Consider the following 135,490-nt stretch of genomic DNA (forward strand, 5'->3'; position numbering starts at 1 on the left):
TGATGAAGGAATCACTATCTGTAAAATTTATATTCATGTCAGATATTTTCAAACTCAAATAAAATGATATGAACACTTATTCCAGTGTCTGAAATTCAGAATAAATCTGAAATTTTAAACAAACTAGCATTTAATAAGAAAATTATATAGTCACTCCATAAAAAAAAAAAAAAAAAAAAACACTAATCCACTATTTTCTTTTTTCAGGTCTGCCTCCCTGGCAGCTGCAATTACTAATAAGTAAAGGAGTGTAGCAAATCACAAAACCAGGCCAGCCTGCTAAGAACAACATGACAAGTTTTGATTGTTTTTAGTTTGGTAACTCTTTTGATCAAAAGACTAATTCAAAGTGGGAACTAAACACATTCCCATATCTTCAAAGTGGTTCTTTCAAAAACATGCCCTCCAAATCAAAATTTTAAATTTTGGTGTTTTCACATGCATGCAAATTTGACATTTTCATAAGCTGCATGTTAACTAAAACTGATTTTGAATCTAGACAAACTGGATGAATAAAACAACTTCACTTGAACTACTCTCATTTTTGGCTCAGCTTGTATCAAACTAAACCAGCTTTGTGGTTTGCAAACATGCCCAAAAACAATCAGGCAACACAATTACAAATAGAGTAATTTAGAAATAACTCTACCATCCCTGGTGCATACTCGATGCCACAATGTAAATTCCTTCTAAATTTTTTTCAAAAAATGTTAATAATTAAATGAAAATAGGCATTAGAACCACAGTTTGTAATGCAAGGTGAAATGGACAGAATAAAAGTCATCTATCTTACTCTTACTATATTCTATTTTATACTCCACCATTCGTAATCAACCACATGTCTCTTTTTCTTCTTATAAAGTAATCCACTTTTAAAATGGGGAAAGAAAAAAAATCAGACGTGTGACATATTGTAGTTAGTGGAGCTTAAAGTGAAGACTATGAATGGGATAGAGCGTTTTTATTTGTAATGGAACACCATTGAAGCATTCCTACTAGAAGCTATAGGCTATTATTCACTATGATGCACCTCTGTTATAATCTTTCAATGAGAATATTGATGCATTTTGAACCTGACTTGAAACAATGCAAGCCCACATAGAACAACAACTACCATCACCATAAAGGGAAACAAATACTAGAAATAATCTTGAGTCACATTTTTATACCAAAACAATTTGATGAATTATAGATCACACATTACAGATCCTGAAATTTTATTGAAGAAATTTACAATGCCAAGACATTGATTATAATAGCGACACAGATTTTATGAAAAATAATAAAAGATTCATTGAACTATGATTTAAACTAACAACAACAACCAGCCTTAATCCCAAATCTTTGGAGTTAGCTACAGATTTTCCTCCATTCTATTCTATATGAAGTCAAACTCTCCATTATTTCTTTAATTAATAATTCATTTTTTATTATTCCTACTAATGTAATTTTGTGTCTTCTTCTTCTAGTCCCCCCCCCCCCCTCCTCAACTTAGATCAACTCGCTTTCTTACTAGTGCATTAATCTCTCTTCTTTGAACATGATCAAACCATCTCAATTGACTCTTCCTCATATTTTCATCACTAGGGGCTACCCCTATCTTTATGCAGATTTCTTCATTTCAAATCTCATCTTTCCATGTATTTCCACTTATCCATCTTAACATTCTCATTCTAGCTACACTCATTTTATAAATATATGCTTATTAATAGACCAACATTTGGTACCATAGAACATAACTAGTAGTATAGCAATCTTATAGTTTTCTTTCTAACTTAATAGGTATTCTACAATCACACAATACTCCTCACGCACATCCATATAACTATCATTTAAACTAAGATAGAAACTAATCTAGGAGGCTAAGAAGCATGGATACTGACATATATAACATGGGACACAACAACACAACAATTCTTGAAAAATTAGAACATGTAGAAATATAGTAATTAATTAATATCTCTAGGTATATTTTAGACATAGTCTATGATTAATTCTAGTTTTCACACCAAAAAACAGCTATCAAAATCTTTAAAAACATATCTAAATCAAAATAATTTTTTTAATATGAATATTTTTTTTTTTTCCTCCTAACACCAATGTAAGAGTTTTCTAGCCATGTCCGTATTTGACATGCGTCCAAAACAAAAAGGTATCTTATGAATTGAATATATATATCTACACTCTCATAACGTGTAGATCCCTTTTTATCTCGTGCATAAAATAATTATTGGTCTGACATGCATACAGTCAGAGATTTTGGAGCATATATGTTTCTTCACTTAGAAGTATACATGATGAAGCATCAATTCAATTATTAAACAAGAAGCAAGCATGCTTTGATAGCAAGTCATATTTTACAACGAATCAATTAAAGCAGACTAAAAAGTACAAAGTGCTCCAGCAATTTGATTCGTTATAGATATTGTATTTATTATTAAAATTCGGACGAACATTGAAATTAACCAAACACTGCCGATTGCCGAATGTGAGTGCTGGAGAAAACGAATTGACATTGAAACAGAACCACATGCGTATTGCAGAATTAAAGAAAATGCGAAATCAATGTAGCTTTAAAATAAATGAAGATTGAAATAAGGATCATAGAATAAAACAGATAATGTGAGCGATCAGATGCTAAAGCAAACGCTATTGAAATCAGTGAGAGAATGCGATAATATTGAAGATGGCGATGAAAAACAAAGCAGCGGCAGTTTATATAGTTTGATATATAATACCATGGCGAAGATTGCGATGAAGGATAGGAAGAATGTAAGAATCGCAGAGAAACCGCCACCACCACCGCCGCCGCCGTGAGGAGGCTGTGGAGTTGCGGTCTCGGTTGATGTGTATCCATAATGGCGGTTGGTTATCGCAGAGTGTCAGTCAGTCTGTAAGGTAAGGACTCACGCAACTTCCGGTTTTATATCTAGTGAGGAGAATGCCAAAGGAATTTGGTGCTTTCCAGCTTTTAAGCGTGAAGTGTGAGAGGCTTTTTTTTTGGTCCTGTTGGAGGGAAATTGTTTGGGCGACCTCTACGTGGACTATGCAGCCATCGTCACCGTACTATTTGGGACCGTTAGGTTTATGATATATTTTTAATGTGATGCACATTACGATAATGTCATATTAAAGTTTTTGGTTATTTTATTTTATTTTTTCTAATATTACCGTAATCTAAAATTATAAAATATATCGTACACCTCAATCCCATCACATTTCTAAATAGTGTAATGTTGTATTCTTGTATTGAAATTACATTAATATAAAATTACAATAATGTAATATTATGGTGTAATATAGTATCATGACGAACCAAACGTCTCGTTCAAGTGATAGGCTTATTAGTTAAACCTAACACACTTGAGGTTTTAGAATTAGATTCAATACATTGCATATTATGGGTTCTTAGGATATTAAGAATGTCTCTTGGAACGACACTGAGACTCCACTTTTTTCTTTTTTATGGAAGGGACACCAATATATATATATATATATATATATCCGGCATAAGACATATTGTCTTCATTCTTAAACCTATGTGTGTTCGATCCCCTCATAACATGTGGGTATGTATTGGGCATAAGATATATGTACACTACTACTTATTTATTTATTTATTTTTGAAAAAATATATACTACCTGTGGGGCCCAATAATTTGTGGCCCTGGCCCGTTTATTTGTTGGGGCCCAAGGCCCGAGCCGAGGAAGGTTATAGCCCAGGCTCGGTAATACGAGTACAAAATAGCCTTGGGATACAGCCGAGGACGATTCAATCCTCGGCATGTCCGAGATCTCACCAGAAGTAAGGGCAAAAACGGTATAGGACCAGCTTGGAAGAAAATCTAAAATATCTAGGTTAATAGAGAAGGATACGCTGGAAAGTATAACGACTAGGGAAAGCTGCCCTTACTGCCATTCAATACTCTACACTTGACAGAGCCATACTCTTCAGCTTTTACAACCACCCCTAACCACTCTGGGTATGGGCTGATGGGACAAGTATCAGTCTGGGAAAAGTCGATCCTACATGTGGACGAAGGATGAGGGATACAGACTAGTATAAAAGGAAAAGTAAGCAATCTAGAGCGGGGGCTGGGAAAAATGGCCAAAAACCAGAGCCTCCCAGCCCGCCTCCAGGAGAAAGACTCCTAGGGCGAAAACGACTTAATCATATATGAACACCACGAAAAACCCACCGTTTGGTGATCAAGGCCTAGCCTTTCAAACTCACGCTCTATAAATGATATTGTTTGGGCCTTTTTATGTACGAACCCAAAATTGTTACGGTTCGTTACGAATCGTGTCCTTACATTTGGCGCCGTCTGTGGGGAAGGCTTGTGTGTTGGCATGGGCGGCAGGTCAAGACAGTTCCCTTCTAACGTAAAGTTCCACTAGGGGCTATATTTCTTTACTAGGGGCTACGCTTTGTAGCGTTAGCCACACCGATGGTTCTAAGGGCTCGGCCGAGGAGCCAATACCCTAAAACCAAGGTCCCATGTCATAGCCGAGGGGTTAATTTCCACAACTACTTATCAGTATCAAAATCAAGTTTTGGACAGAACCAAGGTATTGCATGGTCCTCGGACTCAAACCTATGGGGAAACCAACTACTTAGATGAGAAAACTGAGTTTTGGACAGAACCAAGGTATTGCATGGTCCTCGGACTCAAACCTATGGGGAAACCAACTACTTAGATGAGAAAACAACAAACCAAGGTATTGTATGGTCCTGACTCAAACCTATGGGGAAACCAACTACTTAGATGAGAAAACTGAGTTTTGGACAGAACCAAGGTATTGTATGTCTCGACTCAACCTATGGGAAACCAACTATTTAGATGAGAAAACTGAGTTTGGACAGAACCAAGGTATTGTATGGTCCTCGAGACTCAAACCTATGGGAAACCTACTTAGATGAGAAACTGAGTTTTTGACAGAACCAAGGTATTGCATGGTCCTCAGACTCAAACCTATGGGGAAACCAACTACTTAGATGAGAAAACTGAGTTTTGGACAGAACCAAGGTATTGCATGGTCCTCGGACTCAAACCTATGGGGAAACCAACTACTTAGATGAGAAAAAATGAGTTTTGGACAGAACCAGGGTATTGCATGGTCCTCGGACTCAAACCTATGGAAATGTCAGCTACTTAAGAAGAATTCTAAGTCGCTCAGTCATCGGACCACATACCAAAAAAGACTAAGGCTATGAAGGTCATTAGGCAGTTGGCGAAACGCCTTATTACTCAGCGGCCTACAGGGGTTGTTCATTTCTGGGTTATATATTTTCGGATGACTACCTCCTATACCGCACCGAGCATTCAGTTGTCATCTCGACTATTTTGGGGTAAGTGTTGGTTTCTCAGGTCGGCATTATTGTGCTAAACAACTCTTTTAAATTCATGATAATATCTTTTCCTTAGCAAGAGTTTTGACCCTAAGTGTCATTTGTTCAAAACAGTATTATTGTGCCGAACAGCACTCGTAAGCTCATGATAGCGTCTTTTTCCTTGATAAGGGATTTCGTCCCTAAATATTGTGCTCTCAGGTCGGCGGTGTTGTGTCAGACCGCCCCAATAAGCTCATCATAATATCCTTTCTTTCTTTTTTCTCAATATGGGTTTCAGCCCTAAATATCATTTATGCGGTTCAATATTATTAAAGTCGGATAGTTTCTATAAACGCAGAGTAAGATCTTTTTATTAACTAGGATTTCAGTCCTAGATATCGGTTAGAGGGTAAAAATAAAAAGAATTCTCAAGATAGTATGTCTATTCACGGCGTAACCATTTCAGAAATAAAGAGATAATGTGAAATAAAGCAATAACGACTTTTATTAATATATAGAGGTATTACAATGTACAAAGAAGGGCTTAAACAAGCCTATACAGAAGGTGGATTACAAAAACAATAAAAAAAAAAAAAAAACAACAACAATATGACAAATATGTAGTCAAATGTCTTTTTAAACTCGTCTCCGAAATCCTTCCAAACTCTGCCCCAGTAGCGCCCATATTGAGAGAAGGACTTTCTTCAGAAGAAGAAGGAGGAGATGAAGAGAAAGAAGGAGGAGAAGAAGAGGAAGAAGGAAAAGCACCAGGATGGATCTGGTGGTGGAAAGAAGAAGAAAGAGAGGCAAAAGGAGGAACCAGTGAAGGAAGAAAGGAAGAAGTAGGGGTACTTTGTCCCTGCGTCAGTCCTGACTCCTAACACGCTGGGTCCAGGTTAGATATGCTCATAAGGGAGCAGCTGGTATTGATAATGGGTGATCCCAGCTCAGCCGCACTAAAAGTTTGGCGCGACGAGCCCCTGCTTCGGATTTTGACTGAAAGGAGGGTGAAAAGTATCTTGAGTCTCTCCCATCCCTGCCCTGACCGAGCCATCTTTAGCTTTGCAAGAACGTAGCATTTCTGGGTAAGGCATGGTCTCTTCATTCCTACTCTTATCTTGGACTTGTTACGGTTTGAGATGTAAACAAGCAGATAAGGGAAACTCTGGGGGAGGCTAAGGATTCTCAGATTTTAGAAGGATTGAAAGGGTCTCTGTACAGGAGAAATAACCTCTTGCTTTTTCTTCTTATATGAAGGGCGAAACGGAAGGTATTTAATCTGCTCAGATTTTCAAGAAAATCTGTAAACAAGAATACACCCGTTCCACTTCCCCATACCGTCAATAACCGTCGAATTTAAAAAGGTCTCATAAAGGGAAATCATTAAAAGCGCGTTTTGGATAACGAAACGGCAGGAACGCATTATGAATGAATTCAGAGGAGTGTTTCGTAGACCGGTACATTTCCTGGGCAGATGAAGAAACACCAACATTAATGAAAGGCTGAGTTAAACGAGCCGTAATGAAGGCTTGGTATTACCAAAACCCTCCCCTCCAACCAAGAGGTCGGACAGCAGGGTTTTGAGGGGCTATTGTGGGGCCCAATAATTTGTGGCCCTGGCCCGTTTATTTGTTGGGGCCCAAGGCCCGAGCCGAGGAAGGTTATAGCCCAGGCTCTGTAATACGAGTACAAAATAGTCTTGGGATACAGCCGAGGACGATTCAATCCTCGGCATATCCGAGATCTCACCAGAAGTAAGGGCAAAAACGGTATAGGACCAGCTTGGAAGAAAATCTAAAATATCTAGGTCAATAGAGAAGGATACGCTGGAAAGTATAACGACCAGGGAAAGCTGTCCTTACTGCCATTCAATACTCTGCACCTGACAGAACCATATTCTTCAGCTTTTACAACCACCCCAACCACTCTGGGTATGGGCTGATGGGACAAGTATCAGTCTGGGAAAAGTCGATCCTACACGTGGACGAAGGATAAGGGATACAGACTAGTATAAAAGGAAAAGTAAGCAATCTAGAGCGGGGGCTGGGAAAAATGGCCAAAAACCAGAGCCTCCCAGCCCGCCTCCAGGAGAAAGACTCCTAGGGCGAAAACGACTTAATCATGTATAAACACCACGAAAAACCCACCGTTTGGTGACCAAGGTCTAGCCTTTCAAACCCACGCTCTATAAATGATATTGTTTGGGCCTTTTTATGTACGAACCCAAAATTGTTACGGTTCGTTACGAATCGTGTCCTTACACTACCATTTAAGAGACTTTTTTTAATATGAAAATTTTATTAGTTCAAAAATACTTCTATATCCCTAAGTTTAATTATATGTATATATATGGAGCAAGGGGCGGAGCAAGGACGGTGGAGGGAGAGGGGGCAGCTGGTCCCCTAGCTCTTTCTGAAATATCTCATATGTATTATTGTTAGTAATCTCTTAAATGCTTTACTCTCCTTTTTTTTTTATTTTTTTAAAATTTTTTTTTTTTTTATAGAACTTTACTCTCCTTGAATCACAAAATAAACAAAACAGGAAACAAAAGTTCCTGTCCCAGCTTAAATAAAGTGAAAATGACAAAGCTTACTGCTTACCCGACGCACAAAGCAGAAAAAAAGAAAAAGACACAAAACAATTAAACAAACAGGAAATTACTTCCTTAACACAAGATAAAATAAAGGGAAAAACTTCCCTTACGTGACACACACCACTCTGAGTCTTGGCTGTAAGCTAGCACTTAAATTTAGCAAAATAATAATAATAATCACTGCATTTTGGGTTTTTTTTTTTTAATTTTATTTATTGCATTTCAAATTATAATCCTATATTTTACATTTTTTTTTTCAATTTCTTGATATTTTTGTTTCAAGCAGTTGTTTTTTTTATTATGAACACAAATTTTAAATACTTTGAAAAATAGATATAAAGTTGAATTTAACTTATATTTTTAAAAGCAATCAACACAGTGAGACATGTATACAACTTTACAAGTAAATTTTTATACTCCTAATATTTTCAAATTGATTTATTTTTTCAATTTATTTTAAAGTTAACTTAGATGTCTACCAATAGTTTACATTTATTATAATTTTTGTATGACATTTACGGTTGTTTATAATTGATCATTTATTTTGTTGTTAATATAAATTAATAATTTTTTTTATAATTTTTAATATTACCTTTTAATTTTGCCCACACTAAATCGAAATCCTAACTCTACCGTTGTATAGGGTTGTAATGGCTTTGACAGCATGTCCACGCGGTTTCCATGGCATAGACAACATGCATTTACACATATAATGCATAAGACAAATAAATGTCTTCATTCTTATGGTTGTGTGGTTATTCTCCTCACAATGTGTGGGAACTGTATGATTGTAAATTTTTACACACAATAAGAGTAAGATTGCAAATATTTAATAGATGAGATTTTTTTTTTTTTTTTTTTAATGTGTTGATATCCAGAGAACTTTCAGTAACTAATTATTTTTTGATGGTTCAATAGCAATGTTACAACGGAAGAAAACGAAGAAGTTACCTTGTTTGGAGCTTGAGAAAATATTATGGACTTATCTTCTACTTTCAAAAGGATAATCCTAAAAAATACTTGTAGGTATTTATGTTTAATTCATTTTTTTTAATCTTCTAATCCTTTGCTAACCTTGACTTACATGCTAGATTCTCAAAAACACTTGATCTAAATGGGAAATTAACTTTAAAAGGAACCGTATTTTATAATATATATATATGATATAAATTGTTTTATTTGTACCACATATATATATATATATATAATTTTAGCTATTTTTATTTTTTTATAATTCTATATTTGCAATAAAAGATGGAGTATTTGAATCTCGAATACCTCAATTAAAAATATCAAAAATATTATTTAGTTGAGTTACGAGACTTTTGATTTGACTATTAAAATAAGATATATATTACTTTCTTTAATTTCTTTTATAATAACAAAGTGAAATTTTAAGATTATATAGGTATGTTAAATTGTGTTTGTGGATCAAGAATTTTAAGGTTAAAATGTCATTTCTGAAAATAAAAAATTAAATTCTTAGTACGTTTTCTCAAAATTTCCAAATGATATTGACATTACAACCATACTAAATCCTTCTTGCTTCTACCAAAAAAAAAAAAAAAAAAGGTTCCTTGCTGGCTATATTTGATAACGAGAAATTTCATTTAATTTTATGATTGATAACGCAAGTGCTATTTCCAATTTCACTGCCAAACGAAACTTTTTTTTTTTAATTACCAGATAATACTTCCAAACGAACAGTGATATTTCCTATGAAATGTATTAGTCTTATTGGAAAAAGCCAAAACTTTTTTTTTTTTTTTTTTGGAAAAATCTTCTTGAACTTGGTATCGAACAAATAGTGATATTTCCTATGAAATGTATTAGTCTTATTGGAAAAAGCCAAAACTTTTTTTTTTTTTTTTGTGGAAAAATCTTCTTGAACTTGGTATCGAACAAAATTTTTTCCTGATTATGAAGGTGAAATCATGAAAAGAATTTGGAAAGATACAAGAGACCAAGAGTACGTTTGAATCAACTTATTTACATTATATTTTTACTAAAAAGTTTTATTTTTACTAATATTTATGTTAAATGTGTAACAAAAATTTAATGCTAATTTATTGTAAAAATGTTAAAGTTAGATTATTTGAAAAAAAAAATAACAATAATAATCCAAAACAAAAGGCAAAACACAAAAAATAAATAAGCTTGGCAAAGACACTCTAACTTGCAAGTTTGCAATTGGAAAATAAATTCCTATATAATTTTTTGAATAAAGTTTAGTAACAAACTTGGTTATAGTTTAAAGCTGCAATTCTGCTTGATATCTTTTTATTAGGTATTCTATAATAGAGCATAACTAGTAGTACTATAACAATCTTATAAATTTTTTCCTAACTTAATAGGTATTCTACAATCATACAATACTTCCGACACTCTTTCCTGTAACTATTATTCAAACTAAGATGGAAATTAATCTAAGAAGCGATTTTGACATAACATGGGACACAACAACACAACAATTCTTGAAAAATTAGAATGTGTGGGAATATAGTAATTAATTAATATCCCTAGGTATATTTTAGACATAGTATATGTTTAATTCTAGTTTTCAAAACAAATAACAAGTATCAAAATCTTCAAAAACATATCTAAACTAAGAATAATTTTTTAATACAAAATTGTTTTTGTTTTTATTGGCATGTTCGTATTTGACAAGTGTCCAACACAAGAAGGTATTTTATGAATCAAATATATGTATCTACACTCTCACAGAGTATAAATCCCTTTATCTTATGTATAAAATAATTATTGTTTTGACACGAATACAGCTAGAGATTTTAATGTGTTTCTTTGTTTAGAAGTATACAAGATGAATCGCCAATTCAATTATTAAATAATTAAACGACAGGCATAGAGCAAGCTTTGCTAACAAGTCATATTTAACATCAAATCAAGCAAAACATAGATCCAATGAGGCCAAACTAATTAAAGCAGACTAAAAGGACAAAGTCCTCCCCTAATTTGATTCATTATATATATATATATATATATATATATATATATATATATATATTATTGTTAAAAGTACGAGGAATTGAATTTTAACCAAACACTGCCGAATGTGATTACTGGAGAAAACGAATCGATAATGCAGAAAATGTGAGGGATCAGATGCTAAAGCAAACGCTATTGAAATAAATTAAATCAATGAGAAAGAATGTGATGATAATAATGAAGATGACGATGAAGAACAAAGCGGTGGCGGTGGAATATTTATACATTGTGTTAAGAGTTAATATAGTTTGATATAAAATACGTACGTACCATGGCAAAGATGGCGATGAAGGATAAGAAGACTGTGAGAATTGCAGAGAAACCGCTGCCGCCGCCACCTTGAGGAGGCTGTGGAGTTACAGGTCTCGGTTGATTTGAATCCATAATGGAGGCTGGTTATTGGCTATTGACCTGTGTCAGTCAAGTCTGCCGTGGAGAATGCCAAAGGAACTTGGTGCTTATTTTATAGCCTTTATTTTCGCGTGATGTATGACCAAGGAAGTTTTTTTTTTTTTTTTTTTTAAGGGAAAATGTACAGGAAACCTCCACGTGGACTCATGACATGACAGAAAATCAACCATTACGAATGTTTTTGCGCCGTCATGGATTATCTCATATTCTGAAGCGTACACACGTCATACGTGTGTGTCAGTGTTGGTTTTAGAATTTTCCCCCAATATATTTGGAACAAAATTTAAGTACAAAATTAGTTGTAATTTTAAATTACGACCTTATTTAATATCTTTTTTTTTTAAAGGTGAATTTTGACAAATTTACCATTGAATTACATCTTATTTTTATATTCTCTAATTTGTAAAATTTTTAAAAATTAAAGATTAATAACTATGTCATCAATAAATTATTTAAATTGCAAGTTTTTATAGTTTAATTTAAAATTATGCATAAAATATAAACTTATAGGTCATATAGTAAATAACATTTGATTAACATAAAATTTAACATATATATTAAGAGCGTAAAGAACATGAAATTTAACGGTTAGATTTTTAAAATATGTCGTAATATTTATTTTATTAGGTAAGGTTATAACTTTAGGTTACAACCAATTTTGTAGCTAAACTTTATCCATATATTTAATAGTGTATTAAGAATGTCTCATTGATCAAAAGTAAGGATGGTGATTGGGAGGGTTGGTTTGGGTCACAATTCTTGAAATATTAGGATACAATTGATACGTACAATACTAGGAATACAACATTTAATTAATATCTCTAGGTATCTTCTAGACTTATTTTATGTTTAATTCTAGTTTTCAAAATAAATAACAACTATCAAAAATTTTAAAAGCATGTCTAAAATCAAAATATTTTTTTTAATACGAAATTATATTATTTTCCTCCTAAGACCAATGTAGGAGTTTTCTTAGCATTTCCGTGTTTGACATGTATCCAACACAATAAGGTATCTTATGAATCGAATATACGTATCTACGCTCTCACAATATTGTAGATCCCTTTATCCTATGCGTAAAATAATTATTGGTCTGACATGGACCAGAGATTTTTAGAAGTATAAATGATGAAGTATCAATTCAATTATTAAACAACAAGCATAAATCATGCTCCTTCTATAAAAAAAAAAAAACATAAAGCATGCTTCGTTAATAAGTCATATTTAACATCAAATCAAGTACCACCAACTTAAGGGTACGTTTGGTAAACTGTAATAGGCACTGTAATATAATAGTTATTCCCATGGTTAAGCTATTCAATAGTTTGGTTATGTTTTTATTACAAGGAATAGTCATTCCTTATGAATAGCTATTCTTTAAAATGAGGAATAACTATTTCTCTCTAAAAGGGTTGTAATAGTTATTCTTTAGTAGATGTAATAATTTCTAACATTAATATATTTCCAAATAAATAAACTTTCCATATCCACCTAACAATTATGGAAATAAAAAATCATCAAAAAATAACTCATCTCTCTAAAATTTAAAATATATTATTTTCTAGAAAATATATTTGTATAAATGAGATATTTCCTAAAATAGATCATAAGTTTTATTCTAATGTTACAACTCACAACCAAACTAATGAATAGGTTTAGTTATTCCATAACAACACATTTTATTCCTGGTAATAAAGATTACAATTCCTGTTGTAATCCACATTCAGTGTACCAAACGTATCCTAAGAATATCTGGGCAAGGGCGTAGTGCACTGGTCACTTCCGGTTGAGACTTGGTTCAAGCTTAATGTAGATGGGCGACTTTCGCCACTCACAAGTCTGTTGGAATAAGAGCTGTTATACGTGATTACACAAGAAGGGTGGGGGTTGCTTTGAGTAAGAAACTGTATGCCCATTTAGGCCCTCTGGAGATTGAAGCATAGGCATTAGAGGAAGGGGTAAGTTTTGCTTGGGACGCCAGCATTAGAGATTTGGTGGTAGAGAGTGACTCACATATTGTTATTGACACTTTAAGGGTCATGGCACAGCACCAGTGCGGTGTTTATTGAAAATGTCATTAAGGGACACGGAGCAAGTTGTTAGAGTTCAAACGCATACTTATTTCCAACATATCTTGGCTTAATATGCCAAACACATTGACAATTATGTAACATGAATAGAGAAAAATTCTAGTATGGTTGAGTCCATTTTGGTTCAGGATGTATTAAATTTATTTTCTTTTTAAAAAAGTTATTACAATTTTCTTATAAAAAAAATAATTAAAGCAGGCTAAAAAGCACAAAGTCATCCACTAATTTTTGATTTATTATAGATATTATTATTATTATTATTATTATTATTAAAAGTACTGCGATATTGAAACAGGATCATAATTCACACAAAACAATAATGCGCATTGCAGAAAGAAAATGTCGAAATCAACGTAGTTTTAAGAACTGAAAATCAAGGCGTAGAAGATGATAAAACAGATGATATGAGGGATCAGATGCTATAGCAAACGCTATTTAAATCAATGAGAGAGAGAATGTAATGGATTGGTGACTGGTGAGGGTACAGTGATGAACAAAGCGGTGGCGGTGGAATATTTGTTGTGTTAAGACTTAAGAGTGATAGTTTGATATATAATATCATGGCGAAGATGGCGATGAAGGATAAGAAGACCGAGAATAGTAGAGAAACCACCGCCACCGCCTTGAGGAGGCTGTGGAGTTACGGGTCTCATTTGATTTGAATCCATGCGGTCAAGCAAGTTCCATTTTCTTTTCTCTTTGGTGTACAAAATGCGATAGAATTTTTTTTTGGTATTGATAGTTCTTTTTTTTTTTTTTTTTAATTTCATCTTTTGGTCTAAACATTTTTTTTTTTTTTTGAGGTTAATAATTTAGCCTATAACATGATTAAGGAATTTTGTTTGAGTAATGCTAGAACTACAACTTTTACCATAACTTTGTTACAACTTATTTATGTGGCAAGTTATGAGTGATGAAATTGTGAACCCACATGAACCCACAACTTTTAGTCCATCACTCACAACTTACCACGTGAACAAGTTATAGCAAAAATTGTGGTACTAGCATTTTCCATTTTGTTGAGGAAAAATGTATAAAGAACCTCTATGTACAATGTTACGTCACATACTTACACGTCATATGCTAACATATGATTCTAGCCTTGAAAAAAGAAAAAGATAAAATATTAATACTTCTAAGTTTTGAGCTAATATAAATCATGTTCAAAATTTTTCAAAATTGACCAACTTGTTCCTTAATCTCCATGAGAGAGGAGAAAATTTAGTAACGGTTTAGGGTCCAAGTTGGATTTAAGGATCAAGTTAGTCTATTTTAAAAAAAAAATTGGACTTAGCTAGCATTGGTCCCAGGGGTGTCAACTATATTTTAGCAAAAATAATAATAATAATAAAATAAGAGAGAAAGATGCTGTAACAAGAAGTCTTCCTCTATGGAAAGTACAAGCCTTCAATATTTTTAGCTAGGATTAGATTGTCCTAATCTGTTTGTTTAGATGGAAACCTCTTGTGAAGATAATTTTCTATGTTTTCTTGTGTTTGGTAGTATTAAAAAAATAATTCAAAGAAAAAAAATTTTTTAGTCAACAAAAAATTCTATGAAAAATATTACTTATATTTTAGAGATTATTTTTCATATCAAACTAAATAAAAAAAGTTAAGAGGTAATATGAAAACTATTGAAAAATAACTTTATCTCATTTTGAGGCCACTACCAAATATAAGAAAATGAGATAGTATTCCAAAAATATAATTTTAGGAAAAATGACTTATTCTAGAAAACATTAAAATGGAGCGTAATTATTGGTTCATAATTATGGGATAATCTTCTATTTATCCTTTGATTACCTTAATTTACATCAAAATTTTATTTGAAAATTCTAGTATTTTGTTAAAATATATGGTACACAAAATTTATTTTATTTTTTGTGTATGTAAAAAATTTATTTAATCTTAAACATTAATATAGGGAATTGCCTTATTAAATATTTTTTGTAATAATAAATAAACTTTTTTTTTCTTTTCTTTGCAGTGAATCATAGATAAACTTTTAAGAATAAAGATTGTATAAAACATAAATATGTTACATTGTGTTTATGAATCACAAATTTTAAGGGTAAAATGGCATTACTGAAAATAAAAATTAAATTCATAACTTTTTGTCAAATCTGAAAATGATTTTGATATTTCAACCATACTTCTCTTTTTTTTTTGGTAAATGACATTACAAGTTACAACCATACTATGTACCTTTCTTGACAATGGGAAATTTCGTGTGATGAATGATAAGGCAAGTGCTATCCCAATTTCACTGTTAAACGAACCTTTTCTTTTTGTGTGTGTGTGGATAATAATACTGCTAATATCAAACCTATTTGCCATGAAATGTATTAATTTTTATTTCAAAGAGTCAAATACATTTTTTCTTGATTGCGAGGATGATGAAAGCATTTGGAAAAAACTCAAGTCGCCCTCCCTATTCATTTCTATTCAGCGAAAAAAAGAAGAAGAAAGCATTCGAGAAAATAAAGGAGAGATTAATGTTGCAAGCTGGCAATTGGGAAATAAATTCCTATGTAAATTACTCTCCAGCAGTTTCCTATTGACTCCATTGTTCATTTCAATTCAAGGAATCATTGTTAAAGACTTAGTGAGCGTTTGGATACTGCTGAAGTATCCAATGTTTTGCATCTGGCATTTGTAGTCCGTGGGACCCACAAACTTCTTTTTTCACGCCCAAGACTGAAAAATGAGTTTGTCAATGGGTTCTGTACACTGTTCACGGGACTTACAAACCTCTTTTTTCAGCAAAATTTTCATTAAAAATTGATCCTACGGTACTATTCACACATTTAAAAATTATTTTGCTACAGTGTTTTTAATTTTCAGTAATAAGCGGTATCCAAACAGACTTTTAGAGCCATTGGAGCCATTTTCAACTATATAATCAAAGACTTTGGAATAATTGAACAGTTAGCCCTTACTTCCACCCAAAGAGTTTAAAAGAAAATGGCATATTTTATTGAAACTTCAAACTTTACAGCATTATATCTTTCTGTACTTTTTTTTTAATGCCTTTTTGTTAATTTTAAGTAAAATATAGGTTACTTCCACTTAAGGGTTTACTGTACAAATATCACAAAATGTGGCTTCAGAGCTGGTCTATAGCCGTGTTTATAAAACGCGACTATACGTCTAGGGGTGGAGCTGCGTTTTGAATAAACACAGCTCAAATTACCCCTTGTAGCTGCATTTTTAAAAACCGCAGCTTAAAAACGTGTTTTTTGAAGCGTGCTTTGAATTTTTCATAACAACATAACAATCAATAAATTATTGAAACATTTTTTTTTCTCTTTTGAAATGTGTCCATTTTACGTTTTTAACTCATAATTGAACTCCTTCACCAAAAAAAAAAAAAAACTCATAATTGAACATGTAATATTATTTAACCTGATTTCTTAGACCACCAGTTAACGTGAACTAATTTAGTTTCATGATTCATTTGCACATTGTAAGGACACGATTTGGATCCCAAGCCCAAAGTGTTAATGGATCTAGGCCCAATGAGCCCAATACAATGAATTTGTAGAAAGTTGGTTGGAAAATTAGGTTCTAATCAGTTGGGTAACAGTCAGGAGGGATTTAGGAGACAATTAAGTAAAAGTAGACTGGATTTGTCTAAGGAAATTTGTTCTTGACACAGTCCGAAGAGATCAGTTCTTATATATATATATATATATATATATATATATATATATATATATCACTTGAAATTGGTTAGGATTGCTACAGTGCTTTCTCTCTTAATTCTCCAATCCCTTCTCCATGGAGGGTCTCTTACATTATATAGTTCCCTTTGGACGATCTTGGCCATCCACTTATTGATCATCCAAGCCACTACTCGAGTGCTTGTCCCGTCAAACACTCTCTTGGGCCTTCTTTGAGTTGGGGTAGCCAAGGCAGCACTGTTCAGGAGTCTTCTCCACATTAATGCAATCAGAAAGTTAGTTATAGAACCTTCAATGCGGTAGTAGCAGCTTTCCCTCATTTTGTCCTGTTCCTTTTGGATACTTATCTTTATCTATGGAATGGTTTGGAATGTTACTCTTGATGGCAGACCACATCTTCCGACCTTGACTTCGATTCGCCGAGGTGGCACTCCTCCTCAGACCACTTCCTAGGCGATCATGACCAAACCTTACCCCTTTGCATAGTAACCTGGATCCTTATGATAGCGCTTGTTCGTCCTCAGTTTAATTAGTGTCCTCGGATTGGGCCCTGGCCTAATACGTATGTAGATATGTACTCCTAGGCCTTTCACCCCCACACACATCATTATCATTGTCTTCTTGAATTCTCTCCCCTCCTCACTCTCAAGGTCCCAACAACTTGAAATGATCAATTTCATTGTCTGTTCTCTCCTTTCCCCTGAGATGATATATTTTATTATACAAATTTTAAAAATATATATTAATTTGATGGTTGGAAGATGGAGCATTTGAATCTTAGATGTATTTGTTTGATAGTTATGTAATTTAAAATTTATTCTATTATCAAAACATAACACTATATTTATTTTTAGATTTGCTAAACCCTTTTACTTTTTGTAAAAAGGAAAATAACATGATGGAATCTTCATGTACAATTTTCTATTATAATAGAAATATAAATGATTAAGGGCAAAGTTAGGAAGGGATATATGTGTGTGTGCAATAATACAATAAAAGTGTAACAAAATATGTGTTTCAATAAAAGTGTAACAAAATAGAATTGATTATTGCTCCAATAATTAATACGTGTGTGTGTGTGTTTGGATTGATTTCTTTTATTTTATTAAATTCTTAATTTATTAAAAGTGAGAAACAATACAATTGTATTAAGAAGATAAATTATGGTTTTAAAACTATATATAAGTAAATAAGATAATTAAAAAGAAAAATATTTCAAACTCACGGGGTCCATAATTTTAATTATTTTTTGACATGGTTAAAAATTACTGCAATCCATAATTTTAATTATTTTTGAAATGGCTAAAAAACACTACTCTACAATGCAGGCCCCCTTAGACTAACAAGCCAGTGGCAGTGTAAGCTCAAAGGAGAGCTACAACATATGATATTATAACTAATTTGACGATTATAAGAGCATAGGAATCTCTTAGTTAATATCCAATTGATATATATATACACACACAATTGTAGTAGAACTTAGCCTGTATATTAAAAAGGAGGGGTTTTTTATATTATTTATTTGAGAGTGTAACAACACATTCATTATATTTTTTGAAAAAAATTAAAGTGCAATGACCAATGACCAGACACAATTACTTCCATTTTTGGTAGCTCCAACTATACAACTTCATCCATTAATTTTTGGTAGGTCCAAGGGGCAATTTCTCAGCAATCCACAGAACATTGAATTTGGATAATGTTGGAATGGAGACTATATTGGGTCTATTCCTTGGGTCTATCTATTCCTGTATTCCATGCTCATACTTGTCAAGAAAAGGGGGAACTATTACTAAATAATGGGGGCTTGACTCATTCACCTTGCTGAGTTTGTTGTGTAAGCTTGATTTGATCATTCCATGTAAAATGTCACAGTTTCCTTTGATTTAACCAGTAATTGACAATTAATTAAATTGAACTACATAAGTCGAATATACATACTACCATAACATTTTTAGAAGATCTATTTTTTTTTTTTTAAATTTAATAATTTGATGTTTATAACTTTTATTTTCTTCGGGGAGGTTTGGCATGATGTATGAGGAATTCTCTCTCTCTCTCTCTCTCTCTCTCTCTCTCTCTCTCTCTCTCTCTCTCTCTCTCTCTCTCTCTCTCTCTCTCTCTCTCTCTCTCTCTCTCTCTCTTCTCTCTCTCTCTCTCTCTCTCTCTCTCTCTCTCTCTCTCTCTCTCTCTCTCAGAGAAAATGTACAAGCAAAGCAACTTCCATGTGGACTCATGATGGAAAATCAACCAATTCGAGACTTATGAGTCATCATGGATTATCTCATATACACACATCACATGCAACTATTTGGGTGATGAGTTTATTGGTCAGGCATAACATGTACTTGGAGGTTGTAGAATTTAAATTCAATATATCACATTATCAGTTCATAGGGTATTAACTATTAAGAATGTCTCGTGGATTGAAAGAGACTGAGACTACATTTTTTTTTTTTTTGAAACAAAATATAATGGATGAGACATCAATCTCTCATATATTAATATGTGTGTGTGTGTGTGTGTGTAACAAATGTGTCTTCATTCTTAAACTTATGTGGTTATTTCTCTCACAACGTCTGGGTAAGTTTTTACAAGTAAGAATGCATATATTTAATGGATAAGATAATTATTTTTTTGCTAATGTTAATATCCAAACCTCTTTTAGTATCTAATTATTTTTTGTGTTAACACAATGATACAACGGAAGAAAATAAAAAAGTTATTACAACTGTCTTCCATGAAGGTGGAGAAAATATTATGGACTTATATTCTATTTTCAAAAATAATAGTAGTACTAAAAAAATACTTTTTTATATTTATGTTTAATTCTTGTTTTATTTATCATCTAATCCTTTGATAATCTTGATTTACATGATAAATCAATTTGAAAAGTAGCCGTATTTTATTGAAATATACGATGATACACAATTTTTTATATCCACCATATACATCTAATCTTAAATATTAATATAAAGTATTGCTTTATTTGTTATTAAAAAAAAGTATTGCTTTATTTAATATTTTTATAATAATAGATGAACTATTAAAATTCTATATATTTCTTAAAAAAAAGGATTACATAGATTATTTTTATGAAATTACATAGATATTTAAATTGTGTTTATGGACCACAAATTATAAGGAGAAAATGTCATTTCTGAAACTAAAAGTTAAGTTCTTAACTTTTTCTCAAATTTTCGAAATGATATTGACATTGCAACCATACTAAGTGCCTTCCTGCTGGCTGTTTAGTAAAGGGAAATTTTGTTTGATGATTGATAACACAAATGCCATTTCAATTGGACAAAATTTGGCTACAATTTCACTCAATATTGATTTATTGGATAAGAATTTTGATGAATTCATTGTTGGATTACATTTTATTTTTTTAAATCCTAAGTGATTGCAAAATTTTAAAAAATCAAGACCAATAATTATATATGTCATTAATCAAAAAAAAAAAAAAATCTTCTTTCTATTGGAGGAAAATGTACAGGCAACTTCAAAGTGGACTCTTATGTACACAAGTCAGTCAGCATCCTCACTTTTCTTTCACCCAAACTCCATTTCATGATTAATAATTTCTTTTCAAAACATATAATTATTGCTTCAACAAATAGATAATTAAAAAAAACCTGTTTTGCTTGCTGCATTCATGACCCAACTTCGCTAATCACTACATGACAACATTTATCCCCTAACCTTGTGTACAAGGACAAATAACACGATGGAAACCTCGTGTATAATGTTCTATTATAATAAAAATATAAACAATTAAGGGCCAATATATGAAGGGAGATCGATCTCTACGTGTCTGTTTGGATTTATTTTTTTGTTAATTTGTTTAATATATTAAAAATGGGTAAGAATATAATTATAACTAAGAGAAAATGAGGTTTTAAAAAATTGTATATAAATAAATAAGAAAATAATTTTAAACAAAGTTTAGATACAAACTTAATTGTAGCCAGTGACTACAATCCCCATTAAAAATATTAACATGACTATATATTTTAAAAATCTAACATTTGGATTGTATATATATTCTTAACACACATGTCAAATTTCATACCAATTAGATGCTATTTACTATTCGATCCATAAACTTATTTTTTAAGCATAAATTTGGATTACAAAAATTTGAAATTTAAACATTTATTGTTAACATAATTATTAATCTTTGATCTTTTAGAAATTTTGTAACCATGACTAATATAAGAAGAAAATGTTATCTAATTATGAATTTGTCAAAATTCATATCCAATAAAAATATTTTTAGTAAAATTATAGTTATTGGCTATAAAGCCTATAATAAAGTTTGTATTCAAATGTTGTCTATAAATTTTTTAAAATAATACTTCAAACGACAAAGCACGCGATCGCACTCCCATAACCCTAGTGTAAGCTCAAAGGACAGCTGCAACATATAATATTATAATACAAACTTAGTTGTAGACTACAACCCCCACTAAAAATATTAACATGACTATATATTTTAAAAATCTAACATTTGGATTGTATATATATTCTTAAATTAGATATTATTTACTATTCGATCAATAAACTTATTTTTTAAGCATAAATTTAAATTACAAAAATTTGAAATTTAAATATTTGATTGAATTTTGATCTTCTAGAAATTTTGCAACCATAACTAATATAAGAAGAAAATATTATCTAATTATGAATTTATCAAAATTCATATCTAATAAAAATATATTTGGTAAAATTATAATTATTGGCTATAATTAAGTTTGCGTCCAAATTTTGTCTATAATTTAAAAAAAAATAATAATTCAAACGACAAACCACGAGATCACGATCCCAAAAGGCCAACCCTAGTGTAAGCTCAAAGGACAGCTGCAACATCTAATATTATATATAACTAGTTTGAAGATTTTAATAAGTGCATGCGACTCTCTTAGTCAAAATCCAATGATCATATTTTACATTATCGTAGCACGTAGGACTCGGCATGCACATAAAAAGTAAGGACCCATATTTTTCTTTTCTTTTTTTAACAGTGCAATAACCCCATATGGCTTATACCAATTCTTCCATATTTGGTAGCTCCTAGGTACATTACATTGAAATTTGGTTAGTTTCATCCTCATACTTGTAAAGAAAAGAGGGAACTATTCAATTAAAGTATTAATAATGGGGCCTTGACCCATTCATCATTGAGCTCACTCAGTGTGTCAGCGTGTCGTGTAAGCTTTATCGAATCATTCCATGTGTTATGAGTCATCTATGTTTGGTGATTTCTAATCAAATAGGACCCGTAAGAGCATTCGGTACCAAAAAAAAAAAGTCAACAACTAGTATGCTAAAGCTGAAAAAATGTGCAATACTATTACAGTTGAGATGGTACTGTAGCAATATTTTAAATTCAAAAATTATTATTTTATTCTACCTACAAAAATCTGCCTCATCTGTCCACTATCTCATTTTCTCTCTCTTTAGAATATATTATTTTATTATGTAGATATATTATTTTATTGTACAAATATATTATTTTAATATGTAATATAGTAAAATAAAAGTTGAAATATTGAATGTATTGTAAAATGATATTGCATAATTGATAAAGTAATTTTTTAAGATGGTAAAATAAAATACCATAGAATTATCGGATTGAAATGCTCTAACGGTATAAAAGTCATTGTTTTCTTTTTCCTTTTTGCTGAATAGTCAGTTTTCTTTTCTTTTTCTTTTTTGGTTTAACAAGTGATTTACAGTCACAGTTTTATATATATATATATAGAAAGAGAGAGATGCGATTTTAACACAAAAACATACCACAAACTTAAATAAAATAATTCAAAAAATATTTTTAAAAACAAAGAGAAATAAATCAGTCATGTAAGATTATAAAATTTTAGATTCATATAACCAGTTGTCTCTGCAGCCCTACGTCCTTTATCACTAAACATTAAACTACTAGAATATTTCCCATTAAAAAATCAGAAAGCTTACTGTATTCGAAAAATTATATAGCAATTTACATATTGGCCAACCCCACCCAAAAAAAAAAAAAAGCAAAAAGGAATCACTTGAGATGAGAAGTGGAAAATGATGAAGAAAGGAAGAGTGCTAAATAAGTTGAAGAAAAGTAGACAACATGGGACAACAAATAGTTGTTAAAGTTATTTAGGGAAAAAAAAAAAGAAAAAAAAAAAGTTGTCAAGAGTCTTGATGATACCTTACAAATATAATATAAGAAGCAATTATTTTATTCCGTTTTTCTTTTTTTTTTTTTTTTTGGGTTAAAATTCTATTAGAGGAAGGAAAATAATAGAGTTCTGCAATTACTTTAGGACTTGACTTAGATTTAGTGTCCAATTACACTAGATCCATTCAGAACACATATAACTAGACAATTAACCTGATGCTTACTCATTACTTTAATCCTATAGGTGGAAGTAGGAATAACAAATAAAGCCATAAAAAGAGACAACCTGGGTTAAACGAATAGGATCCCCTTGACCTAACTTTATAGTGTACTTCACAAAACAAAGTAAAATTCCTCAACATACCTTGGGTTGGCTGAAGATGCTCTCAAATGGTAAAATGACTAAAATCAATGGAAGTTTATGTGGGAAATCTTCAAAGTAACCTATCGGTTTTTTAGGGGGAGGACTGTGTAATTTGGCCAAAGGGAATAACTGGCTTTTTCTAAAGCAAGAGTCTTTTTTCTTTTTTTTTTTCTTTTTTTTTTTTAAATTTTTTTATGCCTTGAATTCAATGTTTTTGCCTTTTGGTATGCCTACAGTTGTCCCTCTTGATTATATGGTCCAGAAGCCCAAACTTAGGAAAAATGGCCTAAGCCCCAACTATGGGCTTACTCAATTTGAGCCCCTCCAATTCCATTAACAAGATTCAATAGACATTTGAACAAACACATGGTAAGATAATGACTCTAAATTTAGTAAGGATGGGGTAGAAAATTTATATTTTACACATTCCAATAATGATTGCCACATTAGCATTTTACTTAAAATTCAATATATCTTACCATACCTAATAGCATCTTAATAAATTCCCAATTTGGTTGGATTGAGTGTAATTGTACTTATTCTAAAATATATAATAAGATGATATGACATGTTGGGATTGGAGAGATAAAACATGGGTTTTACATCACATCTTTACAAAATTTAATTTCTAAGAGGAATAGGCAAGCTTTGGTTTGGCATTTTTAAATATAAATGGGATGAGTTTATAAGGCAATTCCTAGAATTTAATAGGGTTTTGTATGTAAAATAGTTAAAGGATTTGGGATGGAAGAACTTGATTTCTTCCAAATCTGAACCATTATCATTTCCTTAAAAAAAAAAAAAAAAACTCAATTATTTGGGGAAAGAAAAATAACATCTACAATAAAATTAGTTCACACAAAATTGCACAATTTCTTTCTTACTATTGCAAATTTGGTATATTTGATGGTAAATAATATCAATTTGAGATGATACCCTTATTTTTCTAGTGTAAATAAGTATTTGACCCCTTTATAAACAGTAAAAGAACAACTATACATGGTGGGCTGACTTTTGTAATGAACAAGTGCCAAACAAGTCTTGTAAATGGTCAAAAAAAAAAATTTATTATTATTATTCTTTTGTATTTTTAGCATCTATTTGTACTACAAGGACATTTGTCTATAGGTTGTTTCATCAGTAAACTCATTCATTCTCCACTCAATTGTCAATCATATAGGAGATTCTTAGCCTATTAAATGATCTACGTTATAGAAAAAAAAAATATATATATATATATATATATATTACCGATAATACATAAGAACATAAACATGGATGGGATGATCATTTGAGTGGCAGTGGTTGAATACTCAGATCAGTAATGCTTGTGTTTTGATTGTTGTCTGCATTTACGGGTCTATCTCAACAAGGGTTTTGGCTTAAGTATAGAAGTGATATTGTTATTGTTGCAACTTACTAATATGACAAATTGTGAATAGTATATAAAAAGATGATGTTGCTATTAAATGAAATCCTCAACAAAACTGACATGTTAGGATTCAATTGAAAGTTCAGTGATAAAGACATCTTTTGTGATGCCCTTATTAGTGATTCTAACCCCCATTTCCCCCTCCCCTAGTATAGTAGTGTTAGTGATAGATACATGTAAAAGTAATGTTATTTTAATTACAAATTTACCATATTAACAAATTGTGGAAACTTACACCTTTGGCATTATTATTAGCATAATATCTGTTATCACAAAAATTACTATGAGTATGCTAACTTACACGACTAGTAACCATGGAAAGATGATACTATCTATTTGATACATATAATTGGAAAATGATACAAGTTGTGGTATTTTATCTTCTTATATTTATAATGAATTCTACCATGAATTTAATTAGTGAAATCTTTTTTTTTTTTTGAGAATCTAGTGAAATCTATTAAAAATGTGAAAGAAGAAAGTATCACATCACTATACTTAAAAAATACTTAATAATTACCTCATATCACCATCAGCCCACATGGGTTGGACCCCACAAGCCGATTCATTGAGAAATGTGGTTACATGCATCATATACATAATATATCATTAAACAATCAATAGGTAAAGAGATATTAAACAAAAACAAAAATCAAACTTGGACACATAGATCTTCTTAAGAGTTAAGAGGCCTCTCAGTGTTTCTGGGCCTGTTCGGCTGGCCCAATACCTCGCCACATTTAGATTTTTTTTTTTTTTTTAATTTTTTTTAGAAGCACTCCACCGCCGCATATTTTATCTATACAGATAGAGAAGAAGAGAGCAGAGTGCGTTGGAGTTGGAGTTCGTGAAGTCGGCTGGGTAATGCTAACTTCCCTGGCGGGTGAGGAAACGAAAACATGGTGGCCCTCACAGCGAGCTTCGCAGCAGCACCATCAGCAGCAACAATTACAATGGCGATGGCGAAGAAACGCAGTGGTGGGACAGTGTGTTACGCTGAGTTGTCGTTCCCTTCGTTTCTCCCAAAACAAGTGGAGAATATCAAAGACACTTTCGCTCGTAAGCTCGCCACGAGGATTGACAGACTTCCTGTACCTGTACGTAAACTCTCACTCTTCTTATTTGCCCTTAGAATTTTGTATCGTTGAAATTACTTTTTTTGTCCACCGATAACATCATGTAACAACCTGCCGCTGCCCCTTATTATTTGTTGTGAAAATGTTTTGAAAACTTTGTAGACATAACATTTATCTTCAAATAAGCTAAAAGATAAGTTAGGAAAATTATCAATATTATGTGTAAATTCGTCCTTCTTCATACTACCCATTATTGGGTGCATTCATTTGAAACATTCCAAAATAGAATAGAGAACTAACAAAATAGATGGGATGCATGGAATTAAGAGAATATTTAACCATTTAACTATTATTTTAACATCGGCCAAGCCTTGCATTCCCCTTTTTCCCAAAACTATTCATGCATTTACTTACTTTTAGGAGACTTATTGTCCATCTAATCTTAAGGTATGTTAACAACTTAACTCTAGAAGTACAGTGTATATATATATATATATATTCTATTAGTTATACATTATGCATTAGGTGGAATAACAATACATAATGAATAAACATCCTTTGTCCCAACGTAGGTGTTCCATTTTATACTCTACTAATTGCAACCTACCACTTCTCTTGGTTTTTCTTTATAAATTAATTGAAGTATAAAGTTAAAAAAATATATCTGACTCATGTCATACTCTAGTTGGTAGAGTATAAAGTGGAACACTCTTAGCAGGACGGAGGATTTTTCTTCATTTGTAACGTACTGCCCGTAGTTTCTACTTGAGCCTACTTGACTCCCAAGATATAATATTTCCTATTTGTGACTGCATATATCCTTTTTAATACAATGTGCCTGCCAAAAATTGCAGGTCGGCTTCTCGGATAATAGTATCATGAGTAGTTGTGTGAGGCCATTAATACAGAGCAAGACAAGTCCAGTGGTTCTTCTCCATGGTTTTGACAGGTCTTTAGCATTGCTGTTTTGAAAGATGTCATTTGCTTAATTTGTCTATGGAGTTCACTGCTAGATCTTATTATTCAGCTCCTGTTTAGAATGGAGGTACACGTATCCGTTGCTTGAGGAGGCTGGTTTAGAGACTTGGGCTGTGGACATACTTGGTTGGGGTTTCTCTGATATAGGTTTGTTTTATCTGCTTGTGTGTGTGTATATATGTGTTTTTTGGCCTATTAGCAAATTAGCATTTACTTGGGCTCTAGACATGCTAGGCATATCCTTTCTCGGACTAAAGCTTTGTTGTTGTTGCGTGTTTACTCTTTTTTAAGAAAAAATGCTTTGTTTCTTGTTTCACGTGTCAGAAAGGCTTCCACCATGTAACGTGGCATCTAAGCGTGAACACTTTTATCAGGTACTTCTTATTGGTTCATGGATGTCTTTTATTCTTGTGTATATGAAGGATATTTTTTCACCAAATTTGTATTGTGATGGAAGCTTTAAATATAATAGGAAGCCTAAAACATACATATGACACTTTGACAGCTTATTTGCATGTCCTTTATAAGTGATATGGCTAAGTTTTTCTGGCATTGTTATGAAGCTTTGAGTCAATATTTTTTTTTTTATTAGTTTAAATAAAATTGACAGTCAATTGCGTGTTTGAGTTTTGTGGGCATATCATTGGCAAAAGAACCTATCTCCAGTACATAATGATAGCACCTTGTTCACATACATACTGTTTTATCCTTAAATGGACTTGTCTCATCTCAACAATAGCTTTGGAAATCACACATCAAAAGGCCAATGATATTGGTTGGACCAAGCCTCGGTGCTGCTGTTGCAATTGACTTTGTAGCTAACCATCCAGAAGCCGTGAGTATATTGAATAATTGAACTTATGATTATGAACCTCGATCAACCCTCTAACATTCTATGAAACATCATTGTTTCTAGTTCACCTTTTTCAGGTTGAAAAGCTGGTTTTAATCGATGCAAGTGTGTATGCAGAAGGCACAGGAAATCTAGCAAGTTTACCCAGAATTGCAGCATATGCTGGGGTGAGTCTTTCCATAAAACTATAAGTCCAGACTACTAACAATTTTAAATTATTTCTGCTATCAAAATTTATTTAAGGCCATCACGTCATGAAAGTCATGTTTTTTTTTGCTCATTGCCTGAGCCTTAACTTATGTTAATATTGTTTTATTTAGAGGTTTCCTTTCTGTTTTTGATATCTTCAATCAATTTATTACTTTTATTGTTAAGTACACATGCACTGCTCAAATGGCATCTCTCCTCCTTATAGGAATAAGCTGGAGGTGAGGTCATGGCTTCTTCTTCTTCAAATGAATTATATTATTCTTTATACAAACCACCTGAATACTTTCCCTCAAATTGCCACTATCCAACTCAACACCCTCTGCGTGAGTGCTTAGCCACCCATGATCCCTTTAGTTAATCATTGATTATGATGCTTGTGTTTAGATGTTAATATGGACTCATTTTTTCATCATATATAAAGCTTTTATACTTGATTCTCAAATGTCGATACACAGTAATGCTTCAAGATTTTCTATGAGAGGCTTCAGAAACAGGAGAACTCTCAAATAATTTTGATCAGATATAAGCTTCACATCATGCTATTTTTATTAATTTACCTGAAGGAAAATTACCAAAAATTGAAACTTTCTAGTTTCTGAGATCCACCAGGTTTACAAGAGTTGATAGTGGATAATATATGTAGTGAGTTGTTACCTTCAATTCAAGGATATTTAGAGGTTTTCCAACCAAATATACAACTGTTGCCTCTTGCTTTTTGGACTTGCCTACAAAAATGTGATAGAGGAGGAGCAAGCCTTACAATTGCCTCAGCACCTTGCATTTTGGATTTTGTATTCATGGTTCACCTCGTACAATCTGTAATTCTAACAATTTTAATTAAATGTGAAAGTGGCTCAGAATCAACCATTAAACATCAAAGATCAACTAATGTGGATGATATGTTCTGGTTTTGGTATGCTATCCTTTTATTCATCACCTAACATTATAAAAACTGTTGATTGTATTTTCTTCTTTAACAGCACCTATTATGACTAAGTACTTTGCAATAATGGATTCTAGTATGTTGCTGATACAAATGCAAAGTAGATAATATGACCATAATTGTCTTAAAAAAGAAGTTAGACGTTAAAATTTAAAAGCAAAGCAAAATAAGCCTTCTTTAGTTATGCCTAACCCTTTTTTTGGAGGGTGGGGGAGGTTGTATTATACATTAATTAACAATGACTGTGGGCACTCTTGTTGGATCAGGTTTATTTATTGAAGAGCATCCCGCTGCGCTTATATGTAAATGTTTTGGCCTTTACTGGCAGCTCATTTGGTACTAGCTTAGATTGGACTAATGTGAGTGTATACTCAGAAAAAGTTCTAGTTGTTATGTCATTAGTTTTACTGTATCATAATATCTTTAAAAATATGGGGTGCTGCATTAGTGATTTTGGATCTAATGATATTTTTTTTCCTGTTATCGTATCTAGGTGGGCCGCTTGCATTGTCTATATCCTTGGTGGGAAGATGCAACTGTGGATTTTATGATTAGTGGGGGATATAATGTTAGTGCACAAATACAGCAGGTATATCCCGAATAGCGTTGCCATTTAAATCAACAAATGTTATTGTGTTGTTTTGTCCTGTATATACAAAAGAGGACCCTTGTTATAAAACAAATGGAGTGGAAACAATGCTTAGAGAAGGGGAAACTTAAGTTTGCACATAACAGATATCTATGTACTATGGTGCATGTGAAGGAGAACATTTGATGTTCAAGAGCTCATAGATCCTTCATTCATTTTCAGGCATTTCATTTCTCTTATTGCATGATCTTTTAACTTTCTGGTGCCTCAAAAGATGGTCAATAAAGCCCTGCAGCAACTTCTAAATGATCTCCAACGTGGGAAATTTAATTGGCAGATGCAACTGCCTTGGTTTTTTATCTTGCTTGTTAATTTGTGCTGCTGTTCCCAATCTCTTTTCTGGATCCTTAAGATCTTTGAGAATTTTTTTTTAAATAACAATAATAATCATTTTTATTAGAGGAAATTTCCAACCCCCCCCCCCCTCTCTTGCTGGTGTAAGAACATGTGGCAGGTGTCCATGCATAAGTTTGGTAGATCTAAGCATGAAATTTACTACAAGTTGCTTGTCTTCCTCACATATCATTGGAGTTGCTATTTTGAGCTCAAAGTTGTTAAATAGAATTATCCATAACAAGGTTAATTATAGTTGTACTATTTGTGTATGAGAGAGAGAGAGAGAGAGGATTCTGATGGAAGTGTTCGTTAAATTTTGTGTGGGAATGAATCTGCCTTTAGTTCCAGAAGAAGGTTTATTGGCATATACTAAGTTGTGTTCGTGTTTTTACCTCTTCACCCCCACCCCTCTGCCCCCTTTTAATGATAATTTCATATCTCAATTGATCGCCACAAAATTTTACTCTCTGAAAATGCTGTTTTCAATTTTATTTACCAGGTAAAGCAAAAGACACTTATCATATGGGGTGAGGATGACCAGATCATTAGTAACAAGCTTGCAGTGGTTAGTTTGTTTTATGGAATTAAAGCATAGAATGCAACTGATAAGTAATGGAAAACATGCTAAGGATTCAGTTGGAATAACAGATTTGCTAAAAACATTATGCAGAGACTGCATTGTGAACTGCCAAATGCAACTATACGTCAAATACCAGATTGTGGTCATCTTCCTCATGTCGAAAGGCCCAACTCAGTTGCCAAATTGATTGTGGATTTTGTTCAAGAAGATTGCTATAAAGAGATTGAATGTGTTTCCCAATATTGAAGTCCACTTTCAACTAATTCAAGAGAATTTTTGTAAATGTAAAAAATCTGTCACAATTTGCATTCCATTTTTGCTTGAAGGTGACAAGCCATCTTTTATATTATTTGTTAGGCAAGAAACTTATTCGTAATAGACATAGATGCTGCCAGTCATTTTATTTGTATGCATTAAAACTGAATTAAACATATAACTTATTAACTACATCCTGCGTAGAAAAATATTATCATCAATTTCACATCCATGTGATGCTTCAAATACTCATTCCGGAGTTGCTTTGATTTTAGGGACTAGTCTTAATTTCCTATATTTGCATCCTATTGTTTCTTACCAAAATGGAATCTGCATCCTATTGTAAATTTCTTGCTTCTTTCTACAAATTGATGAGGAAGTTGGATAGAAGCACATTCCTGCATACTTCAGTATGTAAATGGTTTAGTGCTTTTCAAGACTCAAAGGACTCCCGTTATCATTGTTGTGTATCCTGTTTTAGTAATCAAAGTTTTAGTTTCGATGAGAAATGTTAGCATAATAACCTTATCTTGTAAAGAGTTTTTTCAAAAAACTAATTTACACTTTGTGTGGAAACTTTGATTAGTAGTCTGTTTAAGCTGATCCTAAAATTGTTGGAATTGAAACTTGAAAGACACTATTATGAGCCTTTATGTACATGACACCGCAGGTTTTATATAAAAGTAGGGCCTTTCAAATTCCTGGGGCTACAACTGGCCAGGAATCATTTTCATTGGAAGGAATGGCAAAGATTGTATTAAAACATCTACCAGTGTTTGAATGTGTGTTATACTTGATGTTTTGGCAACATGTCTTGCAAGATATGCTGATGATGAAGCTTGGGACTACAACTCTTGTTGAACAAGATTTTGACATTTCACATGAACAAATAGACCAAAACACATACAAATACTCTTCTTTTCCTTTTATGAGCAGATGAATATGAATGCAATGCTTTCTGTATGTGAAGGATTCATGCTCTACCATTAACTGACATATCATCTCACCCAGTGGTTGGCTGCCATGATTCCCTGGATTATGGGAAGTCATTTTAAGTTTAGAGGATTAATTACAAGTTTTGATACTTTAACAACACTGCCCAAATTAGAGGGGAAAATATGAATTTTACGCTTTTTAGCCAAATTAAAAAATGTTACCATTAGCCATTAAAGGTCCCACTACTCATTATCATGCAACCGAGTGAGTCTATTGTATTATCATAGATTTTTCATTTTAGAACTTGTGAGGTCACTGAGTTGTAAATCATTTGATTTGGTTGGTAGTTCACGAGTCTCTCTCAAGTTCCAACACTGTTAAGCCAAAGCATATGATCGATTGCTTTTTTATAAACCAGATATATATGGCCTTGCATGTCAAAAACAATTATTCCAACAAGGGTTTGACACTTGTTGGGCCCAACCATGAATTAATGAATTAATGACTCAAAAGGTTAAATCTTTTTCCGGTGATGTTAGAAGCATAATTTTTGCCACGCCTCTTTTCTCCCTCTCTTTAACTTTTACATAAAGAAAACAAATATCAAAATAAGCTGCCAAGTATCAAAATAAGCAAATTGTGACAAAAATTGTGGTCTTAGTATTTTTCATCTTTTTCGGACCTCCAGGTTTCCGACATAGACATGCCACGCCTCTTTTCTCCCTCTCTTTAAACTTGTGTATAAAGAAAACAAATATCAAAATAAGCTGCCAAGTATTTTGCCTTTCATCAAAAGTGCACCTAGATTGGTACAAATGAAAACGTCATGGGAGATGGGTAGTGCGTCCTGTTTTTTTACCAAAAAAATAAAAGAAATAAAAAGAAGCGTGTCCTCCTTTTTCTGTCTGATGAGTGAAATTTGTCAAAAAGATCAACAAGAAACGTGTTCAAATCACATTATTCTAGCTATATCAATGGATCCCTCCACAATAAAGGTTCCTTTTCCTTCTCCTTGACTCTGATGGTAAACAAAATAGAATATACATGACACAATATCATTAAAGAACACATTTGACAGAAAAGAATGCATGTGATTTGTGATTAATCTGTTGGGGACCAACAGAGGTTTTGTGGCTTTGTGTTGCTTGTAGCAACAAAAGCATGCTCAAATCAAGCACCAAGATAAAGAAAACAATGATTTTTAGTTGGCTAAAAGTAATTAACTAATATAAGTAGGTGGGGTAGTGAAATTCCATTAAATTGAAAAAATACTGCCTCTCTCTAGATATACAAAAAGGAAAAATCTAAAAAGAAGAGATCAGGTTCTTCTACCCTAATAGCAGTCATATCACTACTCAAAAAGGAATCAAATTCATCAGCAACAGCCCAGCTCTGTTTTTTTTCGCATAGGAGGAAGACAACAGAAAAAATAAAATAAAATAAATTCCTTAGTGAGAATTGCCTCTAGATGATTCCAAATTACAAGCCTAGGCTCTATCACGGTCACATCTTGTCCACACATCTTTTTTGAACTAGGTGTAGTATTATCAGGCCCACCGCAACACTGACCAAAGGGTCAGGCCCAGAGAAAAGAACAGGATAGTGCCTCTAGTGATGAGAGGTAGAGTAGCACTTGAGTCATTGATGCCAGTATTGCCACTTCCTGTGGAGCTGATTCCTGAGCCGAATACTAAAGGAGTCGTGGTGCCTGTGGTTGGAGTTGTAGGTGTTGTGGTTGGAGTTGTAGTTGTGGTTGTTACTGTTTGGCTGAACCAAGAAAAACAACAATGTATATTAACCTCAAAACCATACTCAATTGTGATCAGATTTAAAATAATTAAAAAACAAACAAACCATTCATACTACCAAAACACAAGCAATTTGTCCTGCAAGCTTAAGCCCTTAGGAAAGTATGAAATTTAATTATCTAACTATTATTTTGACACTTTTCGTTGCGATTGGGCCTTAACTTCTCCTTAATAAGTGAAACACAACATGGTGAAGTTAAGAAAATATGTATGATACTCAATCATCTAACAATTATATATGACACTCAAAATATTCTATCATTTAGCATATATCATGCAGAAAATAGAAGTGAAGCTAAGATCTGAGGAGGAAGAGGACAAAAGAAATTGTGAAATATCTACATCATGAAAGCTCACCAGCTGTAATTAAGAAGCAGGCTCAGGATTGTAATGATAACAATGTGAAGATATGAAGCTGTGCTAGATCACTTTTCTGAATCACTGTCCAGAAATCATTTAATCCACCTTGAAAAAGTTAGTCTAATAGTAGCTAAATATCACAGAACAAAGAGCAGGGAAGTAGGCTTTTCACAAGCAGAATTCATCAGTATGAAAAATCTATAACCAAAAGAAATAAAAATGATCTTTGCGCACTTATCCAAAAAAAAAAAAAACAAAGCTCTTTGGGCATGGGAATTAAGTCCCTACATAAACAAACACAAAATTTTCCACAAATTTTAAACCAGATTCACTCCACAGAAGTGAGAGTTTTTCATTTGAAAATAATAACTGAAAATTTTTCCTTTCATGAAAAAATAAACCAAAATGTACAATCAAAATGACAAAGATTTATTATTTGAAGTAAGAACTAAGAAAATATACCTGGGGCTTGCTGGATAAACACAACTAGAAGAAGCTACTGCTATAAATCAATCATCCAAAAAAGAAAAATTTGAAATTAGTAAAATATTTAGTTCACAAAAACTGCTGGTGAATGAGTGTCCAAGCCCAAAGAGACTTACTAGGGGCAGTTTGACCGACAGTGGCAGTGCCTGAGAAATCACAGCTTCCTTCAATCTGACCCGTTTTTTGGAAATAGCTGTTCACAACATAGTCACAGTAAATTTGATGCAGAACAACCAGAACAATTGAACCGTAAAATTTAAAAAAAAAAAAAAAAAAAAAAAAAAAAGAAAGAGAAGGAAAACAAAGGGATATTACCTTGGAGTTAGCACCTAGGTCTGGCTTGGAGTCAGCACCAAACGAGGAAAACCAGTAAAGTCAGCACCTACAAATGTTTGGAGTCAACACCAAAACAAAGAAAGAAAAAGGCTACTTTTTTTTCATTCATCCAAATTTTCAACTATCTCCATAAGGATTACAATAACTTGCAGGCAAAACTAAACCCTAATTCTAATTGGTGCAAGAAACCTTAATTGCTTTATTACAAAAATAACCTTCTGAAAGCCTCAACCAACATTTACATTCCCTTCCCAAAAAAAAAAAACTATAAAGCTGTTAAATGAAACACCTTCTGAAAGCCTCAACCAACATTTACTTTCTATATCACCTAGGTATTACAATATGTTGATAGAAATGACAGATCAAAAAAAGAAATGAAGGATTAAAAAAATTAAGCTATTGATTTCTCCTCTTCAGACACATCCCTAGATAACTGTTGCAGGAAGTTACCAAGCAGCCTCTGATCCAAAAACATATTAGGTATCTGCAAGAAAGAACTATTATCAGCTATGGCCACACACCCACCCACACACACACACATACACACAAGAGAGAGGGACAGACCTTTTCCCCAAAAAAAATTTTTGTATTATCAGCTATGGCCTCGATGAATTTAAGCTCAAGAAATTGCGGTGTCAGCTTCAACTTGTTTGCTTCAGCTTCCTTCAGTAAACTAGAAATGTAGATAGAGCAATATTATTAGTCATTTCTATAATACCATATTCATATCTTTTAAACTAAAAAGTGTATGAAGCTTTCACCGGTAGAAATCAGCATCGGCCAAACTTTTTTGCCGAGCCATGTATATCTGGTTCTCAATTTCTTGCTGCTTCCTGACACTATCCTTTTCCATCAACTTCTGTTCCATAAGGATCTTGCTCACATTTGCAACCTTTTCAGCTTCACTGATAGCCATTTTCTTATTTGTCTCTGCCTCTTTCTCAACCACTCTCTGTTTCTCAATAGCAATTAAGACCTAACAAAGTAACATCAACATAAAACATAGAATGATACACTCTATTAACTTCAAAGGCTTACTATATAATAAATTATCCAATATGTTTTTCATTGACTGGGTGTGGGTGCAAACACATGCATGTACAAAGTTTAGATATAAGTGAAAAAAGCTCAAAGGACCAAGGCTAATTTGAAAGGGTAAACTCAATGTTCAGCCATAATTTGAAATAATAAACATATATTAAAAGCACATTTAATTCAGAAAGAATCTGCATATCAAGAATCATATTGTGTGCAAGTGTGTGTGTGTCTATTTGCTTTGCTTTACTAACAGAGGAAAATAAAAGAAAGTAAAAGGACATTCTCTCATTTTCAGGAAAAAGAAACTGAACCTTAGTGCGTTCCTCTTCCATCTGTTCAAAATTGCGTCTTATGCTTTCCGGGATTTTTGGCTTCGTAATGCGAACACTAATGATTTCAATACCTGGAGCATAACGTGTGCAGTCACCCTGGAGAGCATCTTTCATCTTTTCATCAATCTGTGAGAGTTAAATGCTTTGTCAATATAACATGAAATAAATAAATAGAAAAGGATTTGATTAACCCTACGCTAACACATGGTGCCATGATGTTACACAACTATATGAAGTATAGTTATAAGGAACTTCTTAATGATGCTGGCAACTTAACATTAACATAGATTCCCGAAGATAAATAATCCTTGGAAGTCAACACAGCACTAATTGCTGGGATTTTCTTGAGGAGGGATCAAATTGTTCAACTTTTAAGTTAAGATTTCAATATGCTTAAACAATCTGTCAGATTAAACTACTAAAGCAGAAGAAGAAATGCACACTACTTTAAACAGCACTTGGAAGACTTATTATACTGTAAAGCTAAATTGGAAGCTCCCAAAATATTTTCATTTATGGCTTTAAAGGGTATGTTTTCTTTAGCATCCATACTTGATCAAAAACATCAATGTAGACTTGCTGAAGAGAGTGAGAGCTGCAAAACTGATTGATCTCGTGATGAATTTTGTCATATATCCATGTATCGTCATACTTCACCCCATAGTTCAGCAGAGTGTCATGCACATAGTCCTTGTGAAGCCGGTTAACAACCTGAAAAGGCATTATAATCAGTGCATAGAAGCTGAGCATTTCAAACTTTAGACCACTTGTAAATCATAATGTTGATAAAGAGCAACATCTGCTAGTAGCTGTACCTCTATCTTCTCAAAGTTGATCATGACACCTCCTTTTGTACCACAAGGAATATCCCTCACCTGAAATTATACTCACAGGAAAGATTTGAGCATTAGACTGACAAGATGAAATTCCTCAATTTTCATAGCATCGAATTTTACTTGATCTGTCTGAAGGGTTACTTGAACAGGCTCATAATGGGTTATAAAAGGCAGCTTCAGATGAAAACCTGAAAATTAAGTGCATGCAAAAATTTCAAAAGTTCTAGGAAAGCAACTACTGAATGAAAATCATAAAGAAAGGACCATAGTCAAACCTGGATCTGTAATCATCTTTAGAAGGGCGCCTCCTCTCCAGTAAACCCCAACATAGCCTTCTGGGACTTGGTGCAAAATGGAAAAACCATTCCTAAAAGTTGATGATGAAGGAATCACTATCTGTAAAATTTATATTCATGTCAGATATTTTCAAACTCAAATAAAATGATATGAACACTTATTCCAGTGACTGAGATTCAAAATAAATCTAAAATTTTAAACAAACTAGCATTTAATAAGAAAACCATATAGTCACTCCATAAAAAAAAATATTAATCCACTATTTTCTCTTTTCAGGTATGCCTCCCTGGCAGCTGCAATTACTAATAAGTAAAGGAGTGTAGCAAATCACAAAACCAGGCCAGCCTGCCAAGAAGAACATGACAAGTTTTGATTGTTTTTAGTTTGGTAACAGTTTTGATCAAAAGACTAATTCAAAGTGGGAACTAAATACATTCCCATATCTTCAAAGTGGTTCTTTCAAAAACATGCCCTCCAAATCAAAATTTTAAATTTTGGTGTTTTCACATGCATGCAAATTTGACATTTTCATAAGCTGTATGTTAACTAAAACTGGTTTTGAATCTAGACAAACTGGATGAATAAAACAACTTCACTAGAACTACTCTCCTTTTTGGTTCAGCTTGTATCAAACTAAACCAGCTTTGTGGTTTGCAAACATCCCCAAAAACATTCAGGCAACACAATTACAAATAGAGTAATTTAGAAATAACTCTATATCCCTAGTGCATACTCAATGCCACAATGTAAATTCCTTTTAAATTTTTTTCAAAAAAATGTTAATAATTAAAGGACAATAGGCATTAGAACCACAGTTTGTAATGCAAGGTGAAACGGACAGAATAAAAGTCCTCTATCTTACTCTTACTATGTTCTATTTTATACTCCACCATTCGTAATCAACCACATGTCCCTTTTTCTTCTTATAAAGTAATCCACTTTTAAAATGGGGAAAAAAAAAAAAAAAATCTGATGTGTGACATATTGCAGTTAGTGGAGCATAAAGTGGAAGACTATGATTGGGATAGAGCATTTTTATGTGTAATGAAACACCGTTGAAGCATTTCTACTAGAAGCTATAGGCTATTATTCACTATGATGCACCTCTGTAGTAATCTTTCAATGAGAATATTGATGCATGTTGAACCTGACTTGCAACAATGCAAGTCCACACAGAACAACTACTACCATCACCATAAAGGGCAACAAATACTAGAAATAATCTTGAGTCACATTTTTATACCAAAACAGTTTGATGAGTTATAAATCACATATTACAAATCCTGAAATGTTATTTAAGAAATTTACAATGCCAAGACATTGATTATAAATAGCAATAGCGACACAGATTTTATGAAAAATGATAAAAGATTCATTGAACTATGATTTAAACTAACAACAACAACCAGCCTTAATCCCAAATTTTTGGGGTTGGCTACAGATTTTCCTCCATTCTATTCTATATGAATTCATACTCTCTGTTATTTCCTTAATTAATAATCCATTTTTTTATTATTTCTACTAATGTTATTTTGGGTCTCCTTCTACTTTTTTTTTTGTTCCCTCAACTTAGATCAACTCACTTTCTTACCGGAGCATTAATTGCTCTTCTCCAGATATGATCATACCATCTCAAACGACTCTTCCTCATATTTCATCAATAGGGGCTACCCCTATCTTTAAGCAAATTTCCTCATTTTAAATCCTATCTCTCCATGTATTTCCACTTATCCATCTTAACATTCTCACTTCAGCTACACTTATTTTATGATGTTGCTTATTAATAGACCAACATTCGATACCACAGAGCTTAACTAGTAGTATAGTGATCTTATAAATTTTTTCCTAACTTAATAGGTATTCTACAATCACACAATACTCCCGGTGCACTTCCCTATAATTATTATTTAAACTAAGATGGAAATTAATCTAAGAAGCTAAGAACATATCAAAATCTTTAAAAACATATCTAAAATCAAATTTTTTTTTTTTCCTCCTAACACCAATTTAGGAGTTTTCTTGCCATGTCCGTATTTGACATGCGTCCAAAACAAAAAGGTATCTTATGAATCGAATATATGTATCTACACTCTCACAGCATGTAGATCCCTTTTTGTCTTATGCATTAAAATAATTATTGGTCTGACATGTACACAGTCAGAGATTTTGGAGCATATATGTTTCTTCACTTAGAAGTATACATGATGAAGCATCAACTCAATTATTAAACAAGAAGCAGGCATGCTTTGCTAGCAAGTCATATTTTACAACGAATCAATTAAAGCAGACTAAAAAGCACAAAGTGCTCCAGCAATTTGATTCATTATAGATAATATATTTATTATTAAAATTCGGACGAACATTGAAATTAACCAAACACTGCCTAATGTGATTACTGGAGAAAACGAATCGACATTGAAACAGAACCACAAATCACACAAAACGATAATGCGTATTGCAGAATTAAAGAAAATGCGGTAATCAAGATAAATGAAGACTGAAATAAGGATCATAGAGAAGTAAATCTCAAACACATAATAAAACAGATAATATGAGCGATCAGATGCTAAAGCAAACGCTATTGAAATCAATGAGAGAATGCGCTAATACTGAAGATGGCGATGAAGAACAAATTAAGCGGCGGCGGAGGAATATTGATATATTGTGTTAAGAGTTGATATTTATAGTTTGATATATAATACCACGGCGAAGATTGCGATGAAGGATAGGAAGACTGTGAGAATCGCAGAAAAACCGCCGCCGCTGCCGCCGCCGCTGTGAGGAGGCTGTGGAGTTACGGGTCTTGGTTGATGTGTATCCATAATGGCGGTTGGTTACTTGTGATTGGCTATCGCAGTGTCTGTCAGTCAGTCAGTATGATGAAAGGCCTCACGCAACTTCCGTTTTTCTATCTACCCGAGGAGAGTGCCAAAAGGAATTTGGTGCTTTGTGCTTTGTCAGGAAGGCATATCTTCTTTCTTATGTTAGAGGCAACGGACTCGTGAGTGACACGATGCCTTACCTTTACGTCACCATCCGGGTGATGCGCTTATTAGTTAGTCGGTTAGACCAAACGTGCACTCGGAGGTTTTAGAATTTAGATTCAATATATTGCCCATAGAGATGGTAATTTTGCCCCCACTTTGCTTGACATGTCCTTCCCTACTTTATTTTATGCACGTTTTTCCGTTCTATGAAGGTGGTGGGATAGAGTGAGTTTAAAAAGTCTAAGCTTATTTCCGCTCCGCCCTGCATTGACAAGGGTTATAATTGTAAATTTTTCATACCCTCAAACTCTATTATTTAAACAAACATATTAATATTAACCTTTTTTTTTGAAAAAACGATAAGTCAATATTATTAAGGTAAATCAGATTGGAATACAACCTCTAACTCACTAGGTAGATTTTCTACCCATATATCATAATCTGCGGATGAAACCGCTCTCCTAGTTAGAGCATGTGCCAACTTATTACCATCTCGACAAACATGCTGAAATTGACAAAACTGTAAGGATAGACTTTGATTGCACGCGTCTTCAATTATATTCCCATACAGAGTGTTACACCTCTCCTTTGCTTTCAAGGCCTGCACCACCCTCAAACAATCCCCTTCCATAACCACCTTAAAAATACATATTTCTTTCGTAAACACAACATGACTCTTTACCTCTATTTTGTTATGTGTTATACTATGATTTTTTGTTTTTATTCTGATATTGTCTTGTTAAACACTTGGATAATATTATTAAATTTTTGCTAAAAATTATTTTGATTTAATAAGATAAATTTAGTTGTAATTTCAAGTATATTTTTATTAATGAAATATGTTTTATTAAAAAAATTGTAATTGTTGTGGGGCAAAATAACAAGAAGTAAAATTTTACAGGGTGGGCCGGGGTTTCGCGGAGCCCCAAGGAGTGGAGATGGGGTAATAAAATTTTTCCCATCATGCAGGACGAGGTAAAAATAAGGCAAGACAAAACTCTGTAGGACAAGGGCAAAGACCCCATCCTTTCACCCTGCCTTGCTCAATTGCCATCCCTAATTGCACATTATTGGTTCAGGGTATTAAGAATGTCTCTTGGATCAAAAAACGCTAAGACTCCACTTTTCTTTTCTTTTTCTTTTTTATGGAAGGGACACCAATTTCTTTGATATATATATATATATACATACTACTTTTTTTTCTTTGAAAAGTTATATACTATTAATGGTTTACTATAAATTTTAACTCCAAACTCGTCCATGAGGGTCGTCCAAGACTAGAATGGAAAAACAACCTCATGTAAAATGCTCATCCAGAAAAAGTCGTCCATCCAAGAAGTTGTTTGGACAACCTCCATACACCCCAAAGCATCTCTCTATATGCTTTGGATGACCTCCATGTTCTTATCACGGAACACAAATAAAAATCAAGTTCATTACTACAAATCATTCCCAATAGCGGTTATGGAAAACAAGACCGAGCGATGTAACTTCCATAGCGGTTATGGAAGTTACCACCGAGTTTTCCGAGCTCCTTAATTTTAGGGGAAGTTATCAGATAAATAACCGTTTCCCTAAACCTATATAAACACTTATCTCCGACAATGAAAGGTATGTTCTGACTTCCTAAAAAAAGACAACTCCCAAAAGTTTGGAATTCATTATTTTAGGAAGAAAGGAACTAACTTCATCATCGGAGGATTTGTGGCCAATCAACCTTAGTCTCCTCTAATCATTGCTTTTCTTCTTTTTCAGGCCCTCCAAATCATTCAAGTCTGAAACATCCAGCTTACTAATTTTCCGAGCATCATCAATATTTATGTTAAATGTGTAACAAAAATTTGAAGCTAATTTATTGTAAAAATGTTAAGGTTAGATTATTTGAAAAAAATAACAATATTAATCCAAAACAAAAGGCAAAAGAGAGAAAAAAAAAAAATCTTGGCAAAGGCACTCTAATTTAAACTCCATTTCATGATTAATAATTTCTTTTCAAAACATTTAATTATTTCTTCAACAAATAGATAATTAAAAATACCTGTTTTGCTTCCTACATTCATGACTCAACTTCACTAATCACCGTTGAAAAAATAGCATGGAGTGAATAAGAAATTTATGTTTTCTATGTTCACTTGAAGATGATATTAAAAGTGGTAAAAATCCTACGTCCCACATAGGAAAGGAAAGAGATAATATATGAATTTATATGCTCATGAGTTGAACATTAGGTTGGGCTTTTAGCATATGTGGACTGGGCCTACTTGTCCAAATAATAATATTTTATTATTTTAATTTTTGAGTCAGTTAGTCTGTGCACAACAGTAATTACTGAAACAGAGTGTTAATTACTGAAACAAGTGTCTGGTCAATAACGTATAATTTTTCATAGTCCCTCATTCATAAAAACCATTTTTTTAGAAAACTCTCCCGGTGATAATATTTTTTGTGCATTTCATTTTGTGTTAAAGAGAGAGAAAGAGACATTGATTAATTCGCAGGGCAAGACCTTGTGTGCTTCATTTTCGTTCTGTAGATCATTTTATCCTAGGAGGTAGACGTCCATGAGTCTCAAAGCACCACAGTAATTGTGTTAGGAGCGAAATCTGTTTTAAGGAGATTGTGTCAAACACAAGACTTGATCTGAATTATTTATCCTTCACGCATTTGGTATGTGAGTTTTTAATTATTTGCAGATTTCTTCATATATGTAGTATCTATTTATTGTTTTTTATCTATCACATTTATTTGTATTTGTGTTATTGCTTATTCTTAGATTTATGTATTGTTCCTTTTGTTTTATCATAGAAGTAAATTGTTGAAATATATTTAACAATCTTAAAGCAGAGTTTATATATTTTAATTTATTTTTGTGATTTACGGTGAAAGGGATTTTTGAGTTTGTTGAAAAAACGCTAAATTGGCAATTGTTTGTATTCCTGTGCAAAACTGGGTTTGTGTTTATCTTTTTCTTTCTTTTTTCTTTTTTTTTTTTTTTTTTTGAGAAAGACACCTTACTAAAACACACATAGAGGAGTGGGAACCCGAATTTAATACTCCACAACTCACAACATACAAAAGTCGGCAATGTTATGTGAAGGCTTTAAACCCATTGAGATACATACACCTGGGCAATGTGGGCAAACCCACTTGAGGGGTTTGTGTTTATCTTATCGTGAATATCTATCTTCTTTGTTTTTCTATAAAGTTATTGGTCTTTGTCTTCAATGACGTTTTGGTGTCGGTTTGACCGTTTTTATTGTTTGTCTATTTTTGTTTCTGTGGGTTGACTGTAGATATTTGTATAGCTTCATTGGTTTAGTGTTTTTGATATTATTATAAGCATTAGATAAAGTTGATTTCATGCTTGACAGTGTTGGTGGTTTTGAATCTCTTGATTATATTATATAATATTCAGGCTTTTTGTCTCATTAGCTTGGCTGGGTATTATTTACTCTGTTGCTAGTGTGTTCGTATTGTGTAACGTATAAATCTGATTGTTTTAATTTGTGTGCCTTCGTTATTTCTGGGCATTTAATGTTTTGTGAAAGCAATATTATACATTATATGTAATCATTATATTGTATGCCTAACGTTATTTTTATGCTTCAAAGAACCAGATTTGATTTATTTAAGTTTCAATCTGGTATATGTTCTTCTTTTGGAGTTTAGCCGATTGAATTATAATTATTTAACAATTATAGTTGCTTTTGGTTGATTGTAATATTACAAACCGGATTCGTTCTTCTGTGTAAGATTTATTTACCATGTTTGTAATGGCCCGCAAGAGGAAGCATTGGATTTTTGGGCAGATTGTAATTTAGTTAATGTCTGACCATTGATTTCTGTGCAAGATTGTAATAGCACTAGTTCATGGCATGTCATTAAAATTTCTGAGTTCCCTAAACCCCATACCTCCAGAGGCTTTTGACCTACACAAAGTGCGCCATTTCACCCAATGAATACGTCTTCTTGTACCACGTTGTCCCCACAAGATTCCCTTTTTTTCAGGTTCTTTAAATCAAAATATTTCCCTCATGGATCTATTTTTGATGCTAAAGACACTAAAGGCTCTTTTGCATGGAAAAGCATTTTGAAGGGTAGAGAGCTCATTAAGGGGGGATTGAAATGGAGAATTGGAGATGGTGCACAAGTGCGCATTTTTCATGATTCTTGGCTGCCTGGGTCTCAACATGGTAAGGTGGTTTCCCCTGCCCCTGAAAGCCATGAAAATGCCTTGGTTTATAGCCTAATTAACCATGAAGAAAGGAGTTGGAATGTGGATGAGATTGACAGAGTATTCTTACCAGAGGAGGCAGCCACCATTAAGGCTATCCCACTGAGTTTGTTTGCTCAGAACGATCTTCCCTTTTGGCCGTTTTCCCGTGATGGAAAGTTTTCGGTAAAGTCTGGTTATCACCGTTTAATGGAGCTTGATGAAACAGAGATGCATGGTACGACGCATACTGGGACTGCAGCTCCGGTTTGGAAGACCATTTGGCGCTTGAACGTGCCAAATCGTGTAAAGTCTCTGGTTTGGCGAGCTGGGAGAGATGCCCTTCCTACACGAGTGAATTTGGTCCGGCGAAGAGTTCTTACCGATGCGTTATGCCCAGAATGTAAGGTGCAGTCGGAGGACACGCAGCATGCTCTCTGGTCCTGCCCGATTCTAAAGGATGTGTGGAAGGTGAATTTTGAGAAGCTTGTGACAGACACGGGATCTTGCTCCAATTTTCTGGAAGTTCTGGAACGTGCAGCAGCGGAAAAACCGTCATTGGATCTGTTTGCAATGATCGTAGCAGAAATATGGCAGCGCCGAAACAGAGCTCGTGTGGGAGAGTCTACTGTACCGGTCTGCCAGGTTGCTCATAAGGCCACTTGTGCGCTTCAGGAATTCCAGCAACTCCGCCCCATCCATGCTGTGATTCCAAGAACAGCCCGTGCAGTAAAATGGAGGCCTCCCTCTGCACCATGTGTGAAGGCGAACTTCGACGGTGCTATCTTTTCCCAAGATGGACTAGCTGGCGCCGGGTGATAATCCGAGATGAGCATGGATTGGTTATGGCTGCTTTATCACAACAAATTCCATCACCTGCTTCGGTGGAGATGGTGGAAGTGTTAGCGGCTCGTCGGGCTCTGGTTTTTGCTAAGGAACTTGGGTTTGACAGGTTGATCTTGGAAGGTGACTCTGAGACAGTTATCAAGGCTATTCTTGGTGACTATATGGACTGCTCCTATTTGGGTCATGTACTGAAGGATATTAAGTTCTTGTTTTCTAGTTTTTCTTTCATTTCAGTCAAGTATATTCATAGGGAAGGGAATTGTGTTGCCCACAAGCTTGCTAGACGGGCTATTAGAGATCCTTTTCTTGTCTGGATGGAGGCTGTTCCTCCAGATATTTTTGATGTTTATCAACTTGACATTTTGAGGATGCATTAATAAATTTAACCCAAGGGGGTTGTTTCTTCTCAAAAAAAAAAAAAAAAAGTTCATGGCATGTAATCTATCTATGAGTAAAGTAATACATATATTGATATATATGGTAATATGGTATTTATTTGATATCAAGGGTAGATGTAAATGGCAATTAAACATGTCATTAATGCTAGTAACATGTCCTCGGTTTTATATGTGCAATGGTGTATGGGCTAGATGAATAAAGGAAATTTGGAATTTTAATGGAGGCAAAAATTTTTGAATCCATTTAAATGCATTCAATTTTGGTCGTGGTTGCCATTTTTTAGTTTTTGGTTAGGCTTTACTAATTCATCAAGTGATCCTCTATTTGATAATTAAAATAGCATTATGAGAGCTATTATTAATAATTTCAAATGTGTGGATATAAGCCCAAGATTGAGACCAATTGCAAACTCATGGGGCTATAATTATGGGGTTTCACTCTGAGTTAGAGAGTGTACAGTTCACCCCTTAGCCAGAGGTGTTATTTATTTATAAAGTTTAAGGAACAATTATTTGTATTGGTATGGACTATGGAGGACACATGATTATTGTATTTAAACACATATAGTCTTATTTTATTACATACATGTATGTATATATATATATATATATATATATATTTTTTTTTTTTTTTTGGGCATGTGTGAACTTGATTGAATATTAATGTGTTTAATCCCAATATATGTTTTGTAATATTTATTTGAATGAAATATATGTTACATGCCTTAGTTGACATACTTGAGTTGTAAAAAAATTGGAATACACAAGAGTCTGCTATGAGTGCTTATTAAGTAAGCAAGGATGAGACATTAGAGATGTCCATTCATTATAAGAATGAAGTTGAGAAATAATTCAATGAATGCAATAAGTTCTTGATTACCATAGAACTTGTGGGGGGAAGCTATTATTCCACTTTATTTTTTCATTGAAATGCCTTAAAAGAAAACCACAAAGGCACCTTGTCAATTATGGAAAGAGTGACCGCCTTTCTATAAATTCTTTAAATGTGGGGGTATTTGATGAAGGTGGTGATTCCTATTCTTAAAGGATAAAGAACCATTGATTGTGTTTTCATTGGTAATGGTCATAATAGTAGTGCGTAGTGCTTCTCTAATTTATGAATCTATTATTCTTATTTGCGTGAAAATTAATTAGAATATATTTCAAGTGTTAAACTTTCTTAAAAGAAAGTTTGAGTCTATGTTTAGTATCTCTCATGATCAAGAGTTGATAGAAGAGAGGTTGAGCCTAAGTATAGTAAAAGGACAAATGTCATGTTCGTTTGGTCCAAATTTTCTAATTTAAATGTTAGAAGATGAACTTAAAGTTTCAAGGAAGTGATATTTTGAGGTGCCTTCTTGGAAAAGAGATTGTCAATAGTGCATTAAATCCATCTTTGAAATCTATGCATAGTAGTTGGTAGATCTACCACTTGGGAATTTGAGAGTTGATGGAATTATTGACTATTACAATGCGAGACTTGTTTTAGAAGGCTACAAATAAAAGGAAGATGTGAGTTTTCTTAATACACAATGAACCAAAGGGGTTTATGATTCTTGTACAAGGAAGCAAAGTGCTTAAACTTGTTAAATCTGTGTATAGATTGAAGCAAGTTCCAATCCAATGACATGAGAAATTTGACAATAAGATGATGTCAAATGAGTTTAGAATTAAAGCAACTAGTGTGTGATGTGAAATATATCACAAGAGGTTATGTTGTTGTGGGATATACTCATATAAGTCTTGTAGATGTGATAGAAGAAATGAAAATTTCTAATACATCTAATGGACTTATCTTGTCTCGATCACATAAGAAATGTGACAACAGTCTAGTGAGAACACCTTATGCAAAGAGCATATGTATTTTTGGGAAGTCAATAAATCTAAACAGACATGCATTGTTGGATACTTGTGCCTCCTATTTGTATAAATTGGTAGGGCATAGAGTTATGGTAGGTCTCAACATATTTGTTGGAGACATAATACCATGAGGCAATTGCTCTCAAATGGAAGTGATTCCAAATTATAAAACGGATCCATAATTAGTTGTTTGAGTGGAGAGCAAGTAAACTTTTCATCGAGGGGAATGGGGTTAAAGCCTATGACCTAAAGTTTCCATGACGGTAACCCCACCTAGTTGACTGGAGATCCCAAGATCTAGGTTTTCAAAGGGACAACAAAATTGTGGAGACTAATTTTTATCACTATGGAGATTACATCTCCCAACCATTCCTATGATGAAATAGTGATGCTCATAAGCGATGTTCAGGGTAAACTTTGCTTTTAATGATTCTTATATCTTGAAAATTCAAGTGGGGTATAGCAGGATACTCTTAATAAGAGTCACCTATATGAGTGTGAAGTGGGCCGCTTCCATGAGAATTTTAAGGCTGAATTCTCTAAAGCACTTCATGAATTTACTAGGATATGTTCAGGGCTGAATTAAACACAACTATAAGAACGAAAAGGAGCTGTGTGAATTCTATTATCTTGGTATACACAAACGGTTGAACAATTCAAGACATCAAGTTCACTGATTAGCTAGTATATCTGATAGTCTTTCACAAAGGAAAGTTCAAAGCCACAACCTACTTCTCCCGATACAATAACTTTTCTTCTACTCTCTGTGTGTCTGCATCATCATTTGCATTGTGATTATCAATTTCTATTCATGTGGGGGGTTGTTGGAAAAATAGCATGGAGTGAATAAGAAATTGATGTTTTCTATGTTCACTTGAAAATGATATTAAAAGTGGTAAAAATCCTGAGTCCCACATAGGAAATGAAAGAGATAATATATGAGTTTATATGCTCATGAGTTGGATATTGGGTTAGGCTTTTGGCATATGTGGACTGGGCCTACTTATCCAAATAATAATATTTTATTATTTTAATTTTTAAGTCAATTAGTCTGTGCACAGCAGTAATTACTAAAACAGAGTATCTGGTCAGTAATGTATAATTCTTCATAGTCCCTCATTCATAAAAACTACTTTTTTAGAAAACTCTCCCGGTGAGAATTTTTTTGTGCATTTCATTTTGTGTCAAAGAGAGAGAAAGAGAAATTAAGTAGTTTGCAGAGCACAACCTTGTGTGCTTCGTTTTCATGTTGTAGATCATTTTATCCTGGGAGGCAGACGTCCATGAGTCTCAAAGCATCACAGTGATTGTGTGATGGGTGAAATTTGCTTTAAGTAGATTGTGTCAAACACAAGACTTGATCTGAATCATTCATTTTTCACGCATTTGGTCTGTGAGTTTTTAATTATTTGTAGATTTCTTCATATATATATATATATATATATATATGTACAGTATCTATTTATTGTTTTTTGTCTATCACATTTATTTGTGTTATTGCTTATTCTTAGATATGTGTATTGTTCCTTTTGCTTTATCACAAAAATAAATTGTTGAAATATATCCAACAATTACTACATGACAACATTTATCCCCTAACCTTTTGTACAAGGACAAATAACATGATGGAATCCTAGTGTATAATGTTCTATTATAATAAAATTATAAACAATTAAGGGCCAATATATGAAGGGATTGTATATATATTCTTAACACACATGTCAAATTTTATGCCAATTAGATGTTATTTACTATTCCATCCATAAACTTATTTTTTAAGCATAAATTTAGACTACAAAAATTTGAAATTTAAACATTTATTGATAACATTATGTTATCAATCTTTGATCTTTTAGAAATTTTGCAACCATGATTAATATAAGAAAAAAAATGTTATCTAATTATGAATTTGTCAAAATTCATATTCAATAAAAATAATTTTAGTAGAATTATAGTTATTGGCTATAATCAAGTTTGTATCTAAACTTTGTCTATAAATTTTTTTAAAGAATAATTCAAATGACAAAGCACGCGATCACGCTCCCATAACCCTAATGTAAGCTCAAAGGATAGCTGTAACATATAATATTATAATACAAACTTAGTTGTAGACTACAATCCCCACTAAAAATATTAACATGACTATATATTTTAAAAATCTAACATTTGGATTGTATAATATTCTTAACATACATGTCAAATTTCATGTCAATTAGATGCTATTTACTATTTTTCAAGCATAAATTTGAACTACAAAAATTTGAAATTTAAACATTTGATTGATAATATAGTTATTGAATTTTGATCTTCTAGAAATTTTGCAACCATAATTAATATAAGAATAAAATGTTATCTAATTATGAATTTGTCAAAATTCATATCTAATAAAAATATTTTTGGTAGAATTATAGTCATTGCTTATAATTAAGTTTACATCCAAACTTAGTCTATAAATTTTTTTAAAGAATAATTCAAACGACAAACCATGCAATCATGATCCCAAAAGGCCATAACCATAGTGTAAGCTCAAAGGACAGCTACAACCACTGGCGAAGCCAGGGGAGGGCCAGAGGGGGCAAGTGCCCCCTCTCCTGGACCTCCCTAAAAAACTCCTGTATGATATACCTATAAAGCAACTTGCCCCTGACAAAATTTTTCTATCTCAACTTTGCCCTTAGCATAAATAAGAAGACTTCTCTGCTTCTAAAAGAAAGCAATCTAATGTCTTGTATAAGTACATAGCACATTTTCATCTTTTTCCAATGAAAACAAAGTTCAATGGCCCCACATAAGACTAAAAGTATTGTCATTTTGACAAGTTTCCAAACTACTAACAGTAAATAATGAATTTACACAATTTTTTTCATAACAAATTTTATAATTGTCAAAGCAATACTATATAGTATATACAATATTTTTCACAATAAATTTCACAATTGTTGAATATTCAATTTTCATTTAGGCCCACCACTTATACTACTTTATTGTCTACCAGTTATATAATTCCTAGTGTCAACTTGTGAAAATACCAACTCTCCTCTTGGTGGGTTCTACATAATCATTATTATTATTATTATTTTGAAAATGGCCTACTTATATTCATATATACCACTAAAACCATAGCCTCCACTGTTTTTCTTATTTTTTTTAGTTTTTAATTTTTTTCAATCTTGTTTTTGCTATAATCCAAATTTTAACTGCTTAAAAGAATAAAGAAAAAAATGTTGAATTCAACATTATTTTTTAATAGCATTCAAGGCAGTGAGGGTACAAACTTACTAGTACATTGTTATGCTCTTAACACCTTTACAATAATTTATTTTATGAAATAAAATTGATAGTTTAAACTCTATTTATTTAGATTAATCTCCAAATTACATTAATATATATTTGTGTATTTAGTTTGCTATTAATTAATATCAATTAATTTTTTTAAAAAAAATTAATTTTGCTTTCAACATTGCCCTCCCTAAATGAATTCCTAGCTTCGTCATTGGCTACTGTAGGGACACGATTTTTAACGACCCAAGGATGATGTTGGGCTCGTCTGTAAAGGGCCCTAACAATATGATTTGTAGAGAGTGGGTTTGGGAAAGTCCTGCCCTTGGGCGCTGGGCAGCAGTCTGGTCCTGATTTCATAAGAGCTCATACAAAGGTAGGTTTGGACTGTATAACTAAGCCTTACATCGATGTAGTTTGAAAGGTTTGACTCCTCGGAATTAGTCCGAGGAGCATTACATTCTCACCATTCTTCCTCCTTTTTTGTGGGATCCCCTCCCTCTTCGCTCTCTTTCCCTTTTATACTAGTATTTACTTCCCGTTCTTCATCTACGTGTCAGTTTTTCCTTGTTTGGGGTAATTACTCGTCCTATTCATCCATACGTCAGAGTGGTTGGGAAAAGCTGGATAGCATGGTATGGAGTATGGGCTTGTCAGGCGCTGGGCTCCACATTATGGTGTTGGCAGCTTTCTCGTTTGTACTACTGTTATACTGAGTTTGTCCTTTTGTTCAGGCGTTTTGTGAGGTGTTGAGCGTGAAATCGTCCTCGGCCACATTCTTGGGCCTTTAAGGGGCTTTCATCATACGTCCTCGGCAGTAGGGCTCCTCGGCTTGAGCTTTGGGCCCTTAATACAAAGTGGGCTGGGACCTCAGATCTAGGGCCCCACAATAGCCCCTCAAAATCCTGCTGCCCGACTTTATTGTTGGGGAGGAGGGTTTTGGTAACGTCAGGCCCAAACCATGACTTGCCCAGCTCCGCATTTCATCAATGTCAAGGTTGCTGTACTGGCCTGGGGAGCGCGCCAAAGCGTGAGACATCCCTCTAGATTTTCTCAGGCGGCATCTTTGACGTTTCAGTGTTCAAGGCCCGCCATTAATGCGCTTCCTTCATGAGGTTATTCAAACCTTGCGGTTGCAGATGGTGTTGGAAATTGTGCCAAGACCGTCTTGTCTGTAGCACTTATTGGAAACTTGCATGGATTAAATGCCATTGGTTTGCTCTCTATATAAATAGGATAGGGGGTCACTCCCCTTACATATAAACCCTTCTGCTCCCTTCAGAATCATAATCCTTCCGCTATACTCACAATCTCCATTTCTAGTGCCATCCAGTCTCAGAGCAATATGTTTGAGGCATGGGTGGGGATGAAGGGTCTTCATCAGCTTCAAAGGCACCGAGTCCTTCTGAGACTCAAGGTGATGTGGTCTGGACAAGGGAGGCATAGATTCAAGACAGTCCTCCGTTTCGACAAAGGGGGAAATGGTATTTTTCCCTCTTTCAGTCAAAATCCGAAGCAGGTACTGATCGCACCGGATTCTTGGTGAGTCAGAAGTAAGGTTTTCCGCCATCAGCACCGTTTGCTCTTTCGCAGGCATGGTTACGTGGAGGCTCATCAACTTCCGGTTCCCTGCACCTTTTCTTCAACGATGCTAGCCTCGAGTTGGACTCCCGGCACCTTTTCTTCAACGGTGCCAGCCCGAAGTCGGGCTCTTTTGCTGCCTGAGTTATAGGCATGTAAAAGTATTGAGGAATGGCTCCCTTAGACGAAATTTTGAAGCGGCAGCACGTCTCTCCCCTGCACCTCTTCTTCGGCTTTTTCTTAATTCCCTTGTATCTTTTCTTTTTGTTTTGTATAGTTAGTTTCAGTATGAGCTTATTTAAGCTCTTTCAATGTACGCTGTACTGTTTATTTGTCTTAATAAAAGATGAATTTATTTCTTTTTAAATATTTTTCCTTTCTGTAACAATTATTTTGTGCATGGGTGTGCTAAATGTGTGTTTTCCTTTAATGATACTTAGAGCAGGAAACCTTAAAACAGAACCCTACTCATTCTAATTTACCGACATTACCAAGCATAATAATGATAATTCCCAGTAGATTAAACTCATGAAACTAACCGAGATAACAGCTGAATACTCCGTAATGCATGCGAGGCGACCGTCCGAGAATGATAAACCCTAAACATACCATCCGAGAAGGTGGCCGAGCAGCAAGGGGCTTCGGCCGTGTTTTTTATAACATCTGACCCTATAACAGTGCACCAATTCCCCCGGTATTGAGGATTCGAGGGTAGGCTGGGGATTTTATTCAGTATAGGGATTGACCCAACTATCAATGGGGAACTCTTCTCCGAGGTAGATTCTAAGGGCCATATAACGTTCAGGTTGCGTCCAAACCCAGTATTGTCTCTTCTAGGTAGTTGGCTTTCCCATAGGCTTGGGTCCGAAGACCATACAAGGCCTTGGTTCTGTCCAAAACTTGTAGTTTTTTTCTTTTAAGTAGTTGGTTTCCCCATAGGCTTGAGTCCGAGGACCATACAAGGCCTTGGTTCTGTCCAAAACTTGTAGTTTTCTGTTAAATAGTTGGTTTCCCCATAGGCTTGAGTCCGAGGACCATACAAGGCCTTGATTCTGTCCAAAACTTGTAGTTTTTTTTTTCTTCTTTTAAGTAGTTGGTTTCCCCATAGGCTTGAGTCCAAGGACCATACAAGGCCTTGGTTCTGTCCAAAACTTGTAGTTTTTTTTTTTCTTTTAAGTAGTTGGTTTCTCCATAGGCTTGAGTCCGATGACCATACAAGGCCTTAGTTCTGTCCAAAACTTGTAGTTTTCTGTTAAGTAGTTGGTTTCGCCATAGGCTTGAGTCTGAGGACCATACAAGGCCTTGGTTCTGTCCAAAACTTGTAGTTTTTTCTTTTAAGTAGTTGGTTTTCCCATAGGCTTGAGCCCGAGGACCATACAAGGCCTTGGTTCTGTCCAAAACTTGTAGTTTTTTCTTTTAAGTAGTTGGTTTCCCCATAGGCTTGAGTCCGAGGACCATACAAGGCCTTGGTTCTGTCCAAAACTTGTAGTTTTCTGTTAAGTAGTTGGTTTCGCCATAGGCTTGAGTCCGAGGACCATACAAGGCCTTGGTTCTGTCCAAAACTAGTAGTTTTTTCTTTTAAGTAGTTGGTTTCCCCATAGGCTTGAATCCGAGGACCATACAAGGCCTTGGTTCTGTCCAAAACTTGTAGTTTTCTGTTAAGTAGTTGGTTTCGCCATAGGCTTGAGTCCGAGGACCATATAAGGCCTTGGTTCTGTCCAAAACTTGTAGTTTTTTCTTTTAAGTAGTTGGTTTCCCCATAGGCTTGAGTCCGAGGACCATACAAGGCCTTGGTTCTGTCCAAAACTTGTAGTTTTTTCTTTTAAATAGTTGGTTTCCCCATAGGCTTGAGTCCGAGGACCATACAAGGCCTTGGTTCTATCCAAAACTTGTAGTTTTTTTTTCTTTTAAGTAGTTGGTTTCCCCATAGGCTTGAGTCCGAGGACCATACAAAGCCTTGGTTCTGTCCAAAACTTGTAGTTTTCTGTTAAGCATTTGGTTTCGCCATAGGCTTGAGTCCGAGGACCATACAAGGCCTTGGTTCTGTCCAAAACTTGTAGTTTTTTCTTTTAAGTAGTTGGTTTCCCCATAGGCTTGAGTCCAAGGACCATACAAGGCCTTGGTTCTGTTCAAAACTTGTAGTTTTCTGTTAAGTAGTTGGTTTCGCCATAGGCTTGAGTCCGAGGACCATACAAGGCATTGGTTCTGTCCAAAACTTGTAGTTTTTTCTTTTAAGTAGTTGGTTTCCCCATAGGCTTGAGTCCGAGGACCATACAAGGCCTTGGTTCTGTCCAAAACTTGTATTTTTTTTTTTTTTTTTGAAGGTTAGCCCCTCGACCAAGGTGGGGAGAGTTAGTTGGAGGTTGTAAGCCCCTAGAGCTGCCCATGCCATTGGCGCTGCAAGGCGTAGCCCCTAGCGGAAGTTTATGTCGGAGCAACAACAGCATGTCACTGGAAATGGAGGAAACTTCGCGAACTTCTGCTTGATAGAAACTTGACTCCACCGCCACCCGCACCAACGCGCAAGCCTTCCCACAGACGGCACCAATTGTAGGGACACGATTTTTAACGACCCAAGGATGATGTTGGGCTCGTCTGTAAAGGGCCCTAACAATATGATTTGTAGAGAGTGGGTTTGGGAAAGTCCTGCCCTTGGGCGCTGGGCAGCGGTCTGGTCCTGATTTCATAAGAGCTCATACAAAGGTAGGTTTGGACTGTATAACTAAGCCTTACATCGATGTAGTTTGAAAGGTTTGACTCCTCGGAATTAGTCCGAGGAGCATTACATTCTCACCATTCTTCCTCCTTTTTTGTGGGATCCCCTCCCTCTTCGCTCTCTTTCCCTTTTATACTAGTATTTACTTCCTGTTCTTCATCTACGTGTCAGTTTTTCCTTGTTTGGGGTAATTACTCGTCCTATTCATCCATACGTCAGAGTGGTTGGGAAAAGCTGGATAGCATGGTATGGAGTATGGGCTTGTCAGGCGCTGGGCTCCACATTATGGTGTTGGCAGCTTTCTCGTTTGTACTGCTGTTGTACTGAGTTTGTCCTTTTGTTCAGGCGTTTTGTGAGGTGTTGAGCGTGAAATCGTCCTCGGCCACATTTTTGGGCCTTTAAGGGGCTTTCATCATACGTCCTCGGTAGTAGGGCTCCTCGGCTTGGGTTTTGGGTCCTTAATACAAAGTGGGCTGGGACCTCAGATCTAGGGCCCCACAGCTACAACATATAATATTATTATAACTAATTTGAAGATTTTAATAAGTGCGTGCGATTCTCTTAGTCAAAATCCAATGGTCATATTATACATTATCGTAGCACGTAGGACTCAGCAAGTACTTAAAAAGTAAGGACCCATTTTTCTTTTCTTTTATTAACAGTGCAATGACCCCGTATGGTTATACCAATTCTTCCATATTTGGTAGGTCCGAGGTACAATTTCTTTTGGATTCATTCAGCCTATACATTACATTGAAATTTGGATAGTTCCATCCTCATACTAGAAAAGGGGGAACTATTCAGTTAAATTATTAATAATGGGGCCATGACCTATTCATGATTCGGCTCCCCTAGTTTGTCGTGTAAGCTTTATCCATTCATTCCATGTGTTGTGTCATATGTGTTTGGTGATTTCGAATCAAATAGGCCCGTATACAAGTCATGTTTTCTTTTTCTTTCTTGCTGAATAGTCATAGTTTTCTTTTCTTTCTTGTTTTTTTGGTTTAACAAGTGATTTACAGTCATGATTTATATATATAGAGAGAGCGAGAGATGCGGTTTTAACACAAAAACATACCACAAACTTAAATAAAAAGAATTCATAAAATATTTTAAAAAACAAAGAGAAATAAATAAGTCATGTAAGATTATAAAATTTTAGATTCATATATTTTGATTAAGAAAAAAAAAAAAAAATCAACCTAGCTATCTCTGCACACCCCCCGGGGGAAAAAGGAAGAAGAAAAAAGCAAAAACGAATCATTTGAGATGAGAAGTGGAAAATGATTAAGAAAGGAAGAGTACTTACTAAGTTGAAGAGAAAGTAGACAACATGGAACAAACAAATAGCTGTTAAAGTTATTTAGGAAGTTGTTAAGAGTCTTGATCATCACCTTACAAATAAAAGAAGCAATTATTTTATTCCGTTTAGCTTTTTTTTTTCTTTGGCTAAAATTCTATTAGAGGAAGCAAAATAATAGAGTTCTGCAATTACTTTAGGACTTGACTTAGGTTCAATATCCAGTTGCACTGAATCCATTCGGAACACGTATAACTGGACAATGAACCCAATATGCTTACTCATTACTTTAGTCCTATAGGTGGAAGTAGGAATAACAAATAAAGCCACAAAAAGAGAGCCTGGGTTAAACGAATAGGATCCCCTTGACCTAACTTTATAGTGTACTTTTCAAAACAAAGTAAAATTCCTCAACTTACCTTGGGTTGGCCGAAGATGCTCTCAAATGGTAAAATTACTAAAATCAGTGAAAGTTCATGTGGGAAATCTTCAAAGTAACCCATCAGTTTTTTAGGGGGAGGACTATGTAATTTGGCCAAAGGGAATAACTGGCTTTTTCTAAAGCAAGAGTTTTTTTTTTTTTTTTTTTTTTTTTTTCTTTTATCTTCTTCTTCTTCTTCATTTTTATTTTTTTATTGTTTTTTTTATTTTTTATTTTTTATTTTATGCCTTGAATTCAAGGTTTTTGGTATGCCTACAGTTGTCCCTCTTGATTATATAGTCCAAGAGCCCAAACTTAGGAAAAATGGCCTAAGCCCTAACTATGGACTTACTCAATCTGAACCCTTCCAATTCCATTAACAAGATTCAATAGACATTTGAACAATTTAGTAAGGATGTGGTGGAAAATTTATATTTTACACCATCCAATAATGATTGTCACATTAGCATTTTACTTAAAATTCAATACATTCTACCACACTTGATAACATCGCAATAAATTCCTAATTTGATTGAATTTATATATGTGTATTAGAATTGACTGGGTGTAATTGTACTTATTCTTAAATATGTAATAAGATGATGTGACATCATGTCCTTACAGAATTTAATTTCTAAGAGGGATAGGCAAGCTTTGGTTTGGCATTTTTAAATATAAATGGGATGAGTTTATGATGCAATTCCTAGAATTTAATAGGGTTTTGTATGTAAAATAGTAAAGGATTTGGGATGGAAGAACTTGATTTCTTCCCAAATCTGACCCATTATCATTCCCTTAAAAAAAAAAAAAAAAAAAAGAAAAAAAAAGAAAAGAAAACTCAATTATTTGGGGAAAGAAAAATAACATCTACAATAAAATCAATTCACACAATATTGCACAATTTCTTTCTTACTATTGCAAATTTGGTATATTTGATGGTAAATAATATCAATTCGAGATGATACCCTTATTTTCTAGTGTAAATAAGTATTTGACTCCTTTATAAACAGTAAAGGAACAACTGTACATGGTGGGCTGACTCTTGTAATCAACAAGTGTCAAACAAGTATTGTAAATAGTAAAAAAAAAAAATTATTATTATTATTCTTTTGTATTTTTAGCATCGATTGTACTACTAGGACATTTGTCTATAGGTTGTATCATCAAGAAACTCATTCATTTTCCACTCAATTGTCTATCATTTGTCTATCATATGGGAGATTCTTAGCCTATTAAATGATCTACATTATAGAAAAAAAAAATACCGATAATACATAAGAACATGAACATGGATGGGATGACCATTTGAGTGGCAGTGGTTGAAAACTCAGATCAGTAATGCTTGTGTTTTGATTGTTGGCTGCATTTACGGGTCTATCTCAACAAGGATTTTGGCTTAAGTATAAAAGTGATATTGTTATTGTTGCAACTTACTAATATGACAAATTGTGAATAGTATATAAAAAGAAGGTATTGCTATTAAATGAAATCCTCAACAAAAATAACATGTTAGGATTCAAATGAAAGTTTAGTGATAATGACATCTTTTGTGATGTCTTTGTTAGTGATTCAAACCTCCACTTCCTTCTCCCCTAGTATAGTAGTGTTAGTGATAGATGCATGTAAAAGTAACATTATTTCGATTACAACTTTACCATATTAATAAGTTATGAAAAAACTTACACCTTTAGCATTATTATTAGCATGGTATCTGAGTTATCACACAAATTACTATGAGTATGCTAACTTACACGACTACTAACCATGGAAAGATGGTACTATCTATCTAATACATATAATTAGAAAATGATACAAGTTGTGGTACTTTATCCTCTCACATTTATAATGGATTTTAACATGAATTTAATTAATGGAATCTATGATGAATGTAAGAGAAGAGAACATCATGTCACTGTACTTAAAAAATACTTAATAATTGCCTCATATAACCATTGTTCCACATGGGATGGACCCCACAAGCCGATTCATTGAGAAATGTGGTTACATGCATAAGATACATAATACATCATTAACCAATCAATAGGTAAGGAGATATTATAAAACAAAAACAAAAACAAAAAACAAACTTGGACACATACAGATTTTCTTAAGAGGCCTCTCAGTGTTTCTGGGCTTGTTCGGCTGGCCCAATACCTCACTACATTTAGATTTTTTTTTTTCTCATTTTTTAGAAGCACTCCACCACCGCATATTTATCTACAGATAGAGAAGAAGAGAGCAGAGTGCGTTGGAGTTGGAGTTCGTGAAGCCGGCTGGGTAATGCTAACTTCCCAGGCGGGTGAGCAAACGAAAACATGGTGGCCCTCACAGCGAGCTTCGCAGCAGCACCATCAACAGCAACAATTACAATGGCGATGACGAAGAAACGCAGTAGTGGGGCAGTGTGTTACGCTGAGTTGTCGTTTCCTTCATTTCTCCCAAAACAAGTGGAGTATATCAAAGACACTTTCGCTCGTAAGCTCGCCACGAGGATTGACAGACTTCCTGTAGCTGTACGTAAACTCTCACTCACTCTTCTTATTTGCCCTTAGAATTTTGTAGCGTTGTTTAATATTTTAGTGTCCTGTGTAAAACAATGCTAAAGTATGATACTAAATAAAAGAGAGACCTAACATGCATTGCACTTTAAATAAAAGTTGAAACTGGACAAGTGCTTTGGGGCATAAAAAAAAATGGAATAGGAGTAGAGTTTTTCAAAATTGCTTTTCTTAACTTAAATTAAAATAAGGGTAGTCAAAAAGAGATACTATTAATCTTTCAAATAAGATTTTTCAAACACTTTTGCAATAAATTATAGATAGTAAGTTTTTTTTGTTCTAATTTAAATCTATTACTGAAATTATTTTTTTGCCTATCAATAACAACTTGTAACAAACTGCTGCTTATTATTTGTTGTGAAAGTATTTTAAAAACGTTATAGACATAACATTTCTCTTCAAATAAGCTAAAAGATAAGTTGGGAAAATTATCAATATTACGTGTAAATTCATCCTTCAAAGAAGATCATACTACCCATTATTGGGTGTGTCCATTTGGGACATTCCAAAATAGAATAGAGAACTAACAATATAGATAGGATGAATGGAATTAAGAGAATATTTAACTATTTAACTATTATTTTATCATCGGCCAAGCCTTGCATTCCCCTTTTTCCCAAAACTATTCATGCATTTACTTATTTCCTAGACATTTTCTACTTATTATTGATTTTTAGGACACTTATTGTCCATCTAATCTTAAGGTCGGTTAACAACTTAACTCTAGAAGTACAGTAGTTATATATATATATATATTCTATTAGCTATTAGCTATACATTATGCATTAGGTGGAATAACAATACATAATGAATAAACATCCTTTGTCCCAACGTGGGTGTTCCATTTTATACTCCACTAATCGCAGCCCGCCACTTCTCCTGGTTTTTCTTTATAAATTAATTGAAGTATAAGGTTAAAAAAATTATATCTGACACATGTCATACTATAGTTGGTAGAGTATAAAGTGGAACACTCTTAGCGGGATAGAGGATTATTCTTCAATCGTAACATACTTCCTGTAGTTTCTACTTGAGCCTACTTGACTCCCAAGATATAATATTTCCTATTTGTGACTGCATATATCCTTTTTAATACAATGTGCCTGCCAAAAATTGCAGGTCAGCTTCTCGGATAATAGTATCATGAGTAGTTGTGTGAGGCCATTAATACAGAGCAAGACAAATCCAGTGGTTCTTCTCCATGGTTTTGACAGGTCTTTAGCATTACTGTTTTGAAAGATGTCATTTGCTTAATTTGTCTATGGAGTTCACCACTAGATCTTATTATTCAGCTCCTGTTTAGAATGGAGGTACACGTATCCGTTGCTTGAGGAGGCTGGTTTAGAGACTTGGGCTGTGGACATACTTGGTTGGGGTTTCTCTGATTTAGGTTTGTTTTATCTGCTCGTGTGTGTGTATTAGTGTATATATGGGTTTTTTGGCCTATTAGCAAATTAGCATTTACTTGGACTCTAGACATACTAGACATATCCTTTCTCGGACTAAAGCTTTGTTGTTGTTGCGTGTTTACTCTTTTTTAAGAAAAAATGCTTTGTTTCTTGTTTCATGTGTCAGAAAGGCTTCCACCATGTAATGTGGCATCTAAGCGTGAACACTTTTATCAGGTACTTCTTATTGGTTCATGGATATCTTCTATTCTTGTGTATATGAAGGAAATCTTATCACCAAATTTGTATTGTGATGGAAGCTTTAAATATAATAGGAAGCCTAAAACATACATATGACACTTTGACAGCTTATTTGCGTGTCCTTTATAAGTGATATGGCTAAGTTTTTCTGGCATTGTTATGAAGCTTTGACAGTCAATTACATGTTTGCGTTTTATGGGCATATCATCATGTCATTGGCAGAAGAACCTATCTCCAGTACATAATGATAGCACCTTGTTCACATACATCGTGTTTTATCCTTAAATGGACTTGTCTCATCTCAACAACAGCTTTGGAAATCACACATCAAAAGGCCAATGATATTGGTTGGACCAAGCCTTGGTGCTGCTGTTGCAATTGACTTTGTAGCTAACCATCCAGAAGCCGTGAGTATAATGAATAATTGAACTTATGATTATGAACCTCGATCCACCCTCTAACGTTCTATGAAACATCATTGTTTCTAGTTCACCTTTTTCAGGTTGAAAAGCTGGTTTTAATTGATGCAAGTGTGTATGCAGAAGGCACAGGAAATCTAGCAACTTTACCCAGAATTGCAGCATATGCTGGGGTGAGTCTTTCCATAAATCTATTAGTCCAGACAAATAACAATTTTAAATTATTTCTGCTATCAAAATTTATTTAAGGCCATCACGACATAAAAGTCATGTTTTTTTTGCTCATTGCCTGAGCCTTTACTTATGTTAATATTGTTTTATTTAGAGGTTTCCTTTCTGTTAGTGATGTCTTCAGTCAATTTATTTATTTTTATTGTTAAGTACACATGCATTGCTCAAATGGCATCTCTCCTCCTTATAGGAATAAGCTGGAGGTGAGATCATGGCTTCTTCAAATGAATTATATTATTCTTTATACAAACCACCTGAATACTTTCCCTCATATTGCCACTGTCCAACTCAATACCCTCTGCATGAGTGCTTAGCCACCCATGATCCCTTTCGTTAATCATTGATTATGATGCTTTTGTTTAGATGTTAATATGGACTCATTTTTTCATCATATATAAAGCTTGTATACTTGATTCTCAAATGTCGATACATAGTAATGCTTCAGGCTTTTCTATGAGAGGCTTCAGAAACAGGACAACGAATTCTCAAATAATTTTGATCAGATATAAGCTTCGCATCATGCTATTCTTATTAATTTACCTGAAGGGAAATTACCAAAAATTGAAACTTTCTATTTCTGAGGTCCATCAGGTTTACAAGAGCTGATAGTGGATAATATATGTAGTGAGTTGTTACCTTCAATTCAGGGATATTTAGAGGTTTTCCAACCAAATATACAACTGTTGCCTCTTGCTTTTTGGACTTGCCTGCAAAAATGTGATAGAGGAGGAGCAAGCCTTATAATTGCCTCAGCACCTTGCATTTTGGATTTTTTATTCATGGTTCATGTCGTACAATCTATAATTCTAACATTTTTAATTACATGTGAAAGTGGCTCAGAATTAACCATTAAACATCAAAGATCAACTAATGCGGATGATATGTTCTGGTTTGTATGCTATCCTTTTATTCATCGCCTAACATTATAAAAACTGTTGATTGTATTTTCTTCTTTAACAGCACGTATTATGACTAAGTACTTTGCAATAATGGATTCTAGTATTTTGCTGATACAAATGCAAAGTAGATAATATGACCATAATTGTCTTAAAAAAGAAGAAGTTAGATGTTAAAATTTAAAAGCAAAGCAAAACAAGCTTTCTTTAGTTATGCCTAAACCTTTTTTTTTTGTGGGGGGGTGGGGGAGTGGGGGAGTTTGTATCATACATTAATTAACAATGACTGTGGGCACTCTTTTTGGATCAGGTTTATTTATTGAAGAGCATCCTGCTGCGCTTATATGTAAATGTTTTGGCCTTTACTGGCATCTCATTTGGTACCAGCTTAGATTGGGCTAATGTGAGTGTATACTCAGAAAAAGTTCTAGTTGTTATAAAAATAAGAGTGGTGCATTGGTGATCTTGGATCTAATGATATTTTTTTCCTGTTATCTTATCTAGGTGGGCCGCTTGCATTGTCTTTATCCTTGGTGGGAAGATGCAACTGTGGATTTTATGATTAGTGGGGGTTATAATGTTAGTGCACAGATACAACAGGTATATTCCAAATTGCGTTGCCATTTAAATCAACAAATTTTATTGTGTTGTTTTGTCCTGTATATACAAAAGAGGACCCTTGTTATAAAACAAATGGAGTGGGAACAACGCTTAGAGAAGGGAAAACTTAAGTTTGTATATAACAGATATCTATGGACTATGGTGCATGTGAAGGAGAACATTTGATGGTTCATGGAAAAGGACATTGTGTTCAAGAGCTCATAGATCCTTCATTCACTTTCAGGCATTTCATTTCTCTTATTGCATGATCTTTTTAACTTTCTGGTGCCTCAAAAGATGGTCAATAAAGCCCCACAGCAACTTCTGAATGATCTCCAACATGGGAAATTTAATTGGCAGATGCAACTGCCCTGGTTTTTTTTATCTTGCTCGTTAATTTGTGCTGCTCTTCCCAATCTCTTTTCTGGATCCTTAAGATCTTTGAGAATTTTTTTTTTTAAATAACAATAAGAATCATTTTTATTAGAGGAAATTTCCACCCCCCCCCCCCTCTCTCTCTTTTGCTGGTGTAAGAGCATGTGGCAGGTGTCCATGCATAAGTTTGGTAGATCTAAGCATGAAATTTACTACAAGTTGCTTGTCTGCCTCACATATCATTGGAGTTGCTATTTTGAGCTCTAAGTTGTTAAATAGAATTATCCATAACAAGATTATTTATAGTTGTACTATTTGTGTATGAGAGAGAGAGAGAGAGAGAGAGAGAGAGAGGATTCTGATGGGAGTGTTCGTTAAATTTTGTGTGGGAATGAATCTGCCTTTAGTTCCAGAAGAAGGTTTATTGGCATACACTAAGCTGTGTTCGTGTTTTTACCTCTTCACCCCCACCCCTCTGCCCCCTTTTAATGACAATTTCATATCTCAATCGAACACCACAAAATTTTACCGTCTCTGAAAGTGCTGTTGTCAATTTTATTTACCAGGTAAAGCAGAAGACACTTATCATATGGGGTGAGGATGACCAGATCATTAGTAACAAGCTTGCAGTGGTTAGTTTATTTTATGGATATAAAGCATAGAATTCAACTGATAAGTAATGGAAAACATGCTCAGGATTCAGTTGGAATAACAGATTTTTGCTTAATTCTTTGATGCATTATGCAGAGACTGCACTGTGAACTGCCAAATGCAACTATACGTCAAATACCAGATTGTGGTCATCTTCCTCACGTCGAAAGGCCCAACTCAGTTGCCAAATTGATTGTGGGTTTTGTTCAAGAAGATTGCTATAAAGAGATTGAATGTGTTTCCCAATATTGAAGTCCACTTTCAACTAGTTCAAGAGAATTTTTGTAAATGTAAAAATCTGTCACAATTTGCATTCCATTTGGCTTGAAGGTGACAAGCCATCTTTATATTATTTATTAGGCAAGAAACTTATTCGTAATAGACATAGATGCTGCAAATCATTTATTTGTATGCATTAAACTCAATTAAACATATAACTTATTAACTACGTCCTGCGTAGAAAACTATTATTATCAATTTCACATCCATGTGATGCTTCAATTACCCATTCCGGAGTTGCTTTGATTTTAGGGACTAGTCTTAATTTCCTATATTTGCATCCTATTGTTTTCTTACCAAAATGGAATCTGCATCCTATTGTAAATTTCTTGCTTCTTTCTACAAATTGACGAGGAAGTTGGATAGAAGCACAATCCTGCATACTTCAGTATGTAAATGGTTTAGTGTTTTTCAAGACTCAAAGGACTCCTGTTATCATTATTATGTGTATCCTGTTTTAGTAATCAAAGTTTTAGTTTCAATGAGAAATATTAGCACAATAACCTTATCTTGTAAAGAGTTTTTCCAAAAACTAATTTACACTTTATTTATGTGGCAACTTTGATTAGTAGTCTGTTTAAGCTGACCCTAAAATTGTTGGAATTGAAACTTGAAAGACACTATTATGAGCCTTTATGTATATGACACTGCAGGTTATATATAAAAGTAGGGCCTTTCAAATTCCTGGGGCTACAACTGGCCAGGAATCATTTTAATCGGAAGGAATGGCAAAGATTGTATTAAAACATCTACCAGTGTTTGAATGTGTGATATACTTGATGTTTTGGCAACATGTCTTGCAAGATATGCTGATGATGAAGCTTGGGACTACAACTCTTGTTAAACAAGATTTTCACATTTCACATGAACAAATAGACCAAAACACATACATATGCTCTTCTTTTCCTTTATGAGCAGATGAATATGAATGCAATGCTTTCTGTATGTGAAGGATTCATGCTCTACCATTAACTTGCATATCATCTCACCCAGTCGTTGGCTACCATGATTCCCTGGATGATGGGAAGTCATTTTAAGTTTAGAGGATTAATTACAGGTTTTGATACTTTGACAACACTGCCCAAATTAGAGGGGAAAATATGTATTTAGGCTCTTTAGCGAAATTAAAAAATGTTATCATTAGCCAATAAAGTTCCCACTACTCATTATCATGCATCCGAATCTATTATATTATCACAGATTTTTCATTTTAGAACTTGTGAGGTCACTGAGTTGTAAATCATTTGATTTGGTTGGTAGTTCACGAGTCTCTCTCAAGTTCCAACACTGTGAAGCCAAAGCATATGAACGATTATTATGGCCATGCACGTCAAACTCAATTATTTTGACAAGGGTTTGACACTTGTTGGGCCCAACCATGTATTAATGGCTCAGAAGGTGAAATCTCTTTCTAGTGAAGTTAGGAGCGTAACTTTTGCCGTAACTTGTTCACGTGACAAGTTATGAGTGATGGAGTTGTAGATCCAGCACTTTTATACCGTTACTCAACTTGCTACGTGAACAAGTTGTGACAAAAATTGCAATCCTAGCATTTTTGATCTTTTTTTGACCTCCAAGTTAAACAATTCTGACATAGACATGCCACGCCTCTTTTCTCGAATTTTTTTTTTAAATAACAATAAATATTAAAAAATTTAGTTAATTGTCAAGTTTTAAAAAAATTTTGAAAAATAACATCTCGAGTATCTAAAACTCGAGTTCCATCTTGGAACTCGAGTTTTTAAGTCTCGATTTGAGAAAAAAAATTGACCTGAAAATCGAGTTTTAAAGACTCGATTTCCATAAATTGTAAAAAACGCCGCTATATGGCTTTAAAACGTCACTATAGGGATTAAAAACGCCACTATAGGACTCCTTAAACCTGGTGCTTACAAAAATTTTTTTGCAGGAAAACGCCGCTATAGGGCTTTAAAACGTCACTGTAAGGCTTAAAAATGCCACTATAGGTGAAATTTTTTTGCATAAAACTCGAGTCTTAAAGACTCGAGATCTATGTGGCATTTTTCCACTCGCAACGCGAGTCTTTAGCACTCGAGTTCTAATATGGATCTCGAGTTTTAAAAACTCGAGATGCTACTTTCCTTAATTCTTTCAAACCGTTCCTAACTTACTATTTTGAATCCCCATATGAATCTGTTCTGCACAAAACCTCCTCTTTTCTCCCTGTCTTAGCTTTTATATAAAGAAAACAAATATCAAAATAGGCTGCCAGGTATTTTTCCTTTCATCAAAAGTGCACCTAGATTGGTACAAATGTAAACATCATGGGAGATGGGTAGTGCTTCCTTTTTTTTACCCAAAAAAAAAAAAAGTGTGTCCTTTTCCTGTCTGATGAGTCAAATTTGTCAAAAAGATCAACAAGAAACGTGTTCAAATCATATTATTCTAGCTATATCAATGGATCCCTCCACAATAAAGGTTCCTTTTTCCTTCTCCTTCACTCTAATGGTAAACAAAACACATGACACAATAACATTAAAGAATACATTTGACAGAAAAGAATGCATGTGACTTGTGATTAGTCTGTTGAGGACCAATAGCGGTTTTGTGGCTTTGTGTTTGCTTGTAGCAACAAAAACATGCTCAAATCAAGCACCAAGACAAAGAAATCATTGCCAAAGAACCATAAATCAACCCCACTAGTCAATACCTCCCCTCTTTTTTTGAACTAGGTGTAGTATTATTATCAGGCCCACAGCAACACTAACCAAAGGGTCAGGCCCAGAGAAAAGAACAGGTTAGTGCCTCTAGTGATGAGAGGTAGAGTAGCACTTGAGTCATTGATGCCAGTAGAGCCACTTCCTGTGGGGCTGATTCCTGAGCCGAATACTAAAGGAGTTGTGGTGCTTGTGGTTGGAGTTGAAGGTGTTGTGGTTGGAGTTGTAGTTGTGGTTGTTACTGTTTGGCTGAACCAAGAAAAACAACAATGCATATTAACCTCAAAACCATACTTAATTGTGATCAGATTTAAAATAATTAAAAAAAAAAAAAAAAACAAACAAACAAACAAACCATTCATACTACCAAAACACAAGCAATTTGTCCTGCAAGCTTAAGCCCTTAGGAAAGTATAAAATTTAAATATCTAACTATTATTCTGACACTTTTTGCTGTGACTGAGCCTTAACTTCCCCTTTAATAAGTGAAACGCAACATGGGGAAGTTAAGAAAATATGTATGACACTCATTTAATCATCTAACAATTATAAGACACTCAAAATATTCTATCATTTAGCATATATCATGCAGAAAATAGAAGTGAAGCTAAGATCTGGGGAGGAAGAGGACAAAAGAAATTGTGAAATATCTACATCATGAAAGCTCACCAGCTGTAATTGAGAAGCAGGCTCAGGATTGTAATGATATCAATGTGAAGATATGAAGTTGTGCTAGATCACTTTTCTGAATCACTGTCCAGAAATTATTTAATCCACCTTGAAAAAGTTAGTCTAATACTGGCTAAATATCACAGAACAAAGAGCAGGGAAGTAAGCTTTTCACAAGCAGAATTCATCAGCAAGAATCTATAACCAAAAGAAATAAAAATGATCTTTGCGCACTGATCCAAAAAAAAAAAAAAAAGCTCTTTGGGCATGGGAAAAAAGTCCCTACATAAACAAACACAAAATTTTCCACAAATTTTAAACCAGATTCAGTCCACAGAAGTGAGAGTTTTTCATTTGAAAATAACAACTGAAAATTTTTCCTTTCATGAGAAATTAAACCAAAATGTACACTCAAAATGACAAAGATTTATTATTTGAAGGAAGAACTAAGAAACCATACCTGGGGCTTGCTGGATAAACACAACTAGCAGAAGCTACTGCTATAAATCAATCATCCAAAAAAAAATTGAAATTAGTAAAATATTTAGTTCACAAAAACTGCTGGTGGATGAGTGTCCAAGCCCAAAGAGACTTACTAGGGGCAGTTTGACCAACAGTGGCAGTGCCTGAGAAATCACAGCTTCCTTGAGTCTGACCTTTTTTTTGGAAATAGCTGTTCACAACATAGTCACAGTAAATTTGATGCAGAACAACCGGAACAATTGAACAGTAAAATTAAAAAATAGGAAAATACATGGATATTACCTTGGAGTCAGCACCTAAGCCTAGCTTGGAGTCAACACCAAACAAGGAAAACCACTAGAGTTAGCACCTAGAGATGTCTAGAGTCAACACCAAAACAAAGAAAGGAAAAGGCTACTTTTTTCATTCATCTAAATTTTCAACCATATTACAATAATTTGCAGGTAAAACTAAACCCTAATTCTAATTGGCACAAGAAACCTTAATTGCCTTATTACAAAAATAACCTTGCTTTCAAATATTAAGATACTAATAGCCTAATAAACTGCTAGGATGTAAAATATAAAAATACAATAGACTTGCAAACATAAATAATACTAAATAAAAATAAAAGTCTTCTTGAGTGTTTTGCATCACAGCTCCACCCTCAAGCGTAATCCAGTATGTAGCACCTATAGGAGAAAAATGGAAATTATTATTATTTAAAAAAAAAAAAAAAAAAAGATCAGTTAATTCACACAAATCCCTCCCACCCCACCTAAAGAAGAGAGAATAGGCAAATAGTTTGCACAAGAAGTTGAGAAAATCAAAGGGAAAAGGCACCATATAGTATATACTCTCCTGCACTATGTTGGCCATATGCAAAGAAAATGTTTTTTTTTTTTTTTTTTTTGGGGATAATTACAAAGAAAAAGTTTTGTCATTTAAATCCTTGTCAGATGGAGTAGGAGAAAACAGCAGAACTCCACACTTTCTTGAGAAAACCATGTACCCATTTCACTTTAGCAGGAAAGATAAAAGAGAAAATGGCAAACATGATGTGAACCAATCCCCAAAAAACCATGAGTCGTGAGGACCCTCTAAACCTTTAAATATGAGGTTTGTGAAAATAGAGGACTCAAAAAATCCAGGAGCTTATTTGAATGGCCATAAGGGCTAAGAATGGCACGAGATACACTAGAACAGCCATGATTGATTGAAGATTGTGTTTGAAATTTATGAGAAAGTAACTATCACTTATGAGAGTTGGTTGAGATTGAAACCAAGATTTTGAAATTTATGAGAAAGTAACTATCACTTATGAGAGTTGGTTGACATTGAAACCAAGATTGGCAAGTGGGTTTGTGATAGAGAGAAAGAGTTGATTTTGAGGGCAGTGGAGATTTGCTAGACTATAGTAGGTGTGAAGTGCCTGTATCTGGTATGCTTTAGGAGGCCTTTAATGTTTTTTTACATCATGTATTAAACTGTTTATTAAATACTTTGTAGTTTCTACTATAAGATTATAGATATATTTTTGTTAAGAATGAGGAGAGTGTTATGGTGAACTGAGCAAGCTGGAGCTTTTTTCATGTATTACTAGAATACCAAGCTCCCAATGTTTTGCAACAATGCTCAAATCATGGTAAATCTAACTAGAATGGTAACTCTGGCAAGAGAACAACAAATTAGCAAAAGGAAGATAAAAATTTATGTCTTCCAAAGGACTATATTAAAGGGAAGATGCAATTTCACATGTTCCCGCTAAACACCATTTCAACTGATGTGTCAGGGGCAGTATAAATTTAAGCATAGTATGATCTAGGTTGACCATTACCCCCAACACCGCCACCCCTAGCCCGCCCGGCAGAATTGAAAAATTATCTTAAGGTGTAGACAGATAATAATTCTTATAGCTAAATGTAATGATGATGATGTTTCTGCAGCCTTCCTGCTAGAGAAGAATACATCAAACCTTATCACGAGAACTCAAGGGAATCTATTTTATTTGAACCTGAGTACTTTCAAGAGGGTAACAATACTAAGGCCAAGTGAAGTATAGACAATTCGAATGACAATTCTAGACCTTTGCATGTGATGAATTTGCAGAACTACCGCCAAGTGCTAACAAACCGATAGGCCAAAATTCTGATACACATATAATGCCAAAAGTAAAACACACCACCACCAATGAGATAATAAGGAAAATGATTTTTTTTTTTTTGACAAGCTGTAGTATCCAGATCTCTTCAACTATCTGACAATTCTCTCGGGTGTATGCAATTCTCCATCCCACACACACCAAATTATTATAAGGAGGAATCCCTTGGAGGTGGCCCCAAAATGCTAGCAAAGGGAAAATGAATTCAAGTGCACCAAGTTGTGCGTTTAACTTATGAGAGAGGAAGAGAAAAGCAGTATAAGCTTCTAACTGCTTGTTTACATTATTTTTGTGCTAAAAATTGAAAGTATTTTGCATCCACCTGTATTTTTCAAAGATGATACCAACATAGCCACATAAAATTGTAACTAAGAACTCATTTTCCATCTTGTAATTACGTGGAAGAGGATACTGTTTGATCAAAAGGACATTATCTTCTTTTTAACTATGCAACTTGGACTTAAATCAGTAATCTCTTGAGTGTGACCCATTAGATGTTGATCTTCGTCTGTTTAAAAAAACTTATATGCAACTTTTTTTTTGCTAAATTAAATTGTTGGGGAGATAACACCTTTGGAGAGACTCTAATAGAGATTAATAAAACATACAAGGACACCACTCAACCCAAAAGCTTAAGTTTGGCTTAGCATCCCATTTGGGACTTCGCTACTTAGCTAACCACACCACACACACATGAATATTCCAACACATATGCCACTTGATAAATACATTATATGCAACACATTCAGCGATAATCAAAGGTATACAACATAACACTTTTTCCAGAACAGTTTTAAAAACTTCTTACCATTAAAAGATTTTGAATTTAGCAGCAAATCAAATGACTGATTTCCTTCTTTAATTTTAATTTTTCTGTACATTAATGTCCTTTCAAATTGATTGGTACCCAATCATATAAAAGAGCGAGGTAATTTAGAGAGAGAGAGAGAGAGAGAGAGAGAAGGATGTGACAAAGACACTGAAAGATGTAAATGAAACAATAGAACTAAAGGAAGAAGACATATCTTGGCGTACCTTGGCATATTTCTTTGAAGTACAATCAGGAGGTCTTCATTTTCTTCCACGGTGATGGATTGAAATCAGCATCTTCGTTTACAAAGGCTGGGCCATTGAAGACAAACGCATATCTGTCATGGTTCCTTGACATTCATTCACGGTTGCCTAGGATGGTGTTGGTTGGATAACATTGGTGTTGCATTTCTGGTCCATCAATAAGCATATCTACACTCATAATTTTGGTGTTCCCTTGTAATCTCAAGTGATCTCACATAAGAGTCATACTCTTTGTTTAGACGATGGGCTAAGCTGGTTAATGCTGATATATATGTCCAAGTGCGAACCGCTTCCACTTGCGCATCACAAGATCTTCCCTTGTTGATCTCACATAAGAGCCGTACTCTTTGTTAAGACGATGGGCTAGCTGGTTTATTCCGATATATATGTACAAGTCTGAACCACAACCACTTCCACTCGCGCATCACAAGGTCTTCCCTTGTTGATCTCACATAATAGCCGTATTCTTTGTTAAGACGATGGGCTAGCTGGTTTATGCTGGCTTTAGTGTTTGAAACCATAGCTTCCTCTCATGCCTCCCAGAGGACTTTCATCACCACTACTACATACGAAATGAATTCATCTATGGTGACTCTTTTTGCTAGTAACTCACTTGGGTGATCAATTATACGTTCAATGAATTCCATAACAGATTGAGCTTGGATCATTTCAACTCTAAAACCCCATTGACCACCATACCACAGTCCTTTGGCAAAGGGACAGCTTTGAAATAGATGTAAAACAGAATCTTCTGCTACTTCACAAAGAGGGCAATAAGCATCTTGGGTTTTGGAGCTTTCGACCAGCTTCTGCTTATTAAAGGGGGGGACCCCAGCAGCCACTCTACATAAAAACATTTATAATCATGCATCCAAAGACACTTCTACTAGTCTTTCCAGAATGCTTTTGCGGGCCCTGGAATTCTGATAACATTTACATGCTACATGGACTCCACACCTTTCTATTGTAACTTTTACTAGTTTAGAATCATAATTTGAAATTTTACATTGAAGTTTAATATGATGAAATCCTTTTTTTTTTTTAAATACTGACCAACATCGACCCTCATCAAAGTAAAACCACATAAATGATGATGATGGATCCAAAAAAATTTTCTGACACATGAGCCTTTCTTTACAGCCATTGACAAAAGCGTACATAGAACAAGTAAAATTCTTAAATCTTTTTGGCTTATTAACCTTGATTTCCACTTTAAAAGCAACACACAGAGCAAATGCTGAAGATTTGAGGTCATTATAAATAGAGAATGATATGGAACTTCCAACACTTTGATGGTTGAACCACTTTGGAATCCTAGTCCCTGGAAGTAAAAGTTCATATGAATCTCTCCAATCTAGTGGAAATTTAGATGCAAGGTCTGTTTCAAATTCAGATGCAACGTCCATTTCAAATTCAGATGCAACGTCCATTTCAAATTCAGATGTAGAACCTATTTTAGATGTATCATAGTCCATTTCAGATAAAGAGTCCTGATTCGATGGTCCCATTACACATGCTATACTTTGGGGAAGCCCTACCATGTCTCCAAACTGCTTGCAATTAGAGAAAAAAAAAAATTGCAGATTAGCAAAACTAGTTATATATTTGGGAAAGTTAAGCAAAATTGTTTCTTTTAATATAACTTTAAGAGAGAGACACCTGACTTAATAATCTTCTTCTTGATTGTGAATCCAAAGAATAGCAGTTTCTTGCGTCTACATATTTGATACTTGGTGGAAGCCTTGGAATTTCTTGAAGCTTACAGCAGCCTTGAATGTTGAGGTAACCTAATTGAGGAAATCTGCTTCCAATTTCAGGGAGGGTAGTAGTGTTGCTGTTACAGAAATATAATTTGTCTAATTTGGGGAGGCAACCAGGAGTGTCCAAAGCCTTTGGAAAATTTTCCCAATTAAACATATGAAGATGCCGAAGATGTTGTAATTTAGAAAAGCTACTTGGAAGATCTGTATAGTTTTTAGAACCTATGTGTAATGATGAAAGGCTAGTGAGATCTCCTATGGATGAAGGCAGTACTAATATCTCCGTTCCTTGCTGAATTTCAAGGAAGTTCTCAAGACTTTCACAGCCAAAGAGACGAAACCGTCTAAGAGATTTCAATTGAAGGCTTCTTGGAATAATTTTAAGATTTTTGCAACCGTTGAGGTTCCATAACTCAAGCTTTTCAAGAAGTCCAACTGACTGATGAACCTCAACTAAATTTTCACATCTCGACATATCCAATTCCTTTATGTTTGGGGCGATCACTGATAAATCAGGTAATATTCTAATGTTTTTACATTCTCGGAAACTCATATATTTCAAACTTTTGAACCGATACCTCTGTAGAAGAAGAAGAAAAAATTGAAATCTATTAAGCTTCAACAAACATTAAAATACAGCTTAACGAAACAATAATAATTTATATATGCAAATGATCATACCTCGAAATGCTCATCCAATTGAATGTGACGTCCTTGCATTCTGAGTGCAACAAGATTTTGAAGGAAAAAATTGGATGGAAAGGAAGTTAATGAAAATCCATACCACTCAAACAACCTTAACTCATGGGAAAGAAATTCGAGGTCTTCAGAAATTCCATTACGAATTTTCAGATATATGAGATTTTTCATCTTTTCAAAATCTAATTGCATGTTTCTTTCCTCTGGCAAGTCCACCGCTATACCTCGAATTGCATTCAATCCCTAATTGGACAAATCATTCAGTAAAAAACATTATGTAAAAGAAACAGCCAAAAATATAACGGGTTGTTAAATTTTAAATAAAAGCCACACTAATATATGATATTTTATTAAACATTAAAAAAATATAAAAGAAAAAGAAATAAAATTCACTATGTCCGCTAGTTGAAAAAATGTTGCATTCAATCCCTAATTGGACAAATCATTCAGTAAAAAACATTATGTAAAAGAAACAGCCAAAAATATAACAGGTTGTTAAATTTTAAATAAAAGCCACACTAATATATGATATTTTCTTAAACATTAAAAAAAATATAAAAGAAAAAGAAATAAAATTCACTATGTCCGCTAGTTGAAAAAAAGGGAAAAGATAAACCAAAAGAACTTACCTTATTTACAATAAGTGCTTGAGGAGCACCCTTGTAACACAATAGCCTGCTTTGTTCTAAATTTTGTCCCATTTGCTGAATCAAGTCATGCATCCATAGTTTGCCATCTCTACTAACAGCTATGAGACACTTATCAATAAGTCTTTTAATATCATGATGTGGTTCATAGCAATAGATACTGGTTAGTATATCTACAACAAAATCCTTCTTTTCTCCTTTAAGGAAACATGCAATATCAAGGAAAATCTCTTGTTGAGGTTGTTCCAATCCATCATAGCTTATTTTGAGTATTTCTTGTATATCTCCATTAGGATATCTTTTATACTTTTCTAATGCACTTTTCCATTCATCATTAGTTTTTCCATACAACTCTGCACCAATGATTTTTAGAGCTAATGGAAGACCTTTGGCATAATGTATAAATTGGTTGACAAGTTCCAAAGAATCTTTATCAGGTCTATTTCTTCCAAGGGCATGTTGACAAAAGAGTTCACGAGATTCGTGAACATTTAATGCCTTAACCTTGTAGTACCTTACACAACAATATTTCTGAAGAGTATCTAGCAAGTGTTTATCTCTTGTTGTTATAATAATTCTACTTCCAGAAGCAAACCGATCAAAATTTTCAAAAAAAAATTCTATCTTTTCTAGTTTTTCCACATCATCAAGAACTACAAGAATCCTTTTATGATACAGCCTCTCAATTGTCATATTGTTTTCTCTAGATGTACTCCCAACCGTCAAATTTCGATACCCTAAGATCTCATTACAAAGTGTCTCTTGCAGTTGGATTACAACATCATTTCTTTTTGATTTTTCTCTAACATTCTCTAGAAAGCTGCTTCCATCAAAACGATGACGAATTGTGTCAAATATAGCTTTTGCAATTGTTGTCTTACCCACTCCAGGAAGGCCATAGATCCCTAAGGTACAGGAAAATTTTGACTGAAGATCTAAACACCGATATATGACGTCACTTATGCGAGAATTTATTCCAACTAGATATTTTGTAGCAGAAATTTTCGTGCAATCTAATTTAACACTTAAGATCTCTTCAGAGATATCTTGGATAATTTTGAATTCAGAGGGGCCGTAGCTGCCAATCACATAGCATTAAATATACGTAACGAGTTAGACAAGAAAAAAGAAATACATTATACGCGAACAAGGACTAAATTCTTTACAGGTATGTGATCAAAATAGAAATATCTTTATTATTATTATTATTTTTTTTTGAGAAAAAAGAAATATCTTTATTATATGTTCTTCCGCTCCTAACTTTGTATCATTGATCTTTGTAGCATTACCGCTATGTGATCAACATAGAATACTTTCATAATTTGGCAATAAATATATATATAAAGAACTATGAATAAACAATTAATGCTAATTGTTTTTGGGTCCTGTTAGCAGATATCCATTGGGCATTTGTTAATAGACCATTTTAGGTAAAAGCGGCTCCACATTGGGTTTAGGCTCTAGGGTGGTCACAGAACCACACCCTGACCTGAAAAATAATAATTATTATTATATATAATTTTTTTAAAAAAATTATGATTGTTTTATCTTTAAAAAAAATTTGTGACCACCCTAAATTCATTTAGGCCCAACATAATTAAAGTTTGGACAAAATTTCGCAACAAACTTGTTTGTAGACTAAGCCTACAACTCCACTCAATATATTTTTTATTGGATGTGAATTTTGACAAATCCACCTTTGAATTACATTTTCTTTTTATATCCTCCATATTTGCAAAATTTCAAGAAAATCAAAGATCAATAACTATGTCATAATCAAATGTTTAAATTTTGAGTTTTGCAATCTAAAATTATACATAAAAAATAAATTTATGGATTGAATAGTAAATAATATCCAATTGGCATGAAATTTGATATATATTTTTTTAAAGAATATACAATTTAACAGTTAGATTTTCAAAATATGTAACCATGTTAATTATTTTAGTGACAGCTGTAGCCTTAGACTACAACTAAGTTTGTAACCAAACTTTTTTCATAAATTTAATCTCTTAGCAATATATTAGGTCCTTACAAACAAAAAGAAAAGGCCAAGAAAAATTTTATTTAACTAGAATCTTGAAAGAGATGTAACTTGAAGTATTGATAATAAGATTATTATGTAACGAATTCAAAATAAAAAAAATTCGTAGAAAGAAATTGTAAGATTTTATGTATTTAGTTTTTTTTTTTTTTTTGAAAAATATGTTAGATTTTGTATAATTTAAGTTTCTTAATGACAATCTTGAAAAAATTCTTACAATCGCCACTGATTTATGGAAAGTTTTTATACTAATTTTATGGGAAATATAAAAAATTGTCAAAAAAATTAATTAATTTTTTTTCCATAAAAAATTTCTAAAAATATTCCCTAACTTTTCTCATTATTCTTAATACTAAATTTGGTGGTGATACCAAACAATTAAAAATCATAAAAGTCAAAGAGTAGTCATTAATACATACTTGCCCTTGTAGTGATGACCAGTAAAGTTGCTCGCCCTAGTTAGAGCCTTCCTCCATTTTTGCACCTTCTTCATATTATCCTCAATTTTTTTTTCATGTTCTTTTAAATGTTCTCCAAACTTTCCCTTTTGATGGCGTACTTTTGCTGGATCTACCTTATAAAAAATTGGTATCACTTTAACCATTTGGCCATTTTTCTTACACTCAATAATCTTGACAAGTTCATCCAAGCACCAAGTGGAAGATGCATAGTTTTCAGAGAATACAATTATCGAAACCATTGAACTTCCAATCGCTTTGATAAGTTCAGCAGAAATTTCTTCTCCCCTTGGAATCCCATCATCCATGAAGGTCTTAATCGTCCTCATTTCCAAAATGCCTTTCAAAGTGCTTGTGAATCCCATGCGGGTATCTTCACCTCTAAAACTCAAGAACGCATCATATTCGTATGCCTTGTTTAGAATAACCATTGTGACGGTCCAAAAGATCTAAATAGAAGAGGAGAAAGAAAGATGTGTTAAACCAGGCATAGGAAAGTGAATAAGAATTAAAAATAAAATATTTTTTTGATACAATACAATTATTCCATACGATTCCCTATACAACAACAATAACAAACAAACATCAGTTGGTGCAGCCCAACATAATTTGGAGCTTATGGCGAAAAATTCATGTGGGTCTTTTTATATGTAAATATTAATTAAATAAAATTATTTAATACAAATCAAATCATTGTTAATTTGATATATTAAATACATAATTTGATGAGTAATACCAAATTAACTAATGTTAATTTCACATAGCGAACTGAATATCATTGATAAACCATAAATTTTAATAAAAAGAAATAAAAATACATTGTGATTAAAAAAGACACTGTATTTTGGATATATGACTATACATAATTAAATAGAGTTGTAGAGTTTTCTCAAATTAAAAAAAAAAAAAAAAAGGAGTAGAGTTGTAGGATATTATTTGGTATGTGGCTAGGATATTGGCTTATGAAACTTAAAATCTCAAACTAGCGGGGGATATTAATCTAATCGGTGATTTAACTGAAAAGTCTAATTTTTATTCATAGGACCCTTATCATATTTCTCTCAAGTTTCATTCTCAAACTTTTTTTTATTAAAAAAAAAAAAAAATCAGCGTGAAGACGAAGGAATCAACTATACCAAACCTCACAAAAGATTTCAAACTCTCCTATAAATTAGAACATAGATCTAGAAATAAAAATGAGGGAGAGAGAAAGGGCTCGAACCACAACCTGACAACGGCGGCGCGTCTACCAAGCCACTATCAGTGATAGTCTATCACTAACAGCTCTCCGGAAAGCTGGTTTCAGCCGAAGCAAAGCTCCTCACCAAAAAAGAAAGAAAAAGAAACCACTGTAAATGGAGGTTCAGCGCTACGATGGCGAACTGGTGGGGAGACTTGTGATTTTCAAACGGAAATTGCTTGGCTGTTTCTCGTGAGGAAGAGAAGGGAAGTAGTGTAATTTCCTATGTCTTGGAGGCTTGTAGCTCCTTTACTTTTTTGGTGGGAGATGACTGTGTTTACTTCGTGTCCTAGTAATATAATATTTTCTCTTCGAGCGTGGGTTTAACTTTTTGGCGGGAGATGACTGTGTCTGTGTTTACTTTATGTACTAGTGCTATACTTTCTTTCGGAGGCTCCTTTTTTTTCTTTTCTTTTTTTAATTAATTAATTAATTTATTTATTTATGATGACTGATGAGCGTGTTTACTTTTTCGGAGGGAGCTATGGGTGGGTTTACTTTATCTTTATGTACTAGTGCTATACTTTCTCTCGGAGACTCTCCCTTTCCTATTTATTTTTTTTTATTTTTATTTTTTTCACATTGGGATTTTTTTTTTTAAATATTCATTTTTACACTCTAAAATAAAAACTGTTTATTTATTTTACAAACTTACTTAGCCATACAACCAATATTTCATTTCTTAATTTTACATACAACCTAATCAAATAATATAGACAACACAACCAAATAATATAAAAAGGAAATATTAACGGATGCTCTTAGAACAATAGTTAATAATCAATTTAAATAAAATTTTTATATAAAAAAAAATTAATGTTTTGATTGCTTTTTTCATTTCTAATAAAAAGTAATATCAAAACTTTTTAAAAATAAATTGTTAACCATTGCCCTAAAGGTACTCGTTAGCATGACTCATACTGGTTTCTCTCTCTCTTCCCTTCCATCTCTCTTCTAACCAGCAACTCTCTCTCTCTATGCTATCCACCAAAATCACCCACAACCCCTACCAAAAACAACTAAACCACCACTACAAACCTGGCAAACCACCAACACCCACCACCATTCACCCAGCAAACCCAAAACCAACCCAACAAACTCATACCAAACCACCACCACCACCATAGCGATTAAAACTTACCACCACCATTGATCAAAACCCATCACCATCGTCGATCTACCACCTCCCCAACCATAGATTCAACCACTGAGGTCTTAAAGAGATGGACTAGAGAGAGAAAGGAGGGGAGGGAGACGAAATAGAGAGAGAGAGATGGGGGACTATGATTTAAATTATAATTTTATTTTTAATTATTAATTATTAATTATTTTATACTCCCTCCGTCCCACTTTGTTTGTCCTATTTGAAAAGTCAACATTTTTAAGGAAACATCATTTATTGTCTTGTCTACCTTTTAAAAATGTATAAGTTTTCAAAAGTACCCTTAAATAAATTTATCAAAAAATTGAATTAGTAAATTAATAGGGGTATAATAGGAATATTAGTAAATTAATAACTTTTATTTTTAGAAACAGGACAATATTTTGGGACATCCCAAAATGGAATAAAGGACAAACAAAGTGGGACGGAGGGAGTATTATTTTAATAATCTACCACATTTTTTTAATAATAAATGTACAATATTACTATGATTTAAACTCAATTATCAAAATATTTAAGAAATTTATAAGGATTTCCACTATATGTTTTAAATTTTTTTATAATTTATTGTAATATTTGGTTTTTTGATAAAAACTTGGTTTACTCCTATTATTCAAGAATCGGTGTTGGTTTGATGATTCTATAAACTAGGGTTTTGTTTATGATGGCCAATAGTGTTTAGCATCTTTTTGGGTGAGTGGGAAAAGGTTTTCTAAGCCTAATAAATTCGTTGATTGAGTGTAGCTTTTCAAAATTAAGAATGCATACTAGTAGTTGCAATCTCGTTTCTCTGTAGCACTCTCAAAATACTACCACTAATGGTGATAAAAGCATTTTTTATGGAAAAAAAAGCAATAAATTAAAAAAATTGTGAATAGGGGTGTGCAGCCAACTCACCAATCCATCAAAACCAACATAATCCAACCAAACTAGTTAGGTCAATTTTTAGGGATTAATGAGTTAGGTTGGGTTGTCGAAATCATTTTTGCTACTGATTGGGTTGAGTTTGGGTGAGATTCATAAATTCACCTAACCCAACCTAACCCACCTATATCTGATAAATATTTAAAATATATATTATATGCTTTTGTTAATTACTCTTTTACCCCTCTTCATAATACTATAAAACAAAAACTCTTAATCCATTTTCTTATTTCAACTCTTAATCTCTTACTCCCCTCTCTCCCTACTTAGAATTTATGTATGGTTGCACTACTACTTAGAATTATCAAAAGATGGCATGAGGCAGCAAACAATTGAAATTCTGTTATTCTATTTTATTTCACAACTAAGTTGGGATAAAACTATTTAATATCTTACTATTTAAAAATCATTTGGTTTGATAATTTGTTTATGGTGCTATGCTTTGAATTTTTGGAAGATGGTAGGGCACTTGTAATATTGGTTGTTGCTATTGTTCTAATGCTCAATTAATAAAAAATAAAATAAAAAAAACCTATCCAACCCTTGGGTCCAACCCGACTCATGTGGGTTGGATTGGATTGGGTTAGACCCCTGTGATGGTATGAGTTCAGTTGAGTTTTTTTACAACTCAATCATAGTAGGCTGATTTGAAAAAACCCTAATCTAACTAGACACATGCACATCCCTCGTGGTTCAATTAGAGGTCTTCATTTTCATTGTTATCCCATCTCATAATAATCCCCAAAAGTGATAAGATGATGATTAATATCATAAATATCATATTCTTTTTCAAAGTACTTATTTTTTTTCTTTTTCTTTTCTAATAACTCCATATGATAGGTAGAGTGATGTTGGTTTTTACTTTTTACAAATGTGATGGGTTGGGTTGGGAAATTCTCAATCTGAGAATTGGATTGAAAAAAATCACCCAATCCAATCCATGCACACCCTACCGACAAGGAAATACACAAAAATTTTCCTCAATTATTTGATCTTTTACTTTTCACACAATTGCTCTATTTTTTTAAGTGTCAAATAGTGGTGGCATGATACAGTAACAGGGACACACGGGTGTGTGTGTGTATATATATATTTTTTTTCCTTTTTCTTTTTTGAAGTGGTAGGTAAGCATAAGTTGGGGTACCATATTCAAAATTAATGTTAGTGTTAACTATCTTTCATTTGGCTCCTAACTAAAGGAACATTGCCTGAGCCTTAACTTATGTTAATATTGTTTTATTTAGAGATTTCCTTTCTGTCAATGATGTGTTCAATCAATTTATTTATTTTTATTGGTAAGAACATAGGCAGTAGGCACTGCTCAAAGGGCATCTCTCCTCCATGTAGGAATTGTGAATGCACATGCTGCTGATGGTAAGGTTGATGACACAGTTGGTGATAAGGCTGCTGGTAAACGACCTGTAGTGTAGGTAAAATAGGAGGCAAACTACAGGTAGCATAGTGCAGTTGAGGAAGGGAGTAGTCTGCTACTGTTTATGTACACGTGTCAGAGTTTGGGAGCAATTGATTGAGAGTTAGTTAGGTTAATTCCACTCTTTACGGATCTGGTTACCATTATATATATTGGGGCTTGTATCTGATTCAAGTAATGAATAATAACAGAATTTTCTTTCATCAAATCTCTCTCTCTCTCTCGTTCTTCTCTGTTTTTCCTTTATTTCTTTCTTCTTGCATTGCCTTACTTTTCAGGAATAAGGTGGTGGCAAGAACATGGTTTCTTCAAATGAATTGTACTATTCCCTTATAAAACCACCTGAACAACTTTCCATCATATTGCCACTGTCCAACGTTGGGTGTTAAGTTAACTCAGCACCCTCTGCTTTAGTCACTGATTATGATGCTTGTGTTTAGCTGTTAATATGGACCCATTTCTTCTCTAATCTCTATACATAAGTAATGCTTCAGGCTTTTCTATGTGAGGCTTCTGAAAGAGGACATCGAATTCTCAAAAAATTTTGATCATATATAAGTTTTGCATCAGGTTAACAGGAGTTAATAGCGGATAATATGTGTAGTGAGTTGTTACCTTCAATTCGGGGATATTTATAGGTTTTCCAGCCAAATGTACAACTGTTTGCCTCTAGCCTTTTGGACTAGCCTGCAAAAATGTGAGAGAGGAGTAAGCCTTATAATTTCCTTAGCACCTTGCATTTTTATTCATGGTTCACCTTGTAAGTCGTACAATCTGTTATCTAACATTTTAATTACATGTGAAAAAGTGGCTTAGAAATAACCATTAAATATCAATACTTCAAAGCTCAATAATGCAGATGATGTGTTCTTGTTTCTGTATGCTAAAAATTCATCACCTAAACAAAGAACATCATAAATACTACGGATTGTGTTCTCTTCTTGTCTGTTGATGCCGATACAGAGACTTTATGTTAACATCTTTAACAGCATTTGTTATCACACAAATGCAAAGAGAATTTCATAACACATCTTTCTTGTAGTAGTCTGTTTCCCAACTTTTGTGATGAATAAAGTAGATGATATCACCATAATTGTCATTAGAAAAATAAGAGTAAGATGTTAAATTTCAAAAGTAAATTTATTGAATGACTGGGTACTCCTTTTGGATCAGGTATATTTATTGAAGAGCATTCCTCTGCACTTATATGTAAATGTTTTGGCCTTCACTGGCATCTCATTTAGTACCAGCTTAGATTGGACTCCCAGAAAAAAGTGCTAGTTAGCCTAGTTTTTAAATCATTAGTCTTACTGTAACATAATATCCAAAAAATTATGGGATGATGTAGTGATGAACTTAGATCTAATGATTTCCTTTTCTTGTTATCTTTCCTAGGGGGGCCGCTTGCATTGTCTATATCCTTGGTGGGCAGACGCAACTGTGGATTTTATGATTAGTGGGGGTTATAATGTTAGTACACAGATACAACAGGTACATGCCAAATTGTTTTACCGTTTAAATCAACAAATGTTATAGTGTCCTATTGTCCTGTATATACAAAAGAGGATCTCTTGTTATAAAACAAATGGAATGAGAACAATGCTCATAGAAGGAGAAACTATAGACTATGGTGCATGTGAAGGAGAACATTTGATGTGTTCAAGGAAAAGGACATTGTGTTCAAGAACTCATAGATCCTTAATTCATTTTCAGGCATTTCATTTCTCTTATTGCATGATCATTTTAACTTTCTGGTGCCTCAAAAGATGGTCAATATAGCCCTGCAGCAAATGAGGGAAATCAACATTATAACAACTGTTGATTGTGTTTTCTTCTTTAACAGCACCTATTATGACCAAGTACTTTGCAATAATGGATTCTAGTATGTTGCTGATACAAATGCAAAGTAGATAATATGACCATAATTGTCTTGAAAAAGAAGAATTTAGATGTTAAAATTTAAAAGCAAAGCAAAACAAGCCTTCTTTAGTTATGCATAACCTTTTTTTTTTTGGGGGGGGGGGGTGGGGGTGGAGGTGGAGGAAGTTGTGCTATACATTAATTAACAATGACCACAGACACTCTTTTGGATCAGGTTTATTTATTGAAGAGCATCCCGCTGCGCTTATATGTAAATGTTTTGCCTTCACTGGCATCTCATTTGGTACCAGCTTAGATTAGACTAATGTGAGTGTATACTCAGAAAAAAGGTTTTAGATTTTACGTCATTGGTCTTACTGTATCATAATATCTTATTAAATATGGGGATCTTGGATCTAATGATATTTTTTTCCTGTTATCTTATCTAGGTGGGCCGCTTGCATTGTCTATATCCTTGGTGGGAAGATGCAACTGTGGATTTTATGATTAGTGGGGGTTATAATGTTAGTGCACAGGTACAGCAGGTATATTCCGAATTGTGTTTCCATTTAAATCAACAAATGTTATTGTGTTGTTTTGTCCTGTATATACAAAAGAGGAACCTTGTTATAAAACAAATGGAGTGGAAACAACACTTAGAGAAGGGGAAACTTAAGTTTGCATTTAACAGATATCTATGGACTATGGAGCATGTGAAGGAGAACATTTGATGGTTCATGGAAAAGGACATTGTGTCCAAGAGTTCATAGATCCTTCATTCATTTTCAGGCATTTCATTTCTCTTCTTGCTTGATCTTTTTAACTTTCTGGTGCCCCAAAAGATGGTCAATAAAGCCCTGCAGCAACTTCTGAATGATCTCCAACATGAGAAATTTAATTGGCAGATGCAACTGCCTTGGTTTTTTTTTATCTTGCTCGTTAATTTGTGCTGCTCTTCCCAATCTCTTTTCTAGATCCTTAAGATCTTGGAGAAACTTTTTTTAAATAACAATAATAATAATTTTTATTAGAGGAAATTTCCACCCCCCCCCCCCCCCTCTCCCCTCTCTCTTGCTGGAGTAAGAAAATGTGGTAGGTGTCCATGCATAAGTTTGGTAGATCTAAGCATGAAATTTACCACAGGTTGCTTGTCTTCCTCACATATCATTGGAGTTGCTATTTGAGCTCAAAGTTGTTAAATAGAATTATCCATAAACAAGATTAATTACAGTTGTACTATTTGTGTATGTAAGAGAGAGAGAGAGAGAGAGAGAGGATTCTGATGGGAGTGTTCCTTAAATTTTGTGTGGGAATGAATCTGCCTTTGGTTCCAGAAGAAGGTTTATTGGCATATACTAAATTGTGTTCGTGTTTTTACCTCTTCACCCCCCACCCCTCTGCCCCCTTCTAATGACAATTTCATATTTCAATCGAACGCCACAAAATTTTACCGTCTCTGAAAATGCTGTTTTCAATTTTATTTGCCAGGTAAAGCAGAAGACACTTATCATATCGGGTGAGGATGACCAGATCATTAGTAACAAGCTTGCAGTGGTTAGTTTATTTTATGTGTATAAAGCATATAATGCAACTGATAGGTAATGGAAAACATGCTCAGGATTCAGTTGGAATAATAGATTTGCTTAATTCTTTGATGCCATTATGCAGAGACTGCGCTGTGAACTGCCAAATGCAACTATACGTCAAATACCAGATTGTGGTCATCTTCCTCGTGTCGAAAGGCCCAACTAGGTTGCCAAATTGACTGTGGATTTTGTTCAAGAAGATTGCTATAAAGAGATTGAATGTGTTTCCCAATACTGAAGTCCACTTTCCACTAGTTCAAGGGAATTTTTGCAAATGTAAAATCTGTCACAATTTGCATTCCATTTTTGCTCGAAGGTGACAAGCCGCATCTTTTATATTATTTGTTAGGCAAGAAACTTATTCGTAATAGACATAGATGCTGCCAGTCATTTTATTTGTATGCATTAAAACTGAATTAAACATATAACTTATTAACTACGTCCTGCGTAGAAAACTATTATTATCAATTTCACATCCATGTAATGCTTCAATTACCCATTCCGGAGTTGCTTTGATTTAAGGGACTTGTCTTAATTTCCTATATTTACATCCTATTGTTTTCTTACCAAAATGGAATCTGCATCCTATTTTAAATTTCTTGCTTTTTTCTACAAATTGATGAGGAAGTTGGATAGAAGCACAATCCTGCATACTTCAGTATGTAAATGGTTTAGTGCTTTTCAAGACTCAAAGGACTCCCGCTATCACTGTTATGTGTATCCTGTTTTAGTTTCGATGAGAAATATTAGCACAATAATGACCTTATCTTGTAAATAGTTTTTCCAAAAACTTACACTTTATTTATGTGGCAACTTTGATTAGTATTCTGTTTAAGCTGACCCTAAAATTGTTGGAATTGAAACTTGAAAGACACTATTATGAGCCTTTATGTATATGACACTGTAGGTTATATATAAAAGTAGGGCCTTTCAAATTCCTGGGGCTACAACTGGCCAGGAATCATTTGCGTGGTTTTCAGAACTTATGCTTAATTATAAAAGGCCAGTGAGATCTCCTATGGATGAAGGTAGTGCTTTTTTTTTTTTTTTTTGATAATGTCCAATAAGTTTATTAAATAGCACTGTGAAAAAATATATAATGACATACATGAAAATCAAGCATCAGCAGTATCTGCAGGCTTCGTTGCACCGAAGGGATCACGATTAGGACCGACATCCTGCCCTATATGGCGCTGCACCAATCTCTGCAAATCAGCCATAACCTTGTGCTCACGCTTGGCCTTCTCTTCATAATTAAACATAGCCAACGCCCTCTTATCCTCGGCACTATAAACTTGGTTTTCCTTCCTAATACGAATAGCATTCATCCTCTGGTGCCTGCTACCACTCATCACATAACCAAGACCCTCGAACTTCTGAATCTCATCTGCGGACAAACCCACTTCTCCTCTCCTTGGAATACGCTTCCCTTGCTGCACATAACTGATATGCCCTTCGGCTCTAGGCAAGGGCATTGGGCCAACAACTGGCTCGGTATCCAATGCCGGCTTCTTCTGTGCCTTGAAAATCTCCGTAAAAGTTCAATGCCTCCGCAATGCTTTCAGCTTTCATCTCCTCATCGTCTATAGACATTGCTGCCACAGTAACCATACTCTTTTCAACTTCGGAACCCTCCGAATTTGAAACGTCAATGTCCTTCTCTGTCTCCGAGAGATCCTACTACTATACTCCCTTTTCTTCTACTGCTTCTTTTGCTACTCTTTTGGCGGCTCCGATTCCTACTACTTGCCTTCGATTTCTTTCTTTGTTTTCTCTCTTCTTCCTCTTCTTCATCCGATTCACTCTCGCTGTCGCTCTCATCAGATTTGTATTTTCTACTCTTGGAAATCGAACTCTTCATCTTCCTCTTCCTCTTTGACTGACTTTCCGATTTTCCTTTCCGACTACTCACCTTCGCCTTCTCTTTCGAGCTTGAATCGCTCTTTACGCCGCCGATTAACTCGTCTTCTCCACCGTACTTGTCAGAGATCTCGTCGGCTTTCTCGTTCTCGCTCTCGCTCTCGTCATCGTTCCTAGGCGGACTCGGCTTGCAATTCCAAATACAACGAGTGAGCGCTCTTCTCATCTTCTGCCTCTTGAGCCTCCGGTACTCCTCAGGGTTCAGCCCCTTCAACTCCTCATCGGACTCGGACTCGGACCGGTTTCCGTTACGGGAATCGCGTCCAAATCGCTTGGGCAAAGAGTCTTGGGCTTTGCTGGAGCTGCTGCGTTGTTGATTGTGGTTGTGGTTGTGGTGGCGGCGGTCGTGGGCGTCGTAATTAGGGCTCCGACGGTGGTGGCGTTTGTTGTAGTCGAAGGAGTTGTCGGAATCTGGCGTGTAACGGCCATTATCGCGGTCAGAACGGTGTCGTTTATCAGGGATTTCGATCGTTGACTTTGGCCTCGAAGGTAGTGCTAATATCTCCTTTCCTTGCTGAATATCAAGTTCGTTATTATTAACACTTTCACAGCCATAGAGAAGAAGCTGTTTAAGAGATTTCACCGGAAAGCTTCTTGTAGTAATTTTAAGATTTTTGCAACTGCGGAGGTTCCATAATTCAAGCTTTTCAAGAAGTCCAACAGACGGATGAACATCAACTAAATTTTCACATCCCGACATATCCAATTCCTTTATATTTGGGGCGATCACTGACAAGTCAGGTAATATTGTAATGTTTTTACAGTCTCGAAAACTCATATATTTCAAACTTTTGAACCGGTACCTCTATAGAAGAAGAAGAAGAAATTGAAATCTATTAAGCTTCAACAAACAGTAAAATACAGCTTAACGAAACAATAATAATTTATATATGCAATTGCAAATGATCATACCTCGAAATGCTCATCCAATTGAATGTGACTTCCTTGCATTCTGAGTGCAACAAGTTTTTGAAGCAAAAAATTGGATGGAAAGGAAGTCAAAGAAAATCCATACCACTCAAAACAACCTTAACTCATGGGAAAGAAATTCAAGGTCTTCACAAATTCCACTACGAATTTTCAGATATATGAGATTTTTCATCTTTTCAAAATCTAATTGCATGTTTTCTTCCTCTAGCAGGTCCACTGCTATACCTCGAATTGCAATCAATCCCTAATTGGACAAATCATTCAGTAAAAAACATTATGCAAAAGAAACAGCCAAAAATATAATAGGTTGTTAAATTTTAAATAAAAGCCACACTAATCACAACCAAATCAAGATTCTCTCAATTTTTTTAGGTGTAATAAGTGAGACATTTTCTCGGCCGCGCTTTCTCTCTGAGAAACTAGGTTAGTAAAGACTCAATTATCTTCTCCGGAATGATATCCTTCTCCCTCTGTTAACACTATTAGCAGTAGGGCTCGTTGGTTTTATTTTTTTGTGGGTTTAGGGAAACACATCTCACCTTTTCTTTCTTCCCCTTTCCATACCTTCTACACTATCATCTGTACTCAAACCATGGACGAAGTACTCAGTGCATGGAAAAAATTGTCCCTTACTGCTGAGAAAAGTACAAAACTTAGCCTGACAAAATCAAAAAATCTGAGAAGAAAAGAATATGTTCTTGTAGCGAAGTTTCTAACAAAACGTGCCCTAAATGTGGATGCTATAGGGAGAACTTTCAAACCCTTATGGAGGGCCAGGAACGAGTTCAAGATTAGAGAAGTAGGAGACCACATTCTATTATTTGTTTTCGAACTTGAGACAGATGCGGAACGAGTATTAGCCCAAGAACCGTGGTCATTTGATAAGCATCTTGTTCAATTCCAACGATATGATTATTCGATCCTGGCCAAACATCTACGCTTTACAAAGATCATGTTATGGGTGCAAATACATGGTCTGCCTATGAGAATGCTAGACCCCGAGACTGCCATTGAATTAGGAGAAACCCTTGGGGAGGTGTCAACCAAGGAAGCCGAGAAGGAGATGGTAGGGGGTGACTTTGTTCGGGTTAGGGTGAAAATAGATGTCTCAAAACCATTAAGCCGAGGTCGAAGAATCGTCTTGGATGAAGACATTGAGACTTGGGTATCTTTCAAATACGAGAAGCTCACCAACTTCTGTTACTGGTGCGGTATGGTGTCTCACGATGAGAAAGAGTGCGAGAAATGGCTTGCTGGGAAAGGATCAAGCTCTCATGCAAAGCAAGAATATGGAGCATGGCTGCGGGCTACCCCTTAAAACCCGAGGAAGTCTCCATACACGACTGTGCCAGGTCTGGGCGATGGGCTTGGAGGCTTCACATCACAACCTTTTGCAAACATGACTAGTGAGGCAGAGGAGCCATCGCCCGCGACACCACAGGGCGGACCTGCCCCGATACAATCCAATAATGTCCAAGTTAACATTGATCTCCATCAAGTCTCCCATATGGATATTGCGGATTCTACGGAGGATTTGGTGTAGATTTCACGTCCGAATTTATCTCCAATTACTCGGGTAATAAATTCCATCCCAAACTCCTCTCCCTCCCATATCCGTTCACAAGATTTTGAAAACTAAATAGAAGAAATTGATCTGGCTTTAAAGAAATTTGACTCCCACACACCTCCTATAATCATTAAGCCAACTGTCACCCTCACACATGCAAATCACATGGAGACAAATCAGGGGATATTATAGATATTCAAGGAGATGCGGAAAATAATAACTCCCCTCACGTGATCAACCATAATACCTCACATGATACCCATGCACTTCGCACGTGGAAGAGATTAGCTCGAAATAACATCCCACCAGAGACTCCAATTAGCCACTCTGTTTCACACAAGCGAAACAGAGAGTTTGATGAGTGTGCCCATCCTGAGTTACCAACGAAGAAGTTCTTGGTTTTGAAAGATGATATGGAAAATTTATTGGTGGAGGCTGCTGACCAGCCCCGCCAAGAGCCATAAGCATCATAGTTTGGAACTGCTGTGGGCTTGGGAACCTGCAGACAGGAAAAGAGCTTGAAGTAGTGATTCGAGCAAAAGATCCCTCTGTCGTGTTTATAGCCGAAACATGGGCAGATGAAGCAAGGCTACAAGAGATCAAACGAAACATTGAATTTGATAATTTATTTTTTGTTGAGAGAAATAACAGGGGTGGGGGTCTAGCACTCTTTTGGCAAAATTCAGTAGATTTGAGTGTTGATTCTTTCTCACCAAACCATATAGACTCCATCATAAATAAGGGGAAGGAAGAAGTATGGAGGTTCACAGGTTTTTATGGTGAGCCAATGACGCATAAAAGAATGGATTCATGGAATAAGCTTTGACACCTACATAACAAATTTAATCTCCCTTGGCTGTGTGCCGGGGATTTTAATGAGATCATTCGAAGCTCTGAAAAATTGGGAAGGAGTAGCAGAGGCCAAACACAGATGCAACTATTCCGGGATGTAGTGGATGAGTGCGGATTTATTGACCTTGGATTTTCAAGTCCCTGGTACACATGGCAGAAACACTTCTCTGCAGGTCACTTGATATGGGAGAGACTTGATCGTGCTCTAGCTACTAACGATTGGTTGCTGAGATTTGTAGGTACAAATGTCCACCACCTCAAGGCAGACACTTCGGATCATAGCCCACTATGGATTGATATGGAGGGCCTTAATGTTCAGTTCATATCCAAACCTTTCCAATTCGAAGAGGCGTGGCTATCTGACCACACATGCTCAAAGGTTGTTGAAGCAATCTGGGAATCAAGGGAAGTGGACGATCCAGCAGCTAGAGTCATTCGAAAAATTGACAAGTGTGGTCGAGAATTAAAGAGATGGGAGAGAGACCACTTCGGCAATATTAGGAAAACATTGAAGGAGAAAAGGAAGGAGTTGGCTAAAGTAGAAAAAGAGGCTTTACGCATTAGACAAAATTTTCGAATACAGGAACTAAAGAAGGAGATTACGGTCTTGGTGGCCAAAGAGAACAAGTTATGGTTTCAAAGGTCCAAGGTGCTTTGGGCAAAACAGGGAGACTGAAACTCAAAATACTTTCACAGCGGGGCCACTCAACGACGGCATAAGAATACCATCTAGAAGCTTTGGTCATCAAATGGACAATGGAAGTCTAGTAATGCAGAGGTAGCCGAGATTCTCATAGGCTACTTCCAGGAGCTGTACACTTCGGCCAACCAGACCCCATGTGATGCAGCCACAGTGTCCATTGAAAAGATTATCAACTCAGATTTGAACAATCAGCTTGAACAGGAATTTACTGCGTGGGAGGTTTAGAAAGCAATAAAAGAAATAGCCCCTCTCAAAGCCCCAGGTCCAGACGGAATGCCTCCATTGTTTTATCAACATTATTGGAACACAATTGGTAATGATGTTACACAATATATTTTACATTTCCTTAATTCAACATGTCTTCTTGAAAATCTCAATCACACTTTTATTACCCTTATCCTAAAAAAGAATTATCTCGAATATGCTTATGATTTTAGACCCATCAGCCTATGCAATATTTTGTATAAAATATTTTCAAAGGTCCTGGCCAATAGAATTAAAAAAATTCTTCCAAAGATCATTTCGGAACATCAAAGTGCATTTACCAAAAGCAGATTAATTTCTGACAATATTCTAGTTGCTTTTGAATCTCTCCATAGTGTGCAGAAACATGTGGGAAAGGAAGATTACATGGCCATCAAATTAGACATGAGCAAAGCATATGACAAGGTAGAATGGTCATATCTGGAATCAGTCATGAGACGGGTGGGTTTTACTGAAAGATGGATTACTTTCTTGATGCTATGTGTTAAGACGGTCTCTTATTCTATTTTGGTGAATGGAGAGCCAAAAGGGATGATTTACCCTACACGAGGCATCCGTCAAGGAGACCCATTGTCACCATTCCTTTTTCTACTTTGTACAGAAGGATTAAATGGTCTCATCAATAAGGTAGCGGATAAAGGCGATATTAAGGGTTATGCCCTTTGCAGAAATAGCCCCAAACTAACCCATCTCCTTTTTGCAGATGATAGTCTTTTATTTTGCAGGGCTACAATCCAGGAGTGCCAACAAGTTTTGAATATTCTTGAGACTTATGGCAAGTGTTCGGGTCAACAAATCAATAAAACAAAAACCACCATTTTTTTCAGCAAGTCTACTTCTGAGGAGTCAAAAACCACATCAAATCTGCCTTGGATGTTCTGGTGATCTTACAATATGAGAAGTACTTGGGGTTACCATCATTGGTGGGGAAAAATAAAAAGGCCAGTTTCAATTACATTAAGGAGAGAGTTTGGAAAAAAATTCAAGGGTGGAAGGAGAAGCTTTTGTCTCAAGCAGGTAGAGAAATACTTATCAAGGCCGTAGTTCAAGCAATCCCAACTTACACAATGAGTTGCTTTAAACTCCCCTTGGGTCTATGTATAGATATCGAAAGTCTTATAAGGAAATTCTGGTGGGGCCAAAAAGGAGACCGAAGGAAGGTACATTGGGTTAAGTAGGACATACTTTGTAAACCCAAATCGGAGGGGGGCATGGGGTTTAAAGACTTGGCAAATTTCAATGATGCTTTCTTAACCAAACAAGCATGGCGATTACTTCACCAAAAAAATTATCTATTTTATAGGGTTTTTAAGGCAAGGTTTTTTCCACATAGTTCTATCTTAGAAGCTCCTTATTCAAGTTCGGGATCATATGCATGGCATAGCATATTGAAAGGGCGAGACTTATTGTTGAAGGGTGCATGGTGGAGAGTGGGAAGTGGTGATGCCATAAGTGTGTGGAACGATGCTTGGCTGCCATCCATAGCTCATCCGAGAATTGAAGCTTAAGTGGTACTAGGTTTCGAAGATATGAAAGTTTTAGCCCTCATTAACCCAGCCACGAAGAAGTGGGATTTCAACATGTTGAATGGACTCTTCACTACCCAAGAGGTAGATTTGATCTCAAGCATTCCTTTGTGTCCCAATGCAGTGGAGGATGTTGTTGTTTGGCCTTTTACCCCATCAGGTACTTACACAGTGAGATCTGGTACATGGTTTCTCACCTCTGACCAAGCTCCATATCAACCTTTTGTGACTGCCCAGCCTGAGAATGATGTGTGGAAATTGATTTGGAGTCTTAACGTGCAAAGCAAAGTCAGAAATTTCCTTTGGAGGTCTTGCCACAATGCTATTCTGGTGAAACAAAATTTGAAACGACGGCATATCCTAAATGAAGATGTATGCGAACTGTGCAAGCTCGAGTTCGAATCAGTTGTCCATGCTCTTTAGGGATGCTCACAACTCACACAGGTGTGGGGCTCAATTTTGTCATTTTCGTTTTGGCAGACATGAGTTTTTTCCTCCATCCAAGAAGTGCTCACGTATACACACAAAGAGCAGAAAAATCCGGAGTTGCTGGCATCAGTTATGTGGTCACTTTAGCATCGCAGAAACCAAGTACGTACATCTCCCACGAAGTATCCGCTATCGCTGGTCTTTCCAACAGCGTCGCAAGCACTGGCTGACTTCCAACGAGCAAATTCCTCTAATACTCCGCAACCTAGAAGCTTTAGCCAATCCCGAATTCGATGGTCTCCATCGGCAAAGGGTGAAATTAAAGTAAATTTTGACGGAGCTTAGTTCAAAGATATGGGCAAAGCAGGTTTGGGAGTTGTCATTCGGGATAGCAGAGGACAAGCACTTGCTTCTTTGTCTGAGCAAGCAAGTCTCCCTTTCTCTCTAGAAATTGTCAAAGCTATGGCAGCAGCTAGAGCTATCCCCTTTGCACAGGGACTTGGCTTCACCTCCTTCATAATAAAGGGGGATTCTATTAATATTATAAAAGCACTACAGTCTGATGATGAATCCCTTTCTCCATATGGTCATATCCTCAGCTCGGCAAAATCCATGGTGGTTGCAGGAAGCAGCATGACGTACTCGCATGTGGGTCGAACTGGTAATAATGTAGCACACAACCTAGCTAAACATGCTAGACATGTTTGAGGTTTTTCAGTGTGGACGAAGGATGTTCCTCCACCCCTTTCTCCCTAGCTCTGATCAGGATTCGATCAGGCAAGACCCATACCCATGAGCTTTGATCAAGTGAGACCCACGAGCTCCGATCAAGCAAGACCCACGAGCTCTGATCGTTCTAGTCAAGCACCGATTTGTCTCTTTGTTGTTTGTCCGTGTGGGTTTGTTTGTGTATTTGTGTTTTTTTTTTTTTTTTTTTGAGCAAGTGTATCTTTGTGTTGATTTGTTTGTGTGGATGTGTTTGTGTGTGGTTGTGTTTGTGTGCATCTGAGGAAAAAGAAGGAGATGAGGAAAGGAGAAGTTACTGAATTTGTTGAGCATGGAGAAGAGAGAGAAAAAAAAGGAGCGAACGTGAAATTAATAAAATAATAAATGGATGAGCTACAGTAATCGTGTATATTTACACGGTTGCTGTAGCTCATGTAGAGATATACACATTTTTAGAAGCATTGATGTGGAGCATTTTTGAGGCAAAATGTGTAAAAGTGGTGTCTTTTTCTATTTTACATGATTTTGCATCCACTGATGTGGATGCTCTAATATAGTGATATTTTCTTAAACATTAAAAATACAAAACAAAAGAAAAAGAATGAAAATTCACTATGTCAGCTAGGTGAAAAAAGGGAAAAAATTAAACCAAAAGAACTTACCTTATTTACAATAAGTGCTTGAGGATCATCCTTGTAACATAATAGCCTGCTTCGTTCTAATTTTTGTCCCATTTGCTGAATCAAGCCATGCATCCATAGTTTGCCATCTTTACCAACAACTATGAGACACTTATCAATAAGTATTTTAATATCATAATGTGGTTCATAGCAATAGATACTGGTTAGTATATCTACAACAAAATCCTTCTCTTCTTCTATAAGGAAACATGCAATATCAAGAAAAATATCTTGTTAAGGTTCTTCTATTAGGAAATCTTTTATATTTTTCTAATGCACTTTTCCATTCATCATTAGTTTTTCCATACAAATCTACTCCAATGATTTTTAGAGCTAATGGAAGACCTTTGGCATAATGTATAAATTGGTTGACAAGTTCCAAAGAATCTTCATCAGATCTATTTCTTCCAAAGGCATGTTGACAAAAGAGTTCACGAGATTCATGTACATTTAATTCCTCAACCTTGTAGTACCTTACACAACAATATTTTTGAAGAGTATCTAGCAAGTGTTTGTCTCTTGTTGTTATAATAATTTTACTTCCAGAAGCAAACTAATCATAGTTTTCAAAAAAAAAAAAAATCTATCTTTTCTAGTTTTTCCACATCATCAAGAACTAGAAGAATCCTTTTTATTATACAGCCTTTCAATTGTCATATTGTTTTCTCTAGATGTACTCCCAACCATGAAATTTCGATACCTTAAGATCTCATTACAAAGTGTCTCTTGAAGTTGGATTACAGCATCATTTCTTTTTAATTTTTCTCTAACATTCTCTATACAGCTGCTTCCATCAAAATGATGACGAATTGTGTCAAATATAGGTTTCACAATTGTTGTCTTACCCACTCCAGGAAGGCCATAGATCCCTACGATTATGGCTGTCCACCGGAAACCAAAAACCGATCCACCCGCTCAAACCGTCTGGGCCGACCTGAAAACCAACCGATTTGACGCCGGTGACGGTTGGCGGCGGGTCTTCGCCACGAAGAAATGATTCAGGTGGGTCGGATGGCGGGTTTTCTTCTCCAAAACCCGATGAACCCGATCCGACTGCCGAATCCCATGAAAGAAGACCGAATCTACCTAGATCCACTCAGATCCGGTGAAGATTTGGTAGTTTTTGGTTAGATCCGGCAATGAGATGGAAGTTTTCGCTCAAATCTGGGCTTGAGGTGGTGTTTTTTGCTTTGATCCTGTGGTTGTCACACAAATCCGAAGAAAAATCAACAGATTCGGCGAAGATCGAGTGAAGTTACGGCCAAGATCCGGCGACGAGATGGAAGTTTTTATTCAAATCTGGGCTTGAGGTGGTCTTTCTTGCTTCGATCCCGTGGTTGTCGCACAAATCCGAAGAAAAATCAATAGATCCGGCGAAGATCCAGAGAAGATTCGGCGAGATCCGGCGAAGATTTGGTGATTTCCGGCGAAGATTCGGCGAAGATCTGGAGGTTAAAACTCACTCCGACTTCGACTGACCCGACCGTTGTCCACCGGAGCCCGATCCGACTCAACCTGAGGTTGCCGGCGGTCGGCGGCGGGTCATTCGACGTCCCACCTGATGTGAGCGGGTCGGTTCTGGGTTGGGCACAAACTCGACCCGGACCGACCCGTGGACACCCCTACCTACGATACAGAAAAAATTTGACTGAAGATCTAAACACCGATATTTGATGTCACTTATGCGAGAATCTATTCCAACTAGATATTTTGTAGCAGAAATTTTCGTGCAATCTAATTTAACACTTAAGATCTCTTCAGAGATATCTTCTTCTTCTTTTTTTTTTTTTTTTTTTTTTTTTTTTTTTTTTTTTTATACAAGATAGAATTTCTACTCTAACCTAATCTAAGTGTATATGTGTGTGAAGCTCCCTCCTGGAGACTTGAACCCTAGCCTTTGCCCCCCACATCCCACAAGCATTTATACTTGTGGAGTGACCACTACACCAAGGGTGTGCGGTGGTTCAGAGAGGCCGCAGCTGCCAATCACATCGCATTAAATATACGTAACAAGTTAAACAAGAAAAAAGAAATACATTATACGTGAACAAGGACTAAATTCTTTACAGGTATGTGATCAAAATAGAAATATCTTTATTATATATTCTTCCATTTCTAACTTTGTATCATTGACCTTTGTAGCATTACCGGTATGTGATCAAAATAGAATACTTTCATAATTTGCCAATAAAAAAAAAAAAATATATATATATATATATATATATATATATATAAAAGAACTATGAATAAACAGTTAATACTAATTGTTTTTGGATCCTGCTGGTAGAAGCCCTTCGGGCATTTGTTAATAAACCATTTTAGGTAAGAGCAGCTCCACATTGGGTCCAGGGTGGTCACAGGACCACCCTGACCTGAAAAATAATTATTATTATATATAATTTTTTTTTAATTATGATTTTTTTATCCTTAAAAAAAATTTGTAACACCCTAAATTCATTTAGGGCCAACATAATTAAAGTTTGAACAAAATTTTGCAACAAACTTGGTTGTAGACTAAGGCTATAACCCCACTCAATATATTTTTTATTGAATGTAAATTTTGACAAATCCACATTTGAATTATATTTTCTTCTTATATCCTTCAAATTTGCAAATTTTCAAGAAAATCAAAGATCAATAACTATGTCATAATCAAATGTTTAAATTTTAAGTTTTTGTAGTCTAAAATTATACATAAAAAATAAATTTATGGATCGAATAGTAAATAACATCCAATTTTTTATGAAATTTGATATATATATTTTTAAAGAATATAAAAAATATACAATTCAACGGTTAGAATTTTAAAATATGTAACCATGTTAATTATTTTAGTGATAACCTTAGACTACAACTAAGTTTGTAACCAAACTTTTTCAATAAATTTAGTCGTCTTAACAATATATTAGGTTCTTACAAAAAAAAAAAAAAAAAAGGCCAAGAAAAATTTTATTTAACTAAAATTTTAAAAGAGATATAACTTGAAGCATTGATAATGAGATTATTATGTAATAGTTTCAAAATAAGAAAATTCGTAGAAGGAAATTGTAAGATTTTATGTATTTGTGTTTTTTTTTTGGAAAATATATGAAGTTCTATTTTTGTTAGATTTTGTATAATTTAAGTTTCTTAATGACAACCCTAAAAAAATTCTTCCAGCCGTCACTAATTTTAAGGACAGTTTTTATGCTACTTTTATGGGAAATATAAAAAACTGTCAAAAATTTTTATTTATTTTTTCTTTTCCATAAAAAGTTTCTAAAAGTATTTCCTAACTTTTCTCATTATTCTTAATACTAAATTTGGTGGTGATACCAAACAATTAAAAATCATAAAAGTCAAAGAGTAGTCATTAATACATACTCGCCCTTGTAGTGATGACCAGTAAAGTTGCTCGCTTTAGTTAAAGCCTTCCTCCATTTTTGCACCTTCTTCATATTATCCTCAAATTTTTTTTCATGTTCTTCTAAATGTTCTCCAAACTTTCCCTTTTGATGGCGTACTTCTGTTGGATTTACCATATAAAAAATTGGTATCACCTTAACTATTTGGCCATTCTTCTTACACTTAATAATCTTGATAAGTTCATCCAAGCACCAGGTAGAAGATGCATAGTTTTCAGAAAATACAATTATTGAAATCATTGAACTTCTAATGGCTTTGATAAGTTTAGCAGAGATTTTTTCTCCCCTAGGAATCCCATCATCCATGAAGGTCTTAACTGTCTTCATTTCCAAAATGCCTTTCAAAGTGCTTGTGAATCCCGTACGGGTATCTTCACCTCTAAAACTAAAGAATGCATCATATTTGTATGCGTTGTTCAGAATAACCATTTTGACAGTCTAGAAGATCTAAAAGGAAGAGGAAAAAAAAAAGATGTTTTAAACTAGACAAAGCAAAGTGAATGAAAAATTAAAAATAGGAGATGTGGACCACTGCGCACCCTTTGCACGATGATCACTCTACAAGTATAAGTGTTTATGAGGTGTGGGGGCAAGGACCGAGATTCAAGTCTTTAAGAAGGAGCTACACACACAAATACACTTAGATTAGATTAGAGTAGAATTTTTATTTTGTATAAAAATAAAATATAATAATAAAAGATGTGTTAGTCCATATGACTCCCTATACAACAACAATAACAAACAAAGCATCCGCAGGGGCGACCTAACATAATTTAAGGCCTAAGGCAAAAAATTCATGTGGGCCTTTTATATGTAAATATTAATTAAATAAATTTATTTAATACTAATCATTAATTAAATCAATCAAGGTTATTTTGATAAATTAAATGCATAATTTAATGAATGAATAGTACCAATTTAACTAATGTTAATTTTATATAGAAAATTGAATATCATAGCTTCTTCCAAAAAAAAAGAAAAAGAAATTGAATATCATAGAAGAACCATAAATTTTAATAATAAAAAAACTAAAGATATATATTAGATATATAACAATGCATAGTTTTTTTTTTTTTTTTTTTTGATAAATATAATAGGCATAGTTAAGTGAAGTAGTAGGAAACTTTATATTTTTAGAAATATATTAATTTTAAAACATATTATATACACTAAGGAATAGCTATTACATCCATTTTAAATAGGAATAATTATTCTTCAATTTAAAGAATAGTTATGCCAATATAATAACTGATCTATGTAATAAAGATGCAACTAAATAACCAAATTGTTATTACACATGAATAACTATTCTATTACAGGAGTTATTACAGTATATCAAACGTATTCTAAAGTCACAAACAATTAGGAGGAGATTAATCTATAATTGGTGATTTAACTGAAAAGTTTAGACCCCGTTTAGTAGAACATCTTAGCAACATGTTTTCAGTTTTTAAATAATATTACATGCATTTTCACACACTTTTTCACCCACACGTATTTCAAAAAAATACAAACAACATTACTTAAATTCCTCTACCAAACAGCCCTTAATTTTTAACTATAAGACCCTTATCATATTTCTCTCAAGTCTCATTCTCAAACTTTTTTTTTTATTTAAAAAAAAAATAATAAATAAAAAGTCAGCAGGAAGACGAAGGAGTCAACTAAACCAAACCTCACAAAAGATTTCAAACTCTCCTATAAATTAGAACATAGATCTAGAAATAAAAATGAGGAAGAGAGAGAGGGTTCGAACCACAACCTGACAACGGCGGCGCGTCTACCAAGCCACTATCACTATCAGCTCTCCGGAAAGCTGGTTTCAGCCGAAGCAAAGCTCCTCACCAAAAGAAAAGAAAAAGAAACCACTGTAAATTGAGGTTCAGCGCTACGATGGCGAACTAGTGGGGAGACTTGAGAGACTTGTGATTTTCAAACGGGAATTGCTTGGCTGTTTCTCATGAGGAAGAGAAGGGTAGTAGTAATTTGCTATGTCTTTGAGCTCTTGGAGAGTGGGTTTACTTTGTTGGTGGGAGATGATGAACACCCTTTCCAAATAACAATAAATATCAAAAAAATTAGTTAGTTGTCACGTTTCAAAACAATGCTGAAAAATAGCATCTCAAGTGTCTAAAACTCGAGTTCCAAGAAAAGACTCGAGTTTTTAAGTCTCGATTTGTAAGCGGATGGGTCTGATGTGGAAAAAATCCACGTGGAAATCGAGTTTTAAAAACTCGAGTTCCATAAATTGCAGGAAAACGCCGCTATAGGGCTTTAAAATGTCACATAGGGCTTAAAAACGCCACTATAAGGCTTCCTGAACTGATCATACTTATAAAAAAAAAAATTGTAGGAAAACGCCGCTATAGGGATTTAAAACGTCACTATAGGGATTAAAAATGCCACTATAGGGCTCCATAAGTGTGGGGTGATCATATAAAAAAAAATTTACAGGGAAACGCCACTATAGGGCTTTAAAACGTCACTATAGGACTTAAAAACGCCACTATAGGAACTCGAGTTTCTAAAACTCGAGATCTATGTGGCATTTTCAGTCCAAAACACTCGCAAAGCGAGTTTATAAAACTCGATTTTTAATTGAATCTTGAGTTTTTTAAACTCGAGATGTTACTTTTCTTAAAACTTTGAAACGGTTCCTAACTTACTACTTTGAATCTCTATTAACAGCTATTATGCACATTCCCTCGGGAGATGACTGTGTCTGTGTTTACTTTATGCACTAGTGCTATACTTTCTCTCGGAGATTTTTTTTTTTAATTTTTTTTATTCGCATTAGTTTTATTTTTTTTAAGTATTAATTTTGACAAATCTATTATTGGATGAAATCTTTTTCTTATATTTTTTATACTTGTAAAATTTCTAGAAAATTAAAGAATAATAATTATGTCATCAATAAAAATTGCAAATTTTTGTATTTTAAAATTATGCATAAAATATAAGTTTATAGATCATATAGTAAATAATATCTGATTAACATAAAATTTGATATGTGTATTAAGTGTATAAAGAACACGCAATTCAACAATTTTTTTTTTTTTGAAAGCACATGCAATTCAACAGTTAGATTTTCAAAATATGTAGTAATAGTTATTTTATTGAGTGAGTTTGTAGTCATAAGTTATAACCAATTTGGTAGCTAAATTTTATCCTTTATTTATTTTAGCAACTTATTTAACTATACACTTAACATCTCATTTCTTAATTTTACAATAAAATAATATAGACCACACAATCAAATAATATAAAAAACTAGTTTCTCTCTCCTTCCTTCCATCTCTCTTCTACCCAGCAACTCTCTCTCAATGCTACCCACCAAAATCACCCACAAATCCCTACCAAAAACAACTAAACCACCACTACAAACCTAGAAAACCACTAAGACCCACCACCATTCACCTAGTAAACCCAAAAACAACCCAACAAACTCATACCAAACCACCACCACCATAGCACTGTCGTTGATTAAGACTTCCCACCACGGTTGATCAAAACTCATCACCATCACTGATCTACCACCTCCCCAACCACAAATTCAACCACTGAGGTCCTAAAGAGATGGACTAGAGAGAGAGAGAGAGAGAGGGCGGGGAGGGAGAGAAATAGAGAGAGAGCTGGGGGACTATGATTTAAATTAGAATAACATGAAATTGTAATTTTTAATTATTTATTTTATTAGTCTACCACATTTTTTTAATAATAAATGTACAATATTACTATGATTTAAACTCAATTATCAAAATATTTAAGATATTTATAAGGATTTCCGCTATATGTTTTAAATTTTTTATAAGTTATTATAATATTTGGTTTTTTCATAGAAACTTGGTTTACTCCAATTGTTCAAGAATTGGTGTTGGTTTGATGATTCTATAAACTAGGGTTTTGTTTATGATGGTCAATAGTGTTTAGCATCCTTTTGGGTTAGTGGGAAAAGGTTTTCTAAGCCTAATAAATTCGTTGATTAAGTGTAGCTTTTCAAAATTAAGAATGCATACTGGTAGTTGCAATCTAATTTCTTTCTAGCACTCTTAAAATAATACCATCGACGGTGATAAAAGCTTTTTTTATGAAAAAAAAAACAATAATTTAAAAAAAATTGTGAATAGGGTTATACAACCAACTCATCAATCCATCAAAACCAACCCAATCCAACCAAATTGGTTAGGTCAATTTTTAGGGATTTATGGATTAGGTTGGGTTGTCAAAATGTTTTTTGCTACTGATTGGGTCGAGTTTGGGTGAGATTCATAAATTCACTTACCCCAACTTGACCCACCTATATCTAATATATATTTAAAGAGAAAACATTAGGTCAAGCTGTAGCATAAAACACTGGTTTTACGCCATCCAATAGCCCTTCGCCACGTCACCCATCACTTAAATCTCCTGAAGGAAGAGAAATAGAATGATTTCAAAAAAAAAAAAAAATCACATTGTTTTCCTCTGCTTTATCGCGTCTTGTCCTCTACTTCATCTCTGCTTACTCCTTGTGAGATTGTGGGTGTGGGTGTGGGTGAGGAGCACACTTATCAACAAGAAAACAACCTTATTAATAAAAATAATCCCTCTGATTTTGGAGTTCAAGAAGCTTCTTTCAGAGAAAATGTTTTGGACTTTGAAGCTAGAGAGAGGTAGGTCTTTCTTCTTCTTCTTCATCTTTTCTCTTTTTATTTAAATCTACATTGTTTGTGCTAAGGAAACCAGCGAAAAATCTGTCAAATTGGATTATTGAATCATAGGTTTTTTTTTTTTTTTTTTTTTTTTCCTTATATTATAAAATTGGGTTTAATCACAGGGGAGGGAATTTCTAGATTATGTTCGTTTTATGTTTAAGTTTGAAGACAGAGAGAGATGGGGTTTTCTTCTTCTTTTTCTTTTTCGTTTTTGTTTTTTCGGTTAATCTGATACCTATTCTTTGTTTTTGGTCTTTTTTTTTAATTTTTTATTATTAAATGTCCATTAACTTTTAAGAAAACGAGGGAAAATCTAGGAAAATTGATTTTGAAACATGGGGTTTTTTGTGTTTTTATTTTAATTTCATTGGGGTTAAGAGAAAGGGAGGAGGGACTTTTTGTGTTTATTTTGTTTTCCTGGGTTTGGAAGTAAATAGTTTGGGCTTTTTTCTTATCTTATCTTTTTTTTTTTTTTTGAAATTTTGAAATTCTGCTTCTTGAAGTGTTTTATACTGGGTTTTTAAAGCATAGTAGAAGATGGGCTTTTGAATGTTTTGGTCTGAGAAGAAGGGGATTGATAGTTAATTGCTGCAACAATTGTACAATCTTTTCATATTGGGGTAGAAGACAAAAGATAGCTATATTTGAATTTTCTTCTTTCTTTAATTCCCTAGGTTTCTTGGCAACCAAACATACTTTAGAGTGTTTCGTGGTCACGACAGAGGACATGACGTGGTGAAGCAAAGGAAAATGGCGAGAACTTTTTTTTTTTTTTTTTTGGGAAATCATTTTGTTTCTCTTTCTCTGTTAGGGATTTAAGTGATGAGTGACATGGTGAAGGGCTATTGGATGACGTAAAACCAGTGTTTTACGCCACATCCTGAGCTAATGTTCTCTCATATTTAAAACATATATTACATGCTTTCGTTAATTACTCTTTTACCCCTCTTCATAATACTATAAAACAAAAATTCTTAATCCATTTTCTCATTTCAACTCTCAATCTCTCACTTCACTCTCTCCCAACTTAGAATTTATATATGGTGGTGCTACTGCTTAGAATTTTCAAAAGATGGCATGAGGCAGCAAACAATTGAAATACTGTTATTCTATTTTGTTTCTCAACTAAGTTGGGATAAAACTATTCAATATCTTACTATTTAAAAATCATTTGGTTTGATAATTTGTTTATGGTGCTATGCTTTGAATTTTTGGAAGATGGTAGGGCACTTGTAATATTGCTACTTGCTATTGTTCTAATGCTCAATTAATAAATAAATAAATAAATAAAAACCTATCCAACCCTACCCGTGGGTTGGTTTGAAAAAACCCCCAATCCAACTAGAGATTGTGGTTCAATCAGAGCTCTTCATTTTCAATGTTATCTCATCTCATAATTATCCCCAAAAGTGATAAGATGATGATTAATATCATAAATATCATATTGTTTGTCAAAGTACTTTTTTCCTTCCTTTTCTTTTTAAATAACTCCATATGATAGGTTGAGTCATGTTGGTTTTTATGTTACTGTTTAGCTGTTAATATGGACCCATTTCTTCTCTATACATTAGTAATGCTTCAGGCTTGAGAGGCTTCTGAAAGAGGACAAAGAATTCTCAAATAATTTTAATCACATATAAGTTTTGAAAGTAGAGTTACTGAATCTGATCTTGAGAAGAAGCAACAGGATTGTTCCAAAGCTCCAACGGTCACTTCAGTTTAAAAGAGAACAGAGCTTAAAACGGTGGCGTTTTATTAAATGAGAAACGGCACCGTTTTTATGTTGACACACGCACGTCGGTTTGATCAGAAGCTCTTCCTTCTTCTATTCTGGCCTTACTCTGTTTCACTCAAAGCTTCCAGAGTCCAGATATTTTTGGTTGTAGATATTTTGTTACAATGTACAGCTGTATTTTCTGTTAGGAAGTTGTTAGAGTTTGTTAGATAGAACCTTCTAGAGCAGTTACCATCTGTTATGTATAAATAGTGGCTACAGGTTACGTACTATTATTGAGCAAGCTTAATAGAAGTTTTTCTTTGGTTCTTCGTTTCCATTCTCTCTGTTTCATTGTTGATCTACCATTGATAAACCTTCAAGCTTGCTTTCTTTCAAGTTTTGCATCATGCTATTCTTATTTATTGACCTGAAGGAAAATTTACTTCAACCAAAAATTGGAACTTCCTAGTTTCTAAGGTCCATCAGGTTTACAAGAGTTGATAGTGGATAATATAGGTAATGAGTTGTTACCTTCGGTTCGGGGATATTTATAGGTTTTCTTTTCCAACCAAAATGTACAACTGTTTGCCTCTTGCCTTTTGGACTAGCCTGCAAAAATGTGAGAGAGGAGGAGTAAGCCTTATAATTTCCTCAGCAGCTTGCATTTGCATTTGTATTCATGGCTCACCTCATATGTCGTACAATCGATCTGTAATCTAACATTTTAATTACTTGTGAAAGTGGCTTAGAATTAACCATCAAATATCAATACTTCATAGATCAACTTATGCAGATGATATGTTCTTGTTTCCGTATGCTAAGAATTCATCACCTAAACAAAGAACATGATAAATACTACCGCTTATGTTTCTCTTCTTGTCTGTTGATGTTGATACGGAGACTTTGTGGTAACATTTTCAACAGCATCTGTTATGACACTAAGTAGTTGGCAATAATGGATTCTAGTATGTTGGCACTATACCCATGGATAGGACACGGATGCAAAGAGAATTTCAAAACACCTCTTTCTTGTAGTAGACTGTTTCCCATCTTTTGTGATGAATAAAGTAGATAATATCACCATAATTGTCATTAGACAAATAAGAGTAAGATGTTAAATTCTAAAGGCGAATTTATTGAATGACTGGACACTCCTTTTGGATCAGGTATATTTATTGAAGAGCATTCCACTGCGCTTAAATCATTAGTCTTACTGTATCATAATACCCAAAAAAATATGGGATATTGCAGTGGTGAACTTGGATCTAATGGTTTCTTTTCCTTGTTATCTTATCTAGGGGGGTCGCTTGCATTGTCTATATCCTTGGTGGGCAGATGCAACTGTGGATTTTATGATTAGTATGGGTTATAATGTTAATACACAGATACAACAGGTACATGCCAAATTGTTTTGCCGTTTAAATCAACAAATGTTATAGTGTCCTTTTGTCCTGTATATACAAAAGAGGAACCCTTGTTATAAAACAAATGGAATGAGAACAATGCTTAGAGAAGGAGAAACTAAAGTTTGCATGTAACAGATATCTATATACTATGGTGTATGTGAAGGGGAACGTTTGATGTGTTCATGGAAAAGGACATTGTGTTCAAGAACTCATAGATCCTTAATTCATTTTCAGGCATTTCATTTCTCTTATTGCATGATCATTTTAACTTTCTGGTGCCTCAAAAGATGGTCAATATAGCCCTGCAGCAACTTCTGAAGGTCTCCAACAAGGGAAATTTAATTGGTGATGCAACTGCCTTGGTTTTCTTGTATAATGTTTATTAATTTTGTGCTGCTCTCCCAATCTCTTTCCAGGATCCCTAAGTTCCTTGAGAATTTTTTTTTTTAATTATCATTATTAATTTATTATAAATGATACATGGTTGAGGAATGTTTGCCAATTATGAGAGTATTGGTGAACCTTTAGTGACTTTATCCCTAAGTTCCAGATGAAGGCTTATTGCCATATACTCAGTTATATTCTTGTTTTTACCTCTTCCCCTCCCCCCCTAAATGACAATTTCATATCTCAATTCAAAAGTTTTACCGTCTCTGAAAATGCTATTGTCAATTTTGTGTACCAGGTAAAGCAGAAGACACTTATCATATGGGGTGAGGATGACCAGATCATTAGTAACAAGCTTGCAATGGTTAGTAAATTTTATGGATATGAAGCCTCAAATGCAACAGATAAGTAATGGAAAACATGCTTAGGATTCAGGATTTTTGTTTTGTTTTGTTTTGGGGAGGGGAGGGGGATTTGAATCTATTTGACCTTCTTAGGATTCAATATTCCACATTATGCAGAGACAGCACTGTGAACTACCAAATGCAATCATATGTGAAATACCATATTGTGGACATCTTCCTCATGTCAAAAGGCCAAACTCAGTTGCTAAATTGATTTTGGATTTTGTTCAAGAATATTTCTGTAAAGAGATTGAATGTGTTTCCCAATATTGAAGTCCACTTTCCATCTGTGCTTAAATGATGTCAAGCTGGTCACCACATTCATTGTATGGTAAGGTAAATTTTTGTAAATGTAAAAACTATACAATTTGCATTCCATTTTGCTTGAAGGTGACAGGTCATCTTTTATATTACTGGTTAGGGCAGAAATTTATATTTATATATATTTAAAAGCTAAAGCGTAGTATTTATTGTTACTACACTCTTGTTGAGCCATATCAGCGGCCACATCATCTACTTATTTTTTACCTCTTATTTTCTCTTTCTAAACTTTTATTCTCCTTATTCTAAAAAAAATAAAAAATAAAAATCTTCTTCTCCCTATTAATCCACATTTACTATTACACTTTCTTCCGTCTTTTCCCTCCCTCTTTATCTTCCCACTACCCTCTAGTTTACCTTTTTATCTTATCACTACTTTCTATTTTAGTGTTACACTTCCTTCATCATTTTCATTTTCTTATATTTGACTCTTCTTCTCCCCATTTGATTTTGTATAAATTCGATATGATTTCTCCCATTCAATCCATACTTTCCCCACAAGAAAATTGTGAGTGCCCTCTCTCTCTCTCTCTCTCTCTCTCTCTCTCTCTCTCTCTCTCTCTCTCTCTCTCTCTCTCTCTCTCTCTCTCTCTCTCTCTCATGGATTTTTGTTCTTTCTTAAAATTATGATTGAGGTCGATGGTTTTTTTTTTTTTTTTTATGGTTTTCTTTTTTAATATTTGTTTTGGTATTGTGCTTTCTAAATTTCCCATTACAAAGTCTTCTCTCTCCCTTTTCTTTGGTTGAATTTTCATTTGGGTTAATACTTAGTTTTTTTGGAAATAGGAATTTGAGTTTATGTCAACAATCTACATGACTATGAATTTGAATATGCCTACCAATTTTTTGATTAATAAATTATGATAAAGTCTATCTTTTATTCCTTTTGTTTCATTTTAATTTTGGTTAAGATAACATTGTAATTTTGTGATGAATTTTTATTATTATGATAATCTCATTATTTCTTAAGAGAGCATAAATTTGAAACTTATAAAATTTAGTTATATTTCAAATATAATACACTACAACAGAAGTTAAAAAAAAATAGTTCACCTTAAAAAAATATTTATTAAACATACAAAATGTAATAGTATGATATATTTGTACCTTGTAGAGATAAAAAGATTTAAAAAAAAATTGTAGAAATAATTTTTTTTAAATAAGTAATACTCGAAGAAATTATTACTTTTTATATATTACACCCCATTACATAATATTTATATATTTTCATACATTGCATGGGTTTGCGGCTAGTTTATTCGTAATAGATATAGATGCTGCCAGTCATTTTATATGTATGCCATTGAAACTCAAATATTCATATAACTTATTAACAATTAATGTCCTGTGTAGAAAATCGTTTTAGTAAATTTCACTCCACGTGATGCTTCAATGCCCCGTTCAGGAATTGCTAGTCTTTAGTTTCCTATATCGGTAAGCTATAGTAAATTTATAACTTCTTTCTACAAATTGATGGGGAAGTTGGATAGAAGCACAATCTTGCATACTTCAGGATGTAAACTGCCATTTCCTATTTACCGGGAGAGCAGTCTAGACTCATCCATGAAACATGTTCATGGAAAATGGTTTAGCACTTTTCAAAATTCAGACTCCGTTATCATATGTATATCCTGTTTTAGTACCAAAAGTTTTGGTTTCAATCAGAATTATTATTGCCGCTAAAATTACCAATTTTCTCAAAAACTTAAGCTATTAGAAAATTATAAATTTAACCGTTTAACTATATACTTGTAACACTTCTCACGTATGAACTCAAACTTCATTTTTAATAGGTGAAACCCAATACTTGGAATTTTAAATGGAAGATAGAGTGGATGAGATAGGGATTAAACTTCCTGCTCTGATACCATGTTAAAATTATTGATTCTCCCAAAAGTTTAACTTGTTACAAAATGATAGATTTAATCATTTAACCATACACTTACAATTAACCTTATCTTGTAAAGTTTTCCCAAAAACTAATTTACACTATATAATATAGTGGCTGACTTTGACTAGTTGTTGAAGCCAACCCATAAATTTTTGGACCAAGTTTAGTTGCTGTTGGAAATGAAAGACACTTATTAGCCCTTTATGTTTATGATAATGCATGTTAGTTATATAAGTAGGGCCTTTCGAATTCCTGGGCCTACAACTGGCCCGGAATCATTTTCATTAGAAGGAATCCCAAAAGATTGTATCAAAACATCTACTAGTATTTGAATGAGTGATATACTTGATGTTTAAGCAAAATTTCTTGCAAGATATGCTGATGCTGAAGCTTGGGACCACAACTCTTGTTAAACAAGATTTTCACATGAAGAAATAGACCAAACACATATAAATGCTCTTCTTTTCCTTTTATGAGCAGATGATTATGAATGCAATGCTTTCTATATGTTAAGGATTCATGCTCTACCCAGTGGTTGGCTGTCATGGTTCCCTGGATGTTGGAAATTTTCCTACTGTTTGGGGGAAGAAGAAAGAACAAAAAATACAAAAGTTACAGTATATTTTATTTCCTCTATTTTTAGTATCATAAATTTGATAGTTATTTAAAAAAAAGAAAAAGAAAAATGAATTATAATTTTTATTGAACAAATCCTCTTAAGATTCAGCCATGTGACTACTTGATTAAAAATACACTTTCATCCTCCACATGGGAAAATCTTAAAAGGGGAATTTAAAAAACACCACCTAAGTACTGTATCTAAGTCTTACTTATTTTTATTTAAATACCAAAATGATGGGAACCCCAAAGTTCAAGAGATTAATTATAAAGTTTGAAACTTAGGGGATCAAAATGACAATAACATTAAATTTTAAAGAGTGTTAATTACAAGTTTTGAAACTTTGACAAAACTGCCCCAGATTAAAGGGAAAAGTATGTACTATGCAACCGAATCTATTATATTATCACAGAATAATTTTAGAACTTGTGAGTTGTAACCACTTGATTTGGTTGGTAGGTCACCAGTCTCTCTCAAGTTCCAACACCGTTCAGCCAAAGCATATGCACGATTGCTTTTTTTTTTTTTTTTTTTTAACCAGATATATATTTGCTTTTTTTAAAACCAGATATATACGTGGCCATGCACGTCAAACTCAATTATTCTAAGATATGGGTTGGTTTGACACTTGTTGGTCCCAGCCTTGAATTAATGGCTCAGAAGATTAAAACTTTTCTACCGTGCACAACTTTAACTTTAACAACAACCTCATCTCTTCTCTTCTCTTCTCTTCTCTTTCTCTCATAACTTTACATATTGAAAATAGGCAGCCAAGTGTTTGTCTTTCATCAAAAGTGCACCTAAATTGGTACAAATGTAAACGTCATAGTAGATGGGGGGGTGGCAATGGCATGTTCTCTTTTTTCTGTCTAATGATGAGTCAAATTTGTCAAAAAGATCAGCAAGAAACGTGTTCAAATCACATTATTCTAGCTATAATACAATGGATCCATTCACAATAAAGGTTCCTTTTTCCTTCTCCTTGATTCGGATTGTAAACAAAATAATACATGACACGTTAAACATTAAAAAACCATAAGAAATTCTTGACAAAGAACCATAACACCAACAAGAACAAAGATTTTTAATAGGCTAAAAAGTAATTAACTAATATAAGTAGATAGGGTAGTAAAGTTCCATTAAATTAAAAAAAAATACTGCCTCTCTCTAGATATACACATAGGAAAAATCTAAAAAGAAGAGATCAGGTTCCTCTACCCCGATACCAGTCATATCACCACTCAAAAAGGAATCAAATTCTCCAGCAGCAGCCCAGCATTTTTTTTACATAGGAGACAACAGAAAAAAAAAAGAGATAATAAAAAAATACCTTAGTGGTAATTGCCTCTAGATGATTCCAAATTACAAGCCTAGGCTCTATCATGGTGACATCTTGTCCACACATCAACCCCACTAGTCAATACCTCCCCTCTTTTTTTGAACTAGGTGTAGTATTATTTTCAGGCCCACAGCAACACTAACCAGAGGGTCAGGCCCAGAGAGAAGAACAGGCTAGTGCATCTAGTGATGAGAGGTACAGGAGCACTTGAATCATTGATACCAGTAGTGGTGGTTCCTGAGGGGCTGATTCCTGTGCCAAATACTGAAGAAGGAGTTGTGCCTGTAGGTGTGGTTGTGGTTGGAGTTGTGGTTGGAGTTGTGGTTGATGGTGTGGTTGTGCTTGGAGTTGTGCCTGTAGGTGTTGTGCCTGTAGGTGTAGTGCTTGGAGTTGTGGTTGTGGGAGTTGTTGGTGTTGTTCCTGTTTGGCTGAACAAAGCAAAACATCATCATATTAATATTAACCTCAAAACCATGCTTCATTATGACAAAATTAAAAAGGAAAAAAAAAGACTATTCATAATAAAAAGCTGAACAGAGCCAAAAAAAACATCATATATATTAACCTCAAAACCATGCTTCATTATGATAAAATTAAAAAGGAAAAAAAGACTAATTCATATTTCATACTACTAAAAGTTTAAGCCATTAAGAAAGCATGAACTTTAATTATCTAATTATTATTCTAACACATTTGGTTATGTTTGGGCCTCTGTCTCCCTTTAATATGTGAGTCACAAGGCCCAAAAACTTACACAATTAGAAAATAGTACATTTTAATCATTTAATAATTACTCTATCAAAATAAAAATATATGATAAGAACATGCAGAAAACAGAAGTGAAGCTGAGATCTGAGGAGAAAGAGGACAAATGAACTTGTGAAATATCAACATCATGACAGCTCACCAGCTCTTATTAAGAAACAGGCTCAGGATTGTAATGATATGAAGCTGTGAGGCACTAGATCTACTTTTCTGAATCACTGTCAAGAAAATTATTTTATTCACCTTCAATAAGTTAGTCTAATACTAGGCTGCAATTGCTAATCCAAGCAAAACCCAGTTCAGAAATACCATTTATTAGATGTCAATAATTGCAGGATTGGTAAAGTTAGGAAAGCAGGCTTTTCACAAGCAGAATTAATCAGTATGAAGAATCTTTAACCAAAATAAATAAATAAAAAATCTTCTTTGGGCATGGAAAAGAAGCCCCTAAATAAACAAAGTTCCCCACATAAAAAAGGAAGCTTTAAACCAGATTCACACTCCACCGAAGTCAGAAATGTTTTGAAGATAACAACTGAAAATTTTTCCTTTCATGTGAAAATGAACCAAAATATTCACTCAGAATGACATAAAGATTCAAGATTTGAAGTAAGAACTAAGAAACCATACCTGGATGATGGGTAAACACAAGTAGTAGAAGATCCAGCTGTAAATCAATCATCCAAAGAAGATGAAAAATGAAATCAGTAAAAAATTTTAGTAAACAAAAATTGCAGGTGGATGAGTGTCCAAGCCCAAAGGTACTTACTTGGGGCAGTTTGTGTGACAGTGGCAGAGCCTGAGAAATCACAGCTCCCTTGAGCCTGACTCTTTTTTTGGTAATAGCTATTCACAGCATAGTCACAATGATTCTTTACAGTGTTAGGGCTGTAACAGGCACCATTTTGAACGATAGGAGTACAGTCAGCTCCAGCTCCACAAGCATAATCCAGTGACTTCTGAAGGGCTTGGTCACTGAGCCCATCTTTGCATACACAATATGTAGCACCTATAGGAGAAAAAATGAAAATTATTTAAAGCAAAAACCAAGAATAGATCAGTTAGTTCACACAAATCTCCTTCCCCACACCCAAAAAAAAAAAAAAATTAGTACAAGAAACTAAGAAAATCAAAGGGAAAAGGCGCCATACACTGTCTCCAGCAATATCTTGGCCATATATGCAAAGAAAAAGTTTTTTCATTTTAAATCCTTATCAGATGGAGTAAGAGAAAACAACAAAATTAAACTCCACACTCACTTGAGAAAATCTATTTACCCATTTCACTTTAGCAGGAAAAGGCAAAAGAGAAAATCATGGCAAAAACAAGATTTAACCATTTAAATCTAAGGTTTTGGGGAAAGAAAAGAAAGACTCAAAAAAATCCAGGAGCTTACTTGAATAGCCAGTAAGGGCTAAGAAAAGCACCAGATACACTAGAACAGCCATGATTAATTGAAGATTGTAGTTGAAATTATATGAGAAAATTAACTATCTTTTATGTGAGTTGGGTGAGCTTGAAAGCAAGATGGCTAAAGTGGGTTTGAGAGAGAGAGAGAGAGAGAGTTGATGTTGAGAGCTATGGAGATTTCTAGACTATAGTGGAGGTGTGAAGTGTCTGTATCTGGTACATGCTTTTAAGAGGCCCTTTATGTTTTTTACAATCATGTATTAAACTGTTAATTTAATACTTTTTAGTTTGTACCATAAAGATTAATATATATATTTATGTTAAGAATGGAGAAGAGTGATATGGGGAACTGAGCAAGCTGGAGCTTTTGTCATGTATTTGACTGTTGGTGTTGGTGTTGATGTATTACATTCTAACGGTCATAAACTCATGTGGGTGATCAAAGCTTAACCCAACCTGGTTTTGGTTGGTACTCTGTGGTAAGGGGGCCCTACAATTGAAGGTTCTTGCAGATCTTTTCTCTTCTGTGCTGTCGCTTTGAGCTGCTAGCATCACCACATTTGTCCTTCTTTTTGTGCTTTTTTTGGGGCATCAATTGAAAATTTTGGTGCTTTGGAATGCTTTGGAATGATTCTCTTTATATTTGTAAACTGATTGGTGAGCTAATAGACTATAGTTACCATCATGTCTTAAGCCTAAAAAAGAAATGAAAAATAAGCTCTTCCCTTGAATCCATGCACTTCTTTTTATATGTAATAATTTTTTTTTTTTTTTTTTTTTTTTTTTGGGGGGGGGGGGTGTTATTTAGGTTAGAGCTTTCAAATCAAAACTCATGAATTTCATGAAATCCTAAAAACTACTAAATCAACCCTTTATAATTATATTTATAATAAGATTTGAATTTATTTTATTCAATTATGAATTGTGACAATTATTTTTTATTATTGAATTAAAATGATAATGAATTTCCTTTTAATATAGCGTTTAATCTAGCTATTAACTACTTTGATTTAAGTTGGGTAGTGTTTTATATTAAGTTAGGTAACTCTGTACGAATAAAACACACTTTGCCATAACTTATAAATATTTATTAATTTGCAATTAAAAAAATCATTTATATATGTGGTCACCACTGGTATTTGGTAAAAAGCAATCTGATTACCACTTGATATATGTATAAATTGTGCTACTTAATGAAAAACAATCCAATTACCACTTGACATATAAATAATTATTACAAAGTATATGACAAAGTGTGTCTTTTTGTTAAGGCAATGTTGTATATTGTTGGATTCTTTCTTTTCTCATTTTATTCTCTAATAATGAACTGTCCGACCCTATCTTAGCTTGCATGAACTTTTAGACAATTCAGCCAACATATATAAAACCCTTAGAGCAGGTCAAAAACCTCACACACGAATTTTATTCCCAAGAGAGAGCTTTATACTTTCAGAATGTTATAGAAACAAATTATATCTTTTCTAAAAATAAAAAACAATCATATATTTTTCCAAATAAATTAAGACAACTGTTATGAATCTCGACACACCAATACCATTAAAGAATCTATGCATTCAATTATAAAGATCTTTAGAGTATTCTTCTTCAAAGTAGATATTACTCCGTTATTCTCAATTAGCTTAATTAGTAAAATTTCTTGTTGTCGAATAAAAAGTCATTGTGGTTTGAATCTTGTTTATACCAAAAATAAATTAGTGTCTTGGTTTAATGATAAAAATCAATCATCATAAAACAGACGCTATAGGTTGAAATTTTTTATTAAATCTATAATAATAATTTAAAAAAAAAAAATAGACATCTACTCCTGTATATAATTCAAAACTATCCAAATTTGTTCTTATAAATTTGAATATCATTAGCTTCATCATAGTATGGTGCTATTTCTCTTCCTGGAAAAAGAAAAAGGAAAAAAAGAGTATGAAATTGACTCATCATAATAGGAATTTTATAGGACAATGGAATCAAGAGTGCTTATATCTTTGTAAAAACAACATACCAAAATCTTATAAATGTGAATAGTATGATTACAAACAACAAAGGGTCAAGACACTTCAGGGTTTTAACTACTCATCTCGTTGTAGATGTTTAGCACATTTATAATATTCAACTTTTCAAAACATATTGTGTCGCCATTTTCAATATTTATTAATCATGTTGATGTGATCTTGTTGTTCTAAAGAACAAAAGTCTATGGAATAGTATGAATTCACACACTCATTCGCATCATGTTTCACAGCTTGTCAAGCTAGCAAATTGTGATTGGTGTGTAAAAATTTTGTATCAATAATTCATGTGAAAGTGATGAGGAAAAAAAATGGAAAAAAAGCGTGTTTTGCATGTAAGAATAGAACTATAAAATAGATCTTTCAAGAAAGGTAGCCAACCGACACAGCCGAAGACATTATATTACGTTATAAAATTGATTTTTTAATTGATTTGTGGTTGGCCTTTCGTTCTTGAGTAGTTTTAGACAATTTGGTTTTTTAGAAACATACTCAAACTCAAACCCACGTAGACATGTATTGGTCCAAGGCACCCTACTCTACCACTAGGCCAAGCAGTGCAACGCAAGTCAGCATATACCCACAAGTAAAATAGGTATTGATATTAGAATATGCATAAAAAATTTGACAAAAAACACAATTCATGTGATAGCTTGTCAATGATAAATAAAAAAATGATGTCAATGATGAGTTTTGATAAGAATCAATAAAATCTTACTAATTCAATTATTGTAAATTTTTGTGTATGTAGCATTGCATTGGCTAGAAATGACTCTCTCTCTCTCTCTCTCTCTTTCTATATATATATATATATTCATGGGATTATTTACAAGTTTGGATACAAACTCAAGTATGTCCCTCCTTGCATTTATGTATGTGACAACCGGTTGTTACGATCATGATTGAAGGTTGTCGATTGGTAAGGAGAAGAGGGTATATTATAGTTCCTCATTCTATGATTCTATCAAGAACCAAATTCACTTCTTTATAGTCATATCTATGATGATGGTGATGATGATTGATGAACCCCACACCACCCTTTGAGCCTTTACCAATTTGTAGCAATGAGCAAACATTTGACATTGATAATAAAATAATGTTAATGTTGATGAGTGACTAAAATATCGAAGGAGAGAAAAGTAAAAGACAAATACTGGATTTTAACATAATTCAGCTTAATGACTTTTGTAAATAAGATAAAGTTTTGAAATCGTGTTTTACAATAAACCAAATATAAAGTTTATATATTAGAGAAGCCTAGGCTAACCTTAAAGTTAGGTTTTTTGGACCATGACATCTCTAATATATAACATAAAGTCCTACTTAAACCGTTAACAATATACATCTTATGAGATTTAGAGAAATTTTAGAGACTTATCTCTTTTAGAAAATAACATTCATCTCCTAAAGGTTTGTGATCCATTATCCATATATAGCACAAATAATAACTGAAAATTTTCCCCTTTAATTTCTTTCTCTCTTTTTTCTTTCAGAATCAAATGCTTATTCGAAGTAAACTTTAGGTAATGATTAAGTAAGAGTCTTTAAGGGCATAGTGCTATTTTTGAAAATAAAATCCAAGTTTTTAACATTTTCCCAAATGTCAAGATTAGTCATGTAATACCCATTGAATTAAACAGGACATCACCTCCAAAAAAAGAAGAAAAAAAAAAGGTGAAGTCCAATTATCTCTAATTTAATGGGTATTAATCATCTCTAACACATAACATAAAGTCCTACTTAAACCATGAACAATATACACCTTCTTTGAGATTTGGATATAATGTTAGAGACTTATCTCTGTTTTAGAAAATGACACTCCTCTTCTAAAGGTTTGTGATCCATATATATATAGCACAAATAGTAACTGAAAAATTTTCCCCTTTCTTTCTCTCTTTTTTTTTATTATTTATTTTTATTTTTTATAAATCTCAGAATCAAATGCTTATTCAAAGTAAACTTTAGGTAATGATTAAATAACAGTCTTTAAGGGCATAGTGCTATTTTTGAAAATAAAAGCTAAGTTTTTAACATTTTCTCAAATGTTAAGATTTGTCATGTAATACCCAGTGAATTAAACAGGTCAAGTCCAATTATCTCTAATAATAAGTTCATAATCAACTAGTCCACACTCCACACAGGAACTGGTTATCAATATGAGGAGGATAAGTTTTCCTTTTTTATTTTGTGGGCCATAAAAAACAAACAAGTTTGGTGGAAACCAAAAGGAAAAACACTAGGAACCATTCTTTGAAATTCTGTGGTTGCTTTTGGATCACTTTATGTATTGATCATTCTCTAAAGTGTTTGATTGGGGTTTTGAAATTCCTTACCAGCCCAAAAAAGAGAATAATTGGACCACGATCACGTAGACATTTATAGGTAGATGCCCTCCTCACCTCTCTTATCTTCATGAACGTGTATTTTCATACTTATAAAAGTTATGAAGAATCAAAATTTTCCCTTTACCTCAAAAATTCATAACATTCTGTCCAAAGACTCCAAACATAACAAAAGGGATTCTTAAAAAGAGAGAATTTTGCTTTTGGGGAGTGTGGCCAAACAGATTTGTTGGGACTTGGATCAGCCTATTCAATGAATTTTCTAGCTTATTCAAACTTTCTTGCTACATAATTTAGTGTTGGCCGGTGGGTTCAATATGTTATGAAAATCTAGGCAAAAATAAAAGTGTAAATAATATCATTTTTGAAAGACATCCAAACTAAAACACGTGCCCCATCATCTAATAATGTGTGGATTAATCTTGCTAGCAAGGGTTTGATTATTGTGCACATTTTGTCTTGAATTCTTTGCTTTTGTACAAAGTTCTTTGGTCCTACCATACAGCGAATGCCACCTGTTATAGGTGATCTAAATTATGAATTTAAATATAATAGGACTAATTGGTTTGTTTCACATACAATACATGTGAGCTTAGTTCAATCCTCTAGGAAAATACAATGCCTATACTTGATGGGAAATATTGCCTGTTTTTTAGACAAATATGAATTAATCGTTTATCAATTATTCCAACACTTCAAATGGTGAATTCAAATAATTTAACTATTGGTTTAGCAAAAAAAAAAAAAAAAAAAAAAAAAACCATTTTTCTACTTCTAAAATCTCCTATTGATACTTAACATGAGAGACATACTCTAATTTTATTGATAAATTATCAGTAAATCCAAAAATTGAAGCTATTTAAAAAATGATTAATTTAATCATGAGAGACATGCTCTAATCCAATTGATACTTGTTTAACCCATTTGAGATTAATAAAAAATGCCAAGGTAAGAACCCACTTGAGATTAATAAAAAAATGCTAAGTTAAGAATCATTGTGGGATGGAATGCCTTCTCTGATGAGTTAGTAAGTTGGTTCAAAATAATAAGTATTTTGAACCCATTTTTCTTTTTCTTTTTTTGAGATAAGAAGGGTTTGACTTGCGTCTAATGCATTGAAGCGTTGAATATTACATGGACACGACATATATCTAAATATAATCATATATTGCTCTAGTGTGTTATTTAGTGTTAAACATGACATAGCTAAGTTATGTGTCCAAAAATGATAAGTGTCCCTCTTGTGTGTTATTTAGTGCACTAAACTGGAACTTTGTCCATCTAATAAAGGCAGATTTGCATTGAGGTTTTGACTTTGCATTTCGAGCCTTGACAGGCCTAAGCTACTATTCAACCATAAAGATTGGGTATTAGCCCAAATGGCTAGAAAGCTGTTTCACTAATATGTAGGTAGTTTGGTATTTAAATTCAAAACCTGATTGAGGCCTTGCCATTTGCCTATGTTCAGAATTAGCAAATCAAGATCCTCGTAGCTAGCCTTGTAGAATTGACTCTTCCGACAGAATTATATCACTGAACAAAGAAATAAAATGTGAGTTAGTCACAAGTTGCACCAAATGAGCCCAGCCTGAAACATCATAGGCTTATGAAGCTTAGCAAGTTCTTAGGCCTCGGTGCATGGAGCTCTCTGAAATTTATCAATGTCTCCAGAACTGTCCATTCAAAACTTAGGACCAATCAAACTATCCAAAGAAATAATATGGAGACAGAATCTCTATTTGTTTTTTGAAATTTAAATAGGAAAAATACTGTTTAATTTTGACGAAATCGTTAAAGATCAGTTTTATTTCTTTATTATTTATTATCTTTTATTTAAAAGGATATACCATGTAAGTCAAGTATATCTTTAAGACCATTTATCGGTTTACATAAATAGTAGAATGTAAAGTAAACATTGTAGGCAAAATAATTTTTTTTAAAGTGGCAAAGCAAATAAATTTTTGCCACTTTTGGAGAAAACTTACTATCCTTTTAGTGAGGGTGGTGATCTAGTGGTTATTGGGTTTAATCACAATTGGCTTGGGAGTGGAGGTATTACGCTCGAATCTCACAATAGAAAGCATTTAAAATATTGCACTCTCTCGGTTCAATGCTAAATGTCTCTAGTGTTCTCGTGAGGTTGTGATTACAGTTATAAAGCACCGATTCTTCTACTTGAAGGCTTAAATGCAAAGGGTAAGATGCTATTATGAAGAAGAAAAAAAACTACTCTGCTCACCTCCGCAATTTATGGCCACATTAAATCCAAGAGATTATAAATGGAAAGAGGCCCAATTCTATTGCCCAAAAAAAAAAGAAAAAAAAAAGCCTCATTGAGCCGATTTATGAGCAGTCCAATGGACATTCCTACTAAAGAGCATCAAGCCATTAACAATGCAATGCTAGCCAAGATAGATGGTCATTTGGATTGGCTAAGTGCACCCAACTCGGCTACCACACATCCAATCTTGGGACATCATCCATGTTTAGTTCTACTATGCTTTGTTTTTATATCACAAGCAGCACAGTAGACTCAAAAAACCGAATTACGTCAACCTTGCCAAGATCCTCTTTGAAGGGGTTGGGGACGACTCTGTTAGTGGGATATGGGATAGGGGCACGAGCAGATTGCGAATTCCGGTTAGAGGGAGAATTAATGGTGATTGGACTGAAGGAACTATATGTGTGTGTGTGTATAGACACACACAAAGGAGGAGACGGAAACGAAGGAATGTGGTAGGTTGAGGGTGATGGTATGGCATATTCCAAAAAAATGAAAAGTTTGCAAAGGTTAGATATTTGAGAAGTTTTTTTTTTGGAGAGATGATTACATTTTTTTGCTAACCCTATAGTTCGAGCTCTTTCCTCCCTAAACTCCAAGCACTTTGTGCATGGGGAGGTATCAATTCAATTATAAAGCCTTTGACATATTTGAAAAGTTTTATGCTGAAAATTTGGACAGTAATGCCTAATTCAAATCCAAAATTTGAATTTTTTTTTTTTGCTGAATAAATACTTTATTTCTCACAAAACAAAGAGATACAATTTAGATTGGGCCTGTGACCATCTCGATCCAAAACTTTACAAATCAAAGGCGGCAGATTAGAGATGGATACTGGCCCATTCCAATTCAAAATGGCAGCCCATCCAGCTAACAGATGAGCTGCTTCATTACCTTCTCTACAAACAAAAGAAAATTTTACATTATCAAAACCTTTAGCTAAATACAAAATATCCTCCACCACAGACTTAATGCTCCAATGAGGCGCTGCCACTTGATTTCTCAGAGGCTCAATAACTTTCCAAGCATCACCTTCTATGACAATATTTTTAAAACCTGCCTCAGTAGCTTTTTGAATAGCCACCAAGGCTGCACTAGCCTCACCAAATAGTGGACTGCCAGGAATCTTCTGCTCAACCCATGTCGCAACACAGGAACCTTCTTGATCTCTGCCCACTACTGCCACTGAGGTTTTTCCTTCTCTAATTGCAGCATCAAAATTTAATTTTATCCAACTAGGTGGAGGCGGTGACCAAGTAGAATCCCTAGAGGAATTTTTACACTCCAACTTCCAAGCTTGCTTGTGATCCTCAAAGGATTTACACACCTGCCTTGCAAGATCAATAGGAGCCATTTTAATTCCTTCCACCCGAGCTTTATTTCTGCACATCCAAACATGATCACACGTAATTGCTGCAAATAATTGGAACTCTTTAGAAGCCTCATCATCCAGAGCTAGATAAGATTTTGGGTTAATGATCAACTTCACCCAATCTACTATGGATATAGAATCCAAAGTATTCAGCCTCAACGGCCAAGGGCTTAGGAGCCAAACTTGAGCAACCCAGTCACAATGCAAAAATAAATGCTCCAAAGATTCTGGAGACTTTCCACACAAGTGGCATTCAATTGATGGGAGGGTAAACCTCCTATTTAGAATAGAAGCTGTAGGAAGGATTTCCCAAGCCAATTTCCATAACAAGTTTTTCAGCCTAGCATTAATTTTCATTTTCCACAATACCTTCCAGTCCACACCTTGCAGCACAGGGTGAGAGATAGAAGATGGAGTTCTAAGAGCATTATAAGCTAATTTCACTGAAAATTCACCTGAGGGGTTCAAGCACCAAAAGACTTGATCATTGACTGATTGTTGAGAGATGTGAATGTTGAGGATTCTATTGATTGTTGCTGGCTCAAAAAGATCTGAAAGTAAACCCCTATCCCATTGTCTTGAGTCTTGATCAATCAAGTCAGCCACTAAATAAGCTTCACGGGTAACTCCACTTCTAGCTTGAGGGATTAAGCTAGGCTCATTTAGAATCCATGGGTCTTCCCATATCCAAGTGTTCAAACCATTACCTATCCTGTGGCATAATCCTTTTTTAATCACTTCTCTACCACCAAAAATGCTCTGACAAGACCAAGACGCTGCTTTTGGCACAGCCATTCTGATAAAGTTTTTGTTTCTTACATATTTCTTATTGAACACTATGACCCACATCTTATCAGCATTACTTGCAACCTTCCAAGTCATTTTAGCTACTAAGGCTTTGTTCATATCTTCTGTTTTCTTAATGCCAAGCCCACCCACACATTTTGGGGTACAAATCGAATCCCAACTCTTTAGGCAGCCACCCTTTTTATTATCCTCTTTATAACCCCACCAAAAATTTCTATTCATAGCATCCAATTTCTTACAAGCTTGTTTTGGGAGGAGAAGTGATGAAGCTTGATAGGATGGAATAGAGGAAGTCACAGAAGAAATTAGAGTAGTTCTCCCTGCCTGAGAAAGAGTCTTCATCTTCCAACCCTGCAACCTTTGCCTCACTTTATCAATAATCTCCTCAGAAGCAGCTCTCTTATCTCTACCTGAAGCCATAGGAATGCCCAGGTATTTTTCTTTTCTGTTGGACCTCTGTATTCCAATATAATTTGCCAACTGAGATCTTACTCCTTCTTTCACATTTTTGCTGAAAATTATCACTGACTTCCTGAAATTCACCTTTTGACTCGACCAATCAGAATAAGTGTCTAAACATGCTTTGATACTCCCCATGTTCTCCACATTTGCTTGAGCAAAGATAAACAAATCATCAGCAAATTGGAGGTGGGTAATTGGCATCAGATCAAGAGCTAATTTATATCCATTAATTTTGTTATTTACTGCTTCTCTCTCAATTAGTCTAGCAAGAACTTCAGCTGCAAGGATAAATAAAAAGGGAGAGAGAGGATCACCTTGTCTCAACCCTCTCTTGGGCTTGAAGAAGCTGAAGGGGTTGCCATTAAGAAGAATTGAAAATGATGGAGTAGTAACACACTGCATCACCCACTGTATCCAAATACTTGGAAACCCAAACCCATGAAGAACTTTCTCGAGGAAACACCACTCCAATCGATCATACGCTTTCTCCATATCAATTTTTAATCCCATCCAACTTTTTTTCCCTCGCTTCTTCTTCATATCATGAATAATTTCTTGAGCCAAAAAGATATTCTCTTGAATTTTCCTTCCAGGAATAAATGCTGCTTGCCATGGAGAAATTAGCTTAGGAAGAACCAGCTTTAATCTGTTGGCCAACAACTTCGATATGATCTTATACAACACATTACATAAACTTATTGGCCTGAATTGGGAAACCATTGCTTCATTATTCCCTTTTGGGATAAGAACAATGAAGGAATGGTTTATTTCTCTCAACATGTACCCCCTTTGAAAAAAGCTAGAAATAGCTTCAATAACTTCACCTCCTATTATATTCCAGTAAAACTTGTAGAAGTGGGCTGACATTCCATCGGGACCTGGCGCCTTATTAGAATTCATGCTGAAAACAACATCTTTGATCTCCTCTGGAGTCAGGATTTTTGTAAGCATCTGAATATCCTCCTCAGACAAGCTTGGACATATCAAATTATCCAAGTTATCAGGGATTGAGGGGTTAGACGTTTCAAACAGATTTCTAAAAAAACTTTCAAAGCATCTTCCAATCTCCTCTCTCCCCGAGACCTAAGAACCTTGCTGGTTTTTGATAAAATCAATTGCATTCTTGCACCTTCTGATTATGGTGGTGAGATGGAAAAATTTGGTATTCAGGTAAGCTACAGACAACCACTTTATTCTCGCCTTTTGCCTCCATAAAGTTTCCTCCCTTTGGAGCCATTCTTGAAGCTCCATATTAATGCCCGCTTCTTTACTTAAATTTTCTTGAATTGGATCATCACCTTGAATACATCTCAGATTCTCCCAACATTTCTTTATATTTTGCTGGATATTCCCGAACCACTCCCTATTCCAAATTCTAAAATCTTTTTTCGCCTCTTTGAGCTTTTGGCAGACTTTGAACAATGGGGAGCCTTGAAAAATTACATTCCAAGCTTTCTCAACTACAAACCAACTAGACTCATCTTTGGTCCACACCTCTTCAAATTTAAAAGGCCGTTTAACTGATCGCTGCTCTCCTTCTGTAAATAAAACTATGGGGGAATGATCAGAGCTTGAAGAAGGTAAATTAAGTACAGCAGCTTTTGGAAAAATTAACCTCCATCTATCATTCGCAAATGCTCTGTCCAACCTTTCTTTAATATTTGCTAATCCCTCTCTCCTATTAGACCAGGTATAAGGATTGCCCGAGAATTTGATATCAATGAGCCCATTCTTTTCAATTACCTCATTTGGGCCCCCACTAGATGAGCTAGCCACCGGTTTACCCCCTTTTTTATCAACCTGGGAAAAAACGTGATTGAAATCTCCAATACATAACCAACCTCCACCAAAAGACTCACCAACCTTTTCTACTGCTTCCCAAAAGGGACCTCTGTTATTCCGATTTGGAGGGCCATACACAAAAGAAATAAGCCATGGCTCATACAAGGGGTCTGAGAAAACCAAACCATTCATCATATTGCAGCATTTGTAAGTAATTTCTATATCCACACCATTTTTCCAACCCACCACAAGCCCCCCTTTCTTTCCTCTAGGATCAACATAATCTATATTATAGAAACCCAAAGACATTAAAAAACTACTGCATTTACTAATGGGAATTTTTGTTTCAGATAAGAAAATCACATCAGGCCCAATATCCCTTATTAAGGCTCGGAGAGTCCTTTTTTTCGTGGCCCGAGCCAAGCCACGACAATTCCAAGATAGAGTAATCATGGCTGCATTGGGGGCATGTGTAGGCCTGCCTCCTCAGCCATTTTGGATTTAAGGGATTCATCATCAATCACAGATATAGGATCAGCAAAATTTACCTCTTGGGAAGAATTACAGGGCACAAGAGCTGCATGTTCTCTAGCTAGATCCTTAATCTTCTTTTTTCTGTGAACCTTTGCCCTCCCCGTGGACTTGTTTTGGCTTATTTGATTAAAAACGTTGGACTGTGGCTCTAATTTGAGAAGGCCGGATCCCACTTTGGTCAGTTTAAGAGCTCTCAAATTAACTGGGCTCCCCTCTTCCTCCAATTTCCTTTTCCCACGATTAAGTACCTCTATTTGACTTATCTCCATGTTACTTTGGGCCTTGGATGACTCAAGAACTGATTTCTCACCTTCATTATAATATACAGTCCATGAAAGCACATTATTTTGGGCCTTAGAAAGCCCAATAAGCACAGAAGGATCACTAAGACCCAGGTCAGCCAATAAAGGTTGATATTCTTTGGAAGGGGATGATTCTCGTTGTATTCTAGAGCTTTCAGTATTTGTACTGGACATTGATTGAGTTGATATGACTGGTTTTGTTGTAACTGGACAGTCTGTTTCCATGGGGATAAGTGGGATTAAATTTGTGGTTTCAGAGCTACTTGTTTGAGTATTTAGTTGGGATGGGGTGGAATAGTTAGGGACTTTGTTTAGAGAGATGTATTTTGAAGTGACAGAATCAGTCACAATTTCAGAACTTGCCAGATTGTGCCTCGAACTCACTGCCTGAGTTTCCTTGGTTCCCACAACTTGCAGCGCGTGAACTCTACTCTCTTCTTGTTCCTGGGAAACTGACTCCTTCCTTCCCACATCTACCTCTTCAAAAGCTTGATTATTATCAGCTATGAACTCCACCCACCGTGAAGCTTTATTACTAGCTGCTTCTGCCTTCAGCCATGGCCCAAATCCAAATGGTTCCTTGGAATTTGATTGCACCTCTGCATCTGCCCAAATGCATCTAACTTTTAAATGACCCAACCTTCCACATTTGAAACAAAATTCTGCTATTCTTTCATATTTAAACCGAATCCACAAATTCGGTTGTGTGTTTCTGTCCAGGAAAAAACCACTCAGCAGAGGATCCTCCACCTTAAGCTCAACCTTCACCCTTAAAAATTTTCTCATACACATACCCCACTACCAGTAAAATCCACCTCTAACACTTCTCCCACCAGAGCACCAATCTCCTCAGCATTTTCCTTTGACATATACTCAATGGGGAGACCATGTATTTGAACCCATAAAGGGATACTTGAAAAATCCAAATCATCAACTGACATATTCTGGTGCCATTGTTTAAGGATAAGAGGAAACCCTTCAATATTCCAAGGCCCCAGCTCTAAAATCCTCTTTTTATCACCTTCACATGCAAACTTGAACACAAAAATATTTTCCTTTAGATCTACAATCTGCACACCCTTGGAGGTCCTCCATACTTTCAGAATAATAGCCTTCACTGCATTTTTGTTGATGTTTCTGTCTGCTAGGAGCTTTCCTACCAGGCCAGTATTGAAAAGTTCTTCAACAGCCTTTTTCACTAGCTTTTAACTTCACAGCTTTACCCGTACATCTGAGTTTCTTTGTTTTATCTGTTAAAGCTTCCACCAACATTGATTGGTTTTCCATAGAGATAAAGAAAGTGGTTAAGGGGTGGAGCCCCTTGCCCACTACCACAACTGACACTAAGCAAGAGAAGTGGAATAACTTTATGGATGGCTAATTGTTTTGCCAATTAGGTAGATGTAATAACTATGGTCAGAAAATTTCAGGAAGATAATACAACCAAGGGAACTTTGATGGTCAACGTAGTAGGTGGAGAAAGAAAAAGGGGTTTTATGGATAAAATATAATAAAGATGAGGAGAAACTGCTAAGAGATTATGAAGAAGATGGAGACAGATGAAGAAAAAGGAGCAGAAAAACCTCGAGCCTAAACTCAGGTTAGGAAGCCTTGACCATTCTCAAGGAGGTAGTAGTTGCCTTAGCAACGAGTCATAGCTTGACTCTGAACAAGCTTATCCAAAATTTGAATTTGATTTTACACAAACAGGGCTAACAGACATTAAATTGGATAGGTAGTATTGGGTTTAGGTGGCACAAAAGCTTATGTAAACACATTTTAATGATGTGTTCATTTCTTATTGGCTGGGACTATACAAGGTCAACTTATTGGTTGAGACTATAAGGTCAGCTCCCGAATTACCTCTAAGTATTTCCCTTGATATATATATAACCTAGCATTTACATTCACCATTGATCATTCACTTGAGGAAAATTTATTGATGAAATCCTAACCTAATCTGATATTTGCTACTGAAATTAAAATCACCCTATTTAACACATGTCAAAAATACTTCTGGAAAGAAACAAAGAAAGCCAACACAAATCAAACTTAACTAGTAACCACCGTAATCAACCATTAATTATTGAATTCAAATAACCTAAACCATGCATGCATGTAGCAAAGTCAAAGAAGAGTATATGGCATAATTATATAGGATGATTGAGAAATTGGATTCAATTTCCTTTTAATTTGAATAGTATGAACAGTGAAATTATAAGTTATAGTAGTCAAATTTGAATACTATATAATTATGTATTCACTTTCAATTTCCTTTGAAAGTGACAAAAGAAACGCAACAAGTCATAATTATAAGTTATGTACCTTTTAATTTGATTGTTCATACTCTCGCTTCTCTGAGTAATAGACATATTAGCACAAAATGTTTTCCTCTTATAAACCAAAGCCCATTTCTTCCTTAACTCAAATTGTCTTTGCAACCAACTATTATACTTCAGATCATATTTATCAAGCACATTATCCCATGCATCTAAAAAATCATCTTCATAGTCATGGTCATATACACAACTACTAAAATCTACTACAAAAGTACTATATATACCTTTCAAACACTTCATTGAGTTGCTTAGCTACATTTTGGTACATATGCTAAACACATAAACGATAATGCGTTTCTGGCCATTGTGAAGCTAATGCCTTTGCCATTGCAGCATCTTGGTTTGTGAGGATAGCCTATGGTTTCTTACCAAACATTTCCTTCTGAAAGAATCAAACAACCACATGGAAGTCTCAGATGTTTCATCATATAACAATGCAGCACCAAAGATGATAGTTTGTTTATGATGATTTACACCAACAAACAATGCAAACAGCCTACCTTCTTTATTTTTTTGTGAGTTGTATCAAAGCACACTACATCCCCAAAATATTCATAATCCAACTTCATTCTACCATCTGCCCAAAAATTATTTGTAATTAGATCACCAAGGTCAACTTGAATTGCATAAGAAAAATTATAAAGTTGTGATTTACAACTATGTTTTATATTGGCTTTATTCCATGACAAAAAGTGTTGTAATTGCTTTAATTTTATTTCCTTGTATTTTGTGGGATTTTATTGTATTGAGTTTAGTATTAATTTGGTGAAGAATTGAGCATGAGATGAAGATCAGTGCAGTTTCATGACTAGCTCGCAAGAAGGTCGCGAGAAAGATTCTCGCAAAAAGGGTGCATAAGAAGCACATGCTAAAAGCTGAAGAATTAAGTGTCAGGTTACATTTTGCAAGTACTTCACAAGACAGGCCATCTCCTGAGGAACCCATGAAACTCTTTGCCTAGAGGATTTTAAGTGTGACTTTCTTACCATTCACTCATACTATATATACTCTTATTACCCACAAAAGTAAAGGAGGATATTCAGAGAGAAAAACCCTAAATAGGTTTTCTACAACACAACACAACACACCCACCTTAGAGAGAGAGAGAGAGAGAGAGAGAGAGAGAGAGAGAGAGAGAGAAAGCTACTCATCCTTAGTGAGAAATCATTATAGTATCTTCTTCTTCCTTCTCCCATTGTCATACCTTGAGAGGATATTTGTACCCAAACACAACCCACACCTATTCAGAGTGTAGAAAGTGTTTTGGAGCTTGGGAAGCTTTGGGGATTTGCCTAAAGAAGTCGGTGAGGCTTGGACGATGCAATCGGGCGTATTGCGAGATCCAAATAACTAGTGAAGACAAGACTCTGAGAAGTCCATTAGTAGAAGGAGCTTAGAGGGCTCAAGTACATTGGATAAACTAGGTTTGAAGGGTCTTTTGTTATTCATGTACTCCAACTTATTCACTAGTGGATTGATTTCGACTTGGAGGATCGCGGAGAGGTTTTTCGCCGAGTTCTTCGGTTTCCTCTTTGATAACACGTCTTGGTGTTATCTTGTGTTTGCATCTCTCTTCCCTTACTCTTAATGCTTTTATTTTATTGTTGTCTGCTTGCTTATGGCTTAGAGAATAGATCTGGTGATTGTGCTTCATTTACTTTTGTTTCACATTTAGATAAGCTAGAGTAAAAGTAATTAAGCCGTAATTTTTAAATTAGGGGTCTAAACAAGCTCGTGTGTTTCACACAAATTTGAGCTTTCACCTGGTATTAGAGCAGGTACGCTTGTTTTGGTTTAATTACCTAAGTGTGATCCTTGACGCTTTGTGTTTATTGCCATGGATAGTACTTTGTATGCTTCTATAGATGTTTTGGATGTAGTTGAGTGTAACATGCCATGTGTCTATGAAAATGCCTCTATCAATGTTTATCCTCATGCTTGTGATGACATGTTACATGCATGGTTTTAAGAACCGGACCGGTTAAAGAACCAGAAAAGGTAGTGATTTTCGGTTTTATGGTTGGACCATGGTTGAACTGGTGATGTCATAATTAATTAATTAATAATTTTAAATTATAAAATATAAATAATAAAATATGTAATAAGTTTAAAACTAAGAATATTTAGTTTTAAATACATATTTTTTTATGTGAGTTTAATTATCACATCTTATATTTAGAGAATTAAAATAACAAATCCACAACTTATATAGTATTAAAAATATTTAGTATGAAATTAACAATAAATAATAAATTAGTAATTCTTAAAAAAAAGAAAAAGAAAAATTGTACTATTATTTATTACTAAATTTATATGGATTATTATTGTGCATTTTTTTTTATATATATTATGCTTTGGCTACATTTATTATATATTATATATTATTTATTTATATGAGCAAAATTGACAATTGGCAGGTAACATGTCACTTAGCTCTTTTCCTCTGTACCAAAGTTCATGAAATAGGCTAATAGCCCAAAGGTTACCAAAAGCCCAAAAGCAAAAAACACCCCCCCCCCTCCCCCCGAAAAGAAAGACACTACCTACACTACAAGACAACATTGAGAGAAAGAAAAAAAAAAAAAAAACCTCTAATATTTAACCATTTAATACCCCACCTACCCCACTTTACAACCTACCCTCTTCTTTCTCTCCTTGTTATTTTCACCATAAACTTCTGGGTATCTCCACTTCTTTTATTAAACTTTATTTCTCCCTTCTCTCTCAACTTAGATTTGATTCTTTTTTTTTTTTTAGACTTGTTTAAGTTGTCTTGGTCGACATTCTTGTGTGTGCTCAAATAGTCAGATGGTGCCTCCATTGAAGAATCTCTCTCCTCAACTACTCTTTTTTTTTTTTTTTTTTTTTTTTTTTTTTTTTTTTCTATTCTCTTTTCTTTTTCAATGGCCAAGGATGGTCATGGTTGATTGCTTTGCTTTTTTAGATCTTTACTATTTAGTCAAAATTGCTACATTTTGGTGTTTTAAGCAAATCGGCCAATAACCGATTCAACCATACGGGTTTTCAGTTTTTACGGTTGAACCAACAGGTTCCCGGTTTTTCCCAATTATTGGATGATTTTCGGTTTTTCGTTATAATTGAACTAGATTGAAGGCTAGTTCTTGGTTAAACCGTTCATGAGAGTTTAAGCAAGTTCATTTGTGAAAATGATGATTTGATTGCTAAAGCTTAATAAATCCAACAAATTGGTTGAAAAGCATAAGAAACTTGCTGAACATTTTCTTGAAAAACTAAAGGAGTTTGAATGTTTGAATGTGGACTTGGATGCTAAACTTGTTTTGTCTAACAAACTTGTTGATGATCTTAAATGTGAAAATGAATCTCTTAAGATGCATGCCAAGTGTTTGATTGCTAAACCTATTTCTAAAAAAGAATAAAATCTTTGTTGCAATCATGTTGTGTTGCCTGATTTTGTGCCTATTGTGAGTTCTACCTCTAAAGACAAATTGGTGTACATATCTTCACATAAAAGAAACCAAAAAGTGGAGAGAAAGGATCTTAAGCTTTCGTTTAGGTTTCATCCTAGGGATTTGAGTGGATCTAAGTTTGTTCTTACGTACCACCATTGTGGCGTGATTGGTCACATAAGACCTCAATGTTCCATGTTGAAGAGAGAACAAAACCATGTTGCTAGATCCCTTCCTAAAAAGCCTAGTGGAGCTAAACACATTATTTGTCATCCTTGTGATGTCTTTGGTCATCTAATACCTCATTGCTTTAAGTTTCAAGCTCTTATAAGAATCAAAAGAAAATAGGAACTTGAGTTTTTTGGAAGTTGTGCTAAGAAAGCAAAACCGGATTGGGTTGAAAATGGTAAGTGTTGAAGCATGTGGTTAATGCTCTTACCTCCTTGTCTATGTGCATCTTCAGTTCTCATTCTTCCAACCCTTGTCCCACTTATCATGAGAAACTCATTCCAAACAACCATTTCGTTTGGATGAGGAAGGGTTCCTATGGTTGAGCTTATGCTCTTTTGGTCCTTAATCTAATTCTTTCGATCTTTGTAAGACTCTTCATGCATTGGATGCTTCATTATCATGCATTTGTGCATCTTGCATTTCTTTATATGTATTGTTTTTGCATTTAATCTTACTTTTATGCTTTTGTTTCATGTGAGTAAAAATCCAAAAACACATAAAAAGTGGAAAACTCAAAAAGTTTGATCATATATGTTTAAGCACATATCTCATGTGAGTTTAGCCTAGTACATCCGTATTAATGACGTAGTACACTTATGAGCTTAGCTTATTATGTATACACATTTTTTAAGTATGAGCAATATCTATAAATCTACGTTTGATTATTGTAAATAGATTTTCAAGCTTGTCATGAATGATCAGTCAATAGTCTTGTTTGATCATAATACATGCGTAGACACATGCCTATATATCTCCTCACATAATTTTTTTTTCTTTTTCAAAGAGCTCTACAAATGTCAATCTCAAAAAAGAGAAAGAGCTGAAATAACCTTGCTTCGGGAACTAGTTTGACCAGGAAAAGGTGAAACAAAAATGTATTAAAAATGTATGGTGCTAAAGCTAAAGGTTTTTTCATCAAAAAAATATCAAAAATTTCATGGCATCGCTTCTCAAAGATTGAGTTTTATTGATAAAAATTATGAAAAATGAAAGTCAAATAAAAAGCTTTCAATCAATGTAAACACTTTGGTAGGGCATCATATATGTTCATTTCTACTAGTGAGATAGGTCACTTGACTTCATGCTAATTGTGTATGACTTAATTGAATTGATTATTAAAGTTTTATACTAGACTATGGACTAGTTCATATTTGATTTACACACACATTAATATTCAATGAATGCCTATTTCATTTGTGTGATTGTACGTGTTTAAATGTGATATGTTTGTGCTCAACTATACGTGGATCAAACCAAAAAGATTTTTGATCGTTTTATTTGTATTTGGAAGTGTTTTTCATCACTCTTTATTTTTAGGTTTTGTACCTACTTTGTTTTTCAATGTTTTAAGCTTATTTTTGTGTTGAAAAACAAGGGTCAGAGTCTTTCGCAAGTTGTTTGCGAGTAGTTCGCAACTTGGCTGCGAGTCGCGAAGCTAAAAAATGCAACAGAGACTTTCGTGAGTAACTCATGAGTAGGCTATCTCGCGAAATTCCTAGATATCTTGCGAAATTTTCTAGATTAGCTATTTCATGAGTTTTGGTCCAAAACTCCTCATATGACTATCTTATAACTCCATTTTCTCCAAACCCTTCTTTTTCCAAAGCTTTTACTTCAAAACCCAACTAATTTCAATTGTTTTACATTCTATAAACATCTCTAAGGTAATCTTTAACTCTTTTGATTGATTAAGATCCTTAAATTATGTTTTTGGAGGTTTTATGTTCATAGTTGGGATTTTTTCAAATTAGGGTTTGGAAAAGTTTAATTTTTGTCAATCTTTTTACTTGAGTTTTATTTTAAATGTCTATTTGCTTTGGATGTTGGGCCCTTATGACAAAAATAACATGTATTTAGGCAAGATTTTCATATGTTCATACATTGTTTAACATACATGTGTAGTGTGTGCACTCTAAATGTTTGATAAAATGCCTCTATGGTATTTTTTTTTTTCACTCTTTTGGACTCCAATGAGTACCAATTTTTGCAGATTACCATAATTATACATGTTTATCATGTCTTGATCATTGGTTGTTTGTTTTACACACTTTGCCTCATGAGTACTTGTCCATGCATTGATCATGCATCTCACATACACACTAGATGCACCTTTGATGCACACACTTTAACACTTGATTGTTTTGCATTCACTCATGCTAGTTAAGTTTTTTTAGACCTTTTAGCACATATAACATGTTCTTGTTGTTAGAAATACTGAATGAATTGTATTGTATTTCTCAAGTAATAGAATATACATAAGTGCCTTTATATAGGAGGCAAATTGTGCAGTACAAGTAAGTGTGCTATACAAGTAAACAAGGTGGGTTTAAAGCCCACATACCCTAATACACATTAACAGCCCCCCTCAAACTCAAGGTGGATGTGAGACCAACTTGAGGTTGTCAACCAAAATGTGAAGACGTCCCTTAGGATGTGACTTAGTGAAGATATCTGCAAGTTGATCTTTAGAAGAGACTGAGATCAACTTGAGAGCACCATGGACAAGATGATAACGGATAAAATGACAATCAATCTCGATGTGTTTAGTCCATTCATGGAAGACATCATTGTAAGCTATATGAATGACACTCTAGTTGTCACGATAAAGAGGAGTAGCAGAGGATGTGGATACACCTAAGTCTTTGAGAAGCCATCGTAGCCAAAGGAGCTCAGATGTGGTATCAGCAAGGGTATGATATTTTGCTTCAGTACTGGAGCGGGCCATATGAGTTTGTTTCTTGCTTCGCTAAGAAATTAGAGAAGAACCAAGAAGAAAGCAATAACCAGTGGTGGACCTGCGATCAGTGGGATCTCCTACCCAATCAGCATCAGCAAATGCACGAAAAACAAGAGGAGACTGAGCAGAGTAGAAAAGACCATGGAAGAAAGTGCCCTTTAGGTATCGAAAAATACCCAGAACAGTAGCATAGTGAGTCGATCATGGAGCAGACAGATACTGACTCACCTAGTGAACAGCATAGGAAATGTCTGGATGAGTGACAATGAGATAAACTAGGCTAACAACTAAGCGTCTGTAAAGAGAGGGATTAGACAACGGTTTCCCCCTTGACGGAGTTAAATGCGCATTAAGCTTAACTGGAGTGTCAATAGTCTTGTTATCAGTGAGTGCAGCTCGAGACAAAAGTTCAAAGACATACTTGGCTTGAGTAATATAAAGTCTATCTGTAGAATGAGTGATTTCAAGACCAAGAAGTAGCTGAGATGTCCAAGATCTTGCATCTCAAACTGCTGATTGAGAAAATCCTTGAGTTCTTGAATGCTACTCATCACCAGTTATAATCATATCATCCACATACAGGAGAAGTAAAATAGTGCCTTTATCAGTGCGTCGAAGAAATAAGGCAGAATCATAATGATTGGCCATGTAACCCAAGCGAGAGATGGTAGAACTGAATTTGGCAAACCAAGCTTGTGGAACTTGTTTAAGACCATAAAGTGCACGCTGAAGGTGACAAACCTTATTTGATTCAACAGAGAAACCAGAAGGAGGTTGCATATAAACTTCTTCACTTAAATCCTCATTAAGAAATGCATTTTTGACATCCATCTGAAAAAGGTCTCATTTACTGGTAGCAGCAACAGCTAAGAGAGCACGAACAGATGAGATACGAGCAACCGGAGTAAAGGTCTCTTCATAATCAATCTCATACTCCTGTGTAAAATCTTTTGCAATAAGACGAGCTTTGTAGCACTCAATGGACCCATCAAAGCGAGTCTTCATCTTGTAGATCCACTTACAACCAACCACAGATTTCCTAGGGCGGAGAGTCACCAAATCCTAAGTATGGTTTTTAGATAATGCATTAAGGGCAGTGTAACAAGGGCAGTGTAACAATGATGATCAAGTAAATGTGTAGGAATGGATCTTACCCGAGTTTAATGACGAGGTGGAATGTTTTGTGCATGATCTTTAAGCGGAGCAAGAGTAAGGGACCCAAGCTTAGGGTTGAGTAGCTCGTCTTCAACCTGTGCATCTTCCACCTGTTCATTAAAGGGTGAACTAGGAAAGGGATCAAAGGTATCTGGTGGTTGGATAGAGAAGTGTATAGGAGGATCAGGAGCAACTACAGAAGGAATATGTACCTCATCTGGAAAA

At 34.4% G+C, this 135,490-nt stretch overlaps 9 protein-coding genes, 1 long non-coding RNA gene and 1 pseudogene across 19 annotated transcripts in view; 5 read left to right on the top strand and 6 right to left on the bottom strand.

The window, feature by feature from the left end:
* Window positions 1-11,318, bottom strand: part of LOC115978950 (erlin-2-B-like) — a 13,588-nt gene extending 2,270 nt beyond the window's left edge. The window contains exons 1-2 of the mRNA XM_031100880.1: window positions 11,205-11,318; window positions 1-18 (exon numbers count right to left, since the gene is read on the bottom strand). The exon at window positions 1-18 is cut by the window's left edge and continues 103 nt beyond it. Of these exons, the coding sequence (XP_030956740.1) occupies window positions 1-18; window positions 11,205-11,318 (132 nt within the window). The remainder of the gene's footprint in view (window positions 19-11,204) is intronic.
* Window positions 11,319-25,880: 14,562 nt separating this feature from the next.
* LOC115978952 (uncharacterized hydrolase YugF-like) lies at window positions 25,881-31,223 on the top strand. 4 transcript variants are annotated; one of them, XM_031100882.1, is made up of 10 exons: window positions 25,881-26,188; window positions 27,022-27,116; window positions 27,195-27,292; window positions 27,470-27,519; window positions 27,885-27,980; window positions 28,076-28,165; window positions 29,418-29,510; window positions 29,645-29,740; window positions 30,636-30,701; window positions 30,807-31,223. In XM_031100882.1, the coding sequence occupies exons 1-10, from the start codon at window positions 25,991-25,993 to the stop codon at window positions 30,960-30,962; spliced, it is 1,038 nt and encodes a 345-aa protein (XP_030956742.1). In that variant the 5' UTR covers window positions 25,881-25,990; the 3' UTR covers window positions 30,963-31,223. The 4 variants fall into 4 exon arrangements, with proteins under 4 accessions (XP_030956742.1, XP_030956743.1, XP_030956744.1 ...); XM_031100883.1 differs by having other exon boundaries at window positions 29,418-29,453; XM_031100884.1 differs by lacking the exon at window positions 29,418-29,510.
* Window positions 31,224-33,126: 1,903 nt separating this feature from the next.
* LOC115978956 (erlin-2-B-like) lies at window positions 33,127-40,237 on the bottom strand. The gene is made up of 13 exons (XM_031100888.1): window positions 40,103-40,237; window positions 37,379-37,499; window positions 37,224-37,291; window positions 37,083-37,142; window positions 36,820-36,978; window positions 36,247-36,393; window positions 35,659-35,873; window positions 35,462-35,570; window positions 34,877-35,381; window positions 34,678-34,754; window positions 34,538-34,574; window positions 34,073-34,156; window positions 33,127-33,674 (listed from the first exon to the last, which is right to left on the bottom strand). Exons 1-9 carry the CDS (start codon window positions 40,220-40,222, stop codon window positions 35,289-35,291), a joined length of 1,092 nt encoding a protein of 363 aa, XP_030956748.1. The 5' UTR covers window positions 40,223-40,237; the 3' UTR covers window positions 33,127-33,674; window positions 34,073-34,156; window positions 34,538-34,574; window positions 34,678-34,754; window positions 34,877-35,288.
* An 18,967-nt stretch (window positions 40,238-59,204) lies between these two features.
* On the top strand, window positions 59,205-64,884 carry LOC115978951 (uncharacterized hydrolase YugF-like). The gene is made up of 10 exons (XM_031100881.1): window positions 59,205-59,514; window positions 60,679-60,773; window positions 60,852-60,949; window positions 61,135-61,184; window positions 61,520-61,615; window positions 61,711-61,800; window positions 63,065-63,157; window positions 63,259-63,354; window positions 64,296-64,361; window positions 64,477-64,884. Exons 1-10 carry the CDS (start codon window positions 59,317-59,319, stop codon window positions 64,630-64,632), a joined length of 1,038 nt encoding a protein of 345 aa, XP_030956741.1. The 5' UTR covers window positions 59,205-59,316; the 3' UTR covers window positions 64,633-64,884.
* A 2,152-nt stretch (window positions 64,885-67,036) lies between these two features.
* LOC115978949 (disease resistance protein RML1B-like) lies at window positions 67,037-77,756 on the bottom strand. 2 transcript variants are annotated; one of them, XM_031100878.1, is made up of 9 exons: window positions 77,273-77,756; window positions 74,145-74,405; window positions 73,363-74,043; window positions 71,665-73,253; window positions 68,772-69,160; window positions 68,603-68,679; window positions 68,467-68,503; window positions 68,007-68,090; window positions 67,037-67,586 (listed from the first exon to the last, which is right to left on the bottom strand). In XM_031100878.1, exons 2-4 carry the CDS (start codon window positions 74,352-74,354, stop codon window positions 72,567-72,569), a joined length of 1,578 nt encoding a protein of 525 aa, XP_030956738.1. In that variant the 5' UTR covers window positions 74,355-74,405; window positions 77,273-77,756; the 3' UTR covers window positions 67,037-67,586; window positions 68,007-68,090; window positions 68,467-68,503; window positions 68,603-68,679; window positions 68,772-69,160; window positions 71,665-72,566. The 2 variants fall into 2 exon arrangements, with proteins under 2 accessions (XP_030956738.1, XP_030956739.1); XM_031100879.1 differs by lacking the exon at window positions 71,665-73,253 and having other exon boundaries at window positions 68,603-69,160.
* On the bottom strand, window positions 74,742-77,742 carry LOC115981417 (TMV resistance protein N-like). The gene is made up of 4 exons (XM_031103552.1): window positions 77,273-77,742; window positions 75,486-75,887; window positions 74,792-75,323; window positions 74,742-74,750 (listed from the first exon to the last, which is right to left on the bottom strand). The coding sequence occupies exons 1-4, from the start codon at window positions 77,740-77,742 to the stop codon at window positions 74,742-74,744; spliced, it is 1,413 nt and encodes a 470-aa protein (XP_030959412.1).
* A 5,699-nt stretch (window positions 77,757-83,455) lies between the features above and the next one.
* Window positions 83,456-85,761, top strand: LOC115978958. Its single transcript, XR_004088904.1, has 3 exons — window positions 83,456-83,560; window positions 85,418-85,483; window positions 85,598-85,761. It is a non-coding gene; the product is annotated as an uncharacterized LOC115978958 (long non-coding RNA).
* Window positions 85,762-86,627: 866 nt separating this feature from the next.
* On the bottom strand, window positions 86,628-88,213 carry LOC115981418 (annotated as a pseudogene).
* A 744-nt stretch (window positions 88,214-88,957) lies between these two features.
* LOC115981419 (uncharacterized protein At4g02000-like) lies at window positions 88,958-89,683 on the top strand. Its single transcript, XM_031103553.1, has one exon. The coding sequence runs from the start codon at window positions 88,958-88,960 to the stop codon at window positions 89,681-89,683; it is 726 nt and encodes a 241-aa protein (XP_030959413.1).
* A 13,281-nt stretch (window positions 89,684-102,964) lies between these two features.
* LOC115978955 (uncharacterized hydrolase YugF-like) lies at window positions 102,965-107,513 on the top strand. Of its 5 annotated transcripts, XR_004088900.1 has the most exons (5): window positions 102,965-103,168; window positions 106,226-106,321; window positions 106,568-106,678; window positions 107,019-107,084; window positions 107,242-107,513. XR_004088900.1 is itself a non-coding variant. In XM_031100886.1 (3 exons), exons 1-3 carry the CDS (start codon window positions 106,280-106,282, stop codon window positions 107,395-107,397), a joined length of 264 nt encoding a protein of 87 aa, XP_030956746.1. In that variant the 5' UTR covers window positions 105,963-106,279; the 3' UTR covers window positions 107,398-107,513. The 5 variants fall into 5 exon arrangements, 1 of the variants encoding a protein (XP_030956746.1); XR_004088898.1 differs by having other exon boundaries at window positions 107,019-107,513; XR_004088899.1 differs by lacking the exon at window positions 106,568-106,678 and having other exon boundaries at window positions 107,019-107,513.
* A 3,523-nt stretch (window positions 107,514-111,036) lies between these two features.
* Window positions 111,037-113,733, bottom strand: LOC115978960 (PLASMODESMATA CALLOSE-BINDING PROTEIN 3-like). Of its 2 annotated transcripts, XR_004088905.1 has the most exons (5): window positions 113,456-113,733; window positions 112,829-113,068; window positions 112,690-112,726; window positions 112,202-112,277; window positions 111,637-111,722 (listed from the first exon to the last, which is right to left on the bottom strand). XR_004088905.1 is itself a non-coding variant. In XM_031100890.1 (4 exons), the coding sequence occupies exons 1-4, from the start codon at window positions 113,505-113,507 to the stop codon at window positions 111,416-111,418; spliced, it is 636 nt and encodes a 211-aa protein (XP_030956750.1). In that variant the 5' UTR covers window positions 113,508-113,710; the 3' UTR covers window positions 111,037-111,415. The 2 variants fall into 2 exon arrangements, 1 of the variants encoding a protein (XP_030956750.1); XM_031100890.1 differs by lacking the exon at window positions 112,202-112,277 and having other exon boundaries at window positions 111,037-111,722; window positions 113,456-113,710.
* Window positions 113,734-135,490: the final 21,757 nt, after the last annotated feature.

The sequence above is a fragment of the Quercus lobata genome, chromosome 3, assembly GCF_001633185.2.
Source record: "Quercus lobata isolate SW786 chromosome 3, ValleyOak3.0 Primary Assembly, whole genome shotgun sequence".
NCBI lineage: Eukaryota > Viridiplantae > Streptophyta > Magnoliopsida > Fagales > Fagaceae > Quercus > Quercus lobata.

Excerpts from the sequence above, each read along its gene's own strand:
- LOC115978952 (XM_031100882.1), top strand. The coding sequence starts at position 25,991 with ATGGTGGCCCTCACAGCGAGCTTCGCAGCAGCACCATCAGCAGCAACA. Across the intron at positions 27,293-27,469 it reads TTGGGGTTTCTCTGATATAG|AAAGGCTTCCACCATGTAAC; the intron begins GTTTGTTTTATC and ends TTCACGTGTCAG. Across the intron at positions 29,511-29,644 it reads CTAGCTTAGATTGGACTAAT|GTGGGCCGCTTGCATTGTCT; the intron begins GTGAGTGTATAC and ends TATCGTATCTAG.
- LOC115978956 (XM_031100888.1), bottom strand. The coding sequence starts at position 40,222 with ATGGATACACATCAACCAAGACCCGTAACTCCACAGCCTCCTCACAGC. Across the intron at positions 35,874-36,246 it reads TGGAAGAGGAACGCACTAAG|GTCTTAATTGCTATTGAGAA; the intron begins GTTCAGTTTCTT and ends TTACTTTGTTAG. Across the intron at positions 35,571-35,658 it reads GCCGATGCTGATTTCTACCG|TTTACTGAAGGAAGCTGAAG; the intron begins GTGAAAGCTTCA and ends CTACATTTCTAG.
- LOC115978951 (XM_031100881.1), top strand. The coding sequence starts at position 59,317 with ATGGTGGCCCTCACAGCGAGCTTCGCAGCAGCACCATCAACAGCAACA. Across the intron at positions 60,774-60,851 it reads CTTCTCCATGGTTTTGACAG|CTCCTGTTTAGAATGGAGGT; the intron begins GTCTTTAGCATT and ends CTTATTATTCAG. Across the intron at positions 64,362-64,476 it reads TTAGTAACAAGCTTGCAGTG|AGACTGCACTGTGAACTGCC; the intron begins GTTAGTTTATTT and ends TGCATTATGCAG.
- LOC115978949 (XM_031100878.1), bottom strand. The coding sequence starts at position 74,354 with ATGCAATTAGATTTTGAAAAGATGAAAAATCTCATATATCTGAAAATT. Across the intron at positions 74,044-74,144 it reads AATTGGATGAGCATTTCGAG|AGGTATCGGTTCAAAAGTTT; the intron begins GTATGATCATTT and ends CTTCTTCTACAG. Across the intron at positions 73,254-73,362 it reads GAAGAAGATTATTAAGTCAG|TTTGGAGACATGGTAGGGCT; the intron begins GTGTCTCTCTCT and ends AATTGCAAGCAG.
- LOC115981417 (XM_031103552.1), bottom strand. The coding sequence starts at position 77,742 with ATGGTTATTCTAAACAAGGCATACGAATATGATGCGTTCTTGAGTTTT. Across the intron at positions 75,888-77,272 it reads GGTCATCACTACAAGGGCAA|CTACGGCCCCTCTGAATTCA; the intron begins GTATGTATTAAT and ends TGTGATTGGCAG. Across the intron at positions 75,324-75,485 it reads AATATGACAATTGAGAGGCT|GTACTACAAGGTTAAGGCAT; the intron begins GTATCATAAAAG and ends TTGTTGTGTAAG.
- LOC115981419 (XM_031103553.1), top strand. The coding sequence starts at position 88,958 with ATGGACGAAGTACTCAGTGCATGGAAAAAATTGTCCCTTACTGCTGAG.
- LOC115978955 (XM_031100886.1), top strand. The coding sequence starts at position 106,280 with ATGATTAGTATGGGTTATAATGTTAATACACAGATACAACAG. Across the intron at positions 106,322-107,018 it reads TTAATACACAGATACAACAG|GTAAAGCAGAAGACACTTAT; the intron begins GTACATGCCAAA and ends TTTGTGTACCAG. Across the intron at positions 107,085-107,241 it reads TTAGTAACAAGCTTGCAATG|AGACAGCACTGTGAACTACC; the intron begins GTTAGTAAATTT and ends CACATTATGCAG.
- LOC115978960 (XM_031100890.1), bottom strand. The coding sequence starts at position 113,507 with ATGGCTGTTCTAGTGTATCTGGTGCTTTTCTTAGCCCTTACTGGCTAT. Across the intron at positions 112,727-112,828 it reads TGTCACACAAACTGCCCCAA|CTGGATCTTCTACTACTTGT; the intron begins GTAAGTACCTTT and ends ATTGATTTACAG. Across the intron at positions 111,723-112,689 it reads TGTGTTTACCCATCATCCAG|CCAAACAGGAACAACACCAA; the intron begins GTATGGTTTCTT and ends TGCTTTGTTCAG.